Here is a 144,179-nt window from a genome sequence, read left to right on the forward strand (position 1 = left end):
GTGAAAGCAATTGTCACAGATACAGTCCAATACGGTATGTGTTGCTATTCCCAACTGAAGTTTTTCAATATATGAGACTAACACCTAGGATGCTGTGAAGCACATTTGCATTCATCAGGATGTTGCGTCCATTTACCATATTTGAACTTCCCCTGAGTATTGAACGGTATGATGAACAGGGTACGTCTTTCACAAAGGACAGAATGCACATCAATAAGCACTATGTCCCAGACACTGTCAAACGAGTAAGACAGTGAAAACCAGATGGCAATATGATGTACCAGTAGATAAAGACTCATTGCTAATGTCGGAACTAAAACAACTGAAAACGGAGACTATTCCGTTCAGATTAATTTCCGACTTCTGTTCAGGTGGCATGGAGGATGGTAGCTAAATATACAGCCAGAAATCTGACAGTGGGTCTGATTTTTTCACTTGCATAATACACAAATATTATTTATACAGCTGGACATCTAGCTACTTTACACATTGCTTAAAATATTATTTTTATTATACTGTAGGAAATAACGAAAGCAGTGAACAACTTTACCGGGTGCAATTAAGGAAAGGGAGAGAGAGAAGCAGGAGTGTGCGTGTGACTGTGTCCGAAGGGTGAGCGGCAATGTGTTCTTGGCTTGGGATGGACTTCGGGGCGGAATAATTCATTTCTATTGCATGGTAGGTTGTTGTGGGCAGTGGTGCTTCTGGAAGTAGGCTACTGATCTGGTCGAATGGGGCTGCATATTAAGGACTGGAATTGACTTGTCATTCAACGATGGAACGGACGTCAATGCTATGCTTTTTGTTATTTACTTTGAGTCAAAGTAAGTAAAATATCGTGGCAAGTATTAAGATTGTTGCCATATGTTAGGGCGTTGAATACAGTATGTTTTGCCTGTTGTCTTCCGGAAAACTAGAGAAAGCTTACTTTGTTACACGTTTTTCGGTGGTTATGACAGTTTATGAGGAAGTTTATTGGAGTAATTAGCTACTACAGCATGTTTGACGAATAAAGCCAAAGGTGTCCCGTTTACTCGTGCATACTTTAACCAGCAATATTTGTACACATGAGCTCACTGATATCTTGCTTTACTTTTGCTTTGCTGCGCGAAATGGGACAACAAAGGCAAAGAGAACTTGTCCTGAATTGTGCGGTCTGATACGCGAACAGTTAAAGCGTGATATAAAAGCCGCCCAATAGCATAATAGCAACTTGCACACGGCAATCGTGCCTAGTATACGTCACGCAGATGTATACGTACAGTACAGCACTTGGTTGGAGTTGAAATGCCTCCCATATCCTTCTGGCGAGTAGCCTATATTATCAAAAGGGGAAGGCGGCTGTCATCTCGGGCCATTCAAGAAATTCTCCTATACATTGGCCTCACAAAGAGCAATATCATTTGACTGGGCTGTCTGGCTTCACTCCATCGTTTCAAGTAGGCTAAGAGGGGTCTGGGGGTCACTTCTTGTCAGGATCCCCTGTCAACTGTTTGAGCACACTGAGTACTTCAGGAAGGTCTTCTGTATAGCCACCAAGACTCTAATTTGTTAGTACCGAGAGGTATCTTCATGACTTGGTATTCACACCTGATGTTTATACAGTGCATGGAGACCTGCTAGAATAAATGACTCATATTTATGCAGTGAACGGTGTACTGGTGTCCATGATTGGTAAAATCATTGGAGGAAGTAGAAGCTATGGTGGTTTGCAATACACAATCAAGGGAAAGACACCAACATTTCTAGAAGTCAAGGGTACCATTCAGAGGAAACACTGAAGAGTCTCTTCTTTTTATTTTTCTTCAGTTAAAGTACTCCATGTGGGTATTGGTATTCTACCTCCCAGGTATTCTAGCAGAGCAGTATATGTAATATTAGGCTGATTTGTCTGCTGTTTTGTCTGCAAAAATCATTTCAGTAACCTATAAAGGTATATTTTGTTAAATAATAAAACTTGAAATTAGTCAGCACAAATTAAATTAGTTAAGTGCAATGGAAAAGTGCAATTTTTTCCTGACAGAATCATAAAATAACATAAAATGACATAAAATAATGATTAATCTTCTAGTATGAGTGCCTTATTTTCATCTACTGCTGCTGACCAATGGGGTTCATTTCCATCATCACTAGAAAGTACAACAGTTATTAATAAACAAGCATCACAGACAACAGGAACAAAAATGAACAAAATCTGATTTCATTTTGAAGACCTGCATCTCTCCTCACATCACAGAATGCATCGGTTCATGTTGTTTGAGTGTACTTTTGTTTCAGGCAGTAATTCCAGGTTTCCTCATGGACCAGCACTTGTGCCCCTGCAGGTGGCAGCTGTGCTGAATCAGAGGAAAAACTGATGAACTGGCTGCTGTCTAAAAACCGATACAACAAACTGATCCGTCCCGCTATCAACCGAGCTGAACGCGTCACCATAAGACTGCAAGTGTCCCTGGCTCAGCTCATCAGCTTGGTGAGTTTGGGGAAACCTAGTGGACCTGTTGCTCTCAGACTACTGAGGTTGAACGAGCAGTGAATCTGTAGATCCTAGTGCTTCTGTAATTCATTCCACAGGTGTAGATTCTTTTTTCTTTATAATGAATGTATTTATTTTTTTCACCCAGGCAGTGTTTGTTTACACCAGGAGCACCTGGACAGGCTCGTATCTCTCTTGGGACACCCCTGCTATTACAGTTGGGGTTAGATACATCAGCACATTGCGATAAAAGGAGTCATATATCTGCCAGTTGAATAGTGCTGGAGTTTGTTTCCATGTTTACAGGTTCTCCTGAGAACTGAGTAAGCAAAGCCAGTGTATTTAGTATTTACAAGCTCTTTCATCCTTTGTCATGGTCATATTAATTATAGTGGCCTGAGGACTGTTATTTATATATTTTGCCTCATTGCAGTATGGAGGCCCTTGAATCAGTTGTCCATGCTGTCTTCAGTTAATTTCACTTCTCTTGCCCCCATATATATGTGTGTGTGTGTGTGGTGTGTGTGTCTGTGTGTGTGTGTCTGTGAGTGTATATGCTAATGGGTAGAGAACTGGGCTTGGTTCGATTACAAGGTAGGACACTGCAGTTTAACCATTGAGCAAGATATTTAACCTGCATTGCTTCATTGTATGTCAAGCTGCAGAAATGGATACTGTATGGATTACTGTGTGGACTATGTAAAACTATGTAAAAAAAAGTCACTCTCAATAAAAGCAGGTTCTAAATGCCTGTAATGTAATGTAATATATATTAGTTCCGTGAAAAAGAAACACGAAGATGCGAAAAGTCTCTTATGAGGCAAAACATAATAAATAACAGTAAAAGGTCAGATTACATAATTTCATAATTTAATTTACAATCCACTCTGCCTTCACAGAATGAGAGAGAACAAGTCATGACCACCAATGCTTGGCTAACACAGGTAACTATGCAAAGCACAAATACTGTCCATTGAACTTTGAACAGTTGCCATGCTGGAAGTCTTGACTCGAGGACAGAGGTGAAAAGTGCAGGGGTACTGTAATGCTCCTGCCGTGTGCTTCTTCCACCCATGGACTCAGCCAGCTGATCTAATTAATTAATTCTACCTCCTTGCTAAAGAAGTGTGTAAATGAGCTAATCCAGGTCATTGGAACAAAATACTGGGGATGACTTCAAGTTTCTGAACCTGGACTTTCCACCTCTGCTCAAGCACAACTGTTTTCTGGCTTTCACATGAATGAAACCAAACCATGACCATTACCTCCATACTTTAACACTGAACAGATTGACATTTACCGACTGCATGCTTGCTCTGCTGTGAATACTAGTTAATGAATTTGTCAGAAATTGTCTACTCTATTGTCTTGTAGTACCTCTATGCATAAGTGGCAGTTAGAAACCCTTTGTTTTCTTCAGCATTGGGTTGATTACAGATTGAGCTGGGACCCTTCACAATATGAGGGAATTGAAAAGCTTTATATTCCCTCCCGGAACATATGGCTTCCTGATATTGTGCTGTACAACAAGTAAGTACCATCCTGTCTAACATATTTAAAAGCCTATTATGTTATGTGGAACAACCTGGATGCCAGGACCCAGGGGAGCTGTTTGGTTAGATTTTAGCTCATAAATGTAGCTCATAAGGGTAATTTACTATGCTGTGTATATACAAGAAAAGTATATATGTATAATAATTTAGCGTTCATGAAGTCCATACCATTGCCTCAGCATAACATATATACTTATTTATATTTATATATACTAATTTATATTATTATATTATTTACAAGAATATGTGTAGGAAACATGGTCAAATGGTTGACCCCAGGTCTCTCTTTCCCTACATCTGTGCCAGGTATTCCCCTCTTTTGTTATTACCTGATAACATTGTACTTTTAAAAATCATATATTTAAGCAAGGTGTAAGTCCAGCTATGTATCAAGTGGTATCATTTGCTGTGCCACAACTGAGAAAGGCATTTGACATAACTTCATTCTTTTTCATTTTTCATTAAACATATCATTTCTTTATGTATGGCTCATTTAAATGTTATTTTATTTTAATTGTTTAGATATTTTACATGCTTCTACATGGTTTCTAGAAACAAAAAAACATTGACAAAAATAAATGTGTAAAACACGACTTCCAGATCGATGTACTGTTTCTAAGACAACAGCTTTTGGCGTGTGATAAACTCTCTGTCCTTCCTTTTTTTGTCCCCCCACTATAGTGCTGATGGAACCTATGAGGTGGCTGTCTTTACAAATGTGATCGTCCAATTCAACGGCAGCATCTCATGGCTTCCACCAGCTATCTACAAGAGCGCCTGCAAGATTGATGTCAAGCACTTCCCCTTTGACCAGCAGAACTGCACGCTCAAGTTCCGCTCTTGGACGTATGATTACACAGAGGTTGACCTGGTCCTTAAGGCTGAGGTGGCCAGCATGGATGACTTCACTCCCAGTGGGGAGTGGGACATCCTGGCCCTTCCTGGGAGACGGACGGTCAACCCTTTTGACCCTACCTACGTGGATGTGACTTATGACTTCATCATTAAGAGAAAGCCCCTGTTCTACACCATCAACCTCATCATCCCCTGCATCCTCATCACCTCTCTGGCCATCCTGGTCTTCTACCTGCCCTCTGACTGCGGTGAGAAGATGACCCTGTGCATCTCTGTGCTGCTGGCCCTCACCGTCTTCCTGCTCCTCATCTCCAAGATCGTCCCTCCCACCTCGCTGGACGTTCCTCTGATTGGCAAGTACCTGATGTTCACCATGGTTTTGGTGACCTTCTCCATCATCAGCAGTGTGTGCGTACTCAACATTCACCACCGCTCCCCCAGCACCCACACCATGCCCGTCTGGGTCCGGCGGCTGTTTCTGGTCCGGCTCCCGGCGCTGCTCTACATAAGCCGCCCGCAGGACGGCTCGGCCCAGCCAAGGTTCCGGCAACAGAGGCAGCTGCGGGCTTGGAGGGCCGCGCAGGGGATGGACAGCCCATCTGTTCATACGGCCACCGTCTCTTCCACCATATTACAGCCGTCTGCTGCCGCCCCCTTCCACCTCAATCTGTCTGTGAAACAAACCAACCAGCGGCGCTCTGGGGTTGCACCGGAAGTTCTCGCCAGGGCCCCAGATCTTCACCGAAAGGCTGGCCTGGGCCTGCGACCCAACCTGCAGGAGGCTGTGGATGGAGTGTGCTTTGTGGCCGATCACATGATGGGGGATGATGATGACCAAAGCGTGAGTGCGCCTCATTAATACTTACATAGGTCAAGTGATGGGGTAGGCCAAGTGTGTAGCTTAGATGCATCATAGGAAAGGGCGCACAGCAAGTATGAGGGAGCTGAATAGTTCAAATTCAATACATTACAACTTATTACGCTGTGTTTTTTTTAAAACAGTCAATGCAGTGGGCCAGTGACCTGAGTCAATTATGGATACCTTATAATGTCAAATGGCTTTAGACTCTGCAGTTTTTCTAATGAGTAAAATATGAATTTATGTACAAAAAAAGTATTACTTGAGAAAAGAAAAAATGTATTGTGCTCTGACTGTTTTTCAGGTGATTGAGGACTGGAAGTTTGTGGCTATGGTGGTGGACAGGTTGTTCCTGTGGATCTTTGTGATTGTGTGTGTGGTTGGAACCCTTGGGCTCTTCCTCCAGCCAGTTTTTCACGGCCCGACAGTTCCTGTCCAGCAATCTGGCGCTGGACCTCCAATAAGAGATGGTATTTAAACTAATGGTGCCTGACTCTTATGAAGCTTTGTCAGCCTGCCTTTCTTCAAACCCCTTTACAGCGTATTGCTCCCTCTGATAGGAAATACCCATAGTGCCATGCTATCTGTTGTGTTCAGGAATGCATACAGTGAAAAGCACAAGATTAATGTCATCACAAGTACAGTGATCATGACTCCCATAGCAAAGGGAATGTTATTTTCTTGAGAATTATGGTTAGGTGTTCGAGTGTACATTGTATGGTCATTATGTTCAATAACAAGACTAAATGGGAGCTAGAATGTTGAGGATAAATACTGACATCATTACCTCCCCCCCTTTGCTTAGTCACCATTTCCCATAATGCTCTACTGTATGTAACACTGTGTATGTTGTAATGTTGCAGAATTTTATGTTGCCACAGAAAATAGAGATGCTAAAATGTACCTTTACCAGCAACTGCTTCAACATGAATACCAAATAAAATCAAAATCTGTCAGTTAGTTCAGAATTTGCTGATTTGTGTTTGTATTATATATAATGAATGTAACATCTTAAAGTTAACAGTTTCTTCATGTGTTTATTGCTTCATTTACCCAAGACATTGGAAGATTTGCTCTTGCTGTTGCTCTTGCTGTTGCTCTCGCAAAAACAACATTATAAAGTCTGTAAAGGAAATTATGATGTACTAGCCAAAACGTTAACCATCACATGGTTAAATAAAAATATTGCTTCTTATGTTTTTCAGCATAAGTTGCAAGTTTTCATTCTGGATTTCAGTGAAGTATGCACTACTTTCCCTTCTTGATAAAAAAAGTCCATGAAAGAAACTATAGCAGTACTGACTCATATAATATAAATGGCACTAGGGGGCTCAAATGGTATGATGTGACACAGCAGGCTGACATTCTGATGACACGCAGTCATTCACAGATGCCCACAGAGAACTTGCCAGTTTTCTGGTTTAGGAGAACTATGCCATGGAAGCGTAACTGATCCGAAAGATATCCATTTTTTCAATATCTTTGTGTATTAAAGGCTGTTCCTCCCACCCATCTTGTGAGTTATAACTTCACACCTCTGCTTTGAAGAGTAGGCTAACTCAACACTCTGCCAGCCGTAAGTGACACAGCATATGTTTAGAGGAAGAGGCTACTTGTTGCTGCCATCTAGTGTCCTCTTTGTGAAGATTTGTATGCATAAACATGCTTTGTTCTTTTTTACATGCTGGCATCACAATTACCAAAGAATGCTGAGTTTGCTTGTTAAACATACTGCTGAATACACAATGCTGCAGACTGCCATAGGCTACTTCTTTGTGAAAGGCTGGTTTAAATCAGGTGATAAAAACCGACACTGCAGTGCATGGACTCGTGTTGTTTATTTCACTCGTTTCAGCATTCAGTTTCATTTGACTGAGCAATTGCATATTTTCTCCAAACTTTTAAACTGACCGGCTGACTAAATATTTCATTTTCAAAGTTGTACATGTAGCCTACGCCTAGCCTACTTATCACGATTTAGACTCACTGGGAGATGTGCTTTCATATTGCCTCCATGCATAGCCTCTACGTCAATATAGTTTTCATATATGAAATGATCTATAATAAAGTAAAGTGACAGGACATCAAGAAGCATGAATAATTTGCAGTGCACTCATGCCCCACCATCAACATACTGAAATGCTTCACATTAATGGGGCTCAATCAAAAATAAAAAGAAAAAGAAAACTGCCATTAATGGCTTGTCATCAGTGTTTACACAGGTGAATTATATTTACTGTATATGTAATGCAGTTGAATTACGAATATCCGCAATGGACCTGACTGCATTATATATACAGCCATATCCCACGACGAGAGATACAACTAGTCCGCCGGGGGGGAAGATGGCCCAGAGGTAAGGCAACTAATTCTACTGGTTTTGATTCTCCAGGTGTGACATCACATTCTGTAGCAGACGTGCAGGTGCTAATTCACGTCCTCTGAAGTGCGCTTTATATATTATCAACCACCGTTTATTTTAATCTGTCCCATGCATGAGAAAGTGACTCACTGCAATGGTCCCCAAACTTAGTCAGCCCACTTACTGTAATGTGCAGTAGCCTACACTTTCTGTGACAACCCCCTCGTTAAAATGCAGCCTATCGCTGAATTAGGGAGTTTACTTTTAACATTTTATTTTTTACCGCATATCAAAATAATGGCCTGCAGACTGCAACCTCCGCAGTGCGTAGAATAAATACAGTTTTCAGCGTGGGTTTCATAAATCTAGACTGTAGGCTATAAAGTTAAAAACTTGTGTGCCCTTAACAAAAACCTGCCATGCCATCCGGCCGCTGCCATATTCAACACAGCTTTATTTTGCTGAGGGGTTTTTCATATTGTATAAGCGCAGTACTGCTGGGCTGATGTAAACTACATCTGACACAGAGACCTTGGGTGGCGGCAGTTCAGGCATTCAGTTGTCGTCTGAAATCGATGCATGCAGGATGTCCGTGGGTCAAAATGGTGTCACTGTAGGCCTACGCGCTAGTCACAACTTCCAGCTGGGAAGCAAAATGATTTGACCTCCTAAGTGAGAAATGATTCCCAGGAGAGAATGATTAAAAATAAATGAGTGAAAAAAAGTCTTTCAATAGGACATGGACTGTGCACAGTTACGTAAATTGACAGACGAATTAAGCAACGAACCAGTTATTCAAAACATTTCGGTTTTCTAACATGCAAATTCCTTATGTGATGTAACCACAGCTATGAAAACTATGTTTTTACTGCTCATTGTAATGTCTCTGTGGGCTAATCTTTGAACCCAAATTAATGTATTTTATAGACTGTCGAGAAAACATACTGTAGCAATTTTTGGCTGGACCGCAACAGCAGGGCCAGCCCTATAAACGTGAATGTCTGTGACTGAGTGACTGAGTGAGTGATGAAGTTACACCGTGGCGTGCATGTCTGTGACTGAGTGACAGACTGATGAAGTTACATCATTGGTCAGCCGGTTCGGTCCAGCCATACACTAGGTTTTGACCTGGTCTTGTTTATGTATGTCAGACATAAGTTTGCACCATAATAAATAGCCTATAGGTTAAATAGCCCGCCTGGGTGTGGTATTTGACCTTTTTATTCTTATTGTGACCCAAGAGTAGGCTATAACATATTCTGGCTGTTGCTGTCCATTGTTCTGTATTATGGATAAGCATCGTGTATACGGTTATGGACCTTTATGATTTTTTTTGACAGACAAACGCATTACAATATTTTCAATTAATTTAAGCATACCATTTTGTTTGACTACAATATTCCGTTACTCTAGTTTCAGTGTAGGCTATAGCCTACATATGCGTAGTGGCCATCGATCTTGAAAGATGAAACAACAAACAATCAAGTCTATAACAGCTGATCAAAAAGTAAAAAAAAAAAAAAACAATATCCATGTTGTGTTCATCATCAATTTGTCATACAAAAACATTTCAGCATTAAATATCCCCGCTCGTGTAATTGCCTTGCGGTTCGACTTCGCGTCAGAGTCCGGGAAGTCAGTCCCCCCTCCTCCGTGATTGACTGCCCTGGTCTCTTTCCATCCATATCTTCAGGCTCTCCCTCCGGTGCTCTCAGTGTGTTTCCTAGCGTTGTCTTTCCGCCACTCTCTCGCAGTTTTCCATTCTCCTGTTCTATTCTGGTGTCAAAACGGACTTACAATTCACTGCTGAGAACGGAATTCATCGGATGGTACAATGAAACCCATGAGTCGAATGGTTTTGGAGATTTGTGCATTTCTTCTTTCCATTTTATCTGGTAAGTAGAGTTCATATAGGTTTGCTACTAAATAAATAATTCTGAATGCTTCCCAACACTTAGAAAGCAAACAACCTGACACAGCGTTCTGTATTTCATCCCAACAATGATTATGCAGATGCGATGACGCCGATTATTATGGAGGTGGTGGCGGTAACAATACTAGGTACTGTTGCTACTACTACTACTACTACTACTAAAACAAATAATAATAATTATATACATATATTTTTTAAATTAATAAAATAATAACAACAACAGCGATTTTAGTGAATCACTTATTAATGGGAAAGTTGTAAAACGGTGTTTACAGGTTGTTTAAACAATGTATGGGGGGGGGGGGGGTTCAGTAGTTTTTCTATAGATGTATAGTGTAATACAGTAAGACTACTCTTCAGTTTAGTGTACAAAATATAACAGTTGAAACTCCTTTTTCTCCACATGCCTTTCTGAATGGACAAATTCATGTGTACAGTAAATTAAATTAAATGGAGTGCAGTATGCAGAATAATATAATGTAAGCCTATTGATTTAATATTTGTGTTTTAATTTACATATTATTTATTGCTAGATTTAGGAGATTTCCGTTTAGGAAAAGCATCTGCCTTTCCCTTTTTTCTTCTGAAACCAAATGAAAGGTAATGGGAAGCACTCCATGATAGTGCTATTAGGATAAGCTTCTTTAAAATCAATAGTCTTTATTTTTCCTGAGTCAAGGTACAGTATTTTATATTTTGTGCTATTTCATTACATTGTGTTTATCTCCTAAAAACTGAAAACCTGACAGCTGTACTCTGAATATAAGATTTAAAAAAAAACTGTTGTAAGGTTTGTGAGGTCTGTATCAGACATTTCCCTGAGAACAAAGGGAGAGTAGCACAGAAGTACAGTGGCTTGTGGTGAAACCAATATTGAACAAGTTCAACTTGAATACTGATAAGAAAACTCTCAAATGAAACTAATCTCACGTGAGAATACTTATGAGGACACCACCTTTCTCCTTTCAGCAGGCACCTGCTCTGAAGCAGAGCACAGGCTGTTTTCAGGCATCTTCTCCAAGTACAACCAATACATCCGGCCGGTGGAGAATGTGTCTGACCCGGTCATAGTGCAGTTTGAGGTGTCCATGTCCCAGCTGGTGAAAGTGGTAAGTGTGGAGACTGAGATCGCCGGATCTCCCTTCCTTCCCCCTGCACATGGGTGCCTGTCCCTCCATTTCCCTGTCTTCCCCCCGATGCGTACGACTGCCACTTTGCTTTTGGACGGCGTTGTATTTTACAGATCGCGGCTCCGACAAGGAGGAACAAATCATCCCATAAATAAACCATTGAGCAGAACGCTTCCCTCAGCCTGGTGCATTTCCTTAAACAGATGGGCGTTGATTTACTACAACAGGGACGCTCCTGGTGAATGGGGAAGGCGTGCAGAAGGTTGAAGAAGAGCTGAATCAGAGCATTCTGGATTGACCAAGCCCTGATTTCAGGGAAAGAGACACAGAAAGTCTGAATTCTGGCTGTAGGACAGAACAAAATTTTTAATTCACGCTGGGTTAAATTAACTTGGTCCTTTAATGCAGGAAGCTTTGACATATTGAACTCACTAGATTAACTGAGATATGTTACTGTGTGTGTGTGTGTGTGGGTGTGTTATCTGACAAGAGAAGATGAAAGACACTAGGTCACTGGGTTTCCAGGACCCCCATCCATCACTACTCACAGATTGTTAATCTGTTGTTTTGACCAGTATTCAGAAGGTCGATTTCAGAACAGTAATATTGCTGTATCACATGACTCCTACTGCTCATGAGCGGTTAGCTTTAGAAGAGGTTACATGGAGATTCAGTTTTATGGGGAGTGGTATTAATACTGTCACAGATTCACCTAATCAACCTTCTCAAGTACTCTAGGGTTTTCCTCTTCAGTTATGGACTGTGTTAATGTGCACAATGCACAAGCACAGTTAACAGTTCATCTACAGATTTTACTGCATATGAGATAGAAAGCTTAGAGGCATTCTGTTCTGCATCGACAAGCTTGTATGTACTAGTAAGCATCAGTAAATATTTCTATTAGCTTCCAGAAGGAATACTGCTTCTTTTTTCATTGGGAAAGCCATCAACAGTGACATAGTCTGATTCCACACAGCATGCCCAGATATGCTCATAAAACGGTCTTTGATATTTCCTCCACACACTTAACCACCACTTTGAGAGCTGTGATCCAGAGATGATCAGCATGATGTTTTCAACAATGACATAAATATTTATCACTTCTTCCAACCTCGGCTGCTCTGGAGAGGAAGTGCCTCCCGTTTTGACCTATGGCAACTTGCGTACAGCAGCTCACTCTCCAAGCAGCTCTCTGCTTTGGACACTCCTTCCTGTGATCTAGCACATCTCAAAAATCCACAGCCTCTCCTTTCTCATAGGATCAGGCTCAAGGATCATTTTATAACACACACGGCTGCCTCGATTTCCGCTCCAACCCTCCAATGAGGGCAGGGAAGACCGTCTTTGTCAGTGTTCAAGTTCCATCTGCAGGCCAGTATTATTCCTGCGTGAATCTAAACCTGGAGGATCTGCCCAGGGTTCCAGCGATGCATGGATGGAGTGGTTAATGCCATGCATTGGCATATGAGATCTCTTCAGTGTTGGCCACAGGCAGACAGACCTCCCCATGAACCGAGCTGTGCTGACAGGGCGCGCAGTGATGGAACTGCAGGCGCTTTGCGTCAGTAGCGGCAGGGCTCTCTCAGCATTACAATGCTCCCACATGCTGGGCCTGCAGCCTTGAATCTTGATGTGTGAGGTGGCAGTTACCTAATACCTCATACTGAAAATACTGCGCAAGTGGCAAGGCGGTGTGAATGACTAGCTTCCCACTGCAGGGAGGTGTGATACAAATTCAAAACTTGCCAGCAGTTGCCACATTCACTTGGAGAATCTTGGAGATCAAAGCAGCATGGTCACTGTCAGTAACATTCTTAGGGGGGGTGCACTTTTTTAGAAATTCAAGGGTTCCTCAGAAGAGTGACACCCTCCTTCCCAGCTGAGGTGAAAGATATAAGGACATTAAAGGAAATTATTGCTTCTGCTTTTAAACTAAAATATTAATGCTGATCCCAATCAGTGTATTTATAGCATATTGTTTGTCCATTGAACATGATTATTATTATTATTATTATTATTATTATTATTATTATTATTATTATTATTATTTGTTTCCAGGATGAAGTCAATCAGATCATGGAGACCAACCTCTGGCTGAGACATGTAAGTTTTTCCCTCAGGCCGAAACGACCAGAAAAATTGATGGACCTTTAAAAAGGTACCTTACGGGCATAAAACTATCTAGTGTATTGTGCATTTATCTTAAAACACATTTTTAGGCTTTAATAATTCATAAGGACGATGCTTTTAACAGCATTGATCTCAGTGTTTGTCAAAAGTGCAATGTTGCAGTGAAAAACATGTATGTACATTTTGAATTCAATACTACAGGGTTAAAAACACAGCTTGCATAGTGTGCTTATAATATGGTGTTTCAAGCAATTATTTTTTTTTTTACTAATAAACCAGTTTGTTGCCCTCCTCCCTGCTTAATCCCCTGATATGATAAAACTCTACAATTTCAAACTGTAAATAAGCACCAATTAAACATCTGCAGAGAGCCAACCACTCAATGTGGAGAAACAACAGCAATGTGAATTTAGTATTACCCAGCTGTTGCAAATTTGGCTTGCTTTAACCTGTTGCCACACACTTTTTGTATGTAAATTTCCCGTGCACAATTACCAAGAAGTATGATTAATGCACTGCTGCCTCCATAGCTTCAGTATAGTATGCATTTCTTGATACACTGCCACTTGCTGGTCAATTTAGGGAAAACAGAGGGAGCAAGAAGCAATCATAATCAAGGTAGATACAAACAAGAGAACCACCTTTTCCAGATTAATATAATGATAGGCAAAAAAAAGAAATGATAACTACAGAAAATATGAATAATTAGTTCAAATAATTATACTATATTGCTCGTTAAGGAAAGTATAAGTCTTCATTTCATCCTTCATTTGAGTTCTGACAAAATTCAATGACCTTATGTCTTCATGACATTCTTTTACATCAGTACTAAAGCATTGTGGATATTTGCTGGGACCAGTGCATTTACCTAATGAACATGTAACATATTTTTATGTGATCAAAAATCAGGGTAATTGCCCTCTGTTGCTTAATATAAGAGGAACAAAAAAGGTGCAGCTATGAGCTTACTCCCATCTGAAACTGGTCTCATCCAACTAATTGCATTCACTTAAAACAATGGAAGAGGCTGAAATTGTAACTTAAAATTAATGTTTGGTCTCACCGGACCCATTTTTGCCTTTCTTTTCCTGATTAACATGCTAATTTTTTCAATAATCCACATCCATTGGCAAGTAATGTTCTTTCTGTTAATCATGTCATGCAGCACATTTTTTTAATATAAAGAAATGTAGCCTACTGCTACAACAACAAAAAAATATTTGGAACGGTTATTACACTTACGAGCATTGATTATTCAGCTAATGAATTACTTGACTGGTAATAAAGCATAATAAAAGGAAAGCATTTGAGAGTAATGATCAGTTTAGAAACAAGGTTTCTGCCTTCTCTATTTTCTGCCCTGTTGTGAATATGTAACTGTGACTGATAGAGTGACTAGATATATTTCCCTGCCTCATGGTCACATCTAAATCAATTATGATGCACAGCACATCCTACTGATTTTTACATCCGTTTGGGTATTAAATGAAGGCTCAATTTATCTTCACCTTCTGGCTGCCCTTTGAAAGGACATTTTTGCATTATTTTTTAACTCTTTCCATTCTTCAAGCATATTTCTAAATATGTAAAGGATAGTTTGTGGCTTGAAGAATCTTTTAGTGAATCATTTTTTTCAAGTTGTTTCTGGAATTTACCTTGCGCCAACTTGTGCTGTCAGAAGTGGTGAAACAAAAGGCAATGTATGGAAAATGATGCATTTCTCCCTAGATCTGGAATGACTACAAACTGCGATGGGACCCAAAAGAGTTTGGAGGAGTGGAGTTTATCCGAGTGCCTTCAAACAGAATCTGGAAACCAGACATTGTTCTGTACAACAAGTAAGTCTGTTGGGAGGCATATCTGCTGCTTATCTTATTGACAGATGCCACAGATCTCCATGTTCAGTGCTTACATTTCCAGTGATGCGTTGTTATTATAAAGACAGGAGTGATACAGCCAATCCTCAAAGATGAGATACTTCCAGTTTTACGGTTATGCTTTACAGTCACAAGGTGGCAACATTTTAGCGCTGTCCATCACAGATAGGGACAGAGTTTTTCTCTTTTTCTCAATCATATATTTGCAGGTGAGAATAGCTTGGACCACTACAGCACACAAATCTATGGTGTGCATTTGGTTCCATTAACTCATAGCAGTGAGGAAAGGCAGTTAATAGGGTTTCTAGAGCATTTTTAAATTAAAATTTTCAGGATGAACATACTTCACAGGTTGTCAGGCAAATTGCTCCTATTTTTCACTCTCTTGACATTCCCCTGCACAGAGCAGAGCAGTGTAGTATAATGGTTTGGGAACTGGGCTTGTAACCTAAAGGTTGTTGGGTTGATTCCCGGGAAGGACAGTGCTGCTGTACCTTTAAACAAAGTATTTAACTTGCATTGCTTCCAGTTGTCCAGCTGTATAAATGGATACATTGCAAAAATGCAAAAGCTGCATAAGTTGCCCTGGGTAAGAGTATCTGCAAATGCCTGTAATGTAAATCTTTACACTACTCCTGTCTACTTTTACCTTCATGATTTGAGCAGAGCAAGGTGTGCTGAGAGGCAGTTGACAGGTTCTGTAGGTGTGACAGTTATTTGCATTTGGCTTGTCTGTGTCTCAACTGGCTTAATTCGGGTCAGCTGATATAGGTTATCTCTGGTGGCTCAACAGTTGGCTCCCCTAAACTAACACAGCGGCCCAATGCAAAAGCAGTCTTTCACTGGTCACATTACCTTTGGTTTAGTTACTCCTTGCAGATCAAAATTCATACCCTCGCTTGTGTTTAGGGTATAAGATGGTGATACATTCTAGTGGAGACAAATGCTATATTGTTCATGTTTTTATTGTACATGCATGAGAATTCACTCATCTGTTTTCCCTGACTGGTCTGTTCCTTTCTCATAGTGCAGTGGGGGACTTCCAGGTAGATGATAAAACCAAAGCCCTACTGCGCTACAATGGCGATGTGACCTGGATCCCGCCAGCCATTTTCAAGAGCTCCTGCAAAATTGATGTCACATACTTCCCCTTCGACTACCAGAACTGCACTATGAAGTTTGGCTCGTGGACCTACGACAAGGCTAAGATCGACCTGGTCCTGATTGGGTCAACCATAAATCTCAAGGACTTCTGGGAAAGTGGTGAATGGGTGATCATCGACGCACCCGGGTACAAGCACGACATAAAGTACAACTGCTGTGAGGAGATCTACCCAGACATCACCTACTCCGTCTACATCCGCCGCTTGCCACTCTTCTACACCATCAACATGATCATCCCCTGCCTGCTCATCTCCTTCTTGACTGTGCTGGTGTTCTACCTGCCCTCTGACTGTGGCGAGAAGGTCACCCTCTGCATCTCCGTGCTGCTCTCCCTGACTGTGTTCCTGCTGGTCATCACCGAGACCATCCCGTCCACCTCGCTGGTTATCCCGCTCATTGGCGAGTACTTGCTCTTCACCATGATCTTCGTCACGCTCTCCATCGTCATCACCGTCTTCGTGCTCAACGTGCACTACCGCACACCAAAGACGCACACCATGCCCCAGTGGGTAAGGAGCGTCTTCCTGGGGCTTCTCCCCAAGGTGATGTTCATGACCCGGCCTGTGAAGGACCCCCAGCGGCTCTCTGGCTCCACCCACTTCTCGCTACAACAATGCACCCCGCCCACTACCGGCGCCCCGCAGTCTCACAAGCAGCAGGTCCTCGGCGCCGGCCACCAGCCACGGCAGCGGCTCTTCATCAGCACAGAGCTCTCCAACCTGAGCTCCTTTAATGGCGACCCGGCCAAGGGGAACTCCCCTTACCTGTGCCGGCTCCAGAGATCCACCAAGCTGCCAGTGGATGGGGGTGGGGGCAGCCTCGGGACGCTCACTGGAAGGGGGAGCCCCTGCTCCAGTTCAGAGTCTCTGAATGGGGGACCTCTGTCCCTGGCCGCCCTCTCGCCAGAGGTGAGGGAAGCCATAGAAAGTGTCAAATACATTGCTGAGAACATGAGGCTACAGAATGAAGCCAAGGAGGTAAGTGGAGAGGTCCCAAGCATTCATTAGTGTTCCCGGTTAATACACTCCACTAATATATAGAGGGGCAGGTCAAAATAAGATGACCATAACTACAGCTTACCCTCTAACTGCTATGTCTGCAAAATAAATGCCAATTAACACTTTTCCTGCTTTGATATCAAGAGAGTCAAGAGAGAGAGTCAAGAGTTATATGATACTCTTTGCTAATACATGTTATTAAGCATTTAAATAAATAATACATCCTTAATAATAACTTTTTGTACTTAAATGCTCACACAAATAACCAATGAGCAAAGTGATCCTCTTTTTTGTTGCTTCATTTCAGGTGCAAGATGACTGGAAGTATGTTGCCATGGTGATCGACAGGATTTTCCTGTGGGTGTTTATACTGGTGTGCATTCTGGGAACTGCAGGTCTCTTCCTCCAGCCTCTTCTACTGGGAGAGGACATGTAACACTGCGCAACTACAGTAACATTCTTCAGCTGCTGTGGTCACCTCTATTTCTGGCCGGACTCAATCAAAAATCACACTGCTCCTTGACTAACTGGAAATTGTGTATTGAGAATGATTCGTCTCCCCCCAGTTTGTAGAGTGCACCATCGTTATTTAAAATCACTTGGAGAACAGCAGAGTGCACTTCAATAAAAAGACTACACTTATCAGAGGCGTGTGGCAATCAAGGTTTCAATGTCACAAAATGGTATGTTCAGACAAGTTGCTGATTTTGGGTTTTTCAGTTTATAGTGTCCTACATTAGAGAGAAAAGGCAAGGGCTAGTTTCCTTCTACATTTTTTCGTGCATATGTTCAATAGCTATATACAGTATTTTACTCCATGGTCACCAAGAGATGGAGGGACAACCACTGATTTCAGCCAGAAGTGATGATTCAATAGCTAAGTTCAAACACACACACACACACAAATGATCCGATATGAATCTAATTCAAAGCTTGAAAAAATATAGCAACATAGTGAACATAATCTTGTTTGAAGGGCTCTTTTATAGACAACCTACACATTGTAAATACCTGTTATTAATTAAAAACGTTGTTTATTTTCATTAACTTTGCCATTAAATGTACTCTACAGCTGATCAGTTGAAATGTACCATTTCCAATTAATTTCTTTTTCCTCCTATATATGATCTTGTTTTGATTGTTAGTTATGGATGTATTTGTAACAAATAACAAATATTGATGTATATAAATCCACATGTATTTGATTTTTTTTCTCCTGGTTTAAAATACCGTGCATAATCTTGTAGAAGAAAAGGAGACAATCACTAAAAAAGTAATTAAAGTTGATATCAGTGGCAATAAATGACATTTCTTTCTCTGTTATATATATATACTGTATGGGTGTCAAATTGAAGGAAAAATCTGAATAAATGAGTGGAGAAACATAACAAATGGAGATGCTTCCATACAGGTGTACTGCATGATACCATTAAGCAAATAACATCCTATCATGCTTTGTGGCATGTATAAAAATGCTGAGCAGGCCCAGTTGACCTCGGTTTTGGATCAAGATGGCGAGGGGACAATATCTAAGTGACTTTGAAAGAAGGTTCATTATTGGGGAACGAATGGCAAGAGCTTCAGTGAAAAAGACTGTTCAACTGGCTAGTGCTTAAATAGGAACAGTGACTAAAGTGACATCTGCATTTAAATAGATGGGAAAGACATTGGTAAATAGGTTTGGAAATTGTGGTCAAAAAAGCACATTCAATGACTGTGATGCTCGTGGATTAGTGTGATATGTAAGGAAAAACAGAAGGGCAAGTCTTCCTCAGGTTACTGAGAATGTCAATGCAGGACATGATCAGACTGTGTCGGCAAGTACAGTCCGTTGGAAACTACATAGAGTGGGATATTATAGAAGGGTTGCAGTGCATAAACGCCTCATTACAATGACAAATGCATATTTGAGAGTTCAGTGGTGCAAAAACCATAGGCACGGGTCTACAGAGAAGTGGAAAAATGTGATATAGTCAAAAGAGTCATCCTTCACCATATTCCCAACAACTGGGCGAGTGCATGTGTGGTGTACTCCAAGAGAACGGTACAGGCCTAAATGTTTGATTCCCTCAGTGAGGGGGTCTGGCGGCTCTGTTATGCTGTGTGGGGTGTTTTACCACTTGTCCCCTTAGAGGGAAGGGTCACTGCAAATCAATACAAAGTTATTCTGATTGATCACCTCTATCCTATGATGAAACATTTCTATCCTGATGGGAGTGGTTTCTTCCAGCATGACAATGCCCTCATCCAAAGGGCACGAGGGGTGACTGAATGGTTTGATGAGTATGAAAATTATGTGAATCATATTCTATGGCCTTTGCAGTCACCAGATCTCAACCAAATTGAACACCTATGGGAGATTTTGGACCGATGTGTAAGACAGCACTCTTCACCACCATCATTAAAACACCAAATGAGGGAATATCTTTTGGAAGAACGTTGTTCCATCCCTCCAGTAGAGTTCCACAGATTTGCTGTCCTGGTGGGTCATGGTGGCCCAACACCTTACTTTGACACTTTATGTTGGTTTTTTCTGACTATCTGCACAAGACCAGGTATGTCCTATCCACTTTGTGGTGTCATTCTGCGCACTAAAAGATTTAATAAACCATCACTTGGGAAAAGTTTCTGGGGTAGTGCCTGATTCTCCTCTTCTGCCTTTCTGTTAAAGAGCAAGATATATTTTAGCTGATACAATGAGCCCCATCATAATTATCTGGAGCTCACTGTGTGGAGAAAAAAAATCATTATCGCACTAGCAAATCAATGTTGTTCATTTTAGGGAAATTGAATTTGGAGACTCTAAGTAGGATGCAGACATGATTAACAGCTGTGCTGAGAGACTGGGTCTCATGTTGTTATGTATTCACCCCCAGGGCTTCAGAGTATTGAATTAGAATCAATATCACAGGACTGCGTAGTGGAATGGGTGAGGATTTGCATTTTATATCACTTTTTCAAGCTTAGCACGAAGTTTGAGAGAGCATTTGATTGTTGTATCATGTAAAACAGACAAACACAATACTTTCTGACTGAAATCCTACTTTATGTTTCTGTTTGCACCATCCATGAAAATTCAAAAGCCACTCTCTATTTAAGGTATACATACTTTAGCTTACCTTCCTCACTGCAGTTAGTGACAATTTAAACTCAGCCAAATGTGAAAGTTTAAAGTAACTGTCTCAGGGCCAAAAACAATTAATAGCAAACTCATATTAACAATTATTGATAACGACTATTTGACCCTTGTGGCAAAATATTCTCATTTGAAAGTTAGATTGCAAAGTTATGCGCTGTCAAATTGTACCACACCAAGTCAACCTGACTTAAATTTGTCAACAAGAAGTGATATCACAGTGAGTTGTACATATGATGTCAGGGAATATTTACTGTCAACTTTGTGTAGAGTCCATGCTGGAACCACAAGAGGGTGCTCCTTGTCTGATTTTGCAATCCATCGAAAGTAACCCGTAGTAAGGGAAGGTTTCATTCCTGTGCTATAATCACCTTCCTTTTTAGGCAGTAGAGAGGATATGAGGCCACATAAAACTATAATAAAATTATACCATCTTTTCTCTTTTTATTAATTACTGACAGTGGCGTATGACAATGTATGTACACATACGTGTTATTTAAGCTTGGGATGTTTATTTCCTCTTGGTGTGATTACTCTGCTTATATTTGTGGTTGTGTATCTACACGCATTATTCAATTTAAGCACAATTTCTGTGACTGAGACCAGACAGTACAGATAACCACAAAATCAATATCCAATCAGCTGTGCTGTCCCAGACAGGGAGAATAGCTATATCATATGCACCTTCTCAAATGCCCTTATCAGTTCTCCCTAAATACAAAATGGAGCAGAAACTTGATGAGGAGAAGGGAAGTAGCGTAGCGTGCACATAGCCAAGTTTATAATTCATAACCCTTATGGGTTCCCATTTTTACACTGATATATGGCTATATCATTCACTTAACTTCAGTATATGTTTATACATTCACTTCAGCGTATGCTTATCCATTCAGCTCAGTCTATCAGAATCAGTTACAGATGAACTGACCATGTGATCTACCCCAATGCCTGTTCATGCTCAGTTGCTGGAGCTGAAAATCTGAAGGACGTGACCGTGAACAGATAACAGGGAAAGGCAGCGACTCAAGATAAGGTTACTTTGGAGCAATCAGATCGATGCTATCTTTCTGAAATCAGACACTAGGGGGTTTTGGTGTTTGTGCAGTTTTGCAGCTGGACATACCAGCAATGGGAATATGGCTAGGTGGATGATCAGTCCTTTATAACCTCAGGCAGGTGTCCATGACTGGCATGATCAAATGAGACAGCAGGCAAGCTGTCAATATAGCACCTCTCCAGGAGGGGGCAGCAGTGGACCACACAGCAGCCTGAGATGAGTGTACTTCATTATACTACATGCAGGTACATTTGGGTGTTCTGGTACTGCAGATGCTGGGCACTATTTATTAATTTACTACCACGGAAATTGTGGTTTACAGCTAGATCAAGGTCTTCAGTATTTTAAAGCTTTTGGCCCCCATCACACCAACAGGTAGTCCCCCAAGCCTGACGGACACCAGAGGGTGTAAAGAAAGGTGATATTTTGAGCACTGACGTGACCTGTCAGTCAGAAGGAAAAGACTCAGGCTCTATAAGTGCTCAGCCACATAGCATCAGGGCATTTCGTTTGAAAGAGCAGACGCCGGACTGCTGTCCAGTAAGAAAAGCAGAGAGCAGTGTTCGGGGCTGTAGGCTGTAGAAGCTCTCAGACACGCTGAACTCCTCTGGGGGAGTGCGGGGGAAGGAGGGAGGGAGAAGCAGGGGTGTAGCTGTCTTCGGGAAGAAACGGAGAAGAGTAGGGATGAAAGGAGGCAGAGCACCAGCAGTTCCTAGGCAGTGACTCGAAAGCAGCCCCCCCTCCCTGAATAAGACCAAGTGAAGAGTGGGGCACCAGGCCGCTGGGAACAGAGGAGCAGAAGATGCGGATGTGCGGTCAAACCGCACGCTGCCTCCCTTGAGACTGAGCTGCATGTTTGAGAGACAGAGTGAGAGAGAGCGCAAGAGAGAGAGAGGGAGAGAGAGAGAGATAGAGCAAGAGCAAGAGCGGGAGAGAAGCAGAAAAGAGGGGAAGAAAGGAGTGAAGAATAGGTGGTAGTGTGTGTGTGTGTCAGCAGCTCAGTAACTGATCTGGCTCCAGCTCCGTGGTGCTGATGGCTGCCTGAGGATTTCTGCCTGCCTCTGCTGATACAATGCTGAGAGAGGAGCAAGCCACCAAGTCTGTGATTCTACTGGCGTGCTGCTGTTACCTGAGCAACTCCCTAGGTAAGTTCACCTCCCTTGACCCCCTCCCCCTCCTCTCTCTCTATCTCTCTCTGTCTCTCCCTAAGGATAAGGAATGGAAAAGAGAAATGCAATGGGTCAGTGGATATACAATCACAGTACAGTACTGCATGAGCTCTAAACTGTATTATAGAATGAGCGAGAATGAGCAAGAGAGAGGGAGAGAAGGAAAGCAAGAGAGGCATTGAAAGAGTGATATTATAAGAGTGATATGTACAGAGCACTGTAATGAAGTGCAAAATATGAATGAATGTAAATATAAATATGCAGCATTCAGAATAAATTCATGAATACATAATACTAGACCTGGCTAACATTCACTGCCCTCAGTACAGTACATACAGTAGCCTATGAACAAAACAACGTACCGTTGGGTTGCTAAACCATCAATCTTTCTTTGCTGAAGCTGCTAAGACATGCTTTTTTATTAGCAGTAGTTAAAAATCAAGTGAAAAAAAATCTAAAATCAAGCTTCAGTATAGCTCAGAGTGTGCCTTCCATTTTTAAAGGATTGATAATATCGACCTTTTGAATAGCAATAGAGAAATGTGACAAGGAGCATATTTGAACTGAACACAACATATTTTCATTATACATAGCATATCGTACAGAATCTGAATCACAGCCATGATATTTAGGCATCTTATCGACTATTGCTTCATTGAAAGCATTCTATAGCAGGAACAGAGGCTAAATCGCTTGTGGCACTGTTTACTAATAGACCATGGGGGACTACTGTGTGGCTGTGATTACTCTGTCTGGTACACAGGCTACAAGAAGCCTGGTTTCAATCACAGAAGATTGTCTAATAGCCACATTCACAATCTCTACGGAGAAACAAACGCTTTGACAGTGAGAAACAGTAAGAGATAAGTACGGTGAAAGAAGAGATTTAACTACACATGGTGGAGCATCTGTGAAAAAAAAGCCTATTGCAACACTGACAACTGTATGTTTGCATGCAATTTATACACGGGGCTAAACAATAGCCAAGTCAAACAGCGTCTGAAAATGTAGATATTTGATCGGTATTTGAGATTTGCAGTCTTTTACATTTACAGTAATATGGGAAAAACAGTAATATTACCCACGTCAATACTCACGCTCAGAGCTTACCCACTGGATAATTTCCTGCCTGTTGCTAAAATTCCAGTTTAATGCTGTTCAAATAAAGCATCTAGCCTTATTTATGAAGCTAGCTGCAAGGAGGGCAACAAACAGATGACAAAAACTCAGTGACTTCAGGTTTGCATTGACAACAAGCAGAAAAATGTTCAGTGTTAATTTAACACAACCATTATCTATGTGAGTCCACAAGAGATACATTTTTTACATGCAATAGAATAGAATCTACTCTAGTTGGTTTAAAAAAACAGTATGCTAAATATGGCACATTTTTATCTTCTTTCTTGTCTAAATATTATAATTGCCATTGTCGTACTCATTATACTACATTACACTTACTGTACAAGCTTATCTACAGCGACTTAGAGTACAGTGCACCGTGGGATAAATATAAGTGCATTCACCTGATAATAGGAACAATAGTGCCCAGACCAGGCTAAGAGTATTCCAAACATATTCCTCCTTCACATCTTGTTTATCATCACATCCTGTTTATTGTCTCCTTCATCCCTCACTCTCTACCTCTGCTGATGTGTGGTGAGCCTTCTGGCACAAAATGGTTGCCGTGCATCACCCCAGGTGGGTGCAACACATTGGTGCCCCTTGGGATTCCCTCCCCCTTCAAAATTAAGCATTATTAAAAAAATGTATAATAACAATGACAATAATAACAATAATGATGATAATCAATAATGATAATGATGCTACTGTAGGTAATGTTAGCCTTTAAGCATTGCGTTTACCTTATTTGCTTGAAGGGCTAATATTAGCTTGCAAGCTAGGACCTGGACTAGCTATGGAGATGATGGATTCGCTAATAAAGATGATATTGACTGAAGAGATCAAAGAATGCAGTTATTGATCCACAGACAGAGAAAATGACATGGGAGTGTTAACTCAGGGTGGAAATGCACGGACTCTGTCATTGAGCTGACTGATTTACAATGCAGGCTAAGCTGTATGCACATAAAATCAACGGATTAGCATTCCAAATCTGTCTAACTGGAGACGGGAATAAATTGTCTGTCATGCAAAGTGCCATAACTTCTTTCTAAATTGGTCTATTCAGATGATATGGCAATTCTATTTATCTCCCTTCCTTCAGAAACAATCTTTCCCTTGATGGTGGTGCACTGAAAGAGCACGTATCTTAAGACACATCTTAAGGTGATAAAGAATAAAGAGATATTACAATAATATACTGTATAATAATAAATAATATTATACAGATAAAGTCACTTAACACTTTCTGCTTTAATGCAGAATTCTTTTTTATTATTTTTGTGCTGTGGGATTTAAAGGCCAGTGTTTGGTTTGTTTAGGCCACCTGAGGCCCACATATTAATGATGATCCTTGGGGGCTTTCTGTCAGCACTGTCTGCAGGAGACCAGCTGTTCTGTAATGCTCTGACTGCATGGCAGTTTCTGATTCATGGCATCCAGGTATCTATAGGTCCTGACACTGAGCTATACTCTTTAGTAAATGCCTTTTTTTTTACTTGAACAAGACCATGAAGGCAAGCTAGCCAGCTAGGTGACTAGCCGATGGGCAAGCGACTGAGTTCTGATTATTTTCATCTATTTCCACAGTAAGACTCAGTATCTGACCAAAAATGTACCACTCTGGAAAACTTGAATGTATCTAGAGTAACTAAAATGCATTGGATTCCTTTTTCAATATCTACAGGGAGAAAATCAAAACGGGAAAATGTAGAGCCAAATCAAATTACAGCTGAGCTCAAAAGGGCCAGTGCAAAAGGAGTGTGAAATTCATTACAGAGCAGGTAGGAACGTGTTTATGTCAGAAAGGAGCTGGCTCAATGCCTCACTAATTAAACACAGCACATTTGAGAATTCTGCGGAGGACACAAAGCAAGTTCTCCTCTTCCCCTGAGACAGTCATAGGAAGGAGGGAGGAATTCCATCTGCATTCCTGGCACCTCCGGTCACCCCACGCCAGCCTGTATTCATTATTATCACTTCCATTATATTATGCATGAAAACATTTTAATAACCACAAACACAATACAGAAAATAATAACTCATAAAACGCATACAATGTGGTACTTGTGAATACAATGGCAAAATGCAACCCTATGTACTGTATTAAGATAAATGTAAAAACATTTTAAAATGGAATTTTGGTACATTCTGTCAACAGGCTATAATACGTTAAAAACATAGGTTATTAAAGTGTATCTAATGGAACAGTAACTCACTGATGTTCAGCTGATTCGTTTCAAAAGCTCAGTGCCAAGGGTCAATTGATTTGGGCACAGTAACGTATTGATCGATGGGCAGGTCAGTTTCCTAGCTTAAAACCACAGCAAACAATAATTTGGACGAAGCATGTAGTTTCTTCCTCTACTTTTCCCCTTTCAGTGAATTCAGATGACATTACGGAAAACCAAACCCTTAAAAAGAGAAGACTGAACATAAAGGCTAGAGCACTGGTGTGATTTATTTAAAGTTAATTTGCAGATTTATGGGGTTATTGGCAATATGTCAGCGATTAAGGACTATGAATTATTGATTTCCTATGCTGAATAGTATGTCTCTTTATTGGATCAATGTTTTTATCCTAATCTGACACAGCACGGATTAAAGATGCCGTTTCCTTGTTCTTACACTTAGGAACCCCAAACCTGTCTTCATATGCCAAGACAGAGGACAAACTGTTCAAACACCTCTTCAGAAATTACCACAAATGGGTGAGACCAGTGGAACACCTCAATGGGACTGTGAGGGTCAAATTTGGGCTGGCAATATCCCAGTTGGTGGACGTGGTGAGAGATGCCAATAATTGTGCAAATTATGCATTTTTCATATGATTTCATATAAATTCTCTTTTAAACAGGAACAATAAAACTATTGAAAAACGCATACGTATACGTTTATTTTTGGAGAAAAGGTTGGGAAAGTGAGAGACTTTCAGTTTATCTCAGAACAGGAGCAGAGATGAAAACACTGGCTATGGCTTATTAAGGGATAGCATGCCACACAGACTGTGGACATTAACCTCACTAACACTCTCATAATTACCAGCAGGACTATCTGTTATCTGACTGTACATCCTATATTCACATTAGCCTTTGGAAGACATAGTGTTGCCATGTGCCATCCGTTATTAGAATGCACAACAGACTGCAGCTCCTCATGCTCAATAAAATAAAATGTACACGTATTTACAGATGGTGTTCAGTACGATAGATAGACAGATTGATAGACATACAGACAGTCATACATTGATAGACATACAGACAGATAGGAGAGACAGACAGTCAGGTAGTCAGGTAGTCAGATAGTCAGATAGTCAGATAGTCAGATAGTCAGATAGTCAGATAGTCAGATAGTCAGATAGTCAGATAGATAGATAGATAGATAGATAGATAGATGATAGATGATAGATGATAGATGATAGATGATAGATGATAGATAGATAGATAGATAGATAGATAGATAGATAGCTAGATAGATAGATAGATAGATAGATAGATAGATAGATAGATAGATAGATAATTTACATGGAGGGTATAGATGATTTTGATTACGTACTCGGGGCATACTGACAATTTCTCTGTTCTCTCACTGACAGGATGAGAAGAACCAGCTCATGACAACAAATGTATGGATGAAACAGGTCTGCATTTTATCTGCATTAGATGAATGAATGAAATCTACAGAGTATCCATATTACATTCATACGCATAGCACCCTGAGACACATCCAACCCGACAAACAAAATGCCTCTTACGACTGCCCATCGTTTCCTCTGACTCTTCTTTACACCTCAGACATTCTGACTGTGTTCGTCTACAGCTCAGTCTTCCCCCCTCCTCACGAGCGTGCCTCTGAACCTCCCCCCGGCACCGTGCAGTCACGACCCCCCATGACAGATTTATGCATGTGCCAGGGCAGCCTGCAATCAGCAGGCTGTCCATTATCAGTTCAGTCAAGGGTCACACAGCCCCTACTAACCTGCAGAAGGACAGCCTTAAGTGACAGTGACACCCCTCCCCCATATTTTGCTCCTCTAATGAGGTTGGGGTGGGCTCAGCTATCAAACCCGCTTATCAACGGATCTACAATGAAAACCTTTTCCCAGCACAGGCAATCAATCTGCAGTGATACACCCACTCCTCCTGTCTCCTCTAAGCATGCAGCTTCCTCGTTAATCATTTCCTGTGGGCAGCGCCGACAAATTGAAAATAAGGATAGGACTGTGGACGTCCTGCCTATTTTACATGTCTTTAGACGTGGTAATGTATGACTGTGGCTGTTTCGTCTTGACCATTGCACACTATTGGATTTTCCTCTGCTATATTTAAAAAAGGTGCAATAAAATAATAAAGTCTGAACATATAGCAGAACGTGCTGCATCGCTGGTGAGTCATCCTGCTTTTTATGTTCAGGAATGGGTCGATATGAAGCTGAGATGGGACCCGGACAACTACCAGGGCATCACTGCGATCAGAGTACCTTCTAACTCCATCTGGACCCCTGACATTGTCCTGTTTGACAAGTATGTGTCATAATGGCAATTTTCTCTGTGTACACAATGCACATAAGCAAGCATAAGTCTTGACTTTGTGGAGATCCATCAAAAGCATATGATCAATAAATGGCTTGAAATGGATTGAGAAGGTGAGCATGTAGTCCAGTTTTTAGTCAATGACCATGCATACCTCTCCCCGCAGTGCAGATGGACGTTTTGAGGGCACTGTCACAAAGGCTGTAGTCAAGTACGATGGCACGATATCCTGGACCCCTCCTGCCAATTACAAGTCGGCTTGCACGATTGACGTCACCTTCTTCCCCTTTGACCTCCAGAACTGCTCAATGAAGTTTGGCTCCTGGACCTATGACGGCTCTCAGGTTGCAGCTTCTTTCAGTGCAACACAGAACAATAAAATTTTAAAACTCTCCTGCTGATCGCTGGGAATAAATGCATTATAATAATTAGCAAATTATAGAATCATATACATTAATCATTTTGATGTGTTTCTTAAAAAAAAGTCAGGAATCTGCAGAGGAATCACTGGTGATTGAAATATTTTGAATATGTTTTGACACAGGTCTGACCTTACAGTTCCCCCAGTTAGTTTTATTATATGCCTCGCCTGATATTGAAAATAGTCTGGAATCAGTCAACATTCACCTTTTGACCAAAAAAAAGAAAAAAAAAAAGAAATCACGTTTCTTTGCAAACAAAGTTTGGCATATTTGTTTAGGTGATTGATGAACTCAAACTGTATTTGTTTGTTCAAAACACTGTCCTTGTAATACAAAGTTAAAGTACAAATATTGACTGAATCCAGGCCCTTTCCTGCACAAAGCACACAATGACTATAAGATCACTGAGTTTCAGCCATGGGAACAGTTTGGACTGAAGTTAGAAAAGATGTATGACTGAAAACCTGAACTCCACAGGTGGATATCCTCCTGGAAGACTTCCACGTGGACAAGCGTGATTACTTTGATAATGGGGAATGGGAGATAGTGACCGCCACGGGCAGCCGAAGACTGAGGACGGACGGCTCCTGCTTCTATCCCTCCATCACTTACTCCTTCATAATCCGGAGGCTCCCACTCTTCTACACCCTCTTCCTCATCATACCCTGCATCGGTCTCTCCTTCCTCACCATTCTGGTGTTCTACCTGCCCTCCAACGGAGGGGAGAAGATAACCCTGTGCACCTCTGTCCTAGTCTCCCTCACCGTGTTCCTCCTGGTGATCGAGGAGATCATCCCGTCCTCCTCCAAGGTGATCCCACTGATCGGGGAGTACCTGGTGTTCACAATGATCTTCGTCACCCTCTCCATTGTCATCACCGTCTTCGCCATCAATATCCACCACCGGTCCTCGGCCACGCACCACGGCATGGCGCCCTGGGTCCGCCGCGTCTTTCTCCACCGCTTGCCCAAGCTGCTGTGCATGCGCAGCCATGTTGACCGCTATGCAGTGCCCAGGGGGTCAGGCGTAGGCCATGGGGGAGGGGCCAGAAGGGACATAGGAGGCTCTGCTTTCGAGACAACCCCTCTCCTCTCATCCAGAAACAACCTGCAGGCAGCACTCGACTCCATCCGCTACATCACCCAGCACGTGGTGAAGGAGAACGAGGTCCGAGAGGTGAGGAAATGGCTGTCGCCAGAAAGGAACAGCGATGCCTCACATACCTGTTCCAGATATTTTGTTTTTTTCTGTTAATTCTATGGTATTTAAAGACTAAACATGTAGCCTTCATATTGCTCTCTTGCTATGATCAGGGTTTCTCTAACCTAAAATGCAGTTGCAACTACATATTGATAGATTTTACCAACACTGTCTTAAGGTGAATAGCAGAGTATGCATTCAACACAGGTCAAACAACCAAAATGTCATTCTATAAATTTGTGGTATAATAATATAACCCCAGGCATGCCATGAAAGCCCAGTATGTCAAGACTGATTTAATCACTCCTAACAGTTCCTAAATTATTTCAAATCAAACTAGTTAACAATGTTAATTTTCTTGAGAATGCACAACAATTCACCACACAAAATCTAATGTTTCAGAAAAGACAGTAATATACTCCTTAAACACTGATTGCATGACAAATAATATGATTTGGCCAGAAGCATCTCCATTTAACTTAGCAAATTCCCTATTTCTACTCCATTGGTGAGGCAGCACACTATCCAGATCGCCTGCTAGCACGACTGAGTTTAAAACACAACAACCAACCTCTCACCAATGAGCCTGACAAAGTTCCATTCTACTTATGAGATTGAATCAATACTGCTTGACATGATCAGTCCACCAATGAACTACTGAAGCAGGCCAATGTGTGCATGAACGAGTCAGTGGTATGCACAAAAGAGGGGGGAAGATATGATGACGTTCTTATTTCCCCAATTAAGTTGATTTTCTTTGGAGTATTTTTTTCTGACTATTTGGGCTCTCTAAAAAATAGTTGTATTGGCCTTGCAGCCCTATAATCATTCAAAGTACAGCAATATTTTTGAAGTAAGTTTGGAGCCCAGAGGCTGCAGGAACAGTTCTCAGGTGGTACACTGTTGTTATACCCTTGAGTAATGTGCATAACCAGTATTTCATATGCCCCTCTGTATAAATACTATGAATAAATGTAAGTCCCTCTGGATAATAGGATCTGCTAAATGCCAAAAATGTAAATGTAGTCAGCACACCTCTAATCAGCAACTTTGACAGCAAAAATAAATGGTCATTGAGTGCCTTACAGAATGATTAGAAAATCAAAGCATTACAAAAAAAAGATACCAAGATTTTAAAAACACAAAGGGAAACTGAAGTTTTTCACAAACTAGGCCTCAACCTTGTTTTAACAAAATGACTCTGCACACACCTGCTTTTAACTCATGTCAAATATAATCACGACTAGGTGTTCAAATGTTCATCAGTCAAAGCTAGCTTCTCAGACTACTGGCAAGTTTAAGACCGGAATTATAAAACTGAAAAGCATAATCTCTTAATGCATTTTAAAACATCAATCGTTAAAATAAATAAAGAATTTTGCAGAACAAATTGTTTTTTGCCCAAGCAAAGTATTTTAAGTTTACTACCTAAATTGTACAGAATGGTCTGCTACTCTTATATTAGTCAAATAAGTACAATAAATTTACCTAAGGATTAATCACATTTTCTCAGTGGACCTATTCATTATCTATGACTTTGTTGAATGAAAAGATGAACTCATAGAGGTACCTTATTTTTTTTTAGGTTGTACAAGACTGGAAGTTTGTGGCCCAGGTGCTGGACCGCGTGTTCCTGTGGACCTTCCTCCTGGTCTCAGTGTTAGGCTCTGCCCTGCTCTTCATCCCTGTGATCTACAAGTGGGCCAACATCATTGTCCCCAGCTATGCAGGCGGAGGAAGCTAATTCATTTTACGATGAACTATGACATGACGATGCATTTCAAGGGCGCTGTACAGTATATACACTGCCAGTGAATTCATCAGCATGGATGCACAATATACACATCGTACTGGAAAACAGTAGGATAGTCTACAGACAGCGGGGCACTTTTTAACCTCCAAAGGCAGGTTTTTGTTATAAAATCATTCACCTCCATGTCATAATGGATTACAAAAACACACGTTCACGCATTTTCTCCTTTGTATAACTGTTTGATGTAGGAAATGCTTTACTGTTGAAAAGAGCACGCAGAGCCCTCAAGGAACTGACATTTGAGCACAGTTTATGCAAGCAAAGTTTTTCATGTAATAGGATCTTAACTTCTGTAAAGGCATGATAACTTTTACTCTTAGTTCAAACTTCAATATTCCATTCTGGGCATGAGCCTTGGGCCTTTTCTGTGTCTTTTCCATGAACAAGAAACATGTGCTCTTCATGCTAACCGCTAATCTATAAGCTTACTGTACTGTATGTCACAGAATAGCATGTGGCTCTCTTTTGGAGTGTTGTTTACCATGAAGCTTGTTATTTATGCTATGACCCTTTGTATTAGCAAGTGTGCATGTGACATCTATGCAACTTTTAGCACTGAAATAAGTTTTGTGTTGACACATGCTATCTAATTCCACTGTACATAGCATGAGGACCATCACAACATTCTCTTGTACTGGGAGGCAGAAGAGGTTATCATATCAAAAAAAATGTTTTGCTTAGATTTATCTATAAGAAAATCAGAATAATAAAGAGTTTATTTAAAAACAAATTAGGTTCAGTATGTGTTTGTGTGTAAATGTGCACACCTATGAGTGTGCGTGTGCACATACATTTACATATGTGTGTGTGTGTGGTTGTGTTCGTGTGCGTGTGTGTGTGTGTGTATGTGTGTGTTTATGTTTGTGTGTGTGTGTGTGTTTTGTGTGCACTCCGTACAAACACAATTCACGTTTATCCCTTTCTATATACTTCATCTCCATTACCCTCCATGTTTCTTTCTTGATAAAACTGCCTTTTCTTTGCAGCTTTCTCATAACTCTTAATTTGGGGAATTATGGGGAGCTGTACAGTGGTATGACGGCTACAGTACCTTTGATGCTCTGCACCATGGTGCATAAAGGACTTTTATTGCCCTGAGCCATTTCACTGCATGGTGATTTGTCTAGTTACCCTGGAGATAGGTCCAGCATCTTGCTGACAGTGCTTTCCCCCAGGGTTTTACATATAAAAAAAATTTCATGCCTTTTTTATGCTCAGAACATTGGCTTCATTCCTGGTCCTCTGCCACCTTCCTTGTACATTTTTAATTCAATAGAGTGAACCTCTCTTCCAATATCATGCGTATTCATAGTGACGCATGCGAGATTCTCTCGCCAGGTACACAGCTGTATGCAGAGTACACACTGTTTGTACCATGGCAGCCTCAAGGTTTTCCTCTTTTTTCTTTTATTAAATAGCAAATGCAAGTTTCGGTCTGGAAAACACACAAAAATGCAACTGGACTTTGAAACAAAATTAATTTTAATTTGTGAATTGTGAGTTCAGTGAATACTGAATGCCTACAGGTTTGCCACTTCAGCACTATTGAGGAAACCAGAATTTGGCTACAGATGCAAAAACTACTTTTATCAGATATATTCAATGGATGTTTTGAGCTAGAAGGGATAAACAGCATAGTGTGCTGTTCTGGAAGATGATCACTAAAAACATGATGTATTCTTTAAAAAACTGGAACAAAATATTGAACAAAATAATTAAAATGACAGTTACCATACTGTACTGCATAACTTTACAAATTCCAGATGACTAGCTCAACTCTCTCTTAAACTCAGATGGGTAAACTGTCTGTAAAGTAGGCCACACTACTGGACAAGCATATTAACAAAATAACTTAACATCGTGTTGAGGTTTTTGCAGCTTTTCTTCCAGGTGTTGTACAGTATTCCTCACCAAAAGAGCACAGCCTGCTCTGCTTTTCACATGACACACAAGTGAGCATGCTGATGAAACTCAAATCCCCAGGCTTCCGTGAAGGGCCATGGACCCATATACGCAGCTATCCCCTCTAGCAGTGAGGCAAGGCCAAATTGCATTTGTTGGTCATAACATCAATGGCTCCATCCCACACTCTGATGCCTTTTGTATTGCACTCGTACTCTGCAGAGCAAAATCTGATTTAACTCCCACCCTTGTGGTCCCCTGCTGCTTCGCTGACAGCAGACACAGATAGATGGCCATCCCTGCAGCACTCCTCATTTCCCTCTGTGTTTCAATCTCCCAGACCACAGAAGATGGATAGAGCACAACCTGCACTCTTTCACCTCCAGTTCATATGCATTACATGCGAGCATAACTCCTTATGATTTACAGTACAAGGGCTACACAGTTGGAATATCTCAATGAGTAAATGATTGGCCTAATTCCTATTTTTATTTATTTATTTTTTTAAATATGAAATCCACTGGCCCTTTCTTTGCATGCTCAGTGGTGTTGGTGTATAATCTCTATAGACACCAATAACCCCCTTCTCAGTCTGTGCTGTGGAGAGTGAATGGCATTTGCTCATCTATTCCAGCCCTGAGGGTCTACCTGAAAATCTCTTTGCACAGTGACAGCCACCTTGAGCATATCAACTGCTGCTACTAGGCTCCAGGGCAAGGCTCACTGTCCACAGCTTCAATTTAAAATATCATCATACTGAATTGGAAACAATGGAAGTTCAAGGAGATAGAAACAAGATATTAGATTATTAGTCATGCTCAACAACCAACTCAGCAAATGTGCACTGCCATGGTTCTGTGGTTGCCTGCGTTTCCCTTTTTGGGCCGCCAGATGGCGGCCCTTCAGTTTTTAGTTCTGTTCTTTTACCCCGTTTAATTGTATTATTGTTTTCAATTATTCTATTATTGTTTTTGGGTTGTCTCGTTTTCCCTTCCCTCTCTGTGGCCCGATTGTTCATTGTGCCCTCCTGTGTCTCGTCAGTGTCGTGTCTATTTTAGCTCCCCTCTTCCCTGACTCAGGTGCTGGATCCTTTTGTGTGCGTGTCTGATTGCGTTTCGGTATGTGCTTCCACGTGCTTTTTTGATTCTGTGTGTTGTCCTGAGTGTTTTCTTCCCTGCCCGTATTCTAGTTTAGCATTGATTGGATTTCTGGATTTTCTTTGTCTTTGCGTTTTAAGAACTTTGTTTTGACTTTGAGTCTTGCACTGCGTGGCTTGTTTTTTGATCTGCTTGGTTTTGGTTCTTATTAAAAGTTACTTTCTCGGTTTGGATTACCCTTTTGGACTTTGAGTATTTTTTGACTCTGCGTTTGGGTCCATTCCCTCGCCTCCGGTGACAGTGCACTGCTTGCAGAAAGATGATTTGTTGTCTGCTCGTGGCTGAACTGTAATTTTCAGTCAGTTCTGTTATTTTCTACCATGACTGGATGAAGCAAGCACAGCAGTCGAGGCACTTTCCCTTTTTACAGTCGTCCAAAAGTGAAGACAGATAGAACATTTAACACTCTCGCACAAGTACAGATATTGAGGAATAAACATGTAAATGAGGCAAAGAGACATTGGATTAAAGAGTTTGTCAAATGTCTTTTTTTCTAAATGGTTTGAAATGTCCATATCTATACAGTATTTGTGAAATTTTGAATAATCGGAGCAACTGAATTTTAACAATGAAACAAAACAAGGCAAAAAATTTGGGTATATTTTGACATTAACATGCCAAAATAAACTCAGAAATAAACCTGGAGATTATTTTAAAAAAAATAAACTGCTGTACATGACCTGGCTCCCGCAAACATCATAAACAAGAATTTATTTTGTCATCTTCCTTTAGACTGTGCTGCTCACTTACAACAATAAATCAATATGTCAACATATGAGAGAGAATGGCAGGAGGGTTGTGTGTGTTCCAGAACATGTATGTGAGATACTCACAAGAGACAGGAATCACTGTGGAGACCAAAACCTTCCCCTTCAACTGAGACACTTAAATTAAGGTGATGTCTTATCTGGTATCATAAATGAAGATGAGACTAAGGAGAAAACCAGACACTGCATATTATTCTTATGATTTGTTGTATACCTTGTGGGTATGATTGAATTCTGCCAGGGAGAATATTAAGGAGGAGTGTTCTGTAATCTTATTAATTTGTAGTGATACAATGGAAAATGGCTGAACATTGCTTGCACTGGGGTCTAATTCTTTTTAAATTAAATTACAATAATAGTCTTTTCATTGAGATCATACACACACACACACACACACACACACACATACACACCTGTGTGAGAAAATTGCCTTTCGTAACTACCTTACCACAGGGGCACCAGAACTGGGGGAGGGGCATTGCTTTTTTTTTTACAGTAGCTATCATTACCTAGTTGGCAAATGTTACTATTTTAAAGCTAAATTTAATTACCACACACATTTATCTGTACTGGTTTACTTTAAATAGGGTGAGTTGTTGGAAACTAAACATTTGCTAGTTGTCGGTCAGTGCATTCTGCCAATGATGAAGCAGAACATTTACGTAACTCTTTTAAGCATGTAATCGATGTTGGATTCATTGCAACGGTTGCTTTATTTAATAATGTCTTGACTTTATCTAATTTATGTTCTTTCCTTGTTCTGTTGACTTGTGATCTGCTAGAGTAGTGCTTACATTGAGCCCGGTCTTTTCAGAAAAGAGCACTGCCATTCTGCTTAAATGCTTGCATCCAGCTGACTTACAGCATATCATCACATCCTTATTTCTATGAATTTTGGGTGATCCCACTGGCAAAGTCTGATGCTGCAGCACCGAAGTGGACTCTGGAAGTCAGCATGAAAGTCTGCATGAGCCCCCTTGCAGACTTGATTAACCGTAGAATTTGCAGCCCTAGCTGCTCTGGACTTCACAGGTATGCGCTCATTCAGTCCGCCAGTCTGCAAGTGCAGGGAACACTGGACATTTGGATTCAGCAAACAGTTAAGCTACAATAGGCCTCATAAGTCTGACTTAAGGCAGAACAAACCTTTACTCATATATGGATTTACAGATCAAAGCATAATTTTTCTATGGTTAAAATGAATGGGAGTTTCACATAACCATCCCCGTCACAGTCTGTGATTGTAACTGGTGTTTTAAACTTGGACGTTTCTATCCAGACACATTTCTCTCTTAAGGCACTCCATCCACTGAATTCTCATGGCGCTTTCCAACCAATATAATTATTTTGCTAACACCAAGCTAACACTGCTGCAAACATTATTTACGACACAGCTAGCCTGGTTGCTTTTCAAGCTGGTCAAAGTACCGTTAGCCAGAAAAGAAATTTAAAGAAAGTACTCCTAAGAAATTACTAACAGCAACAATAACAACAAATATATTTACAGTGATATACATAACTGTACAAAACAAAAAAAAATAATAATAATTTATTACACTTACGGGTAACCGTAAACTGCTTACTCATGTGAATGGTAGCTGGAAATGATGTAGTATGATGTTGTAATTGTGCAACAGGTCTGTAACCATTTAGCAGTTAGCAGTTTGTTATTAAATTTATTTTTTTTTAGATTATAAAATGGGTGAAAAGTTTTTTTTTTCCCTATACAAACAAACGTCCAAATGTCATAAATTATTTTGAATGAATTAGGAAAACGGCATTTATTTCTGCCATTGAGATATAAAAGAACCAGAGACAGCTTCCGCTTACCGGTTCCATGGATTCCGATGGGAGCTGCTCATTGGCACATGAAGCTAATTCATGGAGGCTGCCATGTTTTACTACCTGGCTTCTTAGTGCCAGAGCATGCACACTGGGTACCTAAACATGAAAGATCACAGTAAACCCAGAGGAATGACTTGAACTTGCGGGGGTGTGCTAAGAGAAAGCTTTCAAGTTGCCTGACAAACTGTGAAAAACTTGCATCTCATAGTTGGCTAGCTACATGATTTTATGGAAGAAAACAAGAGACTCACTGGGACAAGGACTGGTTTCTAATGTTTTTTAAATTAATGTAATAAGTAAGGCGATCAATATTTTTATAGAAGTATCCGGCTAGTCTACACTTGACTGTAACATTGCTAGCTAACAAGACAGAATTAGTCAGAGGTTGTGGTTAGCTAACTAATAACTATTAATATGTTTGACAACCTAGCTGCCGAGCTGTCTAACTGGCTAGCTACAACTAGCCAGCTAGCTAGACAGTAGAACAGTTGTACTGTAGCTGGCTAATTAACTTTTCTGAACGCGGATGGCTTCAGGCACACTTGCACACAGCAGGAGATTAAATAAAAGCCTTTATTATGGAATAGGCTTGTGTCGGAAAGACAAATTCTGGTTCACACCTTCTTTATTTTTAATTTGTATTTTTAATTTTTTCAGCCTCCTGCTGTGTGCAAGTATGTCTGAAGCCAGCAGTGTTTAGCTTTTTTCCTCATTCAATAGTTGTCTTTTTTCTTCTATAGCACCTATAATAAATTATTTGGAGAATATTATTTGGGGATTATTTTGAGCACTTTTCAGTTTACTTTCACTTGAAGGTGTTTCTCAAGGCCTACCAGTTACACAATGGCTTGTGCAGGACCATCTGTGGGTTAAAAGCATTCTCTGTCCCACACAGAGAAAATTTGCTCCAATGACTTCTCATTCTGTTGTGTCCTAAAACAAACCTTTCACTCATGCCCGCCCAGATTATGCTAAAATGAACTGACATGAACTCCAGATCCCCTACCCTTTCCTCCACAGCAAACTTCCACCTCACCCCACCTCACATGACACAACACACTAACACACAGTACAATTTTGAAAACCCCATGACCAATGGCTGGGAAACTCAACTGCCATCAAGCAAATTTACCACTAATCAGTCCGATTATTCTGGATAATATTTTCCTGGGGGCCAAATGTGGAGAGTCATTTCTTTTAGCCATTTATCACCAGTCAAAATATCTCAGACACTGTAAGAATTGGTGCATTGATTCAGACGTGCTCCATCTATGCCACGGTCAACAGTCAACCAGGGCTGGCTTTTTCCAAGCCCAAAATAGGTTATTCTGGGCAATTGCACATCTGGTCTCTCGTGGAAAAGTCAAAATAGTGACTCTTTTTAAAGCCTGGTGACTGAGATTAACTGAGGATACTCTGCTGAGTTGGCAGCAGGGAAGGGTGTGCAGGAGCTACTGCTAGCCCCAGAGCACTGAAAATGCATCCCGTCAGTTGAGCACCTGTCGGTTATCATGGAAATGCATTATAAAAGTTTAATGTAATTTTTTATCAGCTGAAAGACACTGTTACAACTGGTCAGGACAGATATTTTATCATTTTTATGATTGTGTTATGTTGGCTTCAAGGCATAGTTAGAATGAAGTGTTACCAACTGTTCATACTTAAGGGATGAAGGGAGGCATTATGGTTTAAAGACACATGGAAGCACTTCAATCTGCTAATCTGTAAATTATCTACATCCATTCCAGAACAGTGCTGGAGATAAAGAAGAATATTGGAACTTGAACTCATGGGGAGAAAACCTCTTGAGTGATAAATATATGAGAGTGAAGGGTCAGGATGATCAGCTCATGGCAGCTGTTGCTATTACTTTGCTATTACAAAGGGATTTGTAACCAGGTGTAAGTGCAATTTCAATCAGTTTCAGTTTATTTGTTTCATGTATCACATGATCTATGTGTAAAAACGGCTGGAATTTCTACATGGTAAAAAGAAAATGTATTAAGATAATACCTTTTAGGAAACCCCTTTATTAGAACATCCTAGGAAGTACACAAACATACAGACTATAACCTAAACCTTTGATAACTAGAAGAAGGAATGTAAAAGGAGGTCTTGCCATTTGTTCTGTGTCTGACCAGTTGTCTCAGTAGATTGGCTGGAGTTACACAAGGAGAGGCCAGTGACTCTGAGCATATAAACCCTGTTGGTTGATTGGATTCCACGAAACAAGGACAGAACAGGACATACTAAGAGAGTCTTTGTGGAACACGGAGGAACCTGAGTTTTGGAGGCAATTTGCCAAATGAAAACTTAAAATACATTTTTAAAAACATTCAAATTAATGTTTTTATAAATGTTCACATCTACAATTTGCAAATACCTTCTTATTTTGAAAGTCATGCTAATACATTCATTTTATTCATACTGTTAATAAATGTGAACATGCTCTAGCTTATTTTATCTGTCCACATCGGGCCTTGTGTAATAATGACAGTGCAAATTGTTTCTCCACTATGCTAAAGTTTACCTTCAGATAACTACCAGCAGTCTTGCACAAATACGTCCTTTGACATATTTCAGCGTTTATCCTCCCTTAGTTAATACGTAACTGTTGGTGTAGTAATTATAAATGTTAATACATATTTTAATAAATGCACAGGGAGCACATCACGCAAATGGCTAGAGACACTTTAGTAATGATAAATTGACATTATCTATCTACAAATTCCCTCAAACAGTTGTAATAGACTAGCTGTTGTTTCTTAATTCTGAAGTGTGAGAAAAAAATCATTTTTTACCTTTGAAAATCAAAAAGAAAACAAATAAAAAAATAATAATAATTTTGATGCTTTTAGAATAAGCTTCTTTTGTTCTTAATGTATAGTGTAATTATCAAAGATGATGATTTTTGAATGTTTCTATTTCAGATCACAAAATGGTTGTGAAAGGTACTCTAGTTTATAGACATGTCCCGGTTCAGTTTGTGCAAAATACATTATTAAATAAAAAATATACATAATTTATATATATATATATATATATATACATAGAGAGAGAGAGAGAGAGAAGTCTATCTAAATAATGTTTTATTTGGTTATTATACTACATTAAGCAAATGTTCAATGAAATGTATTGCATAATAGAAACCACGTGATGAGGGAACATTTTACTCATTTTTGTATGCCATTTTCAATAGGTACAACACTTTTTTTCAACCTGATACATTACACAAAATGCTTTATCTGATAAAAGAAATATCATATCACATGTAGCTCACTTACATGTGTACTTTCATCAATAACCAATTATACTTAACCCTTGCCCACCTGAAAATAAAGCAGTGCGATCTCATGGGGACTGAGTGTTTCACAAATGTGCTTTGTGTGCATAAAGGTCCATAGGTTCAGGTACACTGGGAATGCCAAAAATATGCTGCATTGTATAATGTTCCTGAACTCCATACAGACTTTAAATACAACTAAATGTAGGGTGAAGTTTATAAGAATTAGTGATAAGGATAAAAATTACATTAAAAAACATTAACTAAAGACTTTCAGAATAAAAAAAAAAAACAACAGCTTTGCCCTTTGGACTCCATTACACAGATGAGTGATGCCTGTAAAACTTCTACTCTTCTTTGCAGTATTGGCTGGCTTATTCTTGTCTTGGGTAAGTAACGTGTAGCCTCTCTAAATTGTAGTAGTGCATTAATATGTTTGAATATTTCAGAATGTCACACATTCTTTCTGAGATAGATCGGATTTTACTGTCTTTAATCTGTTATTTGTTCAGCATGCAGCTAAATATTGCACTGTATATATGTCTGTCACTAATACTGATGTTCACAAATAGCCAGACTAAATGTTTATGAACAGCTTCATTTTGCATAGTATCTGCCTGAAGAACAGCCCACTGTCAATACAGCACAAACTTAAATGATAAAAAGATTTATATTGTAAATTAGTCTATATTTCTTTAACAGATTTTACTCAGTGTAAATTATTACTTTTTTTCTGTTTATAGGAACCGTATGAAATTTGATTTGATAACTAATTTTTGAAGCATTTCCCATTTCAGAGTGGTTCATATATTTCAGGATAAATAGGAAGATTCTGTGAGAAGATGCATCACTCATACTTCATCCTAATCACACTACTGATCTTCACTCTGCCTGGTGTACATGGGGGGAATATCCTGGTGGTCCCATTGGATGGCAGTCACTGGGTGAACATGAAAGTCCTGACTGAAGAACTGGCTTCTAGGGGCCACAATATCACTGTGATGCGTGCCTCAAACAGCTGGTACATAAAGGAAACATCCCCTCACTACACCTCAATCACCATTCCAAATGAGGGGGGCTTCGACGAAGAGGTCTTCGGTACATTTGTGAAAAGGCTGCTGCAGATTCGTAGAGAAGGAGCCTCCTTTTGGATTCGTATGAGTGTAGAAATGGAAATTATGAATCAGTTTTCAGAGATTAATAAAAACGTGTGTGAAATGATGGCCCACGTGTTTGAGGATGAGCAGTTAATGCAGTCTCTCATGGATGCTAAATATGATGTTGTTCTAACTGATCCTGGCTTTGGTGGTGGGGTGCTGCTAGCTCATCGTCTTAGTCTTCCCCTGGTTTTCAATGTAAGATGGACTATACAAGGGGAGGGTCATTTCGCAATTGCTCCCTCACCATTATCCTATGTTCCTTTCCCTGGAGCAGAGTTAACAGACAAGATGAGTTTTTTTCAACGTGTGCAGAACATACTGGCATATGCTTTTGGATGCTGGCAGGTTGAAGCCATTGTAAAAACTCATTATGTTGAATTTTCCAAACGATATTTTGGGCCTGAAGTTGACTACTTCTCACTGTTTCAGGCAGCAGATATATGGCTCATGAGAAATGATTTTGTCTTTGAATTCCCTCGCCCTACAATGCCCAATGTTGTGTACATGGGAGGGTTCCAGTGTAAGCCTGCTAAACCTCTTCCCCAGGACCTGGATGAGTTTGTGCAGAGCTCTGGAGAACATGGAGTCATTATTATGTCATTGGGGACTTTAGTTGGTTACCTTCCCCAAGATATAGCAGAAGAGATAGCTGCTGCTTTTGCCCAACTGCCTCAGAAAATCATCTGGAGGCACACAGGAGAAAGGCCAAAGACTCTGGGTAACAACACCCTGTTGGTCAAATGGATGCCACAGAATGATCTCCTGGGGCATCCAAAGACCAGAGCCTTTGTGGCGCATGGAGGAACCAATGGAGTTCAAGAAGCCATTTACCATGGTGTTCCACTAGTTGGCCTTCCCCTGATGTTTGATCAGCCTGATAACCTTTCTAGAATGCAAGTTAGGGGAGCAGCTAAGATTGTGGATATTGCTAACATAGACAGAAGCATCTTCCTCCAGGCCTTACAGGAAGTGCTTCATGAACCATCCTACAGGATGAACATGCAGAGACTCTCCAGGCTGCATCTGGACCAGCCAATGAAACCACTGGACCTTGCTATGTTCTGGATTGAGTTTGTCATTAGACACAAAGGTGCTGCTCACCTGCGCACAGAGTCCTACAGGATGCCCTGGTATGCCTACCACTCAGTGGATGTTATGATTGTGTTATTGGCTGCTGTGTTCTTTATCCTATTGACTACTGTTGCTATCATCAGATTTTTGTGCTGCGGGGCATGTAGAAGAAAAATAAAATCTGATTGAATGTACTGCATTGTTATTTGCTTGAGAAATGTAACTTCAAAGCTTTACAAATAAAAGGAATTGGTGAAAATACCTCTTGAAATTAACAACTGCCTGGCCAAGCTATATATTTTAAGTTGTATTTGTATTGATCAGAAAGCTATTGCTGTAATTGAAAATTCTTAGTAAACTCTCTATTGAACTATATTCCGTGTTTGATTTATTAATAGAAACTACTCAGTTATTTTGTCAGTTTAATTAATGCAGTTGAAAATAGTCAAAACAAAAAATTGCATGTCCTGCTTTTCACACCTGCAGCATTACAGTGATGTTCTCCACTACTCCACTATGTCACTCTGGATATCAGCGTCTGCCAATAAGTTGTAATATAACTGTAATGTAATTACCAGATATCCAGAACATTAGATACTTAGCAAAAATCCTGCACTGATTTTGGTTAATACTATTTTAACTTTAGTGTTTAAAATTTGATTGGCCCCAGCAGTTTTTGTATGTGACAATGGATATTTTAGATACGTAAAGACGTTTCGCAAGACCTACCTACAATGGCTGGCGTAGGGGCATCAGTGGGTTTGTGGTTTAAAGCATGGAAATGTGCTTCAAGTGACTCCAAAGCGGCGTGAAGAAATTACATTACACTCATAATGCATTGTCATGGTAACCAAGAGGCACTCAAATGACAGGATGCATTTTCAGTGTTCTGAGGCTAGCATCAGCTCCAACTCCTGCTCATTAGGTCAGATAATATGCCATTTTTATGATTGAGTTAAGTAGGCTTTTAGGCATATAGTTAGTATAAAGTGTTACTTCATTCAGCCATTCATTCGGATAGTAGTGTTTTATGTTTCAAAGGCACATGGTAGCACTTTAATCTTCCAATCTGTGAATCATCTACAGCTATTCCAAAGCAGTGCAATCATTTGTCAAAGATAAAGTGGAATATTGGAACTTGAACTCATGAAAGAAAAAAAAGAAAAAAAAAACTGCTCCTGAGTGATAAAGATATGAGAGTGAAGGTCAGGATTATCAGTTCATGCCGGCTTTTTGCTATTCCAAAGGGATTTCTAAGCACGTGTAAGTGTATTTTGAATAATTTTCTGTTTATTTGTTGAATATATGATCCCAGCTATTGCATATCCCAAATGTATATCTTGTTGACTGTGGCAAATAGTGTAGGTTTTCAACTTTTTATTAACAGACTAGTAATCCAGTTTTTATACTCATGATAGAATGGAGCTAAGTGTATGATTGTTTATGCTGCTATTAAGATGAGGGGATGTACAAATTAATGCAAAGCACAAATTGATGAGACTACTGCATAATCCTAATGAAGAAAATTACTAACCTAACATACTGTTAAATGCAAAAGTATTGGGACAGCCGTAGCAATTTGGTTTTCCTCTGTACTAATTAAATGTACATTTCAAATCAAACAATGACTGTGAGGTAAAATTGGAATGTCTATATTTAATGACTTTTGTCTAAAATACTGTATATTGAATTATACCACAAAAATGTCACTCAATGAGTCAAGTCCTCCTATTTCAAATCAGCATAAGCATTGGGACAACGTAAGTTATGAAATTTAAGGACTTGCAAGGTCAATATTTTGTTGCATACCCCTTACAATTGATGACAACTTTGAGTCTGTGACTCATGAACATCACTATGTTCATGATGTGATCCTTTGAGATGCCCTGCCACCTTTACCACGCTCTTCAGTTGCTGTTGTAGCTGGTTTCGACTCAGTTCCTTGAGAAGTGAAACATGTTCGATGGTTAAATCTGTGATGACTGCTGCGTCACACTACCTTGTCTGATAAGCTCCTTGGTTAAGCTTGCTGTATGTTTTGGGTTGTTGTCTTTCTTTATGATACTACCATGGTTTGTGCATTCTGAATACGCGGACAATATGTTCAGTACCTCGGTCATTCTGTGCGCACACTGGTCCAGCGCAATAAGATGGACGCCAGATGCAGCCATCGGCCAGTTCTCACACCGACTCCACCGTGCTTGACAGATGAAGCAGTGTACCAAGGATCCAGAGTAGTCCCTCTCTTTCCTCACACGCATCTTTTATTTTTTGCAGATTCCAATCTCGCCTTTCTGTTCTTGGTGCTGTTGAGAGGTTTACATCCGGGAGTGTGGCCTCTGTAATTTGCCTCTCTCAGTCTTCCTGCGATACTTTCACCATCAAAGCATGCAGATCAGTTACTCCAGATTCCAATTTTGGATTTTTTTTTCACAGCTCTTATAATCATCCTGTAATCTCTTCTGATAACCAGATTTTATCATGAGACCAGGCCTGATCGCTGGTGATTCCTAAGTCCTCCAGTAGTTTGTTTCTGGTTTATGACATTCCAAATTGTTGGCTTTTGAATACACAAACATTCTGCAATATCTTTAGTCGATTTTTTCTTTTCTTTTATCATCACAATAGCTTTCTTGGAAGTCATATTCACTTCACTGGCCCTCATATGCAGGATACTTGTCTTGTATCTTTTAGCTTATAAAGTGGACTCCACAAATGCTTCCAAACAGTATAACCCATGTTCTGACACTCACATCATTCCACATATAATTATAGTAATATGGTAAACCTGTGATATTTGAAACCGCTGACAGTCATTTGCTGACTTGAAATAGGGAGATGTGACTCGTTGAATGACATTCCTGCAATAGAGTTCAATTAGTGTTTAAAACAAAGCACATGAAATAAATGCAGTCATTGTAAATTTTGCCTTTAGTCATTGATTTGAAATAAAAATTTGATTAGTACCGAACCACTGTCACATTACTATTGCATTTACCTGAATATTACACAGATCCTCATCAAGTTATCCTAATTCAATGTTATACTTGCACTCAAAGTGGCTGCAATCTGTTTATGGTCACACTGTAAATGACATATAATTAGACACACAATGATATGATTATTCAGTTGAACCTGTTGATTTCTACCTTTTTTTCAGTGACCACGACCATGGCCATTCTTTCATGGAGATCTTTGAGGATTCTGGGGATTGCTCTGGTAATGTCTACAGTCACGTCCTGTGTTAGCAGTGGAAAGGTTTTAATTTTTCCTATGGATGGAAGCCACTGGGTGAATATGAACATACTAGTTGAGGACATGCACTCCAGGGGACACGACATCACTGTAATACGATGGAACACCAGCTGGTACATTACGGAAAAGTCTCCCCATTACACATCAATCACCCTCAGTGACAGGACTGGCACAGACAAAGACTTCTTTGACAAGTTCCTGAGTGAGTTCTTGGAAGTGCAACGAGGGAATAGATCACTAATGACTTTTTTCAAAATGCAGAGTGACTTTTTCACCATGCTCTCTCAAGCACACCTAAGCATGTGCACAATGGTTAGTGATATTCTAGAAAATAAAGAGTTAGTGAAAAGGCTGCAGGACGCTCGATATGACCTGGTCCTCACTGACCCCGCTATAGCAGGTGGAGTTCTATTGGCACATTACCTTCAGCTGCCATTGGTTATGAATGTTCGCTGGATCACCAGCGGAGATGGCCATTTCGCCATTGCTCCCTCACCCTTATCCTACATCCCAGTTCCAGGATCTGGGTTAACTGATAAAATGAGCTTTTTTGAAAGAGTAAAAAATGTACTGTTATACAGCGTCATCCTATACCAGCAGTCTTTTGTGGTTGGGCCACATTACAAATTAATATGTGACAAATATTTTCATACACCATGTGATATACAAACTCTTATTCAGGGAACTGATATATGGCTCATGAGAAATGATTTTGTCTTTGACTTCCCACGCCCCACGATGCCCAATGTTGTGTACATGGGAGGGTTCCAGTGTAAGCCAGCCAAGCCTCTTCCCCAAGACCTGGAGGAGTTTGTGCAGAGCTCTGGAGAACATGGAGTCATAGTTATGTCGCTGGGGACTCTGGTTAATAGTCTCCCCAGTGAACTCGCTGAGGACATTGCCTCCGTGTTCGCCCAGTTGCCACAGAAGGTAATCTGGAGGTATGTTGGTCCACAACCTTCATCCCTAGGCAACAACACCCTGTTGGTCAAATGGATGCCACAGAATGATCTCCTGGGCCATCCAAAGACCAAAGCCTTTGTGGCGCATGGAGGAACCAATGGAGTTCAAGAGGCCATTTACCATGGCATGCCAGTAGTGGGAATCCCATTATTCTTTGACCAATACGACAACCTCCTTAGACTGAAAAGTAGAGGAGGAGCTGAGATCCTCGAAATACGAACTTTTAACAAAAACACCTTCCTCCAGGCCTTACAGGGAGTGCTCAATGAACCATCCTACAGGATGAACATGCAGAGACTCTCCAGGCTGCACCTGGACCAGCCAATGAAACCACTGGACCGTGCAGTGTTCTGGATTGAGTTTGTCATGAGACACAAAGGTGCTGCTCACCTGCGCACAGAGTCCTATAAGATGCCCTGGTATGCCTACCACTCCGTGGACGTGATAATGGTGCTCCTGGCTGCTGTGTTGGTCATACTTCTGAGCACTGTTGCTTTTGTCAGATTTCTGTGCTGTCAAGTTTGCTGTAAAAGAAAAATGAAACAAGCATAACTGCATGAGGCATGACCAGAATTTATATACTAATGATGTAAACAACAAATTGAATAGGCTGAAATAAATTAATTTAAACCATCTGTCATACTTCCAGTCCAATCAACAAGAAAACAAGAAAACAGCCAATATCACCAGAATTAAACATAACTGTCAAATGCATAATGTATCTTCATTATCACAAAACCAAGAGTAAATTAAAAAGCCAAACCACATAGCCAGTGTAGAACATGGAATCATACAATTAGCTATTGACATACACTCCCATAATGTAAGTCACACATGAATGTTGTGCAGTGCCTTCTATTCTTCTTGACTCTGTCTCTCTCTCACTCTTTCATAAAAATATACAGGAAACGAAAAAACACATGCTGAAGTATGTGTATCTGAAATACTCAAATACTTTGGTTTTCTTGTAAACATATCTCTGACCATTCAGTGTAATACTACAAAAATTATAAATGTTGCTGAAAATAGCTACTTATTTTTAAAGCTTTCAGTAATCAGGAATTATACTGGAGTCGGAAGGGTTCTTTATAGGAAGCTATAACTAACATAACACAGGTCTGGTAAAGATTAACCAAATAAAGAGTCTTTTTAAACATTAATTCCGATGTTGATACCTTCCATCAGCAAAAGATTAAAGTAGGCATTGAGTGGGCTTCCTTTAGTATTCATTAAGTTATAGTTCCCGTGGAGAGACAGACTCTGAGAGACGTAAACCCTTCCCAAGCATGACACAATCCATCCAATCCAAACTGCAATTACATCATTATCGGTGGCTCAGCAACCCCCCCCCCCCCCCCAACCCCCCACCCCCAAAAAAAATAAATTAATAAAAATACAAGTTTTAGTTGATTAGCAAATTTATTGTAGCAGTGCTCCAACCAAGGGCCTTAAGCAATGCTCATCTTGCATAATGCTGTAGGGTCACACTGTTTAGTTCAGTATGACTCTGCACTTCTACTTTTCCCAGACCAGCAGGAAAATGTCCCAGTACAAAAAGAGAAAGTTGGTCGCACAGACACCAGAAACAAGTTCAAGAAGCACATCACCTAATGCAAAATCTGCATATACTTATAGACCTCTCTCACAAAATTTAAGATTACTATTTATTCTTTATACTGGAGGTTCAAGCTGGTAATTCACCATATTATCAACACCATGCATCAACTATCCATTTAGGAAAAATATGACATTTCAGTGTAATCCCCAATGCTTATGACCACTTGATTTCATGCTGGAGACTTGAGGGAGATAGTACAGTAGCAGGTGTGTGAGTGCAGTGTGTGTGTCCAGACAAGAACATTAAAAACAATAAGAAGAGAGAAAACCTGCTGCAATAGCATTTTACTGAGAAAGACGAGGTATTATTAAAGAACACAAACATACTCAAGAACATTCTCCTCTGCCAGCACTCTTGGTTTGGTCAGTAGGTGGCAGCAAAAGCTAGCATAAGAGACCTGCTGTCAACATTGACTAGAGTTCAAACAAAATAAGGGGAATAATCACATTTACAATATTTTTACCTGTATATCCACTGTGTGCATTAGACTCACATTAAAATGTCAATAAAAAACAACCTCTGTTTGTTTTCTTAAATAGATGTATAATTAATACAGTTTTTTTTTACATTCCGAAAACATACAAGGCCAGTTTCAGACACAGTTTAAGCCTAGTTCTAAACTAAATTCAATTTTGAATGGAGATTCTACATGCAAAACTAATTTTAGTCCAGGACTGAGCTTAATCTGTGTCTGTGAAACTGGCCCATACTGTACACTGGGCTTACCAGAGATGAAAACACCAATGATCAGAATAAGCCTTTCATGACATATCCCTGAATTGCAGTGACTGCAGCACCATTGCATACAATCTCATATAAAACAGCGAAGAATTCACAAGAGAAAACACTAAAAATATTTACAAAACAGTAAACAATGCACAAATTAAACAGGGTAGTTGGAGAGGCTTCCATTAAATGTCTTTTGAAGGGGTGGCAGCACATTCATGTCATCTCATAATTGTTGACTTCCTGTATTTCCTCTTCTTGCCTGCAGCTCTCTTGAATGACATACACTATGAGTCCCACACAGATGAAAATGAGAAGAACAATGCCAATAACCTAAATGCAAAAGACAGACAACAGTGACAGTTAGAAAAGTATAAGCAGCACTGTTAATACTATCACAACTATTTTATACAAGTATGAACAGAGTATTGTAAGGCTCAAATGGAAACACCAGAATACATGTCTCATGACTAAAGGTGAGTTTACAGCATTTTGTGAATTTATAGATGAATATACAATTAAAAACAACACACAAAAAACGAATGCAATCATCCCTATGCATTTTGAGACAAACATTTAAGTAACAAAACCCAAGTCTTCCTTGTACTGTTAAACCGCAATACTGTACAAAACATTTTACTTTGAGCAAATCCACTATAAAAGACACAAAGGTTTTCTTCTAAAAGTAATAAGCCAGACATAAAGAAATTGTTAGCTGCACATTTGGCTGTTGACTTGAGGTCTATCTCACCTGAGACACAACAAACAGCTCCTGAGAGCGAAGCATCAGCTCTTGTGGCGTGATGTCACTCTCGTCTGTGGGCTCGCACCATTTCTGTGGGGCAGCTCGGTCAACAGTGACAAACCGGCCCTTCCAGTCCGTCATTGCGCACGCAAAGTACTGGCCATCGAGGAAGAGGAGGATCAGCCACACCACCGCGGGAACGAAACTGGATATGGACAGGCTCTTCGGCCAGCGCATGCCACACCTGCATCCCTGGATTATCAGCATGAGGGTGAAGGCCATGACAGCTGGAATGACGAAGAACGCAGAGGAAAAAGTGCCGTTCCACTTAGGATTGCAGGGACACTCAAACTCCAGCTCCACCAGCTTCTCCAGCCCCATGAGTATGAAGCCAAAAGCCACATTTGAAACCAGAGGGCTGTTGCTGAGTTCATTTTTCAGTCTGGTAAGCCATTGCAGTCTCCTTTCCATACTAAATGCCACACAAAATGAGGTGTGTAGAACCGCAAAACATTGGACAGAAGGTGCACATTTGTGAACGTAGAGGAGTCCAGTGATGCATGCTTAACACGACAGTGCCCTGCAGGCAGAAGGCCATATCTCCACTCTAACTGGTAGTCAGCAAAGGAAGGTGTGGTTTTGTGCTTATATCTCCCTAGCTGATTGGTCCATATGAGGTGGAAGGTGTGGCTATTTTTGAAAAGTTTCCTCCTTCAGGCTTTGAAGAGGGAAGGGATTAAAGTGGAGGGAAACTTTGTCTGCTCAGTTATTGGATGTATGCAGGACAGCTCACTTACAGTGTTATCCAAATTCAGCAGGTCAAATCTTTTCATATTATGATTAATTTACCAGAATAAACATGTTTTTTTGAACAATTATTTGTTTTTATGACAGTCCCCCACAATTTTCCCACGGGTTTTCTAGGCTTATAATTTTATTAATTTTAGTCTAGTTATAAAGAAAATTGTAACAATGGTAAAATTAATTTGTGTATGTTTCCCAGAAAGACTATATAATGCTTTCTGCAACATGGAGAGATAATACTAAATATTACATTTAAACGATAACAGTATATTACAAGGTAGCGCTTCAGGGCATCTGCGTGACATTGGGGAGTAAAACAAAATACATTCTTATCTACAAAACCGTGTGAACGACAGAGGAACAGCATTTCAATAGTGTTACAAAGTCAGCATTTGTTTGAATAATGACAATCACAGCTCATACAGTATCAATGTCTTATTAAACATCATTAAATAAGCCTTGCGCATTTGCAATTCTTAGGTTTGTTGTTCAACTCCATGAACAGCAGGTGGCAGTAGGTCTATGTACTTTAAGAAGGCAGTATGTAGTACTTTTTTGAATGATCTAACATGGCGTTTTTGTTCTGAATATACCGAAGCATGACATCTCCATAAAATAGACAGGGCTCTGACTTGAATTAAATATATAAAACACCTATTGGTATAAGTTAATCAGGTACTTTAAACACCTGTTGGTCACAGAGACTTATTAGCTACATTTAACTGTGGGACACTGGTCATATGAAAAGTAGACGTGAAATTTGCCAGTGGTGGGAATACGGCATTTATTAGTCATTTAACTGGTTCAGTTCACATATTTCACTGACGTGAGTCGCACGTGAGTGCCGTGCAGCACCTTTTGGATTAGGCTAGTTACCGAGTAAAGATAAATCGGGCTTCTTGGGAAAATTCCTGCATTCAGTTTATGTTCCTCCCATGCTTGACACTTTTATGAAAGTTTCTTCATTATATAATTCACATTTCACTATATAAAAAAAGATCCTGTTTCGTTTCTCACTCCAATAAAACGAAGTTGACACTCATTAACTCACCCAGTGCCGCTGTAGTAGGCCTATACCTACGTTCATATATAATGAATGCAGTTCATTTTCAAAGCTTAAAGCCTTTCACTTAAAAATTAATAATTGGTCTGGCATATTCTTCAAATGCTGTAGTTCATCGGCGACAAAAATAACGCTTATTTTGAACACACAATCTCCTTAATCGACAGAGCACCGCCAATTGGTTTGATGAATTATGCACCGCCGCTGAATGATGCTTCTTGAATCGCTGCTCTACCCAAGTACCTAATATAACCCGAGGAGGCACGTAATATGATCTCGCGGGATGTTCCTTCTGCCACTGGAGCGAGGACATGAAGACTAAACGGACACCGTGGGCGGCTGGCCCACGAAGCCTTGCTTATTACGAGGTTTGCCGAAGTGTTTGGCATGCCGTCGAACCTTGCTGTCCCTGGAATTGAATTATGTCGGTTTTACTTGCTTACATAGCAGGCCTAAACAACAACAGATATCCAAAATACAGTCGATTTTTTTTTCAGTAACCTGTTAAACCGATTTAATTACATGAATAAACATATTTGCTCACTTAGGCTACCATTAATTAGCAGAATCTACAGACGTTAATTGGCCGAAATGAGATATAAGAAGATATAAAAATGTTTCATATGTAATATTTTGTTTGGGAAATTTCTAATTTCACTTCACTGCTGAAATCCAGAAAAAACAGTCTAAGACCTCACAGGCAACTCACACACACACTTACAAATACATAGCCAGTATGCTTTGTTATCGACTGTAGCCTAATCTAACAGCCTACACGGATTATATGTGATAGGCTATCATAAATACATTATGCCTAATATAGTCTACATTTAATAGGTAGCCTGCGTGAACAAATAGCCTACGTTAATTCAAGTAATGAAATCCGTTTAATAGGTTACTGAAAAAAATCCACTGTCTTTTGTATATCTGATTTAATTAAGGCCTATTATGCAAACAAGTAAAACAGACACAATGATTGTGAATCATGGGAATATGGCATTTTAAATGCCCGCCCAAGAAATGGCCCATAATATCATGGTCCAGCCAATGTCCGTATTTGCAGTTAGGATTATAATCGTAGCCAGTTAACGTGACGTCATCTTCGGAATTCCGAAAAGCGAGTGTCTTCGCAAGGCATCATGGATCAGACGTCCGCTGAGTCCGTTTAGTTCTCCTAGCGTTGGGAGGTTGGTCCTTTAATTTCGCTACATGTACATCGGCATCTCCGAGCAACTGGGCTACCAGCAGTCCTCCCCTGCTGCCTGCCTGCACCAAAGAAACACCGCTTTTGCCTAAGCAACGACGTCATCCTCCTACAGCTAAGCACGATTCTGGGTGACCTGGCTTGAGCACAGCAGAAGAGAGCTGTGTCACCTCTACGTTTCTCTGCGTTGCTCCCCCGTCCCTCTCAGGTTGACCCGATCGGTATTTCTCCTCCCTCATCTTTCCTGATGATACCTGGTCTCCCGAACGACCGGAACCCAAGAATGGTGGTGCCCTGTTCAGTGATGCTGGCGGTAGTTCTATTCGGGGTCTTGATGCTGCATGTCGTCTCGGCTCAGAACGGTAAGACTCATTTAGAGTTCATGCACTGATGTAGGCTAGTACTGTCATTGGAACGTCGTGGACGGGTGTCGAACAGATTATGTGAGTGATCATGATGGTTCGACGAAACAGTAGCCTAATGAAAGGTTCGAGAGAGGCAGATGCTCGTTACCTCGGTTCATCATTTTTAATTATAGAGCGTGGTTTTCGTGCATGTTGCGGCTTATGTAAACCGAATCCACTCGCAGCGCAGAGGAGGAATTTGCTATTCATGTTTTAACCTTCCGAGTATTCTGTAGGCTGAACGAAAGGTCGAGCGAACAGGTATTTGCGAGCTTGGCTAAAATGATTAAAACGCGTTTTTCGCATAGTGTCTATGGTTGCTTATTTTCTAATGTAAAACATTTTCTACGTTACACTGAGATCACGACTGTTTTCCTTGAACATTATTTCCTTGGGCTATTATTAGACTATAACAGACGGCAGTAATTAAACATCAGCAATATGTGCCTGAGACCTTGATCGTGTGAAAGTATTCATATGCAGCTTATTTCGTAATATTTTCCGTCTCATATAGGCCTGTGTGGCATAAAGATGTGGAGGGGGAGTTAGTGCAGAAATTCTTCTGTGCAATGGAGGAGGGCCTTTGAAGAAACGTAGGCTACTAGGGCTATATGCTTCAACTAGCGCCGCTAACGGACAGATGCATGTTACGGAAGAGACACAGAAAGACATTTGTGCCATAATGAATTCATTTATTTATTTATTTATAACTTGTAGAATTCCATGACAAAATTGTGACTCATGGGAATTAGACATGAATTTTCAACATCTGCTTACGTGATCGCCCCCTTGATTGATGCAAGCAGAGATAGTCACCTTATGTGCGCGTAGCCTACATATGACAGGGAAGAACCGTACCTGACCAAAGGGTTTAAAAAAAGAAAAAAAAAACTGGCACGTTTGGGAAACTTCAACTTATTTCACAGACAAGATATCATCTAAAACGTCAGGGAAATAAGTTTACCAAACCGATTTTCGCTTAATGTCAGGTTCTATCCAGCACTTAAATATTATTATGACTTCTCGGAAGACAATCATGCAGAAAGAAGATATCTTGTGTGGATTCAGGGCAATTTGACTGTTACCCTCAAAAAGAGTAGCCCTGGACATGCTAGTAGATCTACACACTGTAACCAGTAAATCTTAAACAAATTGCTTGACAAACAAACTTATAGATGTTAGAACTGCTACTGGTAACCAGGAATTACCTGGCTCTTATTTGGCTGACATTCCTGAAAATATCACATCTACTAGAAATATTACAGAACATATCACTGTCATTCTTAGAGGTATAGCTTTGTATTTGTAACACCATGGCTATGTCCTTTGGGTATTAGTCTTCCTGGGCATGATTTTAAAGTTGGAGTGCATTGCAGCTGAGGAGTGTTTGCATTTAATCTGCAGTCTAAATAGAAATTGGGGGGGTACTACAACAACTACTACTATTACTAGTCCTACTAACTACTACTACTAATAATAATAATAATACACATCAAATTATGAAATCATGTGCACAACAGAGTCAATGTTATTTGGCCATTAAGTTGACATAGAATGCACACTATAAATGAAGTTGTGGCTAGTTACAAAAATCAAATTCTTTAAAGAATTTTATGCTATTATATTTTATTGATTATTAAGGTTTTTAAAAGGTTTTTTAAAAAATAGCATTTTCTCCCAGTTGAGCTTGACTAGACATTTGCCTGCTGCACACTGCATCTCCGACATCACTACACTGTAGCACAGTGGATTGAACTTGGTGTGCAAGACAGTTACTGAAGATCTGTGCACACCTTTTCAAAATTTAGCTTGAATGACTGATTGATATTTGTATAGGCTACTTAGCATACTACCAAGGTATTTTAACAATAATCCAGGTATGTGCAATTTCAAATTAACATAATAATGCGCAATGGGCACATTTTAAACTTTCAAATGTCCAAAACCAAGAATTATGACTGCAGTGTCAAACAATTCATACATATACTTATGCTTGATCAGTTAAAACTAGGCTACATTCAAAAGCATTTTTTTGGTAAAGAAATATGCAGACCAATAACCTTTTTAAACAAATATGATACAAAGCCAGGTACGTTTTTTTTTTTGGAAAACAAGACTACAAAAAGTTTCACAAAGTTTTGTGATCCAAAATATGAAGCTGTTTATCAATGTTTTGTGGCTATTTATTAATGGCTGGGGTCTAAGCTATAAAAATGATACCTTGAATTTGAGGAAAGAATAAAATAATTTGTGCTTTTGAATTACAGCAAGAAGTATACCAAATGACCCCAACAGAATTGCACAGCCCTGCTGACATTTATTGCTAATTTCAAGCAAATAACATAAATGAAGCATTTGGGTTTACTTGCAATGTTTGCATTAAAAATGAACAAAAAACTGTATAAGCATAAGCAATATTAATTTATAATGCAAAAGCATTCGATTCATCAAACTAATTTTTTTACTAGTTTCAACAATAGCCTCTGAAAAATTGAAAAGGTATTTTGTTGTTTACAGTTGGGGTTTGAAGGCTCCTCCGGAGTCTTGGAGACACTACTCCAGAGGTGTCTGCTTTCTTTAATGATAAAGACGAGGCCTCTTATTGCAGTCAGACAGGAGAAATGGGTGGCATGTTGAAATAGACATTTGGTGCCAAAGTGATGGCTAAAGAGACAGACACATCTCAAGGAACAAAAATGTCTTTTTTCATGGGATATCTGGGAATTTGTAAGCAAAGGGTGAGCCCTCAACATGTTTTGAAGATGATGCCTGTTGTTCAGATTCAAGTTTACTTCATTAGTATTGATCCCATCACTTAATTTACACCCCACTCTGTTCAAAGAAAGCGCTTAGCAGTGCCAAAACTGGTGAAACTTCTGAAGCACCATGAAGAGTACTGAGAATCTCTAATGTATGTTGTAAGACATGTTTTCTTATATATTTTGGTGTACTCCAGAATACAGAATTAATATAGTCTTGAACCCCCACCCCTGGATTTCTCATAATGTTTTCTCATGAGCACATGGGGCATAAAGACTGCTGATAATCAATTTTGTCCAATATTATATTAAATATTAAAAATGTCACGTGGTCACTGTAATTGTCACATTGTTACCTTTCTGGTAATGGAATGTCACTTTTAATTGTGCATTTATTAACAAAAGAGATATAGCTACATCCACACTGATACTGCAACCAAAATTGGATTGCATAAATGTTCATCGCTGTCTCTGCACTAAATGATTTATGGTAAAACCTTTGCACAGCACTAGTATTTCAGGGTCAGGACCAGCTGCAGCAATACTTCATACTGCAGCTGTACTCAGTCTGAGAAAGAGACTGATATCCTCATGAATATTATATATTACATTCTACTTGCAAATAATCAAACAAACTGCTTGCACTAGCCATGTTTCCGCATACTGATAGAGGACACACAAGCTGGCTTGTCACATACAGTAGCCTATATTGCATCTGAGGCTTGGAGGCAGGAGACTGTCCGACGTCAGACAATAATAATTATGTGCACTAAGAAACACATTACTTTTTGGGGATTACTGGCATGGTGTGGTTGTGGTTTCCCCAGAAGGCATGAAGTGCATAATTTGGGAGGATTTTTACAGGATGAAAGATGGGTATCTAGATTTGTTTATTAAATGACAAGATTGTAAATAGTTTAATCCATATTATTTATTATTATTATTATTATTATTATTATTATTATTATTATATTTTTGAAGCCATATTGTTGATGGAATGTGATATTAAATGTAAGCATGTCTATAATTTCAGAAATCCCAGCAATGTTTGATAGCTTCTAGCATTTCATTTAAAAAACGGTTCACTGTGTGAGACTATCGCAGAAGGCCAGATTCAGCAACAAATATCGGCTGCACCAGTCCGGTCTTCTGCAGGTTTCTATTTATAGATCTGAGGCACGGTGCAAGGATGGCTTTAATGTCCTTTTGTGAAAGAGAATCCATTAACTCTTACCGGAGCGCATTGCAGTGCATAGTACTGCTTCTCTCTTGGGGCTGAGCCAAGTAGATTTGTGTTCACCATTTACTGTAACTGTTGGCCATCAGTGCTGCACTAAGCACAAAAACTGTGATGTATTTCATAAACCAAAAGAAAATATTTCAAGGCACGTTGCCTTGGCATGAATGATTATCCCCTGAAAACTTTGGTATTTAAGTTGTGTACAACATAAATGTTGAAAATGCATAATTTTAACATCAACATTCACCTGTTAGGCTAACACATATCTGATAGACCATTTGCAGTGCAAAATACCGCTGCATTTTCCCCCCTTCTTGACTGAGGACCGAGAGCAACCTGCAAGGCCTATCATCCATATTCCGTATTTCTTACTGTTTAATGACGTTTCATTCTCTTGGTGTAGGCCTATTAACAGTAGTTCTATGAAGCAAGGAGGAGAGAATTGTTGTGCGAGGACCCTGTAGGCCTATATATTTTTGCTACGGTGATGGTCAGAGGCATGGGCTTCAGGCCTGGGACTTGGTGCCATATATGCCTGTATAAACACGAACAAGGAGGACTGCAGCTGCTTTGTCATCCTGACCTCCAAAAGGGTTAATCAGGGAGCGATGTTTGCTTGTTGAGGTGGATTAACGCATTTGATCTGAAGCCGGGGCTGTTGGGATTTAAATCTCGTTAAATAGCAGCGTTTCTCTGTCATGACCTAGCAGACAGCACCTTCTAAAGAAAGAGACCTCCTTCCCTGCGGTGGGCAAATTCAGCAGGCAAGTGTACAAATCAATACCCTGTAGAATTCACCTGTGAAGAGATCATGATTTTAGCTTTCTGTCGGCTTTGAGAAGGGGTCACGACTCATTGTTGATTCGTGATGATTAACTGAGGAATGTTAGGTGCATAAATTAGCTTGTGTATGCTACCCTACGCCTCTCTCACAGCAGAGACATCTAAAATTCCCCATGACACACCAGCTATAGAGCCTGCTATTCCCAAAAACATTAATAATTTAGCACCAAGTACAGATGGTATATTCACTCAGGAATTTCTGTTCCAACACAGTCTGATTTAAGTCTATCAATACTGTTATGCAACCACACCGACAGGTAGAGATGTAAGAACATTACTGGATGGTGTTGTTACACAGGTAGTGATGTAAGAACATTACTGGATGGTACAGTTATATAGCCACACCGACAGGTAGTGATGTAAGAACATTACTGGATGGTGTTGTTACACAGCCACACCCACAGGTAGTGATGTAAGAACATTACTGGATGGTGTTGTTACACAGCCACACCCACAGGTAGTGATGTAAGAACATTACTGGATGGTGTTGTTACACAGCCACACCCACAGGTAGAGATGTAAGAACATTACTGGATGGTGCTGTTACACAGCCACACCCACAGGTAGTGATGTAAGAACATTACTGGATGGTACAGTTATATAGCCACACCTACAGGTAGTGATGTAAGAACATTACTGGATGGTGTTGTTACACTGCCATACCCACAGGTAGTGATGTAAGAACATTACTGGATGGTGCAGTTATATAGCCACACCCACAGGTAGTGATGTAAGAACATTACTGGATGGTACAGTTATATAGCCACACCCACAGGTAGTGATGTAAGAAAATTACTGGATGGTACTGTTGTATAGCCACACCCACAGGTAGTGATGTAAGAACATTACTGGATGGTGTAGTTACACAGCCACACCCACAGGTAGTGATGTAAGAACATTACTGGATGGTGTAGTTACACAGCCACACCCACAGGTAGTGATGTAAGAACATTACTGGATGGTGTAGTTACACAGCCACACCCACAGGTAGTGATGTAAGAACATTACTGGATGGTGTAGTTACACAGCCACACCCACAGGTAGTGATGTAAGAGCATCACTGAGTGGTATGGGTCGAGTGAAGAGCTCTGTTCTGCAGTGAGTCTGAGGCAGCTGAGTCACAGAGTGTGAAATGCTGGCATATGCTGCATCCTCAGAGGGGGGCACCATTTACAGAGGCAGCACACATGTAAAAGCTGTCCAGGTTTAACCAATTAGTGAGGAAATACTCTCAATGACTGCTGTTAAACTATTTTTTCCCCCCATGTGCTTGCAAAGCAAGTCTGAATAAACTGATGAAAGGTTATTTTAATTAATTTCCCTAGTTGAAAGCCTGCTAATTGAGTCTGGGTTGTAGAGTCATCAAACCCACTGGTTTTTTGAGAACAATTGTGGAACGGTTTGTAAATGAATCCTTTTGTTTTCCTGTTTAAATGACTGACGGACTTAATAAAATAAAACTATTTACATTGTGCACAGTTTCTAACTAAAAGTTGTTCTATTATCAGCCTTTGCAATGGTTATAATCTTGCGGCTAATGTGTCACAAATGTAAGCTCTTCTGTCTCAGAATAGACTTCTTAGCAATAGAATCAATGGGCAGAGGAGATTTTGCCCTGTGGATGGAGGCTGTTCCCAGATGCTTCTTTGCATGACACAGGCCCTAATTACTGTGCGTTTTCGTCCTTTTGCTCAAGGCAGAGACGTTATTCTTAGGACCAACCGCATTTATGCTGCCGTCTCTGTAATCGTGTTGTGTCAGAGATTTGGTTAATTTAGAGAGAGACTACGAAGGATATTCAGCAAAACCACCACAGAATAAATTTATTTAACAAAATATATATATATTTTTAAAATCAGTCTTGTAGGCCCATATTCTGGTAATGCAAAGCAGGTGCAAGTGCAAATTACTACTGGAGAAGCCATGCACCACCTTCGATTGACTTCATAAGACTGGTCTTTGAAATTAAGCCTATCAATTCATCAGGTAATTCGTAATTCGAATGTACAGATCGTCTTTTCCTAGACTGCAAAGATTTTTAAGAGGTATTGGAAAAAAGTGGATTTTGGAAAATAATTTTAGTGCTGGCTAATTTTAGAGAAGGGCATGATATAGATTTACTGATGTGCCAATCAAAAATGACAACACATCTGTGCCTTGACCCAGCACAGTACAATGATGGACTTCCCATTTTGAGTCTGTAGCATAATGTTCCATTTAGCATTCTGCTGTATGCATCTGTGCACAACTGCTTTCTTGAAATATATTAATTTAAGGTTTCATAGAGAAATGAATGCAGTTCTGATTTCAGTATTGGTTTAGTTGTCAGTCAGAATTCCTATGCTCTTCTTAGGATGCAGTTACTGTCCATGCAGGGTGGGGCAGGACATCTATAATGCATCGCTGCTCTGCAGAATTTCACATGTCCTCAAATCATTTGACAGCTGCCTTCTCCCGGTGCAGAGATAGTCAGATGTGGTGCAGCAATAATTGTTTGGTTGGAGCCTTTGGACTGCAGTCATATGTGGCATAGCTATATGCGTGAGTGGGCTTTGTCTATGGAGCAGACAGAATATAAGGGAGCAATGCAGCACTGTCAGTCAGCGTGGGTTTACACAGAAAGGAAATTATTTTAAGCCTGAGTGAGCTTTAAAAAGCAGATACATTTACAAATAGATTGAGTGAGGTCGCTGGAACACTTGAAACACTTTTTGCATGCAGCAATTTAAAAACCAAATGCATAATATGGTGCTGTGTCAAGAAATATTGAACTAAAAATTATATTTTAAATAAATGTCAAGAATGTCTGTTAAATCAACCTCAGACAATCGTCTAAAATGTAGGCTATGTAAACCAAGATTATGTTCTAATTCAAAGGCCTATGTTTGTTTTGCAAATCCTAATTCAATAGTCAAAGCAAATTGTGTTATATGTGCCTGGAATGTGTTTTCTATAAAATTTAGACCTATATACCACTGAATATGATGATTCCACAAAATATGATGATTTGTACCTAATCCACAAGGGATTAAAGTTTAATTAAAATGCAATTGGCCTCTTAAACACGTGTCTAATTTAACGATCTACTATTAAGTTTGCAATGCCAGGGGTCCATTATTTACTCTACGCTATGACTCATGACTGCAGAATGTGTCTGTTGCCAGGATACAAGCTTTTCTTGCATAGTGTACTGTCTGCAGCCTTGAGAACAACTTGAGCTTTGCTCTGCGTCGGTTTACTGAAGACCACCAGCAGGAGGCCTCAGCTCAGAATTCACGTTCAAGATTGCTTTTGCATAGGGTAAGCTGTTATGTCTTCCAAATGAGGGGGCAATAATGAAAGCGCAGCAAATCATTTCAGTTCATTGTTTGGTTTTAAGCATGGTGATTTTGTGATGCGTTGCTTGTGGGGCAAAGATGGGAAAAACTTCAGGTATGCTGCTGTTGTGCTTCGCCCTGTGATCACACCTGTATAAAGATCTCATTTCTCATGCACTGCCATATTTATTCAAGGGCTCATACAAGCCAGTGATCTCGGGTAAGTTGCAGTGGAGAGACTTATAAGGCCACAGTCTGTACATCACTGGTGTGTTATGGGAAGAGCGCTCTATGAAGAAAGAACAGGGTAAAAAGGAGATCAGCGATTCAATGGTGCATGACAGATTACAGCCATAATTCTGGATTTTAATAAGTTTAACGTATTTACGTTACAGTATGTATGTCCGTTAATATGTAGCCTGGGCCTATATGTTGTTGCAGTGAAATGTAGTGAAGGTGCCTACTTATGAAGGCTTTCTTTACCTTAACTTGTAAACTTGGTTGTATACTTACTCTGGTGGTTTAATTGAGTTTTGACCATGCAACAATGTTTAAGGCTTTTCTAAGCTAACCCTTCCATAATTGAAATAAATGTTGAGGCAACATCATTTTGCTATGTTTTACATCAGAATGGTTTGTTTTTTATACGCATACAGTGTACATGTGGAAACATACTGTGCTGTAGGATTAGAACATTAGAAGGATGTAACATTGCATTATTCATTCGGTTAGCTGATGTCCTTGTGTTGGGTGCCTTACGTAAGCTTCATTTATGCAAGTATATATTTACTGAGGTGCCTGAAGTATAGTGACTGGCTCCAGGCTTCTGCAGCAACTCTCTGGTCTGATTCCCTCTGCATCACATTGCTATGAAAATAATCATTGGCCACGCCATGCAATTGACTTACAACATACTGAATACAGCACTGGATGAAAGGTTTGGATGTGGTAATGAGACACTCGACACTGCGCGTCAGAGCACAGAGGGGGGAAGGCTGAAATGATGCCCTTTCAAATCCAGCTGATTGTTGATGACAGGGCGGTTAACCTCGTTTCTGAGGCCATGGACAACAGCGGCTACCGACCGCTGAGTCCAGACAAATCCGTACAGACAGATCAACTCGAGCACCCTGAGGTTCATTTCGACCATGATGCGCCATCAAAGACCAACCGCAGTTGACTAAGTCGCAGTTGGCTAAGTCGCAGTTGGCTAAGTCCAGACAACTCGGTGCAGACAGATCAACTCGAGCACCCCGCGGTCCGTTTCAGCCTCGGTGCACCACCAAACGCCAACCGCAGTTGACCAAGTCTCATGTTTAAAAGCAGTTGGGACAGTTTTGTCCAATCTCAATGCGAAAGCTACTGTACACATTTTATGCCATTATGAGGACAACTGCTAATATTCCACTGTCAGCTGGATTTGTTTTTGGTGTATGAGTGTAATATTTGTATTACTTTAGTTAGTCAGTGTGTTACAAATCCTACATGATGACACATCCTGTATAATTGAAAACCTTCTTGTATCACTGTAATTCCAAGGCTGGGTACAAAGACCAAAGGCTTGCTTACATACAGTAAACTCTCTGTGATAAGTTGTGTAGAATTTTTGTGCATTGTTTTAAAACTGTTTAGCCATGCATGTACTACTACCATGTTCATGGTAAGTGATGGTAAATGATGGTAAATTATGGTTTGGATTGTGCTTTCTGCTGCCAAAACATTTTTATTTGTTAATATGTGTTCAGTGAAACACCTCCAAGAAAACGGCCATCTGTTCTCAGCCGTTAGCCTATTTACTTTTTTTTTGTCATATCTTTATGAGGACTGGGTGCAGATGGGCTGCAGAACTGTACATAATGTTGTGCTTTATTGTGAGATTTATAATCATTATGATGTAATACTTATAGTGTAGGCCTTGTAGTGTAATGCTGCCAATAGGAAAGGGGGCAGGCATTTAAAGAGGAAAAAATAACCAGCCAGTTTGATTCTGCATCTGAGAGAATGCCACATATTAACACTATGATAGCAGCATTATTATAGCTGCTTTCTAAATGGGCTCTTTTATTCACACCATTATTGAACAAGTGGTGGCAGCCTGTATAGCTATCTACCTACCTGATGTTTTTATTATTGTTTTACTATAAATATCTATAATTTGTGGTGCCATGTGTATCTGTTAATAGCAGTGTGACACATATGGTGATAGTTCAGTTGTCCTGCACAGGAAAGCTCACTGTAGTCATCCTGTATGGACTTGTATAACCTCTGTTAGACTTGAATTAGGCCTAACAGTGAATATTTAACTGTGTGGTGATAGCAGAAGGTCAGGGCATGCTGTTGTAGTGTGCTCCTGTGGAAACACCCTCCTCTCTTTGTATGCGTGCTCATTCACCCCAGAGAAGCGCACTGCTGGAGCTGCCATAAGTCTGCTTGTAATTCTGCTACAGAGCAGAACTCTGCACTGCAGAGGGCTGTCTGTCTGTCATGTCTAAATCCATCCTTTTGTGGGGTAGTAGCACAGTTATACTGTGGATTAGATCTGCTCAATTTGGTATGAGAGAGCTGCAACAGGTTTCACTGGGATAATAGCGTTACATAATCAGTTTACCGTTACTAGATCATTTGGTCGATTGTTTTCTTTTGTGGATAATTAATTCACAACTCGGTGATTGATCACAGGAATTGCTATGACGATGATCCACAGTGAGAATTCAATAAACAGATGGGTCTTGTCAGCTGTGAAGTAATAATCATAGCATTGTTCAAGTAGGTTTTTGCTTCTAAAGTAGATACTTTGTGGCCTGTGCTGAAGTGAAAAAGGAGCTTTGCGTAATGCAGTTGTGGTTTATAACATTTTATGTTTTTGCCTTTACAAATTAATTAAAAAACAATAATTTCTTTTGTGTCAGTGATTATGTTAAATCAAATGTTTCAGAGGTCTTCAGCTTTCAGCTTAAGAGCTAATTGACCAGTAGAACGGGGGCAAGCGAAATTCCCCAACCTGGATTCCGACGTGCTGTGGCCACTTCCTCATCAGTAATTCACACAGGAGCCCCCGAGGCCGGCGAGAATGATCCTCATTAATATAGGAAGAGCTGCTGCTGCATTATGCGGGGGATTGCAAAGGAGCTCTTTCAGCGCGGATCAAGAAAGAAGAGGCGACCGTCCCAAAGTCATTAAGCTCAGCACCTGCCGGGTCCCGGAGCACTGTCTGAAAGGTCACTGTAATTTGTGTGCGGTTTTACCGCGGGTAAAATCAATGTGTGGGCTGTGACTGCGTGTGGAGGCTGGTGCTCGGTCATCAGGACGCAGAGAGCAGTGGTGGCGGTCACGCAGGGTTCAGGGGGACCATTAGCCTGTTTTTCATTCATGCACATTCTTATTTCTCTTTTCTTCAGCCCTCACACTAAACTGCTTTTTATACCCACGTATTATTTGTGGCCTGCTTTTCTCATTATTTGCCTTTTAATCATTTTCCTTTTTGTTTTTCCGACGGATCCTTTTCCATTTTTCCCCTGCATCCTCTTACCCCCGACCCCTCTTCTGCCCCTCCTCTTCTCTCCTTTGCAACCCAATTACCCCCCTCCCCACCCAACACAATTTTCCTCTCCAGCTGGGTTTGTGAAGTCGCCAATGTCAGAGACAAAGCTCACGGGAGACACCTTTGAGCTGTACTGCGACGTGATTGGTAACCCCACCCCCGAGATCCAGTGGTGGTACGGCGAAATCAACCGGGCCGACTCCTTCAAGCAGCTGTGGGACGGCGCCCGCAAACGGCGCGTCTCCATCAACACGGCCTACGGCAATAACGGGGTGAGCGTGCTGGGCATCACGCGCCTCACCCTGGAGGACTCTGGGACCTACGAGTGCCGGGCCAGCAACAACCCGCGCCGCAACGACCTGCGCCAAAACCCCGCCCTGACCTGGATCCGAGCCCAGGCCACCATTTCCGTTCTGCAGAGTGAGTCCTCCAATCCCTGCGGTCTATGTACTGTAGTACCTAGATGGTGAAAAACTAACACTCCCCTTCCACCCCCCTCCCCTCACCCAAACACTCCCTGCCCCTTTCTGCCCAGAAAACTCCCTATTTACACCCTCCACCAGAGCTATCATAACGCACTCAGTTCAACAACAAAACACAAGCTAATATCTTATCTACTATCTATCCATATGTATATATACACATTTATTTTTTTTACAGACTTTTGTAGACTTAGATTTTCAGTCATTGCCTGACTAATAATTTTAGTTTTACTCTGCATTTTAGTAGCTTATAAGTGTTCTCCTTAGAGCAGAGCACAGAATTAAGAGAAAACCCCATACCTTCCAGAACCTTAACCTTTTGTTGTGGATGATCACAAACCCAGAACCCTCCCAACCCCCAATCCCTACCAACCCTCCTCTACTTTCTTCCCTCTCCCAAAATTTCCCTCCCACATAAAGTCTTAGCTGTTCTGTACCTCCTCTGTGGCTGTCCGTTTTGTTTGTGTTCATGGTTCATTCTCAGCTTCTAACAAATTTCAGTTTGTTTCCCGTTTTCTGATTGTGTGTGGGGGGGATGTTTTATTTACTTCAAAGTTCATGCGTACACCGCCTCGTCTGCTACCTGTTGAGTTCACTGCGCTTTGAAGTCGTGCAATGTTCATTTGTCCGTTCGGTGTTGGGAAAGAGGGTTGATGTGAAGTGGGAAGAAGACACAAGGAGAGAATCACCTTTGGTACAATCTGTCCCAGGGCCTTATTAAAAGTAGCACGTGCCCCCCCGTTTTTGACCACACCTCTCCTTGTAGATCTGGTGCATTTTCAAAACAAAGATTGACCCTGAAAAGTGTTGAACCTTTAATGTGCCTTTTCCTCTCACCTTACCGAATGGGGGGAGTTACACATTTTTGTCTCTTTCAGGGCCTGACCTTGTGCCTTCTTTGCATTACGTGTTAGACTGTGAATCAGTAATGACATTATATCCCCTTCTCTCCTGTGTGAATACAACCATCCGCACGCAGTCATTGGCAACTCTTAAAGTATGTTTGAGTGACCACTGTAGTAAGGGAGCTATGCGCAAATACGCAGCAGCAGCTAAAATGGCCACCAGTCTGTTCTCATTTGCATCATTGATGTGTCTGTTGGTACATTTATTAATTGTGCCATTCACTGATTTCCCAAATGTGAAAAGGGCACAGCATCATTGCTACTCTACACCCAGGGCATACTACATACCGTTATTACCTGTGGCTTCTAACATATGGATATACAGTGAAGAAGTCATGGTGCTGACATGAGATAAATTCAGGTTCTGGTGTAGGTATGCTGGGAATTGTGGTTTCTTCATGTTGCCATTACACACCATTAACAATTTTCAAATAAAGTATATTACAAAATTACATGTGTGCAGCAGTTTATTTTTTACATTTTATATTTGTCAATACCAAAGCCAGATGTTTACAACACTATATTCTGTCATTACTGAAAATGAATGTCTCAAATTATATACATGTAATAACAAACTGCATGTATATAACAGGCTATACATGGTGAAACTGATGTAGATAAGAATGTATAGTTTGTTGTGGGAATTACTGAATGCATCATGGGCTGTCTTGTATTGACCTTGTAGTCTGCGTTATGCTTTGTGATGTTGTGTAGATTAGAAAATGTATTGTTACATTGTGATCTTCAAGAGTGCATTTGCATTATTGTGTGCTTGCTTTTTTTTCTTTGATTTTATTAATATAATTTGTATGTTTTTAATATGGTTAGTCTTTCCACTGTGTTTGAAAAGAGCTCTTGCATTCTTTTTAAAAAATATTTTTCTGATACTAATTAGTGATGAGTGCTTTGTTACCAAAGAGGGGGGGTTGGGTGTTGTTGGGTCAATGACCCTGATCAACTGGATGTACACACAGTTCAGCCGTGTGTACCAGTAGGAACTGGTACCCCAGTTGATGAGAATGATGGTTTAAACGTGCCCAGCGATCTGAAGACGAAACAGTAAATATAACGTAATGCATAGTGTAGCATAAACAACAGCAACATTCTCAGTGTCAGAAGCAAACATAAGAGGGCAGGAGTGTGTACACGTGTTTACGCAGAAATGCATTGCACAGGATTGGACTTATTAACCCTCTTTCAGGACAGATGTCCTTCAAGTAACCCTCCAAGGACAACCCCCACCTAAACATCAGACAAGCCGCTGTGCCTTTTAGCTGCGGGGGTTAAACCTGATTTCTGTGAATGGAGCCCTTAACCGAGTGTCGCTCTGGCTGTGACCGACACAGTGAGCAGAGTGCAGGGGGTGGGGGGTGCACAGTGCGGGGAGGGAGGTCCTTGAAGCTCCTGCAGCTGATTGGGTGCACGGCTCTGCAGGAGTAAGTGCCGCGAATACTAATTGCCGCCACTTGCCGCCAAACCCGGCGCCTGCCTCGCTAACTAGGACCGCCCTGATCCCAGGGTTTAGCCCGAGCCAATATTGAGATTACTCTCCTCCTCTGTCCCCTCCCCCCAGCGTCAGTCCTCTATGCCCTCGCAGCCCTTCATCCTCAGTCAGCTGGGGAGGTGGGGGGATGGGCGTGGCTTTATCACTGACATAGGCTTGCTTTCACATGGCTGGTCACACCATAGTATGTCTGCGTTGACCATGTATCTGTCCTGGCCTGTTTGAATTTTCACTGTGTCCTTGTTTGTCCTTTTGCGTCAATTTACGAAATGCTATTAACAATAATTAGTCGTTATTAATATTGCTTATTAAATAGCCAGTTTACATTGCAGTACATGGTTGTGGTAAATACCAAGTCATCGTTGTTGTCATTCAGTAATACATTAGCCATTCACTAAATAAGAAGATTGGTTCATATTAGTAAAGCAAAGTGAACATAGGGAAGAGGCACTGTTTTTAGGGCAGAGATAAAGAGTTTGAATCAGGGAAGTAGAAAGGTACATGAGCAGTTCATTCTGCCTGTGGGGACATGAGAAAAGAAAAACATCAATATCAAGAGACTGAGGAGATCTACTGTATAATATAGAAAGACATTGTCTGAGGTTCAGAACATGAACATAAAAATAATAAAGAATAGTTTAATATTCGAAGAGTGATAAAAACAACAACAAATAGGTCAAATCATTCTTTTCAGTATTTAACGTCTTATGCATTTCTCGTCTCATTGCTTTTTATGTTTTAGTTTTTGTAATGCAGTATTGAACTTTGCCTTAAGTAAGAACAGGTAATAACAGTGGAGAGGAGGGGAATGACAGTGGTTTCCTATAGGCTCAAGTGTCTTCGTGAAAAAGAATGCAGATTAGCCTGAGCATCTGTCACCAGAAACAAGCTGTGCAGATGTATTGTGTGAATGGCTTGCATTATAATAAGGATACAAATCTTAGCCCATCCTGGTCTTTCTCCATTTTATGGAAAGCAGTCAGGGAACCTTTACAGCTGTATTTTCATAACTGACCTGTAGTGGTAACACAGTACATGTCAGTTATGACAAAATGTAATATAAGACAAAGGGAACCCGAGTAAATGTTAAAAACATTTTTTAAATTATTATTTAATTCATTTAATTTAATTTAAAAAAAGTTATTAAACACCCATATCGCCCATGTGTCAAACCATGCAATATATAACAAATATGCAATAATACAGGAAATCAGTGGGGCAAATACTTTTTCACAGTGCTGTATGTGTCTGGAGTGATTTTTCAGTAAGGAAGAAATTAATGTTACTCTACCAAAAATTGTTGGCCAGTGTCATCACCAAAGGGAAAAAAAAAACATTTTCACAATGCCTGACCCATATAATAATAATAATAATAATAATAACATATATATATAACTGTTAGTATTTTTAATAATTATAATGAATATTCTTAATTATAATTATCATCAATAAATATTATGATTAATAATATATATATATATATATTATTATTATTATTATTATTATTATTATTATTATTAACAGCTGTAATTGTGAGAGGGAGCTTCATAATAAGGACATTACAAAAACACGGCATTATGGTTTATTTAAAAATTACAAACAAGTCTACAAACAATTCTGCAAAAACTGAAATATTATATAAGATTGGAATTAGGACATCTAAGTCTTGTAAAAACTACAAAAGCCTGAGATAATTAAGTCAACAGGCCAACTTCTACAGGACAGCATCAAGCACATTTACGTACTGCAACAGGACCAGAGTGATGGTTACACTCCAGCAGTGTTCTCTTTCTTTCCTTCTTTCTTTTTCTTTTTTTATTTCTTTTTTCTATTTTTTCTTCCATATTTATTTATTTATAATTGTTGTTTGTATTCGGGTTTTTATAGTTGTCTTATAAACTTGGAATTTTTCTTTTGATTATCTTGTATTTTTCTCTGGCAAACTTTTATTGCTTTGGTTGTATTTTTGTATTTTTCTCTTGAGATGTATTTGTTCATTTGTTGTTCTAATGGTTTTAATTGTTTCTAATAGTTTTTTTTTTGTTTGTTTTTTCACTATTATTGTTTAATATATGCTGGCATACAGTATGATAAACCCTGATAGGCTGGGTGCTGGTTCTCATCTGAGAAATGCTCTGATTTTCATGTATATCAGTAAAATACTTCGAGCTAAATGAAAAGGGCATGTTGTGCTGTCAGCATCTCTTTCATGTCATCAGTTTCATGTTGCTTTATCGATTTCTTGTCTGCCGTCTCTTACACTCTCTGTCTCTCCCTCATCTAACTCATTTTTCCTTCCTTTCATTTTTATTCACAGATTACTGGCTTGGAAATTAAACCAGCTGTTATCTTCATCTCATTTTAATGTATTGTCTTACGTAACTAACTTTTGTTTTGTTTTTTTCTGCTGTGCCTTACACTGTAAGTAGGAACATTGTAACTTGTGTAAGTAGCTCAAGAATAAATAGGGATATACCCCAGCCAAAGCAGCCATCTATTTTTGGAAAATAAATTAGAATAAAACAGAAGGAAACAGAAAGGCGACAAATGTTTTGCATGAACAACATCTTGTACAAAACTAGCCAAATGTCATGTACAATTTAATATATAAAACTGATCAAACCAAAACCAAGTGAAAAAACCTGTAAAACCAGATGTGGGCAAGAAGGGCCTTATCTCTTTCTGGCTTTCATTCCAACTTTTGGCCTTTATTACTTAATTAAACCCAATTTTTTTTATTGGATATTTTAGCTACATTTATTCAAGAGCATGAATGAAGGCCGAAGATATAACTTTTTGAACTTGTTTTGATATAACTAAACTAAATGTGTTTCTGTGATCTAATCTACAAGTGAACCCGTGTTGGTGTATATAGCCAGTTAGCTCATTTAGCCAGGGTAATTGGTGGAAACAAAAACCTGCATACACACCTACTCTCCAGGACCAGAATGGCCCATCCCTGTGTTTAATACTGTGTTCCTTGTCATAATCTCGTATTTGTTTTCATCAATGAATAGTGACTTAAACTCACAAATGATTTTTGTAATGCTTGCTATTACTTTTTATTTTGATAGTCATCCCTCTGAAGTCCAAAGTAATGTGCTTGTAGTGTCTTGTCTGAGCATCCTGCTAGCTAAAATCTGCAGCTAGGTTTTAAATCGCTCACCATAGCGAAAATATCACTTGGCATAGTAGTTACAAAAAACATAATACAAAAATATAGATGCCAGGTATGTCAGTCCTTCAGGCTGTGTGTTCTCTATTGGGATCAGGGAGACATTTGTTCCCCTTGTACCTGCCTTTCTAAGTGTGGCTGCGTATCCTGTCGTAGATTACGCCAACAATGCATCTTTCGCCACTGCTAATATGATAAAAGCTCGCTCGGGCTGTTGCGGGCTGATAAGCATGCATCAGTTTAACAATCAGATATGTATTATGCCAGAAGCTCTTAAATTAGGTTTGCCATTTGTGCACTTAAAAACCCATTAATCACAAACTTCACTCCAGCAGTAAGAGCCCCTCAGACGTATTCTTAAAGCGAGGTAAGTATGCAAGTGTTGACTGGAATAGCCACTTCCGTTTTCTTTTGTGAGCCACTTGATTTATTAAATTGTCTGAAACTTATTGTATATATTTTATTGCATTGACATAGGCTATAACTTTTTTAATTTTTTTTAAACGAGAACCTATCAAAAGCTAAATGAAAAGTAGTTATATGTGTAGAGCTGCACAAGTAGAGTTGCAGATTCTGCAGTTTGTTTCTTAATGATTAGATTAGCCATGTACCACATCGGCACTGGCACATAGCCAGTGACCTGCATCTCTCCACTTTGCCGTCGAGCAGTAACGGCGCCTGTGTTTCAGAGCCAAAGATCGACTCCAGCGAGCACATGACCCTCCCCACGGAGACCCCGAACACCCCAGTCATCCTGCAGTGTAACCTGACTACCACTCCCTACAAGCACCTTGAGAGCTTCTGGATGAAAAACGACGAGGAGATTCCTGGCTCACGTGGCAACCTCAATTATACCGAATATAAGTATGATTCCCAACTGATGTTTTTGGTTTATGTATACATTTTTAAAACATTTTGATGTGATTATCTTGATGTGTTCTCTTGATGGACAGTCATGCCGGGTAGTAATGCTTGGCTTCCAGCCCCTGCCAGTCCCAACTCTATGGTGCCTTATATTCAGAGATAGCAGGTTAGGGTTTATTCTCACACCACAGGTACTTATTAAAACACATATCAAAATACAAATGTACAGACAATACTAATGTTTATAGAATTCAGATATTTAGATATGATTAGCCTATCATAAACTGCAGTAGCAGTGTCCACTTCAAACAATTTATAAAAAAACTTCCAGATTCATTATGACAGGCTCATGATTATCACTGTCAACCACTAACTCACTTCCTGCATCTTAGAAAAAAATGGAATGCATAAAATAAATAAACAAGGTTTATATTTCCAACATCAGTATATGAAGTATATTACTAAAGAAATTAAGTCAAGTCTTTTTTTGAGGCGAGAAAAGAAAGGAATTATCGCTGGCAGATGAATTTGTAGCTCACACAGTTTTCAGAAAATGACAGTTAAGAGCTCTGGGAGTATTGCAGGCTACTGCAGAGTCCATTCAAAGGAGGATCAGGCTACCAGCTGATGAGAATGCTAAGCAGGTTTGTCACACTCCGTGTCAGTAATCCCCTACTCGGTCTCATGCCACCTGCACCGATCACACAGGGCCCACTATGGCACAAACGTTCCCAACACCCCCACCCAGCAGCGTCTGCAGGTCCCAAAATCAGACAGGACACATCTCGCCCGATCTGAGCAACGTGCTGAAAATGGCTGCAGTGCCAAATGCAAGTCTAAGCAGACAGATCTGGCTTCTCTATGTCTGCTCATCATGACATCCCTCTACGTATGAACGGTTGCTGGGAGGGAAGGCGCTGAATCAAGGGCCCCAGTCACTCTCCCTATATTTTCACAGGATCAACAAGCCAAGGGCAGATGAATCGGGGGAATACATGTGCGTTTACACCTTTGAAATGGCGCCTCCCGCTAACGCCACCATAGAGGTGAAAGGTAGGCCTCACATCCTTTTATTCATTTCACTGAATCCTTTCGAGTTTTGTTGCACATTTTTTTATTTTCATGTTGGGAGGTTTGGCGTTTAAATGTAAATGGAAGTCACGTTTTCTAAAATCATATTTATCTTTCTAGTGTTATCAGAATCTGACAGAAATCTAATTCCAGAGTATATACATTACATGTTATGCAATTTTAAACATATATTATAAAATATATTCTAGAATTACGTATTTTATAATTTCCATATTCCCATGTTTAGAATGTAATATTTTACTGCGTATTACGTACTTATAAGGTTTTTAAATTAAAACATGCCGGAAAAACACTGAGTCACGATGCTCACGAAACAGATTGTTCCAGAAGCCCCCAGGTTGTCACAGAAATGTCAGATCCATTTTAAACAGGCAGAAGTAGTAGGCAGACAGATGCAAGACTGGTCCCCACTGAAGTGATCCTGACAGGGTGACTAGGCAGTGGCTGTCAGTCAGAGACAGCGGGGCCTCAAGGGATGCAGAGTCTGGGGTGGATTTGCCACTCTCATTTGCTTGCTTTAGTGAAGCTTTCCCTTCTGTATCCAATTGGCCCCATTAGTGTAGTATCCCTGGTATATATTAAAGAAGAAATTCTGCCATGAAACAGTAATGATTCAGGCTCATGATTTTTTTTCACACTGCACCCCCTCACCCTAATTGCCGTGAGCATGTTAAGGCTACTTCGGTAATTAAATTAAACGTTTGAGATAGCTTGTTTGTGTAAAATAGTGTCTCGTCAGGACAATAAGCGATCCGTTTGAAGCCACAAAAGGAGTCCAGTCAGAAGAGTGGTGCTGCGCTCCAAGTCCCATTTGAGTGAAAGCGAGTGGCTACGGGAACGCGCGAGCCACCGGAGCCCCTGTCCCAGAGGCAGCAGCCCACAGAGCGTTTCGGGCCTCGCTGTTTTGACGGCGACTCTGCGTCTGCCTCCGCCATTATTTCAAGGCTCTTCCGGGGATTGCCTTGTTGCATAACGGGCGGGATCCTCTCTCCCAGAGCTCCCGAGCTGTGAAAGAACTATGCAGCTCCAATCAAAGATCCCTCAGAACGGACTCTTTGTTCCCTTAGAACGGACTCTTTGTTCCCGCTGAAGGCCTTCCAGCATGAATTCCAAATGGTTCTGCTCACCGACATGCTGTCTCCAGATGATTCTTCTCCTCTTTTTTTCTTTTGAACAGTGTTTCGTAAAAACCTGCCTGGTCGCAGCTACATGTTGACATTTTTATGCTTTCCCCCACTAAACAACACATCTCCTTACTGACTTTATGGAGCTTTAATTTTCAAATGAATGCGTTTCTCTGTCAGGGTAACTTTGGGGCTTTGTGTGCCGTTTACCCAAAAGGGGTTGGGAAAGGAAAGCTTAGCAACGGGAACACGCGTTAAACAAAATAAAAATTAAGCCACTTTCTCAAATGGAGTCATTTTCAGTCCATGCTTTGGTGTACTTGAACTCATTCACTGTATGACGTTTGAAAGGTAAAATGTAAAAAGGCTGTCTCATTATCTCACCTGACCATGCTGCATGTTGCACATGATAGCGCATTTGAGCGACGGCGTTAAGGAAACAATGCCCCTGCTTTAATGGTCTCGTTCTGTTGAGCACGTTCTCCGTCCGCTATGTCCCTGACCGCGGTACGGTGTAGTTTAGCGGCCGCTCCCCATGATGCACTGTCCTTGGCGTTCCCATTTCCCCAGAGCACGGCTCAGCGGCAACAGATGGCGGCTTGTTTGATGGTTCGGGATTAAGCCTCTGAATCCGGTCCCAGCCTTTTCTAATGGCGGGAATTTATTGTCTGCAATGATAATCTGTTCTGAGGGTGAGGGCTTTGTAGTTCGTTTTGTGGCTGTCCTTCATTTTGTGCATCTCAGGGCACATATTTTATATATTTTTTAATATTTATAAAAAATACTTGTCTCACTCCATTTTTCTATGTTTTTTTTTTTTTGTTGAAGAAACAAACATTTGTGGGTGTCTGTCATGCATGTCCTCATTTCCCCTTGGTTCTAAACTGGAAAGATCTGGTTTACTTTTAGTTCAATTACCATTTACTATTTGTGCTTATGCCAGCATACTGATGTGTATTGGTAAATAGCTTTTGTATGTTTCGTTGTAGACGGCACTTGTTTACATGACAACCATTTCTGTTTTTTTTTTTCTAACATGCACCACTACACCACTCTGTGCACTAGTTACATTTATTCTTTATATTAAAAAGCCCCAGTCCTGAAAAGGTACAGAGCAATGAATAAGATAAGTATGTATTATGAGATACATTCACATACATCAATTAATTTTATTTTATTTTTTAATCCATAAAAAAAATCAAGTTGGGTATTTTATATATTGTATATTTTTCTCCTAAATGTCAGGACGTGGAGCCATAAAACCCTGTCTGAAGTGATTCTCTGAGAAGTGACTGACATAATTAGCATCGACACTTTAAAAGCTGCCAACTATCTTATGTGCTATTTTATGGTTAGCTATGTCAGTTATGGCTCATGTGGTTGAAGTATCCAACAAAGAGCCACTGAGGTGGTTGGGAGTGCTAGCCTGTCATCCCCTGAGACAACGTTACGAACACATATGCCTCACGCTGAAGTCTTGCAATAAGGGAAAGCCGTGATGAGTGCATTCAGGTCTTGCATCAGCACCTCAAAGGAACAGCCCGTTTGCTGTCAGTCAGGAGCGAAGCACGCCTGAGGTGATGCTAAGCTAAAGCGGTCCCCCTCCCCCTTTAAGACAGCATGTGTGTGTGCGTGTGTGTGTGTGCGCGTGTGCTATAATTAGCAATGGATGATGTCACCGCGGGCCAAAGCCACTCCCCCTCCCTTCACACAGCAGAAAAGGGTAGTTCCAGCCTCGTCTCTGATCCTGCTTAATTGCATGGAAGGAATTACGGTAATTTTGTGGATTATAGAAAGGCTGTAGTGGTTATCTGCTTGCTGCAGGTTTCATAAAACGGCACTCCAGTGGCCATACAGTTTCTAAGATGGGTTTAAAAATCAAGCCTGCTGCATTTAATTAGAATTACGCAATTAAATTCACAGACACCAAGCTCGTAGTCACTGAAGGGGTGTCATGAACTCTTGACACTGCCAGTATTTTACAACAGTAGGACAATATTCATGTGTTAGGGATAGGCTACATCAAGAACAGGTATCATACTAATTATTGTCAAAGATATCAGATTTTTGGGCCGAAAAAATAAATAAAAAATAAACTCTGCTTTTCTCTGAAGAAAGAAATTCATTCAAGTATTGAACACCAATACCGCGGAAAAAGTCTGAAAGTGTTTATCCATTAATACACATAATTTATATCATTCTATTGTAGCATTTCGTAGACTTATCAACTAGTCTGTGTACATTGCAACCAGTGTGGTTGCTTCTCGAGCTGTTACATTTCAGTCATTTCTGGTATACTGTATTACTGTAGGAATAGAATATGCCATGGACACTCAAATCTGGACCTCGGCTCCAAATCCAGCCCAGGTTTTCCTTTCCCCCCGGTAAATTAACTGAACAGTTATTGCTACCGATTGGCCAGACTGTATTCACACCTGACTCTCAGGTAAAGGGATGGTGGGAAACCAGCAGTTCTTGGACCACAAGGGCCACGATTTGAGTACCAGTGATATATCTGTATGCTATTTCCTTATAAAGATTTAAATATTATTTACATTAATATAAATTTAGCTTTTTCTATACAATATTTAAAAATAAATGTAGCATTTACATAGTAGATACTAAATTTTATCTAAGATCTCATGTTTTATCTAAGATCACTATGAGTAATTCACAGATTACAATAAAATGTTCCATCGAGAGCAGTCTATCTTCACTCTAAAGCAGGGCTGCCCAACCCTGTTCCTGGAGATCAACAGTCCTGTAGGTTTTCATTTCAACTCGAATTCGGCACATCCGATTCTACTAATTAGCAGCTCAATGAGATCTCTAGCTGTTGAATGAGGTGTGCTTTGTTAAGGTTGAAGTGAAAACCTATAGAACAATAGATCTCCCGGAGTAGGGCTGGGCAGCCCCGCTCAAAAGGGTGCATTAGAGTGATTTTTTTAATAGCTTTTTTAGCTTTTCAGTCCAGCTACAGTGCTAATGCTTTATCTGTCACTGCAGCCGCCCCCGACATCACCGGTCACAAACGCAGCGAGAACAGAAACGAAGGGCAGGCTGCTCTGCTGTACTGCAAGTCTGTGGGCTATCCTCACCCCATCTGGACCTGGCATAAACTGGATAACGGCATCGTCAAGGTACGTGCCCCTCCTCTGCTCCTAGCACTTTACCTCATAGTGGTCTGCACAATAGCTGTGTACTAATGTAGGTTGTTTTTTTCCGGGTAATACTTGGAACAAAATGATCTTTAGTGTGTTTAGTTCAATTTATAATGAAAGAAATGCAACAAATAAATTATCAGGCAAAACAATAAGTAAATAATTTAATATCATGCTGCTTAGTGATGATTAATTTTTCTGTATTTTGCTAAGGGGACATGCCATTCAATTTAAAGACCGTGGCTCTTTAAACATCTGAATACGAAGATCAAGCATGCCACTGATATTAACATCAATATAAACAGTGGGTTAATTAACAGAGGGTAAATGTAACAGTATAGCTCTTGGCCTTGATTAAATCATACACACTTGTCTTGTCATGTAATCTGACCGGTCACTTTCCATCTTGCTCTCCCTTTCTCTCTCTCTCACTAGGAAATAGACAACTCATCTGGGCGCTTCTACATCAGCAACAAGGACAACTACACAGAGCTGAACATTCTGAACTTGGACATCAACAGCGACCCCGGCAAGTACCAGTGCAACGCCAGCAACGCCCTCGGCACGGCGACCACGCAGTCGATCCTGCGGGTGCGCAGCTACCTGGCCCCCCTGTGGCCTCTCCTGGGCGTGCTGGCGGAGATCATCATCCTGGTGGTCATCATAGTGGTGTACGAGAAGCGCAAGAGCCCGGACGACGTGCCGGAAGGTAAGTCCCCGCCCCCACGCCTGCGGCCTCCCTGCGTGGCCCGCATCTCCACAGGGAGAACGGCTGCATGTTTTAAGTCTTCAGTGACACGATCAGCTTTGTGGCACAATGTTCAACCAGGGCTTGTGGGGAAACCTGCCCTGTTTTTCAGTTCTGAGAAGTGTGCATATTAGTTGATTATTATGTCAGGTGTCTGATTCTGGTAAATCGTCGTCAATAATTGACTGTGTGGAAGCCTACCATGGAGGCGTACACTGTTGCAAAGACACTGTCCCTGATAAATATTGATGAGAAATGCGATTCCCGGCAGGGTCAGAGGTGGCCTGCTGTTAATTATTGATCCCTCCCAAGGGACAAATTTACAAGACAGTCAATCTGTTCTGTGGTTAGTTATTTACAAACACAAAGGATCACAATGCAAGAGGAAAGACCATCAAAAATGCAATGACATTTTATCTTCAAGTTTTCAATTCTTTACATGTCATCGTATTCTTTCTGAACTTACTGGTACATATTATGTAGTTTTTGTATCCATTCATTCTCAAAATATGTATTGCTAGTTAGGAGTTGGCTGCTTTAGTTACATATGCCCTATATACAGCAAGTAAAAGTTAGGAAGCAAGCTTCTACAGTTCTTCAGCTAAGGACAGATTACTTTGTAATGAAAGGCACATGAATATATTTAACAAGCTGGATTGGCTACAGTTACTAACTTGGCATCCAAATATGTATGGTATGATCATATTCTAGTCCTGTGCTGTATAATCAAAACCTGAGATTTCTGCTGTAGCACATTTGAACAATTCACCGGTTCTGGGGTATGATAGTATGAGCGGACTAACGATTCCATCCCTATATTACACATCACAACCATCCTGATGTGTCAAATGTAAGCAAATATGACCTTTACCAACACATTACTAAATGGATGTTTATCAGGAAAGCAACTGACCTTTTAAACGGTGCGTCTCACAGACAATAAAAAAATGTATCTTCAAAAATGTATTTAAAACGTTAACTGCATCTTGTGATCACAACCAAGGACCACCGAACAAAGGAGAATATGTACCCACTGTTTGTTGGTTGTATGGCAGTTCACTGACCACTGCACATTTTATAATATTATTAGCTTAGCTGAATTATTGCCCTGTTGTAGTGGGGAGTCCTTTACTAAATGGAGGGTACTTGTCCTTTATGTGCCATTGAGTGTCTCTTCTCCCCAGCTGTGGAGAAAAAAAAAACCATGGTGTGCGGGACTGTTCTGTAATCCCGTAGCTACAGCAGAAATCAAAACATCAAATCAAAAAATAATAACCCCACCCACCACCAGGGCTCATTTGCATAATATGGTATTAGTTGGAGGACATGTTTCTAAAATAGAGGAGGAAATTGTGCGTTTGAACATTTTGTAGAAGTTATTTTTAGGAAAACAGTGTCAGTCAGTGCACCTGTTAGTTCTTCATAACCTCCATTTGTTTCTTCTTTGTTACAATGATGAAAAATGAATTACAGTGTACTTTCCCCTCACTTGTCCTCTCCTCCCTCAGGTAAGTAAACGATAAGCAAGTAGAACTGGCCATGCTGTATTCATCAATCTAAAGCGTATTGAATAAATTCATGCAATACAGTACGCATATATTTCTATACCCTTTTTATTAGAATAGACAAAGGGTGCCACAGTCAAAGATGTGTCCAGTAAGTGTACACAATAAAATAAAATAAGAGTTCAGTTCATGTGGTTATTAAAAATCTTCTGCTCAGAATGAATTTTGTACCACAACGTGACAGCAGTTATATCCGTAAACACTGCCTGCACTGTATTCATAATGCAATTTAGTCTTGGGCCAGAGAATGGCCGCTTGTATATTAGCTTCATTAAAGTGTGTGACTTTATGTGTGTGACATGCTGACAGAACAGACTAATTGAGCTGCCGAGATTTATCAGTGCTTTGCTCCTGTGTGCTGCACTGACAAACACTGCATTATTAATATATCTGCAGCTTAGCTGATGCTATCTGCAGTGCCCTACGATGGGCCATAATCATCTTCTTTAGATGATTTACCATGGTGCAGTTAACAACGCTGAACAGCACAGGTATTGAAATAGAGCTTAGTTACTTTATTTTCTAAAAACACTGGAATTAAATTGATGTACATAATATGCCAAATTATCACATGAATGTAGTAAGAAAGAACATTCAGCAGATAAATAACATGTCAAATACAGGAATCGCTTCATAGTTACTGAGTGTCGGTCTTCTCGAACACTACTTTTTGCTGCTGAAAATCAAATGGCTAGCATATGCTGCTTAGTGTTTGCTATCTAACAGAATTAGATACCCCACTGCTGTAATGTTCCCACTAACACTGGTGCTTTTGCACATCAAAAGGATGTTTTGTCCAAGGATGTTTTGACACAGAGCAGCATGCAGAATATACTGATCTCTTTTTATAGGTTCTCTTATAGTAGGCATGCTTTCCAGTAAATATAAAGGGTTACAGGCTACAAACTTTATGCTGAGTGAAGGTAATCTGAGCCAAATGATGGAGGTGGAGGTTTTTTGGACTCAATGGGTTACTATGACTTCTTCTTCCCCTTTCCAAATCGCATCATAACCTAAAATGGGTGGTAAGTGCGAGAATCTGCATGCCTCCAGAGTTCGTTTTTTTATCTGCTTCTATCAGCCACTACTATCCATCCAGACTATAATATACACACTCTTTTTTTGTAAATATTTCATTCATATTGCTTATCTATGCATTTTATAATGTTTGTTGAACTGCATACTTTCTCCATTCACATTCATGGCTGGTTTTTTAGATGCAAGCCTCCCATTTTGAATTCTCAATTTTCCTTTCATTTGTTTCTTTTTGATTTTCGTATCGGTATTCATTTGAAGTTTTTACATGTTTCTTTCTGGTGTGAAGTGGTGCGGGAGAGTGTAAAGGGTCTGTGACAGAAAGTTGCAGTTAAGGTTGTTGGGAGAAACACTTTTTCCTTTAATGTTCAAGTGTCCTCTTCTGAGTTGAGTTTTGAATAAAAGAGTTTGGCTGTGCAGAACTTGAAATTGACGCTAAAAAATTGTGTGATTTTTTGACACAAAGATCATAATTACCAGGGGCAACGTTTTTGGCAATGGCGCTTGATTTTCATTTCATCTTGGACAAATTCCCCCATTGCAAAAACTGTGGTGTGGGGGTACTGAAAATATAGTCTAAAATGTGTCCAGGTCAGTGAATTGTACACCTTTGATGACCACTGTTTCACAATAAACAAAGGGTTAAAGCTGTGGCCTGGATTTAAATTATAGGCTGTCAGTAAGCAGCACCGTGAAAAATGCAGCATGCAGACTCACTGACTAATTGCATATTTTATCACTGGCTGTGTGCATGTATACACATGGCTGAAACACGAACCAATCTTCATCTAATGCAAATTCTTCTCTGCTATACGCTTGAGGGGGAGGAAGATGTGATCATTAATGGCATTGTGGTCTAGCAATAGCATCAGAGATGCGAATGCATGGAATTGTGCAATACTGGAAGTGTGGAGACATAAAATTTGTACCAGAGATTCAATATATTTAAATGTACTGATCATGGTTGACTGGTTTTAAAAGCTCACATTGTTCCTGATTTCTCCTTTTCTCTGCATTGAGTTTTCCATCTATAAGAGAGAAGCATGGTTAACGCAGTCTGCATTCCTTTCAGAAATATTTATTTTAAGGCACTGGTTTGATTGCTTTGACAGTTTAACTTACGGATGACTCATAGCTGTACAGAGCTATATGCTCTGAGTAACCAAAGGTTTGGTCTTTGGTTGCCCCAGTTTTATTTTCTGAATCTGTCACATGCATTTGCTATGTACCTATTATTTTTGTCATCTTTTTACTTTTGCTTTTCTGTTTTTGCGTGGCCTGTAGTTTCAGTGCTCGGGCAGCTGCTTTTTAAACTCTGGCGTGATGCTGAAGAAGGCAGTTGGAGGGGTTGGGGGGTGGGATGGGGTGGGGGGTGGGGTTTGGGGGTCATTGTAAGAGGGGTCCCCTCCACGCCCGAGCCCCTGTCATATGGCCACGCTGTCTAGCGCTCTAACTTCCATACCAGCCCCATGTAATCCGTGTGGAATCCTGCTGCCATCAGACCTTCAGCTGCACGGCTGTACTAACACACTAATCCCAAGATCCAATATTAGGCCTGCCGCATGCACCGCGACCTGGCTCCTCGGTGCATTATTGGATGCACAAAGGCCTTCGGGCAAGCCTGCTTTTGCACTGCATGTCCCCTTTTAGAAAGCTGCTGACATTACCAAGCAAGGTTCGGCAACCTGCTTGGCTTAAGAGAGCCTGTGGAGTAACTCTGCTCCTTCAATAAAAAGTTATAAATCTGACACAGACTAACATTTGAGTTGAGATTATCTTCTCCCAGTCGCCTGAGTGTTGTAACAAAGTAATGGAACGAACGCAACTGCTTTTTGTATAAAGATAGGACAACCAAGAAAGAAAGGAGAATGCATGAGCTGTGATCATTTCTAAATCTCTAATTTCCTCATTGAAAGACTGCACTCATATGATGCTAATAAATAAATGCATCACTTCAGGGTTTTAGGATGGTCACTTTTTGGCCTTAAACTGGCGTCAGCAGTGTTCCACTTTCAGCTGATAATTTTTAAGATAACTTTTTTTATCTTTATTTTTTATCTTCATTGTCTGACCCACTGTTTTGGCTATACAATAAATGAGCCACCAAAACATGGGAACAACACAAGACAGCTTTAGTTAAAATCGAGGGAATTAAGTAATTATGTTTATTGCTTTTAACATATCACCTGAAAAAGCCTACAGGATCTATGGAAATCTGTTGAAAACAGTTGTTTTTTTAAGTAGAAACTGGGGTATTGTCAGTTTAGCATGTGACTGTTTGTTTCAAGAGGTCCAACTGTCCTTTCTGTTTCATTGTTTCTTCCTTCTGCTTTACCTGCTGAAGATGACGAACCAGCTGGACCAATGTGAGTACCAGATTTACCTCATTAGCTGCCAAAACTGGATATAGGGGCTGCACGTCACCTCAGCAGTGAACGCGCTCGCCAAGCAGCCTTTCAAACTTATGTCAGGTCAAGTCTTGGTGATCCACTTCTTTTGTATATACTTTGTTTTATGTTTAGTTCAGCAAACCTTTGAGTTCTGCAGACATATTTTATTTTTGTAAGAAGTGGCACGCTTGAGCCCCTCCGGTACCATGAGAGAAGAATCGGCAGCGTATAAATGTTGGATATTCAGTGTGGCATGTTTGTTTCATATTCCACAAGTTATATTTACCATGGTCTTTCCCCACTAGGAAAACAAATTCTACAAACAACCACAAAGACAAAAACTTGCGCCAGAGGAACACTAATTGAGCACACTTCCAGCACAGTGAGTATTCGCAATCAGTGCAGCTTCCTTTTGGAAGTACACAATAGGCATCTTCCTGAAACAATACGAGTACACTGCATACAACCTATTTTACATGTGTGTGGTGCATAAACCGTGCATCTTCAGCAACAGAAAAAATTGCTTTGGCTTTCCTTTTGCCAATTACCACTATGGTTTTATGATTTTAACCAAAAAATGTAGCTGCACGATTTTTGAACAATGGTGATGGTACAGTACTAGAATAGAAAGGTAATTTGGTAACATTCTATTCAATTAATTTGGAAGCTGTCACTAAATAAAAACATGAAAACAGAGACCATAAAATAACTTTTCTTTATTAGCAATGAATTCACACTGGAGGCACTAATATTGTTCTGTAGATCTACATTTATCTAGATCTATCTACTACTATTATCTATAATAGTTCTGTAGATAACCATTTCCCATGTTTGTAATTACAGGTGTTTAAATGGATATCATGACAATATGAAGGTAACGGAGGAAGGAATCCTGACAATTCCGAATGGAACACATCTGGTATCATTTGGAGTCTTAAAGGGGACACAAAGTACTGGGTCATGTGACTCTGGTTCATTTGCTTTTTACCTTAGATAAGATGCAGCCCTGCATTGAAAATCTGGAATTGACTCATATTTGGTAGAAAATTAATTTAGCTTTTTTTTAGAGCTACTTGCACTAGGGCACTGTCCTCTTGGAACAAGCTAGGTTGGGAAGTCACTGGGTTTGTTGGTCTCAGCTGCTCATGCTGTTTTTATTAGTAGACTTCTGACTGTCCATCAGCTCAATGATGAATCGGGAGGAAAAAACAATACAAAAAAATGTAAGGAAGGTCCTTTTTGTATTAACCTGGGGATGTTAACATGAGTATTACAGACAAAAACCTATTCATTCTTACAAAGTGGCTGTATTGGTTCCGCATGATAGGTAGCCAGCTTGGCTGCTCTACTCATAGACTGTAGTAGTTTCGCCTTTCCTCCCAACCACAGCATCGGTGTGGTGTTTGAAGTCTGCAAAACAAATCATCCACATTCAAAGATCTCCTCCTCCATGTCATATTCTGACGTAATAGAAAGGGGTCACTGCAGACCCGTCACCACATTTCACAGGTGGACTCTGTCATTTCAGAGCAACAAGCCAGTGCCAGTTCATGAAAATGAATCATTTTTGCTCGATACTACTCATTTCAGCACTCCATTTTGTTTTTTCCCTCTCACGATTCATCGTCGAGCTCACTGAAAGTCTGCAGTCTTGTAACAGGAATAGCTTGAGCAGCCAAGACAAACCAACCATGCGATGTCACAACCTAGCTTGTTCCAAGATGGCTGCGCCCTAGTGTTAGTAGCTACAATAAAAAGCAAACTTTATTTTTCAAGCAAATATGGGTGAATTTCAGATTTGAATGCAGGGCAATACCTTATCTAATTTATACAGCAACTGAACCAGAGTCACATTGCCAAGTGCTTCACATCCTCTTCAACAGTAACACATAATTTATAAGAAGAATATAAAATGGCTGTTTTAATCATGCCTTATTGAGTCTTGTGTGGCGACGCAGGAATAGAGGTGTACAAATTTTTTTCCGTCTGTGTGCTATTGTTGCTTTTTGTTTGTTCCATAACCCCACCTCCCCACCGGCTACCCTCTTTCAGCAAGAATCCTTTAATTTGTACCATTACATATCGTTAATAATGCATGCAAGATTACTTACTGTATGATAGACAGGACTGTGTTTTTTTCTGACTGTTTCTTTGAGTGAGGCTGCAATCAAATGTATTCTCTTTGTATTTTAACTTAAGCAAAAATCTTCCAAACAAAAAGAATATTGCTATATTCTGATAAATATTGAGCTTTGTACAGTTCAGCCATTCCACAACACATGATTCTGTACAGTGGTGTTATATATTTTCAAATTTTATCTCACAATGTAAAGGCTTCAAAGGAGTCCTGCAGTATTTAATCAATAATGAATTCAAATAAAATTCAGTTATTGTACTATGAACATAAAATAGCAATTACCTGTTTTAATATTTTCTATAGCAACTTGGATGTCTTGTAAATGTTGCACTTAAGTGTTAATTCTAAAATAAAAATATGTATAAATTTCATTTTATAATGCACATTCCCTGATTTAGTCATTTATATTGAAGATATCTATTGTACAGCATGGCTATTATCCTATGCAATATTTATTCATATAGATATATTCACACTTACAAGGCAGGAATGGTTTGTTTTTCTATAATAAAGCTTTACTCGTGTGAGATCACTTTGACAGACTGGTTCAGATGTAATGCTCTGCTGTAGATGCATGAGTCTTCTGTAAACTGCGTGTTTGTGTAATGCAGTGCAGATGGTTGTACATTTGGGTGGAGAGAGCGGACATGCCACAATAAAACATGTGAAACCAATCATTTTTGAGAATAAACAACTCCAAATTTTAACAAGGTTTTTGAAAATATTTTTTTTTGAAGTGTGTCAGTTTGTCGACAGTGCTGCCGTGTGTTAAGTGTGAACCACGATCGCCTTCTCTACCCCCGGTGCGCTACCAAACACGAGCTTGAATTACAATGCAGAGTGGGACACAGAGACAGACGGATACACACTGAAATGTAGAGGCACATACAGGCACGTGCACCATCTCTGCCAATGACACATCTCTCCATCTTCTCTACAGTAAGTACACCACATATTCATCTGTGATTGGCATACACATTTCACATCAGGTGGGGTTCTGTACGCAAGTCTAGGGACAGCATACAGTGAATGTCAACAAACAGAAAAAGAGAAAACCTTATTTACTGACCATCACACAGGCTATCCCAAGTGAGTCATTACATTACAACAACTAAAACAAGATTTTCAATCAGGAAACAGACCTTTAAAAGCACCAGGGAATTATGAATATCTGGTGCTCTCAGTGAGTGTTAACCAGTCTACCAGTGTTTGTCATGCAATAGAGCACTTAATTAGATGTCATCGAACGCCCGTCAAAACTCCTCCATGAGAACGCCTCTTTTTTTTTTTTTCATTGAAGTAGTATTTTGCCTGTCATCTGACAGGTCTGTGATAATGCAGTAAAAATGTGGTCACACTGGGATGTACTGTAAGGGATTACACCTAAAATAAAATGCTATAAATTAGTTATCCTATACTAAGCTTAACAGAGCTAATGATATATTAGGGCTCTGACTACAACCGCGCATTTGTAGTAGAAGCTAAATTTAATGGATGAAGATCTAAGACGGTGCAGACAAACTTACATACCATGAAAAATAAGCACTGCAAACATTCCAACATACAGTAAGGCAGTAGTGATGGGTACACCACAACAGTTCTGATGTTATTTCGGGGTTAATAAAAATAGCACCATCTAGTGGACCACTTAGTAACATAGAAATGTAATTACTACCAGAAGTAGCTTATGATAGTTTGGTGAAGTGAACAATACTCACAGATCCTCTGCAGTGACCATATTAATTATATAACCCCCTCCTGGCAGCTTTGACAATCAAAGCAAAGGGCAATTTTCAGGTTATATCTTTTGAGGGAATGTAATGCCAGACTCATGGAGAGGATATATATATATATGTATATATATACGTGTGTGTGTGTGTGTGTGTGTGTGTGTGTGTGTGTGTGTGTATACACAACCACTGCATGCATTACCATTTTATGGTTTTTGTGTTAATTCCAGCCCTTTTCAGCTGTGCAAACTTAAGTTTACTTAAAAGTACTGTAAATCAAAACAATATAGTCAAATAGTTGGTGCTACCACATTAAGCAAAAGCAAACATTGTGAACTTTGCCTCATAGTCATTGGTTCAAAAATACAAAATTAGATTCGTACAGAGAAAGAAGAAAAGAACGATTTGACTGAACTGTAGGTAGTATATTTATGGAATGCCAAAAATGCCAAAATTTGAAATTAATTGGTTTATGATTCAAGAAATAAATGAATAAATAAATACAAATGCTAGAATTTTCTTTTTCAAATAAATGAACGTACACAAATAGATCAAATCTGACATGAATGGGTACTTCTGCATTGCCTGATTCCTCATCAGGGGGGTGCTGAAGCCAATCCCAGCATGCATTGGGCAAGAGGCAGTAATACACCCTGGATAATCAATCTCAGGGCACACACTATTCACTCACACAATCATAACTTGAAGGACACACGCAGATACACCACACAGAAAGGCCCTGCCTGGGATTTGAACCAGGCACCTTCTTGCTGTGAGGCAACAGCTACCCACTGCACCACAACTTAATTGTTCCGTTTCTGTATGTATATATAAATCCAGATGGAATGCATACATTTCATCCATTTATTTAGCGATGCATTTATTTATTTGTTTTTAATGTTGCCATTTTTCGTTCTCCCTATATCTCCAAGCTGAAAGAGAATCAGGTCTTAAGCCACGCCCCCTTCAAAGGGTACAGACAGCACATTACATAATGGTCAGTTTGTAGCCGAAACGTGCACATTCGGAATCAGTGTTGCATCCAATATGATAGGGAACTATACAGGCAACAAGCTAGGCAGCTACCTTGTAGACAGTATTACTTCACATTGAATCAAAACGAAGCATACATTAATATATTGTGCCGGTTTTGCGAGGTGTAGCTAGCTAACTAGCCTCGAGCAGGACAGGTATAACTTCGATGATAACGCCCAAAACCATGTAACCTAGTTAGCTAGTACTTAACTAGTTGCAGTAAATAAAAACACATACAATGTGAAATAAAAATATATATTTTTTAAACTAGCATCACAGCTGTAGTGTCACGAGTTACGGTTACTCACCAAGACACCTGTTCAACTCCCCACAAATTCTCAAACCAGGTCCATGTCGTGCAGAACCCGTTAATTCTCCTCATTCCGGTTCTTCATGTCCATACCTCACTAGATATTTGACCTGTGCGTTTCATTTTAGTTGTAGCAAAGTTGTCCCCTTTAGTGGAAGTATTTCTGGTTGGGCTGTAGCTAGCCACAGGCCGTGAGATATCTTTCAGGCGCCCCCCACCCCGTCCATCCACGACCCCATTATGTGGCGTGACTGGCGTCGCTCCCGGGTTTTTTTTTTTTTTTTTTTTTTGAAATCTCAATCACGTTTTTGAGTTGGGTGTGGCTATTAATAACGCCGTAAAGTCTAGTCCAGCTGTAGGCGTTATTAGAATCAGTTTTCATTGATGCATAATTTCCCCACACGTTTCACTTCGAATGTGTCAGTGCAGTGCTGAACATTTTAACCTTACCATCAAAAGGACAACACAATTTAAAGTAGCCTATTATTCTGTTGTAATTTTATTGCACTCTATTATTCCAGATTTGTTTAGTATGACCTTATAATATTATATCTGAAATTGCTCCTTGTTGAGTCAATTTTGATTTCAAAACCAATAAATATTGATGAGACAAGACAATTGTGTAAAAGTAAGAATAACAGGTCCCAGTAACACGTGTCTGTGTATCTAAATCACATATCGTTGGTATCAGTTAGGCTGAAGAGATACCGTACATTTAACGGTCAGATTTGTACATCAAAGGCATTGGCGTGTTCAATGAATTAACTCACATTCCAGTCAAAATTAAGTGACAGTGTTTGCTCACACACTCATGATTCAGATAACGATGTCATTTCTAGGCTGGAGGCTATAAAGCAGTGATGACTCAAGGCAGAACGAACAAAGAGGATTCATTATTGCCCTGAGATTAACCTTTACTGGACATATGAGCAGAAGGTTTAATTGTGTTCAGTTAATTTCTCTGTCACCAACAGCTTTCTCCAATTTGATTATAATCTGCATTAGTTAAGTGGGTGTGCTCAGTGTGATTTCCTGGGTATGATTGCGGTGTTTTGTCGCATATGAATTGTTTAATAATTTAAGTTTTTGCAACAAGTGGTTTAAAACATCATATTTCACTGTCTATTTCTATGTCACTTAAAAATATTTTCTGTGAAACGAACCGACTTTCTGGACAGAACAAATAAATTAATTAATTAATTAATTAATTTAAAAAATAATAATAATAATAATTATATATATATATACACACACACATCTAACAATGCTTTGTCACACTTAAAATAGGTAATCTGTTAGAAGATGGCGATGTTCTGAAATAATTTTCAATATTTCAATAAAAAGAATAAAGCAAGAACACATTATTTCAGAAACATACTGTATGCACTGCCGCCATTTTGGCAGCTAAAATTATAAGATTCCCCTCCAGATCATGATGACCAATGTGTGGACTTCCAGCTGAATCTCCTCAATGTTAGAGCATTGTGCAACAGAGACGCATATTCCTGGAATAAACACACAAACACACACATTCAGATCTGTGCATGTATCACCTTGATTGGGTCATGTGCTTAGAGGATTACTGCCCTGCTCCACATTATCACAGTACAAAGAAAAAAGGGCAAAAAAGGACAGTGGGGAAGTGAAAGAGATTTTCAAGGTTTCGTTGATGCATTTATGTTCTCAGGCAGACCAGTCAATGGATTTAGTTCATCTCATACTAATATATTAAAGAAACTTTCATTTTAAGGGGAAGATTATGCAGGCTTTTGTGTTGCATAGCAGTATTTATAACAGTCAAGATACAGCCAAATTCACCCTTTTGATCTGTGGCAGCTATGAGCTGTGTACTTATGCAGTAGCGCTGTTGTACCAGATTACATACAGCAGGGGGCTCTAGTGTCCCAGAAAAGTGTCTGTTGTAGTCCTGAACGGACAGATGTAACACTCAAGTTAATTCAGAGAGCATTTCACGCAACACATCAGCGTTATTTTCTATCAGATGTTCAGCTAATTAATAGAGAAAGGTGAGGATCACAATGGAACAAAGTGTTCCTTTATTTTATTTTATCCCAAATTATTTTTTATTTTATCCCAAATTATTTTTAATAAATACAGTATTATATCATCTCTGTGTTATGTGATGCCATGGATGTGTATACATTTAGAGTGATGAAATCAAAATCAAAAAGAAAAATAATTTAAACACAGACACACACAAACACATGCATGCACGCACACACACACACACACACTACACGCATACAGCCATTGTGCCATTGTGGGACAACACCTGAAACTGATTCATGGGCAGTGCTTAGCTGCAGTCTATTTACTCCAGGTGCCATTCTGGTTTATTGCTGTGGTCGTGAATTTGTTTGGTGCAGTGCGTTTTGCTATCACCTTGTTTTACACACCCCTTCTGTTCCTACAGCACTTCCCTCTCAGTCTTATCTGCAGCTACTATGCCATTTTTGCATAACTGGGATCACTGGAGTGCAATGGTCTTCTCACATGATGATTGAAAAAGGTAGTGACCAATACAACCACCTTCCATTAGTCATATGTGTCAGGGGTTTTTTGTTTGTTTGTTTGATTTTTCTGTCTCTCTAGAAGTATTACAGGTCTCCATCACTGCAATAGACCGATTTGACATATCTGCTCACTTGCATACACACTGTGTTTTCCTCACTGAATCTTAAGATTCAACAAAAGATGATTATTTTCCTCCTCCACAGATGGATGTGTGTCGATGTGGTTATTAGTAAGAGACATAAACAATCATATAATGAATTTCACAGCAGTTTTCAAGTATTGCTGTTAGTTGGTTTTTGAAGTATGGCACTGGTTTGTTGTGCAAATGAAGGTAATCTATAATCTCATTTTTGCTTTCTTCCCCTTACTATAGCTGTCTTGGAATAGGCTACACTAAATTGTCCTCCAGAAACACTTCCTTTTACAACACAGCATGCTATTCTACTTTCTGCTGGGATGGAAAAGCCCCAGCAGGGGCCAGCTTTGTCTCTAGCTATGTTTTTGCATCAAAAGACCTCAACCAGCAATATGATTAAGGGTGCCAGGCCACCAATGACTGCTGTCCCCTCTTCTCACAGGCCTTTATGTATTGACCTAAATAACCGTGTCGGTCTGGTCAAAATTAGCTTGGCATAATGGCTGTTATCATCCAATATGGCATACAGCCTCTGCACAGTAAAATGTCCAGTGCCAATTCAACTCTAACAGTGTTAATTGAAATCTTAACAGATAACATTTTTCCCACATTCCAGAGTGGGACAAAATGTAATCTGTTAAGAGTTGAACTAACACTGTTAGAGCTGAATTAACAGTGGACATTTTATTTGTTTGACTATATTGGTTGTGTCATTAAAAAAATGCACATATGCCATATTGCTAGCTGTGAACCTTGGAAAAGGCAAAATAATGGAACACTACAGAGGATTATTTTCCAGAGCAATGTTCTATATTGTATTCAATGGCCACTAAATCCCTAAGGCCAACAGTTTATACTGAATCATATACTCCATATTTAAGTGATGAAAATGAAATACTAAACAGGATGCACAGGTTCAGGAATCCATTGACAAAATAGATCTTCCATTACATTGCATTACAATAAAATACATTACTCGGTGCAGTGGAAATATCCAAGATTACTTTAGATTACTGGCTTTAGTGTCAACATTTATTCTTCAAACAGTTTCTGTTCAGCTGAAAATTCTGTCTGAACACCAGCGGATACAAAAAAAAGTATACAAATCCAAATAAGTTGAGGACTTATTATTCATCGATCCACATAATTCAAGTGTCTACAAATATTTAAATATTGTTATAATCAATATTTTGCTTCCAATCCAGGAAATACATTTATAGTCATTTAATATTTTAAAGTTACATTTATTGTCACTTACTTTGCAGCCTAATACTTGAATTCACAAATGAATCATTATTTTTAAACATTTACATACTGTATGTGAACTTAATGCCCTTACATGTGTGAACTTCAAACTATATAATTCGTTTTTTTTTCTGGCAAGCAATTCTAAGAAGCCACTTTTGATATCGTATTAATTGCTACAATACTATACATATAAGTATTAGACGTATAAGTTGTAATACCTTTAAGAACAATCATTCGTTCATAAGGACAAATTAGAATGTGAAATGACTGTATGGACACGTTTACAGTAGTTATCAGATGTATCAGATGTATTCCGAACGCAATTTAACGTATTTTTTCGTGGTGACTCCGTGTAATCATGGACATACTTCAAAAGGAAACTGACGTCAAGCAGAAGTTTAGATTGCTGCTTCAATCCAGAAAGTGGTTCCCGTTTACGAATAAAACAATATTTTATGACCGTTTACCAAATTAATTTATAACTTTAACCAATGCATGTATTTTTCTGTTTTCACCCTGATATCTTTCCCCTTTATTCTCAGAAGAGATTATCACTTAGGACGATTTCCTTGTCGTATTGCAGAGAGGACGAGTCTGTATAACACTTTCATTTACAATAGCCAAATAACTACAACAAAAACACTGCATGTCATAGGGTTTTGGCGTAATTTAAGCCTGTGGTAAATTATAAAATATTACAGATACACTGAATACCACAAATAATTTTTGATGTTTTTCTTTATTTCCTTGTTTTCTTCGTTATTTTGGAATAATTATGTAATATTTTCCAGACAACATTGTAAATAGCATGCCTCTAACGGGCGAATCGAATGTAGGCCTATAATTAATTCAGTAACCAAATTAACAGAATTTAGGTAAAACCCGCGCTAATTGATCAGACTACCTAGAGTATCATCGTAGCATTTCATCATGCGCAAAAGGTCCTTAATCCAGGCTACAGACATATTGGACTGCCCCCTAAAACCGATAGGCTATTTCACAAGCAATAATATCGTGATCTGCTGTGTGATTTTATGAATGCAGTGACGGAAAAAAAGACAAGAACAGGCCTGTTAAGTGATATCCCCGGGAGTATTAGCCCTTTAAAAGTCCAGTCTGAAATCTTGGACACTGTATGCTGTGCGTATTTGCACTGCCTGCTCCTATGACAACCCAATAGATCCGTTTCATGCATATTCACAACACCTGAAAGCTCTCTGAGAACATGGATCCGTGATGTCAGTGGTCCTTGGGTGCTGTTGAGGGTTGCATGATTACATTTAATTGTTTATTATTGGCAGCAGACACGAGTCTTGGAGCGGGGAGGTAGAGAGCATGCCTCGTTATTAAGCATGTCCTCACTCAACGCACCCCCCCCCCCCCTTTCTATCCTAAGGCACGTCTCTCCGAGCTGACTTCATGTGTACTTTGATTCTGAGCCTTCCAGTGCCTTGCAGCAAGAGCGCAATACTGAAGCGGAGCAGCCTGTCAAAGCTGCGCGTGGAGGCATATTATAATCGTCAGGTAATATTCGAGATAATCAACTGCCTGCAAATGCACCACAGCAACCCATGTCATGTGCATCAGCGTAAGGCTTGCGGGGTTTGTGATTAGGTCCAGACAGAGCGCTCACAGGCAGAGAAAGGGAGCTTGGCACTTCGTGACAAAAATAACAGTAATAATCGGTTTCTTACCCCTTTCCCACCTAATTGGTCCTCCAACTGTTTACATATAATAATGGATAAGTTGCATTCATCGATGCGCAAACGGCTCTACAGCTTGCCACAGCACATTGGACAGAGAACCTCGATCGTTGGCGAAGGAGAAGACGCTGACAAGGACACCCGGAGGAAGAGTATCCGGATGAAGCACTTGCCTTCCCCGTCCTCCGCAAGCAGCTGCAAAGGCGTCGGGGAGACTAGAAGCGGAGACTCGTTGGTCATGGAGACAGATATTGGGAGACCTATGAAGACCAGCTCGAACGGGGACTGTCGGAGGTTTAGAGGCAGCCTCTCGTCCATCACAAGTCGACACGTTTACGACTCGGACTCGGCGGAGCAGAGGCGCCTTATTACTGAAGGAGATGTCACCCCGAACGAGGAGAGCCCTCCTGGAGCATTTGGCTGCGCGGGCGACCTGGGTGCGCAAGGCGGCGGCGGTGCCCAACAGGCTTCTCCCGGCCAACAGTCGGGGTTCATAAAGTTGGATAACCTTGATCAAATTTTGCCGGACGACGAGAGATTGTACCAGGCGGGCTTCATGCACAGACAGTTTGGAGCAATGCTGCAACCGGGGGTTAACAAGTTTTCTTTAAGGATGTTTGGGAGTGAAAAAGCGGTAGAGCGAGAACAAGAACGTGTTAAATCGGCCGGCTTTTGGATAATTCATCCTTACAGCGATTTCAGGTAACTCATTCATCGGTAATCGGCAATGTGCCTTTGTTGATGGAAGGTCCATGTGCCCCTTTTTGCAATAGTCATATTCAAGTAACACTTAACAGATAAGGCAGTCATGGAAGATTTTTTAAAAATATTACTGTAGGCTAATGCCATTTAATTCAAACATCTTAATCGCAAAGTTGATTAATGATTAGCCTACAATGACGTGATTAATTGAAGCCTACAATGAAACAGCTGGATTCTAATGCCCTTTTAATTAGGTTGCCAGCATTAAATGAAAACTTTAGAGGTAGCTACATCACTTTCGATACATCATCACGCACTCAAGCGAAATGACAATTGTTATGTGATTTCTGTGATGTAGATAAACACCAGGTCTCTTAGTATGACTTGAAAGAAAATATGTGCGTCATAGCCACACAAAACACGAATTCTCTTAAAAGGAGTTTTGTAACTTGGTAGGTGTTGGAGTTCTTGGTGAAAATACGGTCAGTTCTGTTCTGTCACGTGCAGATAAGTTCTACAAAGCAAACGCATGGTCGGTGATATTTTAGGATTTCCTGAGGTGAAAATCCTCTTAGAGGAAGAATAAAGCAACAAGTAATTACTTCCATGTTTAAGGTAAAGCAATCCATCTTCTTTATCCGGACCAGCAAAATCATGGTTGACCTCAGTCCACAGTTACAACCTTGATTTGCATTTCAATCTCAATTTACACATCACAGAGTAGGCCTATCATTTGACTGTCTTTGCCAAAGCATAAACCAAAAGCTGGCACCAAACTGTCTTGTACTTTAAGTCATATATTTTCAGAAAAAACACACAGTATTTTCATTACGAATGTCCCGTCCTTGAGAATGACATTGACTACATTACCTATATTGACAATGACTACAAGCAGGGGTAACACACAGTAGTTTCAGGTCGTATACGTTTGTGGATATGCCCATTATTGCTGCTGAACTATTGCTGCCTGAATGCCTTTGAGTCTTTTGCTTGACTGCTCTGGGGCATCTGTGCTATCTGTGCCTTCAGAAAAGGATTTTAAAATAGTTAATACACTTTTACAGAATCTTTTCTGCTCATCCTCTTCAGTTAGGAAAGTACAAAACAGTCACAACTCAAAACAAAGCAAATCTGGTTGAAGGATGGACTCTCTTTTACAGATTTATTTGACTCAACAATACATGTTTAACGCAAAAACACAATAAGTTATGTTGTATCTAAACAGCAGCATTTCCAAATTAAAAGTGAATAAAATGTTTGTAAAATAAATAAAAAATATATATAACCAGGTCTGTAAATGTACCATCAGCAAAACTATTTTCCCACACAAAAACAATTAAAAGTCTTGAAAACGTAAAGGGTTTAGTGCACTTAGTCATGAGTCCAAGTGGTCAGTGTTTGCTGATGACGTATCAATGCATGTAGGGCTAACTTTTTATGTGACCGGCAGACATTTTTTGGGGATTGTTATCAGTAGAAAGCTAGCCAGCTTCAGCTTGCAAGCAAATGCTATTTTTACTGCATTGTCTATGCAATAATTGGCTATTGCTTATATGTAATGCCACAGTGTAATATAAGTAAAGGTCAATACAATTGTAATTGTCAACACAATGATAATATTGAGCAACGCATTTACTGTATTTGCAAGTTCACTTATTAACCTTATGAACTAGCTTGCTGTTTGACAACTGGAGGTTGTGTACACACCAAGTTTGCTTAACCCAAGACTGAATTTGGAATTCAAATGCCAATGGAATTAGGAAAATACTAAAGCCAAGCAAAATGTTGAGGCAACATTTCAGAGGCAACAGCACAGCAAAACTGATATCTTTATACCCTTCACCCTCCATTACAGCAGTGTATTTGAGCTTTTGCCAACTTGTGGCATGCTTTACAGCTTCAGAAAAATGACATTACGCACATTGACTGTCACTCTGCAAGGGAGTATGTTATCATTATCTTGTTTCACAAATAAGGGTGCTAGTGTGTCTGGCTTCAAAGCTGACAGGTCCTGAGCTGCATTTACAGCAATGCAGTCGAGGCTCACTGAGGCAGCAGGGGAGCAGCAGGAAGAGTTCTTAGCAGAGAAAAGGCTGATTTATTTGCTTGTTTATCTATTGGTCCAGTGAACCTACAGGTGTTTTACAATGGAATCTTGCTGCCTACAAAGCATGGGAGTGTGTTGATTTCATGAAGTCTTTTCTGTGTGTGTGTGTGTGCATGGGTGTGTGTGTGCGTGTGTGTGTGTGAATGTCCATCTGTCTGTCTGTCTACCTGTCTGCCTCAACTAGAAGGTTTTCTCCAAGATGTGTGCACGGATTGCACTGCTCACACTGCTGTGAAGGAAAGGGACTAACTGCACCTGGGTCCTGTGTGAGTGTGTGTTTATTTGCAAGTGTGAAGTGTCTTTGTGTGTGTTTTAATGGCAGCAAGGGGTCAAAGGTCACTAAAGGGAAAACTATGGCAGGCCCAAGCTGGCAGCCTCAGGAAAAGCACTTAGAGAAAGCTTGTTTTTTTCTCCCCATATTTTCTTATTCTCTCATCCGTCAGCCTCTCAGATTACCATCTGTTCATTTGGTCCCTTACTCCATTGAATTATCCTTCCTAATTTGAATTCTTATGCATATATACATTTCAAATTTACGTGACTTATTTTTATTTTTATAATATAAATTTTTACTGCAGCTTCAGTTATTTATTCCACAGGTTGATTGATACCTGTACTATTTTTGTTAGAGGGTGAGCTAGCTAAAGATGCTAATATATGCATCTTATTAAATACTAAAAAAAATCAGTTAAAGCTACAACAAAAAACAACAAATCACAATAATAAAAATAATGATAATAATAATAATAAGAAGAAGAAGGAGGAGAAGAAGAGTAATAAAATGGCAATTACACTAAATGTGGGAAGATACTTAAGCAGCTGGACCAAGACTACATTGCTACATTATACTATGCAGGTTTTTTGCGGCCCTTCTAGACACTGTGTTTGTTGCCTCCTCCGTCCTCAACCCCACCCACACCCCCATTGAGGACACACCCTCGAGTGCTACAAGCAAAATGTCAAGTGAAGAGGTGAGGTGGTCAGAGATATTGAAAATAGCATTTTAGCTACATGAATGATTCCATATAGATGTTAACACTAATTAGGCAGGGTTATAATCATCGTTTCCACTGAGTGCATCCCTTAATTTGTGAGAACACCGTACAATACTCCATAGTGCACCTATTTTGTGTGTTTTCTCATTCGGTATTTAGCTATTCTGGACATTTTGTTAGAACTGGGATGTAAACACGGAATAGTGTGTGGAATAAGTAACATTAGCAGGCCATAGGTACTTTATTGCTAGCTAATACGCATGTAAATTTAATGACTTTTTCACAAAGTTATCAGTATCCTATTCAAATATTAGCCTCTTTATTTTCTCAAATTCAACATAACATGTTCATGGCTATAGATAACTGGTACTCTATGCGAATTGCAGCTGCCTTATCTGACCTGTGTTCATGGTTGTTCCAATGTCCTTCGGTATGCAGTTATTGTGCATCACTTCAGATAAAGCCGCTGCCAAATAAAATGTAATATAAAATTACATTTTTATATGATCCTGACATGGAAGGCTAACTTGTTATGTCACCAGCAGACATTTTTTTGGGATAGTTATCAATAATAAGCTATCCAGCTCCAGCTCGCTTGCAAATGCTGTTTCTACTGCATTGACTATGCAATAATTGGTTATTAAGTTGTCTTGCTTATACATAATTGTACAGTGCAATATAAGAAAGGTCAATACAATTTTAATTGTGACCACAATGATAATGCTGAGCAAAGCATTTGCTGTATTTACAAGTTCACTTATAACCTCATGAGCTAGCTTTCTGTTTGACAACCGAAGTTTGTGTATACACAAAGATAGATTCAACTGTCATTGTAGAATCAAGTAATATTTTTACTTTAAAAAACTGAAATCAACGCAATTATATATTAAATATGATATTAATGGTGATTAATTAATTACCTAGAAATTTGAAATCTTGGGATATGTAGTGCATTTTTTCTGAAATTCAACTAGCGCTGCCAGCAATGGCTCACGACATTATGCAGTCGGTACTTAGAGTACATACAGGCCATTTCTACTTCCCTGTCAGCCGATGCGAACAACCTCAAAATGGCAGATATCGGTCCATTATATTAGCTGGCCACTATATTGTTTGGCCTTTATTTTATTCCTGTACCTTCTACAATATATATATTTTTTCAATCTACATAAATCAGTTTATTTGCTATTTATTTTTCTGTCTTCATCTATTTACATTCTATTTATTACATATAGCACTGTGTGCAAATACAATTTACTTTTCTCAAGGAAATTCTTTTTTTCCCATTTGTAAAATGTATACATACCCAGCATTGGAGTCCGAAGTCCAATATTTCAAGTTGTCTCACTTATTGATTTCAGTGATAAAAAAAGACATTTACTTCAAGTGAGTGAGACAAAAAGAGTGTGATAGATTAGTGCAAAAAAAAAAACCCCAGTAATGACCCTGAAAGTTGCGTTAGTGTGCACCATTGTAAAGATGCATTAACACAAAATAGATACAGCTCACAGTGATTGTCACTGTGCAATATCAGTGTCTGTGCCATCTTTCACTGCACCTCATTCGCCATATTTATTTTGAATTCTTTAAGCAATGGTGTTGGTGATCATTAATATCCTGCGGTGCAAATTACGAGCTTGCAACGCTGTCATTTGACAAGGGCTTGATCAGGGGCACTGCAATCAGCATCTCCTTCTGCTCCCACTTCAGAGCCACAGAGGGGACTCTCCAGTCTGCCGTTGTCACATTCAAAGTGGCACAAGATTCAGGAAATGCACTCTAGCGCACTCTTTTCAATATGCATGTCATGGTGTTTCCCCTATTTCTTTTGCATTCTCAAAAGAGCTAATGGCAGCTGTACTGCCGAAAGGAACATGTTGAATCTGTGATTACACAGGCAGTGCACTTCTTTTTTTCTGCAATTAAAATTTCACTCCACACAGCCCTGCATGTTAAGGAATCATCTGCTCGCAAATGTTTTTTGTAATTCTTTTGTCTGGCGGATGTCTTTGTTCTTGGCATTTGCTACACATTCCGGAAGCCTCGTTCAGCCTTCGGGAGATTGTGTATATTCAGAGCAGTTATGAGGTTCCCTGAACAGTATGTACCAACTCACCACTGGATAAGTTTGTAGACAAAAGAAGCGCCACTCGACTTTGCTACCCTGTTTATTTACAGAATCAGATCTTCCTCCTTGTATGCATTTTCCCAGACAATCCATATTTCTGACTGACTCATCCTCCTGTTTTTATGAATAAGATTTCAAGGACAGAGAGATACGGAGGGAAGAACACAGGCACAGCACAGGAGCATTCCAGAAATGCTACAGCTACTTCAGGTTATACTGCTTGTATAGATTACAAGTCTCAACACCTAGACACCTCTAAATTATTAGAATAGATAGACAATACTGCTTGATAATAGGAAGCGCTCTATGGAGTTAGTCATAAAGGCTTGAGTCATTTTAATATGAGTCTTCCCTCTTGTGTTTTGTATAAGGGCTGTAGGAAGAATGTTCTTCTTTGAGGACAGAAATAAAAAGTAAAGAGTATCAGGGTGGGACAGATATGAGAGAGATAGGTAAAGCCTAAGGTTCTTACTAACCATGCGACATTTCCCTGTAATGTGGCCCTGTGGCAAGGTAATATTCAAGATGGACTCCCTATTCTTCAGTCTTCCAGAGCACCATTCAATGTTGATCCTATGCTGAGACAACTTTTCAAAGAATGCTACTTTAGCACTGGTGAAACTGAATGCCAGCTAAAGTCTGTTGAAACCATTATTCAGAGTTAATATCTAAATGATGTTCGACTGATATTCTATTAAAGTGTAAAATACAAAAACTACATTACACAAGTTGAATGTGCCATCTATTGCCATTAGTTTAAAATATCTCAATTTAATATGATAAATAAGCAAATATATCATGATGTTTTCAGGAATTAAAAAGTAGTATTGGATCTTGAGATAATACAGTAAAGGTTAAAAGATAATGGACATAATTTGCATTGCAATGTTTACAGAACAAATTGCATAACTTGCATAGCCCACATATCCATTTATACTGTTGTTGCATTTTGCAAATTAGTCATTTTCGGAAGGGTGCAACGGCTCTAACCCACCTTGACTACAAACGTCCATCAGGTTGCAAAGTCTTTTTCTCTAACCACTGCTAAAAATGAAGACTGGAAAAGCAACACAGTGAATTAGGGCTTTAATATTGTCAATTATCAATCAGAGAACAAGGAAATATGTCACAGTGAATTGCCTGGCGCTGACTACCAGAAAACAGCATTATTGGCTCATGTCAAATATTGTAAAATGTTAAGAAGAGGAAGGGAACATCCTCTCAGGGCAATGAGGAATTAAAAATGGCGTCATAATCCTGTCTATAGGCTCACTTCCAGATCTAAACCCAGAGATCTCCTTCACCCAGCATTTATGAACATGCATCTTCCAATTGGATTGAGTTTGCACATCCAGGAAGCCTGGAGGCGATGGATCTCATCTACTCCATATGAATATGAGCACTGAAAATGTGGAAAGGTTATAGCCTGGTTTGTGCTGGGTACGCTGACACTGAAGTAATCCACATTGAATGTCTTATGGTTTTGCATGAGAAGGACATTTAATTTAATGGTACTGCATCAGCATTATGAGGAGAAAAAAGAAAGGAGTTTTAATATTTAAGCTTGTTTTTTTTTTGGAAGAAGCTCCATTAAGCCCTGTCTTCTTCTGAAAGGTAGTGCTACAGACACAATTAAAAAGGTTAAGTTGGGCTGGCCCAACATGTCTGTCAGCCAGCTCGAACCCTCCCCCACCTCAGCCCACAGTTTCTCCCTTTCGACCTTGTACTTTCTAGTCTTCAGCTTGCCTTTGTCTTCCTCCATAATCATTGCTGTGTAACCATGGAGGCTCAGACTCAGTGGGGGAAAAGTATGGCGCACATACATTTCTCCTTAATTCTCTTCAGCATAACCTGCTGAATGTCTGGTTCATGTGAAGTACATGAATACAAAATAAGGACGAGTAAAAAAAAAAAACAAGCAGTGTGGGAAAGAAGATGTATAAGGTGCAGTGTGGTGATATTTGTAGGATATTATTAGATATTTGAAAATTTTTCCTCCAAAAAAAGATTTAGTTGATGCTAAAACTTTGGCGGTTCTTTCTCATTGCTTGTTATGTCATATTATTTGTGATGGTAAAAGCAATATGCCTTTGTACATGATATTGCATAGCATTTGGAAGCTAGCTATTGTATATTTAAAATGTATATTTAAAATAGTTTTCAATAATGAAAGAAAAAAGAACCGGAAAAAATAATAGTTCAACGTGTTCCAGATGAAAAATAGCAACTTTTTCTACTGACACATATGAAATAAGGACTATGGACTTCACATGTCGAAAATATGCGCGAAAAATATGTCCCATTCGGAGTAAAAAAATTTGTGGTGAAGAGATAAGGACACTGCACTCCTCAGAGGGTGACTGTGGGGATTGTGGGAAGACACCCGGCCAGACAGGAGTCTCTGTTGCTGTTGGATTATGGTACCGCAAGGCAATCCAAGCATGCTCCATTCCTTCACCTTGTTCAAGGGTGTTCTAGATCGAATGGCATTTTTTTTCCCCCCACTGTGGGTGAAATTGAGAAACGCTGATTCAGGTCACGTTGGACAGAGATGTTGGATTCCTCTGGGATTTCCAGTTTCTAATTGGATGAGTTATTGAAAATAGAAGTAAGCCCCACCTCCTCACCAAAGAAACATCTGCTCATCTTTCCACCTACAGTCAAGCTTGTGGCCTGACCTGCCCCCCCCCCCCAACAGGAGTCTTGCTGGTAAACTTTCTACCCAGGGCTAGTGTGGGGTGCCACGTGGGATGACTGTCTTTGTTTTCTCCATGCATTGGTGATTCCTTCCTGAATTAATCGAGTCCATTTTTTATGTTGGGAGGGCAAGGAAGGGGATTACCGAATGTGCTAGAGAGGCTTGAGAGTGGGGTAATCAAAATAGGCTGCCATGCCCATCTGAGCATATTAGGAGCACACATCAGAAGAGATTATTGGCACACAATTTATTTAATGGAGGGAGGACCGGGAACGGCCAGGGGAGGGGGGGGTAAATGCAGTAAAGTGATTGAAAGGCTCCACGTGGAACAGGAGTCCACCCTGGTTTTCAGTATAGACGTGCTTTTCTATGTCATTGTTTTTTTTTTCTATCTCTCTCCTAGTATTTAGTTCAGTTGTGATTCATAGTCCTAAAACACATCGAATTACATCCGTGCCTGTTAGCTGTTAGAGGACCAGCATCATCATGCGATGGTAATCTGTCAACTCCAGACTTGCTGGCTGTGAGATTGCATTGATCGATAAGGCATTTCCTTAATAGGAAGAAAGACGCTTCAGCCTGTCCCTGGCCCACATCAGTCACGCTCTGTGTCTGCTATCAGCAGTTATGACATCTTTAGAGTTTATGTTGTTAATCTTAACATATTTATGATTTTCATATAGAACAACTTTAACAAAATTGTCCACAGTGCACTCATTGCTATTAGTGGGATTTAATTGTGTCATTATGAAAACGACAGTATAATGCATATATTAACATTATACAGAGAAAACACTGTCCGTATCCGTATCGATTCAACCAACTAAATTACTTGCATCGTAAGGGCTGTATTTGAAAAGTGGAAAGAAGGGTGCTAAAGAACTGTCAACCTTCGGGTGCATATGAACGATGTGCTACCCTGTTTATACATAGTTCCCACATTATGGGGGAACAAAAGTGTGTGTGTGCGTATGTGTGCACGTGTGTGCGTGCGTGAGTGTGCGTGTGTACGTGCATGCATGTGTGTGTGTGTGCGTGCATGAATGTGTGTGTGTGTGTGTGTGCGTGTGTGCGTTAATTCTGTATTACACTTATTTCATAGGTTTATTCCATACTTGGAGCTGATTTGTAATCAGCACTGAGCCACACAGACCTTCGCTTTGGTGTCAGATTCTCCTGTTTATGCAGAAGCCGCTCCCCTCGGTGCCTGATTCGAGCGCGGCTCTAATTCTCCCGAGCCGAGAGCGGTCAGAGACAGGGGGGCCATGTGGCCGGGTCCGCCCCCGCGCTTCTCTCCCCACGTCTCAATCTCGGCCGGACACACACCAGTCCCCAGCCATCCTTTATCTCTGCTGATGTAAACAGCTCCGGCCGCCCTGCTTATTTCAGCCCCCCCCCCCCTCGCTGCCCCCCCCTCCTCGCACTGGACGCATTGCGTGTGTCACGTCGCTTCTACACAACGTCAAAACTGCGGGGTATTTGTTTCATGCCTGAGCATCGTTTATTTATCCTTCTATCAATGTGGCTTTCATTCCCACCATTAACATTATCTCGGCAATGACGTTATAACTATAGGAGGTCTTTTCTGTTCCATTAAGCGGATGTATGTCAGATGTCACCTGTTTCCATTGGCGGCGATGAAGCTATGCTGAGATGGGAGTGGGGGTTGGGTTAGGGTTGCCATGCACTGACCAAAGAGAGAATTAATCCAACATACTGATAAAAAAAGTGTATCTTGCTGGCTACAGGGATTCACAGGACATGCTTTTCCCAGTCAGTGTGTTTGGTCTGCTCATGTTACACATTAGGTGTCTAGAAGTCAGACAGATTAGTGGATTAAAAGTCCCATCTTAATGGAAAAAGGATTTTATTTCCTCGTCTCCCTAGGGAAATCCTACAACGGATGTCTACAATGTCTACAAGGGATTCTTTAATGTAATTTGTCATTCAGGTCAATTCCTATTGCACAGTTTAGTTTTTCAGTCTATTAATGCTTCATGTTACTGAACAGAACAGTTTTGTGAGTTTTTGTTTTTGTTCCCTGAAGTTAAATGCACGGAACTGTTTTGTAGCTTTCACACCCAAGAAATTATACTAATTATAATTATATGTAAATACAAAATAAGTATATTGAATCCTCGCCTTTTTTTTACAAGTCTTTGCTTTTTCTTTCTTACACAGATACTGATACTGCATTCAGCAGCTGACAATGGCTGAACTCTCGAAATGGTGCGATTGCCTGGGATATAGCTAAGGATTGCAAAAGGTTGTAAAAGGGAAAGTACACATGTGCCCATGCAAATGTTAGGTGTTGAAGGAACTCCGAGGAGCTTGAGTTGATTGGGGAATTGCATGCGATCGCTGTTCCTTGTTCAGTTGTGTATAGTGGTATTAGGGAAGTGTGAGCTGCGTGAGTTCGTCCTGTTGTGGAGGTGGACGAACTTCGCTGCCGACTGCAGAATGGCCGTGCTCAGCCTCCTTTTCTCTGGATGCCAGATCTCCTGTGCTCTGACCCTGTGGCAATAGACCAGAGGCAGTGAGCAAGGACAGTGCACTTGCACCAGGTGCGCCTTCTATACGAACGCAAGCGTGCTGTGCCCAGGGAATCTCCCTCTGTGGTTTTTACAACCTCTCTCTCTCTCTCTCTCTCTCTCTCCCTCTCTCTCTTTCTCTCTCTCTCTCTGTCTGTCTCTCTCACATTCTTTCTCTCTCTTTCTCGCTCGCTCCTCTGCCTAATTCTATTTCCTGACACTCTGGTTAAAAGCCTCTACCAAGCAATATTCGTAACTCACCCTGACTGAGGAGGCGGCTTATAGTAATAAGTCCCTACTTTACTTCTCACATACAGAGCAAGCCAGAGCTAGACAAGCTCCTTTAACTACAGTGCAAGGTGCAAATGATCCCTGTCACATCATAAATCACTACACGCCAGGATCTCTTGCTTTAATTTGAAAAGTGTAGCATGGGTATGCAGCCTGCGCCTGGGAACACCTCTTTTTAATGGGTATTTAGTATTAAAGTGGCAGAAGCTCCTCAGAGCACCCACGATTTATAGTTTTTTTAAATTTATTTTTTACTTTATTTAGATAAAAGGTAATAACATGAACACAGGCAATTTAACATGGCTGCAGTAATCTCTACTTAAGGCAGTAAACAGGATACAAATTTCAAATACATGTTTGAAGAACGCATGATATATAATATAGCCAACCAGTACCAAATATTCTACATACTGTATGCAACTTATTTTCACTAACCTAAAAGCAAGGCTGTGAAATACTGCTTTATTTTTACTAAGATTCATGACAGCAACTGTATATTAATTTAAAATCAACAGAAGAAAATTAGAATACCATAAAAAAAAAATTGTTGTTTTTTTTCCCAGGGGGAAAATCACTGTATTGAGAATGAGTAGATTAGCTAGATGTGTCACCCAACAGCCCCACAAAAGTGTTTTTCTAAAAGCCAGACTTCTGTTCAAAGGTCTCACTGCTGTTGTCTCCGAGAATGAAAAAAAACAACTTTTTTTTCTTCTTTTTTTACAGGCTATGGTATATTTTTTTCCCAACAGAGCAGCAACTCAGTGCTTTGTTGCTAAATTCAATACATAATAGATCAGTCCTACCCTACCTTGTAATCTTATTAATGGAGCCCCTCTTTTTAGCGACGTCGGGCAAGGGTTACTTTTCCCATCGATCTTTTTCCTCAATCCCCCGTACGTGCTTAGTGAATTCACCTGTTTCCTCTCACCCCCGGGTTGAAGAGATTTGCTTTCACTCCAGCAAAATCTTCTCCTGATAGCAGCAGTGTTTAGAATGATAAAAAACAGGGTGCCTGGACTAAATATAGCCACCTGTGCGCGTGGAGCCACAGAGGTGGCTGTGGGCTCGCAGCGTGCCCGCCGGCTGTGCTTAGCAAAGCCAGCGCTGTCAGCGCAGTTTATTTGAGTGGATGTCAACAAAAATGGGATTAACCCTTTTAACCTAGTTGTCTTCCTCTTACTCTTACTTCATTTGGTCCTTGTTGGGAGGGTGTGGGGTGGGGTGAGGGGTTGATGGTGGGATGGGAGGGGTGGATAAAATGCACTCCTGTGTGTTTATATAGACATGTTATTTGCACAGACACTGATAGTGTTTGCTTTTAAGGTGTTGCCTGTGTGAGTATGTCATCCCAATAGGCTGTCCAGGTTAATGCCTGCAATACAGCCCAGATATTAAGTGCATACCTTAGCGTAGAGAGTCTGCCTTTACTCAATCTATCCCACAATCCACCATGAAAATTTAGTGCCAGACAACCTGCAGAAACTATCTTCAGATCCTGTCCAATGAATCACCAGCCTCTGTGGTGTTGATGAGATGCCCTCAAGATGGGCTGTGTAAACAGAAGTGTTCAGCTGCACCGTGTGCACTTATATGACCTGAGGCAACTTACTCGGGCATGGAGCAGGACAGCTTTTCTGAAGCAAGGTCCCTTTTGACCCTTGACTAACTCCTCAAATGCAGTAAAGTTTATCTTCCCAACCTTGGGCTCAACTTTTGCAGGTTATGGATGATGACTCACCCCCATAAATGAAACCACAATGCAGAAAGTTAAAGCAGTTACTGTGCACGGTCAATGTTTTTCAAGGTGGCGCAAGCGTCTTTTTTTTTCATGGAGGAGCAGTGGGACACACACACGGTGATGTTGCTGTCCTCATTCAGTCAGTGAGCTGTAGTTCCAAAGGGGGCCACCTCACAAAACACTTGTTTCTGTTCTCTCCCGTAATTGGTCTGACACATCAAATGACTAATGCAAACACAGCCCCATTATTCTTCTACAACATCAGCGAGCAGCTATGAAAAACACCTCATGGCTAAGGTGTGTATTCATAACCACTTTGTCAGTGTCCCCTCCAACAACAGATGCAGTATAATGTTGACCCTACACAGTAAAATGTCCAGTGTTCTCTATTTATTGGAACATATGTACTCTGTTAGAGTTTAATTAAAACTGGACATTTTACTGTGCTGGCACTGAAAATAGGGGACAGTAGAAGGAAGGTTCCCCGTGCCCTGTAGCTGACAGTACGGAGAGGGTGAAAATGTTCGGCTGATGGCCACATGCGAGGTTGAGCTGTAGTGTACGGTTGTGTGGGCAGGGACATATCAAGGCTTCCATTATCACCGGGGCGATGACCAGGGCTCAGTGCTGCAGGGTTCTGGGTCCAGACAGCCTGTTATTTTATTTAAAAATTATATTTTATTCATATAGCAGACAGTGTTTGTTTGTGGAGTCACGCAGAGAGAGGGCAATTCTGGACCCATCTCTGGCACTGTTTCCACCACTGTTTGTAGTAGAGCAGGATCTCATTATTTTCCATGTTAGAATTTCAGTACATAAAATAATATGATAAAATAATCTCTAATATGGAACAGTGAACTGACTTTCATTTTCAGGGTGCATCATCATGGCTGAAATATGTACACGAGCAGACTGTCACAAACTTGTGTGTGTTAAAATACACATATACCTACAAAAATAAAAACACACGCAGCCCAACATACAAATATAGACATTGACACGCACACATGCACACATGCACGCATGTGCGTGCACACACACGTGCACACACGCACACATACACACTCACATGCACGCACACACATACACACACACACTCATACATCCGCACACATTTACACCTATTAGATTATGTTAGGCATTTCCAAACACAGAACAGGTGTGCCTCAGACCAGTGTGTTGCTTTCTTAGAGGAGTCTGACAGCAGTTTGTCCAGTCTTTTCTTTCATCAGGGCTCAGAGAGAAAATGGGAAACAGCTCTCCTGTCTTTATCCATTCCTCCTTGACAGGATTGTAAATTTTACCTCCTGATGTCTGTGTTCTTTGGGTGACCCAGTTATAATATACAATTGCACACCAGCTGAGGGAACTGTCAGGAAGTTGACATATTAGAACAGGTGTCATGTCAATTTCCAGTGAGCAGGAGAACTCGGAATGGATGTAAATGCTCTCACTAGCATACACATTATTTCCCTCAGTTTTATGAAATTGTGCTACTACTCCTAGGAAAATCAAATATGCTGTTGGATTTTACTGTTCTACAAAATACAGGATATGGCCCTGAATTTTTGACAGAAATTTGAAGCATGAAATATCCGGAATGATTGCCTGTTACTGATTTGATATGTGCCTGTTTGGACTTGTGTTGTATGTGTGTGACTGCATAAGCACATTTGTTTTTTATTCTTATAATAAAAATATGATTGAAAGCAGGGTTCGATTTACGGGGGGGATTGGGGGGCTCTGACCCCCCTAATTAAGACTTGGACCCCCCCCCAGAAGAGGTAAAAACAAATCAAATCAAATCAAATTTTATTTGTATAGCGTATTTTACAGCAGTTGTCACAATATGCTTTACAGACAACCCTGGCCTAAACCCCTACAGGAGCAAGCCTAAGGCAACAGTGGCAAGGAAAAACTCCCTGTGGTAGATTGGAAGAAACCTTGGAAGGAACCAGGCTCAAAGGGGAAACCCATCCTCCTCTGGTCAGCTCAGGGTGACGACTGGTGACCAGCATGTCAGCCGGTTTCATAAGATATGTGATGTGGCTCAGATGATGGGTGGGGCCGGGTGGCGGTGATGGGGAACAGCAGGTGGCGACAGATGTGGGCAGGGTGGAGGCAATGACAAAGGAGGGGCTGGACCGCAGAGGTGGAGGAGACCAGACGACTCTCAAAGCACTCTCGAGGGTTGGGGCAAGAGCCCCGCCGGCAGCGTGGGGAAGAGGGTAGAAAGGCAATTAGGGAATTTGCAATATAGCAGACAGTGAGTAAGGTGGCAGTGGTATGTATTGGGGGGACCCTGCCAGGAGTAGAATATGGCTGCATATCTACTAGGACAGGGATGGAGAGCCCATGCAGTCATGAGGGGTAGACAACCATACCCGCCTATCAAGAGCCAGCCCATGTAAAGTCGGGTCACAGCTGATTGACAGGTGACAGTAAGGAAAGGATTGCCACCTACAAAGCTCTATGACTACAGGCTTCTTGCACCCTGTCTCCAGACTACAACTGATTGTAAGCCTGACCATAGAGGTGCGTTTTTAATCTAGATTTAAATATTAAGACTACAGGTCGGGGGGGGGGGGGGGTCGGACGCCCCCAATCTCCCCCGCAATTCGAACCCTGATTGAACGAAGAAATAGTGCATATCAATGGTACTCAAAAGAAGCCACTAATCAGAAGAGCTGAAGCCCGCCATCCCCTTGCCCCCCCTCAGAGTGGTCTCACTGTTTGATGCACAGCATCTTTTAACTTAATGAATGATGGGACTTGCTAACCTGGCCTTAGTGGCCTCATTTTATGTTTATTTATGTAAGTGTGTGCATGTCTTTGCATTCTCCATATGTGTGCGTGTGCATGTCTTTGTGTATGCAAACTAGTGTTAATCTCTCCAGAACCCCAGTTCACTCTACCTACAGTAAAAACATAGTTAATGTACAGGTAGTTTCAATGCAATTAGAAATAATTTCCAAACACTGAAAGTGTCAACCCTAAAAAAACATGTTTTGACTTGCATTTTGGATTTTCATTTCCAGCAAAAGACTGTCAGCATGGGGAATGGGATCTTTTCATTTATTTTGGTGCACTGCTCTAAATTGGTTCTGCTCTGTGATGGATTTTTATGGATGAGGTGCACTTCTGTGAGGTATCCAACCCAGGAGACAGGCTCAAAATGCTGAACCTCACTCATCCCACAATCCATAAAGAGCACAAGGATAGACCATCCTTCATTCAGCAAAATCAATCTGTAGTTAATTATAAAGCTGAAGTGGGGTTCAATTTATAACCAAACACATTGACACTGAGGATAAAATAGCCTTTTTTGCCCTTTGTCTTTCTTTGTTTAGAGTTGCAGATGAGCAGCAGACATGACAATTGATTATTGACATTTTCCATGCTGTTTGTCTGTGGAAACTGACATGAACACACACTAGCTTCTGTGTCAGCTGGGATCTGAGTTATTATCTTGGCTGCTTTCTGAGCAGAATGCGTCTTTCAGTTGAAGTAAAATAGCTTCACATACAGTAGTTTGAAATAACAAATTCAAAGTATGCGGCACAAGCTTAGGTTGTTGGTAAAACCTTTATGAAACTTCTGTTTTAAAATTAAGTTCAGTTAGTTTAACCGTTCTGCGTTTTATGGTAAACAGTCATCCAGAGCTCCATCACCTCCATTATATCCGTCATGTCTGTTACGTCAGACAGTCACCTTCCTCATCTCCGTCACCTTGATACAGTACCTGCCTGTATTCCCTGCCCGCAGGTTTTATTGGGACCTGACCATGCTGCTGCTGATGGTGGGCAACCTGATCATCATCCCCGTGGGCATCACCTTCTTCAAGGACGAGCACACGCCACCTTGGATCGTCTTCAACGTGGTGTCGGACACCTTCTTCCTCATTGACCTGGTACTGAACTTCCGCACGGGCATAGTGAAGGAGGACAACACAGAGATCATCCTGGATCCCCAGCAAATCAAGATCAAGTACCTGCGCAGCTGGTTTGTGGTGGACTTCATCTCTTCCATTCCCGTGGACTACATCTTCCTCATTGTGGAGACGCGCATCAATTCAGACTTCTACAAGACGGCCCGCGCCCTCCGGATCGTCCGCTTCACCAAGATCCTGAGTCTGCTGCGTCTGCTCCGCCTCTCCCGGCTCATCCGCTACATCCACCAATGGGAGGAGGTAGGAAGGCATTCCTGGCACTAGTGCTCATTACAGGTCATGTGATTACAGATTACATTGACAGCCAAAGTTCTGCCTCACTTCTGAGCGACGTGCTATGTGTGGCACTACCAAATGAATTTACGTGTGACCACCAATCAGGCTACAATCATTATTTTTTACAACCAAAGATTATGTGCAGTATGTGCCATATGATTTTTTTTTAAATTTGAGGTTTTCATATTCTTTATATTTTCTAATACACCCCGTTATGTTATTAACACTATCCATGCATGACTATCGTCTTGTAAGAACAGTGCAGTTTAGCCACCTGTCTTTCAATTAATCTATTGTATTTACCAGTTATTTGAAGCAGTACTCTACCACATTAATGTCCATTCAATATGGTATTCATGTCGTGAAGAGTTTGTTATGGCTGAAGGACTGTCGTGTTACTGGGGTATGGTAACAAGGTCATCTTGACTGCTGGCTACTGCTCAGTGAGACTGCGATATGAAAGCACCTGGCAGGGACATGAAAGATGTAAAACAAAAAAAACTGTCCCAGATTTACAGTATAATCAGGGAGTCAGCTGTGATGTTATTTAACACACACCCTTTTCTGAACCATTTCTGGCAGATTGTTTTGAAAGTGGTTACTTTTGTGACACTATCACCCATTAGTAACAAGCTATAAAAGTATGATAAGAATGAGCGTATTTTATTCAGATTTATGATTATAGGGAAACACATATAAACCCACACTGTTTGAATTTTAGGCTGTTTCTTGTCTTCAGTTCAGCTTTTGTCTATGTCTCATTTGGCTGTGGATGCTACAATTATTCTGGCAGTGTAATGTGGAGTGAACACGGAAGCATGCAATGCAGGAGCCAAGAGGAAGCAACAGTAAAATGAGCTATCTTTAGAAAATTAGGAAAATCATTTCAGTGATAATCTGCCACGTGCCTGGCCCTCAATTGGGTAATGCGTGCACACGCCATTAGTAAGAGGATGTACCCTGTCAGAAATGGCCGGCTGGTGGGTTGTTCATTTATAGAGGAAAGCTCCGATTGCCAGTTCACATGTAAGAAATCCTCCAGGATTAGCAGGGGGATAGCGCTGATTTTCTTGGCAGCTTGTTTCTTCACGCTGCCCACAGATTTGTTTTCCTCAAACATAACTTTTTGCGATTAACAACTGAAGACCTTTTAACATGCAATAGACTGTTGTCGTGGCAACACACACAGCTGAAAGATTGGCCTTTTGATTCAGCTTGCATAATTAGTTTCTTTTATGATTCACTGCTTTTAAATTGATGGAATGTTTGTAAAAGCTTGTACTAGACACTATAACTTTTACATATTTACATATAGAGAAAATAGACACTTGCCAGTTTCTTGAGACTGTCTCAGCTTATCTACTCAGTACCAACACCAAAAGTGTGCTCTGAAGCATTGGCTTCAGATATAAATTTTTTTTTCATTTTCGTCCCTTATTTTTTCTTTTCGCTCAAATTAAAATCCACAATTGTGTGTATTTCCCCATTGCTGCAACATCCTCTGTCACTTACTGACAAGCAGCACGTCCTCTCCTCCAAAGCACGCTTCTTACGAGCAGCCCATCAGCTGAGCTGAGCTGCACCCGAGCTGCATCCTCTTCATGCGCTCTTGGAGAAGGCAGACTGCAGACATCACATCAACCAGAGGAGTCAATGAGGTGAAGACAATCCTGCTGACTGTTACCCTCTGTCCCACCCCAAGGCCACACTGCAGCCAGTTACACGCTGGCCTGCAGGCCTGATGGCCTCGGTTAGCACGGACACTGTCTGCCTTTGCCAGCTGCAACTGGCAGCCTTTACAAACAACGGGCACATTTTGCTGCAATAGAGCTCATTTTTATTCAAAGGCTTCTCACCGACATCACATTTTTTATTGGTTTGGCTATTCTTCAAATCTGTGAGGATGCGTCTATCTGTAAAAACATTGTTTGCAGAGCTGGTGAAACCACAGTCTCAGATCATCCAGCACAATGGAATTCACTGGAAATGCCTTACTGTCTGATTCTTTATGTACACGCAGTGCACTGTGACTGTGTCCACACATGCCAAGCAGAATATTGCCTGATTAGGACGTCGTAAGCCATAAAATCTCAGATGATTACGTTTCACCTGTCAGCAGGGCGACTGTCGCTTTCTGTGAAACGTGTGTCAAAGCAGGGCTAGATTGAGCAGTGGAGCATCCCTGCAGGAATTGCTGCAGCTTACTGTGATAGCCCTAATCGCAACCGCACATATTCTGACAAGACAACTCCTGTCATTTAGTATTAAGCCCCCACTGATGCTAATGTCAAACGTGTTGCCTGTATATATATGTGTGTGACAGAGAGAGAGAGAGAGAGAGAGAGAGAGAGATAGATCGGCAGACAGACAGGTGTACAAATTTGAGTCTTGGGGCAAATTCTGTGTCCTCCACAGTGTCGATGAGTTAACTCTCTTGTGAAGCGTTATTAATCGTCTTCAGTTGAAACTATTCCTCTTTCTGCCAGTTGCATAATTGCCTAGTTTCCTCCTCAGTGTTAATAGCCTGTGTGTGACACAAATCACATCCACAAAGCCATACAAGCGCAATCTCAACCCCCAATCACATGCCATTATCTAATGACACCAACATTGTGACTCAAGATACGCTAATAATGCTGGAGAGTCAGTAACACTTTCTAAATAAGTGTTTGTCTAAATGTTATCCAGGCAGAATGACATCTGTGGGCGTATGACACTGCCAGAGAAAATGACATTTTAAGTGGTGTGCAGATATCTGTCATACAGGGGATGCCACATTGTCTCCTGTATCCTCTTAACAGCTCAGTTGCGTGCTGCATAATATTTTACTGTGATAAAAATAAAATGCTCATCGGATATCCTGCTCATTTGAATCGTCCTCTGTAGACAATGAGGTGACCTGAATTGAATTAGTCAGCATGTTATTAAATGGCATTCAAATGGGGCACTAATGACTAATCCGTGAGAGCAACCTACTAGCAATCTCCGCTAGTTGTCTAAATAAAAGCTTCATGATTCAGGGTAATTTATGGCAACGACTGCACTAGAAGAAATGATGTTGTGAAGTTATTTTAAGAAAGAAAGAAATGATTAAAACAGTAACTTATCCAACTATGCCATACCAGAATTTTATGGAGATGATAAACTGATACCTACAGGGAATATACTGTGAATGTCACAATTTAATTGCTCTGCCTGTTAATAAAATGTATACTGTAAATAATACATTCAGTGCGCTTTGCAGAAAAACAGTGAACAACAGATAGATCATAATAAGCATTAGAGGATGAATCTTTTCACTATGATAAAAAAAATAATAATATCTGTGGTTTTGATCTCCATGCCAGGAGCTTTGGAGGAATACCATCTGTGTTTGTTTATAGCACAGAGTGGTGGAGTCCATCCATATTAATATTGGCATTTGGGATTGTTAAGATTTATAGCTCCATGGCTCAACTGGCAGCGTGCTGGACGGGAAGAGAATGATCCAATATGCTGCGGGAATCCCAGGGCTCTTTGATAAGACGGCTCCATGAAACGGGCCCCGTCGCCAACCCAGCGCCGCGGCGGCGGCGGAAACGGGCTCCTTTCATTCCCGCTAAATAGACCCGCGCAAATAAATACATAATGCAAATCAACCAATCAGCCCCCACTTGGAGACCAAACATTTGGGGCCAAGGACTGCTACTTGAGAGATAAGAGCAGAAAGAAGAAAGGGTTTAATCGGGCATTATGGGATGCACAATGAGGCTTTCCAGCTGCGCTGACAGGCCCTCAAGTCTATGAATGCACCTTTTGCGATATTAATATAAGTATGTAATCCTGTGCGAACCCCTGGCTGTAACTATTCTGCAATTTATCACAGTGTTTTTAAAGCCCTCTCCACGTTCATTGGCATGCATGAAAGCACCACGCCTCTGACTTATTGTTGGTATTGCTTTAGTTTACTTTACTCTGGCCCTGAAGTGAGATGGTGCCTTTCTGAAAAGCCACTTTAACCAGATTTAACCTGACCTGGTAATACTAAGCCAAGGGTGTGGTCTTGTCCTGCTTCAGAAGACATTCATCAACTGGAGTGCTGCATTTATAAATAGTATAGCATTGATAATATGTATAATGTGGTCCTAAGATACAGGTTTGGGTCCGTATTAAGTTCACAACATTCCCATGGCATGCAGCAAAATTAACTTGGACATGGACAATAATAAAAAAAATTATTTATTTATTTATTTATTTATTTATTATTATGAAAATATATATATTTTGTTTGCTATTTTCTAGACAGTTGATATGATAACCAAGCACAGATATTTATTGTTTGCATTTTTCAGTAAAAAGAAATGTAAACAATACATTTTTAATTTGGTGCAGGCAGATCTATGCGATCTGTGAGAGACTGTCTGTATATTTGTTTAGAGCTACTCTTTACATCCTTTGCATAGACTGTGTGTTCCTCCACTGTGTGTGCGCTCAGCCCACCGCCGGCCTACGTGCTGTTCAATGCAGGACCGCTGTCCTTGGTGCTGACGGGCTTCCCCTGACAGCAGTCCTGCTTGGTTCATTGAGTAGAGCGGTTCTCTGCCTTCCACGGCTGCACCAACTGCCCCGACAGACTCTTTACTTGATTAGTGCAGGGTGAGATCAAGTAAACACATCCTCAGGGTTTCAATTATATTAGACGTTTAGCAATATGATAACTAACCAGCATTTGGTGTCCTTTAAGAGCTCTCTCTCCTTCCAGCTGCGCCAAATATGTCAGCATAGTTGACAATGTGGGATGCTTTGACCTTATGAGACCTCTGAGAGGAATCTTATTGGGCCCATTAATCAACACTGATAACAATGCAGTTAAGGTTATTATGCACCGCTATTAATTAAATGAAAGTGCATAACGATCCATCATAGCTTTTATACTACCCTATACATTCTTGTGTATGGGCATATGTGTATGTGTGAGAGTGAGGGAGAGAGTGCGCAGGAGTGTGTGCGGGCGTGTGTGTGTGTGTGTATGTGTGTGCGCATGTGCGTGCGTGTGTGTGTGTGCGGGTGCATGTGTATGGGAATTTATATTTATGAGATCTGTAATCTGTGTGTAATTTGAAAGCTTGAAAATAAAATCCACATGCTTGTTTTCAGTTGGGTTGACTGCTAAAATTCCAGTAGTTCAACATGTATTCATATTTCAGCATTGTGAACAAGGACAGTGTCATGCCTCCTTCCTGAGTAGTAGCCATCTTTGTTTTTATGTCAGACACTGTTATTCTACTGCAAAATAACATTTTTTTTTGTAATGGCTGTATATCAGACACATCTGACTAAGGATATTCCAAGAAGGAATATCCTTTAAAAAAGAGACAGCCCTCCCCTGCTTTGCTTTGCTTAGCCCATGTATTTGAATGGAGGAGAGAAAAAAGAGCTAATGTGAAAATTTGCCCCCTCTTGAACTGCATTTCAATGCTGCTGCTCTTTAATATTTTCAGTGCGATGTGAAGATTTGCATGGCATTATTCCTGTCAGACCAGGAAAGCTGGGCTCTTCTTAATTCTGGGATTTAGAAGTCATGCATTCACAGCTTTACCTTTTGTCCTTGCATCTGCATTTGAAAACTTTTGGTTATTACTAGCAGTGCCCCAGATGTTATTGGAAAGAAAGCTTCTTGTAATAATTTTGCCAGTAGTAATGATATAACTACTTTTGTAGTGTGTAACAGTCAACCCTCATTCAAGACGACATTTCAGTTGCTCTCTGGATGTTTTAAATTTGCTGTCTTTCATGTTCAAAAGCCTTGTAGACATTTTGTTATTCTTGTTGAGCTTTGTCCTTTTACAAAATAACTTTATCTTTAGAGATTTCTTCCCTGAGGCTCCAGCACCTCCCCCTACCCTGTCCAGGAATATGCGGGTATAGATGATGGATTGATAGATGGATGGATGGATGGATGGATGGATATTTTTTATTTTTGTCCAGTTGAGGTAATCTACTGTCGTAATGGCAGATAAAGGAACACTAGAAATTATAGAAGCACTACATTGTTATGGGGTAATTCATTATTTATTCATATGCTACATTTGTTTAATGTGATGGAGCGCAATTTATTTTAAGCTACTGGGCTTTGTCTTCATGTGTTTGCCTTTGGGAAATATGAGACTCATAACCATACAACTGCAGGATTGAGTTCTTGATGGTGCACTGACATTGCACCCTTGAGCAACTTACTTGACCTAAATTGCCTGAGTAAATGTCCTACTGTATAAATGGCTAACATGCCCAATTCCAGCGATATAAGGTCTTTTGAATAGCAGTTTCTGCTGTGCAAATGCATAATGAATTTGATTTATGAAAATAGGCCTCGTTTGCTTCTGCGAGAGCAGCGCTATGTACAGAATGTCGCTGCAGGGAGCTTCTCATTGGAAACTCTGGCGATTCTGAGGGGCGACGTACCTACCACTCAATGATGTCACCGTGCCCGAGGGTAGACACATTGAACAGGGGCCCAGGATTTCTGCGCAGCTCACTGTGAGCCCAGCCGTTTCTCCCAACTCAAGCAGAAAGCCCGAGCCTTCCATCTGTAACAGCGCTGCAGAAAAAGTTGATGTGAATCCCAAGCGCAGCCACCCACACAACCTCCAGCTCCCGGAGACTCTTCTCCCTCGCTGATTTTTCCCCGGCGAAAAACATGACGGAAGAACAACCCGAGAGCGTAAAAAGAAATGACAATACGGAGGCGTGAGAGAACGTGCGGAAAGGGAGCGCTTGGCGCAGGATGCCGTCGGCACGCGATGGCGAGCGCGGCTGTGGTTGATTTGTGCCACTCTGCTGTGTTATCCCTCCCTCGGCACAATGAAAGGGCAAAGAGTGTCTAGTTCAGCATAACCCTCTGAAGCACAGAGCTATAAACAGGCCTGCAATTCTTTTAACAAGGAGAGAGGTATTGTTAGCAGACCGTAGTCCTCAGGGGACTCTCAAACTCAGGGTTCTCGAACTCCGACCTGGGGCTTCCTGTGTATGCTGGTCTTGGTCCCAGCCACAATTACAGTCGAAATGGGCTGTTAATCATCCATAATGAGGTACTTGTGATGCCTGTTGTGTGATGATTTACCATCATATGGCTATGTTAAATCAGAAATGCCCATTCCTGGCATAAATAAATATCCCATATCCAAATCCCAGGATTTTTCATCAGCCAGATCTACTAATGCTATAGTTTTGTGTCATACGGCAAGTGATTAGAACAAGTTAATATTTGTGAAAACCATTTGTGGAAAATGAAGACATCAGAGAAAAATCAAAGCAAATAGCCATGAGCCAAACCTGTTTTGTGTTTTAAAGCATAAGGTTGAGAAAAATGTGAGCACTTTTTCATAAAGCTTATCTGATCAAGACACTGATGGCATCAAAAACCAGACCACAGAACTGAGTTTTAGAGCCTCTGCCTTAGACCATTCAGCAGTCCTTAAAAAGTGCTAAATTATTAACAGATGTTAAACCGCTTTGCTGTAACTTATATTTTTTCATCCCTAATTGTCCTTACTATGGCCAACCTAAAGTCTTCCCAGAAGGCAATGCAATTCACAGTATTAGCATATGAATGTAAAAATTAGGCTATATTTTTTAAGTGTGGCAGATTTATAAGCACAATGAAAACTTGCCCTCAATACTGTTAATTACTGTACTATATTAGGGTATATCTGCACATCATTTTTATGAATAATTGTCATTCTTACCAGTGAAGAATTTGCAGACATCACATCTGTAGCCCTGCCTTGTAGGAAAATAGATTTTTCTAATGGATTTTTAATATTTTTAATGTAAGTGGTTCATTAGTGTAATTCTACAGCATTTACACCCTAATGAGCAGAGCATTATTCTTGCCCTGCTTCCAGTATGAACACTATTTGCGTGGCACAGTTTTTGTGATGTGCAATGGATTATATAACAGAATATTCTCTTTAATTTCACAGCGTGCATCAGATTAAGGGCACCACAACCTAGGATTGGGGTCAGATTAACACCGAGTTCATACCTTCCCATTATATTTCGCATGTAATCTCACAAATACAAAGTCAACTGGAGCCCCCGTTTCTGAAGAGCAGAAATGGAAGCTGGGCGACGGGGTGGAAAGAACAGCAGAAGAACACTGTAGATCCGTGTGCCGCAGGTGCAGCAGTCTTAATTGGGCTGTAGTCTGTTGATCTTAATTGGGCTGTAGTCTGCTGACAAGCAAACGTGTGCCTGGCTGCTCCCTTCACATTTGCCTTCCCCTTTGTGACGGGTCACGCAGATCTTTCACATGACCTACGACCTGGCCAGCGCCATGGTGCGCATCGTGAACCTGATTGGCATGATGCTGCTGCTGTGCCACTGGGACGGGTGCCTGCAGTTCCTGGTGCCCATGCTGCAGGACTTCCCCGCAGACTGCTGGGTGTCCAAGAACAAGATGGTGGTGAGTGCTACCTTAACACGTCCTCTCGCTCAATTAATCATATTTCTCCTAATGCCCACCCTTTTTTATTTTTAAAAACTTTTTTTTTTTTCTTCCAAAACCCATTGTAAGTGTGCAGTGTGGGGAGGTCTTGTTGCACCTGGCACTTTTCTTATTTTGTCTATTCAAATTTGTGGTTTACCGTTTTGGCATTAGACTCACTCTTCTCTGTTGTTTGCCTGTATAATATACTACTTGTGATTCTCCAAGGCACTCAAAAGGACTTTAGGATGGTGACTATTCATCATTATAATGTATTTTTATGGACAACCGAGTGATCAACGGTAGCTATATTTCCACTATTAAAGCCCTTATACTGACTCTTCAGGATATGGGAGTATGTAATGATTAAGATAAGCAAATGCTTTACAGACTAAAATGTTATACATTGATTAATATGGTCCTAAGGGTTGGTTGTCGGTGGGCTTCTTATATTGAACACAATTGAAACTGTAAGTCACCACTAACACAATTGAATGTGAAGCAGTAAATAATGGGATGTGTCTCATGTGAATCCCTGAATGAATACATACATCCCTGTGACTGCTCATTGCAGCCGTCTGCATTTATGTGGCTGAAGCGCAAGATGCCTTATGTGTCACCCCGATCCTACCACACAATGGTGGTACGCAGTAATGTTAAACATTACGAATGACCCCAGCCTCTTCAGAGACCTGGTTTAATGTGTGGATTTATTATCAAGCTCATGGCAGCTCTTGGGCATCAAAGAGGATTAATCTGCGCTCTGTGAATGCTCCATTCCTAAAATGACAAAAGCAATCCCATAAAATTCAAATTAGATTTTAGACAAACCAATGACAGAATGCAACAGAATGTCTCAGAACATATCGGGGATTATCTGTTCATTTCGTGGCATCGCATTTTAAACAATTCAATGACTGACATTGGATTGGATTGCAAACTGGGATATTTCAGTTGTGAATGGGGCCTTCTCCCTGATTTCTCTGATAAACTGGCTTGTCTTCCGATGCCCTCAAACAATAGAGTTTCCTCCCATGCCTCTCCATTATGCAGTCATTGCCTTGCTTTTCATCCTAAGCTGACAAGAGTGTTTCTGTATCCGCAGAACAATATTAGTATTTATTGTGAATCGCTAGCTTGTTCTTACATGATTTTGCTGTTATTTGACCTGTTCATCAGCACGCATAAGCGATATTTCATCTGTTGCTCAAGTGGAAATTTAGGTTTGAGAGCAATTTGAAAATGTCACCTCGGGGAAGAGATCATATTGATTCATTGTAGACTACTAAGGGGCTCTAACGGGAGGAGGGTCATTTATCCACAAACTGGAAACTCGATGAAATGTTTTCTTTTTTAAAAAGCTGACCTACATTTTGTTTTACAGCCACCCACTCCAATCCCGTTGTGTATTTTCAAACTTTTTTTGTCAGCATGTTTGGAAAATAGAATTTAATTGTTTAAAGCAGTGCATTTAGTCCTTGCATACCTGTTTTATCACCCCAGGCCTAATAAAAAAAGTGAACCAGATTGACATTAAATCCAACCTTACTGTCTATGTTCTGTCTCCTGTCCTGGCTAGTGATGGGCCTGGTATTTGAATGTCTCCTGACCTTTCTATGGCTGCCTCTACGGGACTGTCAGAGGACACAGGACATTGTCACTGTGTGTCTCCCTATCTCTCTCTCTCACTCTCTCTCTTTACCCCTCTCTCTCTCTCCCTCTCTCCCTCTCTCTCTCTCTCTCTCTCTCTCTCTCTCTCAGAATGACACATGGGGCCAGCAGTACTCCTACGCCCTGTTCAAGGCCATGAGCCACATGCTATGCATTGGATACGGTATGTACCCTCCCGTGGGCATGACGGACGTGTGGTTGACCATCCTCAGCATGATCGTGGGTGCCACGTGCTACGCCATGTTTGTGGGCCATGCCACCGCTCTGATCCAGTCACTGGACTCCTCTCGCCGCCAGTACCAGGAGAAGGTGAGCGGGTCTGGTCTAGGTAGTTGAGCAAGATGAGGTGTTGTCGGTCTCAGACTGCGAGATCAACTCCGGTCAACATGTCATGTGACACAGGTGACTAATTGCTGCCCTCTTATGTTATGCCTCTGATGCCCCAGAGGTGCAGAAAGCATGTGAGTGTGGGTAGCACTGCAATGTCTGAAAGGCCAACGGGAAAAGATCTGTGCCAAAAAAATGATGTCATTCCAAAGTTTGTTTAACATAGTCAATATTTGCACTGTATATACAACTATTTGGAAACTGTTTTTGAAAATGCCTGATGTAATTGAGTTTTACTTATTCTCAGTGCTACTCAGTGTTGCTGTACTTCTACCTCAGACACATGGGAAAGTCCTTAACAGCAGTGCTCATGTCTTCACGCTTGCACCAGTGACACAGAGGAAGTACCAGAGGACTGCCTCTGTCTGTGAAGCTCTGTCGTACTGATAAACAGCCGGTACCGCTGGGCCTGATGACATGAAGAGTCTTGTGTTGCCTCCACATTAATGGCCTTTCCAGTCCTTGAAGGCAGTCACTGCGGCTCTCTCAGATAACAGGTTGTTAGACGCGACACACCAGTTTCAAGAGGATGCTTCTTATATGATGTCCTGAGGTGATTTGGCAGAGGGGATGCAAGCCGCGACCAGTAAATTACAACAGCTCGATGGGTTAAACACGACAGGACTGAAGGGAACAAAGCAGGCTGGGTGATCAATACTGTGACTGCACAGGCACGAAGTCACCAGCTTCCTGCCATTTAACTGAACATAAAGCATGATCATTTTCTTAGAACTTTGTGATAGTCATACTTTATATGTTCATGCAAGCCATCCTTTTTAGGTTTTGTATTAATTAAGTCATTTTGGTCTGAACCTTTCCTAGAGAACAGCGGCCAGGCCTTTGCCAGGATTTAAAGCTGAAATCATGTGGCAGCTGGTTTCCGTGCGGCCATGCCAAGCGGCTGCAGGTCTGTAGCTGTGCAGAGATACGCGGCGGCAGTAGGCAGCTCAAACTCCGCTCAGCAAAGCCTTCAGATTTGACTGAAGGCAGACTGTGGCATCTGCTTTCCCAGCACTACTTCCACTAAGTTTGCGATCCCCCTCAGTGGGAGGCTCTGGCAGATGCTGGGGGGGGGGGGGGCCGGCGCGCCCAACCCTCCACTGGGTTGGGTGATAATGAGCTGTGGTGCCAGGCCGCCGCACGGCCCTTCTGTTGAGTGCTGCTCTGGAGCGGGGAGAGGGTGCTGGTGGGGACGCACGGTCTTTCTGCCCCGAGGAGCCTCCTTGGGGTCAAGGGGCCACAGAGCAGCGGAGAGATCTGTTCTGGAAGGGGAGGGCCTCGCTGTGCCTCCCTCTGACTCCCCTCACATGTCTGAGAGCAGAGGTGTCACAAGGAGAAAGGCTCAAACCCTTAAAACCGTCACAAATAACCACAAACTCAAAAAAAGCCTGTCACGTGTGCCGAACAGACAGATGACTAATGAAACAGCAGTAGCACTTCAGAAGGGGCGGGGGGGGGGCCCTGTCTGCTGTCCCACTTCAGAGACGCGCCCCTGCCAAGTGGGTTCAGCAGCTGCTCGAGTCGGGCACGGCCCTGGGACCGAGCCACGGGACGTCCTGACACCTTTCGCAGAACCCCTTCCTCCGGCAGCCAGACTAATCAAATGCAAATGTTTCCTCTGGCATCACCCGCTGAGACGCCAGCTGCACTGAAGATTTCACTTCATTTTTAAGTGTTCATGTATCAGTGTGCACAGATCCCACAGTCCTGTTTGCTCACTGCACATTCTCATACACTTCCAGACGCTCTCTGGAGCAGGGGGAAGTTCACCTTGTTACGCCGTTGGACAAACTGCTTTTTTCATAAATGCCCATGTGCTGCGCCGTTCCCATCATGCCATTCTGCTGAGGTCTAAGGTTCACCACTTCCCTCTCCCTGCAGTGAAAGTCTGCCTGCCCCCCTGGTTAGAGGTTAACACCATAATCCACATCAGTGGGCACAATCTCCCCTGATTTTGGGAGACAGGTGCCCTTGGCCCAGTTGTCCAGTCACTTTACGTGGTGGGGAGCACATCTGTTTCTATGGCGATCTTCCGGGCACATGACGAAAACGCAACTCCCTCTCTGCATCAGCCCGCAGCGGCGAGTGAGATTCACCCCGAGGAAAACTGTCTCCATTCACCTGGGATGAGCTTCCTCGCTGACTCAAAAAAGCCTTCATAACAACATCCTACGGTATTGCATCTCTTAGTCAGCTTGTGAAGTAAACCGAGCTGTGCCGCGGTGCGCTCAGATAAGGTACTGTGGGGTGACGTACGGCATTCCCTAGCGGGCAGAGGAGATCGGGTCTCATTAAGTTTAATCCTGCTCCGAAGGTAGGGGAGGGAAGAGCTTAAAACGGAAGGACATGGCGGGTGTCCGCAGCGGCCGGGCTTCACATTACGGAGGGTGCGGAGCTCGGCTTTGATCGTTTATTTCCCCCGCAAATGTGACCGGACTCCAGGGAAGGCCGAGGAAGCGACCTTGTTCCCGGGGCATGTTCGCGAGGGTTCGGCTGGGGACCGCGCCGCAGCCTGGGGCTTCCGCTGAGTGGAAAGGGCCCTGAGACGACCTGAGATGGCCTGGGACGGCCTGAGACAGCCTGAGACAGCCCGAGACAGCCTGAAACAACCTGAGACAACCTGAGACGGCCTGAGACAGCCTGAGACAGCCTGAGTCAGCCTGAGACAGCCTGAGATGGCCTGAGACAGCCTGAGACGGCCTGGGACGGCCTGAGACGGCCTGAGATGGCCTGAGACAGCCTGAGACAACCTGGGACAGCCTGAGACAGCCTGAGAGAGCCTGAGTCAGCCTGAGTCAGCCTGAGACAGCCTGAGATGACCTGAGACAGCCTGAGACAGCCTGAGTCAGCCTGAGACAGCCTGAGACGGCCTGGGACGGCCTGAGACGGCCTGAGATGGCCTGGGACGGCCTGAGACGGCCTGAGACGGCCTGGGACGGCCTGAGACGGCCTGGGCTCGTCACCCTCGGGCAGCAGTCACCTGCGGTGTTCACTCCCCACTGCTCTCATGCGCTGGAGATGATTTAGGACTCTGCATGCATTAGCTTTACAGGAGAAGACAAGTGAGAGGTGAAAGAGTGATGTACTGAATATATTAAGAAGCACTTATGGGAGGCTTGTGACATTGTTCAGGTAATAGCTGGATTTGTTTTTGTTTTTTTGTTTCTAAAAAAAACAAAACATATTTGGCAGAAAAGAATCAGTGAACAAAAGTGGTTCCACAAGTTCAGAAATATTAACATATTATGCAAAAAAATTGAAATGCACTCAAACATAGCCAAAAGTTAGGGATGGAAAGTCTTGCTTTTAATCTGCTCAGGAGACAAAAATCCATTACTGTGACCAAGTGTGATAAATGTTCTGTCTGTCAGAAGCAGTACAGCTATCTTAAATTAGCTCTTAAAATGAAGCCACTACAACAGTGGCTGTTATATAAAGGGAAATCCCAAGTGATTATGCTTTGAATGCCTTTAATTGAATTGTGGTACTTGATAGCAATAATGATCATTTGTTGTTTTTTTCAGATAGTAGATTGTGAAGTACATGTTAATTTAATTTAAACGTAATTTCCAACTGAAATCTGGAAGCAATATGAGACTAAAATATTTCTATCATTTTAACATAATTACCACTTTCATTTATAATCAAAACAGTACATTTAATTCATTTTTAATGAAGGAAGACAAAATGACCTGATCTGCCTTTTTGTTTGATTTTGCAATGTTGTATTTATTTATTTAGTTATTTAAATGACATAAAATGTAATTTCAGTGGATGATCAGACCTGTCATTTTGAGTGTGCCTCAGCCTGCCTCTTCTGCTCAGAGTGCGTAACTCCAGGCCGCTATGTAGGTGCGGACATGTTTGGATTTCCCAGTGGCACCTCCCCGTCTAACTCAGTGCACACCAGGCAGACCCACGTTGTTTTGTTGTGACATCACACCACTTGTGCAATGGATGGAATTCCAATTCTGACAGCTGGTGAATGCTTGATTATTGTCCCGGGCACATTTCACAGTTCTGAAAAGTTATGCCTCGTGCTGCAGCCTCAAGTTAATTTAAAGCCAACTGGGGCATTTCCCAAATAACAGAATGAGAGAATGTCATGCCACTGAGACTTGCCTTGAACACGACAGTAAAACAGAAGGAGTTTTTGCAGAGCATGTAGCATAACTCGGGCCACAGAATCTTCCTTCCACATTCATTTTTGCCCCCTGCTGTTGGAAGCTTTATGCTTATACAAAATTAAACAGACAATTCTTTTTCATACATGCTATTCAGAATATACTGACCTATAATGGGCACTGGGATATTATTCACTACAGTGAACCCCTTGTTACACAAATCTGTCTCATCTTTTGGCAGCACAAGCCCCAGCATGGAACTCGACTGTGCTACAGGAATTGAGACTTTCATTTAATGAAATAATGATTTGGTAAAAATACAACATAATTTGAGTGAGCTTTAGTACACCCGAGAGAGCATGTTGTCATTGCTTAATGATTGTAGCAGCTATTTATATTTATACCTTTTCTATTGAAATCTAACATAACTTGGTAGCAAAAACCCAGAAGGGCCTTGCATGCAAGTAGCAAGTTGTGACTTGCTTTGCCTAAATAACACATTTGTCACTGTGCCTTCATTCCAAATCTCTAATTAACACTTGGCATTGAAATATATGATCCCCAAGGAATAATTAATGGGACAGTCTAGAGCCGGTTAAACTTGGGTGATATTCCAAAAATTATTAAGCTTTTTTGTCCTTTACTTATAATTTTCCAATCAAACACATTTTGAATGGCTTGTCTCCCTTTGCTATTTTGTACTGAGAGAAATCGTTCCAGAAACACTTGGCTAACAGAAGAAAAGTGAAACTGAACCCCAACTGAGGGCCAAATTTACAAAAACAGAGGCTCTCAAACTCGGTCCTGGGGAATCACTATGTACGCTGGTTTTCATTCCAGCCACAACTGGTATCCCAGAATTTTAATAAGCCTTTTTATTATTATTATTATTAGTAGTAGTAGTATTATTATTATGCGCAATGGTACTGTACCCTAGGACCAGGTTTGAGAACCATTGTGCCAAAGGACTGAGACTGTCTTTCGTCGCAAAGATCAGTCGCTACATGGTCGCGATATTAATTCATTTACAAAAACCGGGGCTGTTAGAACATGATTGAGGGAGTTTGGGCTACAGCACTGCAACTCTCCCTTTGATACATAGATAAATCTGTTCAAGCATATTTTTACCTGGGGCAAATTCCCTAAAACTGCATGGCCAACCTGCAATTTAGACTAGTTAAGTCTAATTTATTAATGCTCTTAATTGAGATTATATTAGCGTGATGATTTTTGTTGTGCATAAGCGTTCAGTAGGAAATAATTAATCCTAAATACAGTTCCCATACATATTCTTTCCACACCCGCGATTTGCTCATTTTACAGGTATTGTTACACCTGTTTTTCAAGCAGTGTTAATAATCTTTCCTTGGTTGCCCACATTAGTGAGTCGAAAAGTTATTTTGCATTATGCAATCTCTTTACAACGTCTAACCTAATGTTTGTTTTGTTACGCCTAATGAATTCATTTTGTTCGTGATATCGCTCCAAATTTCTCTGCGTTCCGTACGTGTTGCGTTGTATTCCTATGTGGTGAGGGCGTTGTAATACTGTAGGCTACTTCATTGTCCATTATGATCATTTCCTCATATGTAAATTTAAATGTTTTTTTTTTCTGTTGTTAACCCATTTATATAGGTGTACCAAAATTGCTAATTAATGCGTTTCATTTCGTAATTAGAAGCAGTTGTGGTAAATTGGACGTTAATGTGTCGCTACGTGCGACCGCAACAGAGCCTCAGTATAGCGAATATGTTTGTTCTGCGGCTATTTCCTGGCCCTCAGTAGGCTAAATCTGGCCCCCGGTCCTTTCAAATAAGGACATTATTGCTGTCAGCTTGAGCTGCATCCAGTTTGGTTTTGCATTCCGGCTTTAGCTTCTATCATTAGCCATTGCTTTGTTGGTTGTCATTAATCTGAAGGGTGTCAGGGACTGTTATGAGCGCTAAAATGAACGTCAGACCATCTGAGCTCAATCTGAGAATGTATTACAAGTCCTGCTGGCCAATGTTTGAACAGCAGTCCAACTGGCTTTTCTTACTTTTTTGGTGCTCATGGCAACAGAGGACGGAGGGAAATTATATTTCAATTATTTTTTTCTCATTGATACTCAGTATTGGGGGTCGGTTTGTAAATCGATGACGGGCGCCTACACACGATTAATCCTAATAAGGGTAAGGATCCTCCCTATCATGGGCAGGCCAATCAATCTATCAAACCTCCAAAGTAGACATGCCCCAAATATCTGTAACTCTTATCCATTTCATTATAATTTCAGAATCACATTCTTTCACACTGTTGTTCATAATCTCATGGCAGGAAGAATTGTTTGACTGTTTTCATTGACACCTTAGAAAATGAATGAATTAGTGTGCATAATGTTGGGCTTTTCAGTCTCCTGACAGAGGGAAATCCAGAGAAGCAGCCCTTTTATCTCCTCTCTGGAATATTCCGTACACAATATATTACTCTCCTTCCAGTTCAGGGCAACATGGTGGAAAAGCTGGGAAAAACAGAAAAAATACATTTTAGAAATGTAATTAAGTGGCTGACATATCTTTTGGGAATTGAATTATTCATCTATTGTTTGGTGTGAAGTTTGCATATCATGGGATGGGGGGATAACTTAAAGAAATAACATCAAACTGTAAATCTCTCTCCCAGTGGGAATGGCGTGTTATACTACATTAACCAGGCTAGTCCGGTTTTCACAGTTTGATGGGATTTTCCTCCAAGATGGAAATATGATTACTCACCTATTTCTGCCATTAGGTTTTATTTATACCATTTTATCTGGTGAGGAGTGAGGGGATTTTAGGGCATGTGCAAATGGTCTTAGCCATAGAATCGCAGAAATACGACCCAATTTCCTTGTGCTCTTGGGGATATTTGCATTTTAGAGACAATGTTTGCCCATTCAAGCGCTTGTAAATGCTAAGGGAATTAGTTAAACAAATTCCCGTGTTTAAGGCTGTTATTTAAAATATGTGATAATACGCTGAATGATTATTGTGTTTTTATTGATTTATTACTTGTAATATTTTATTGATGTGATTTTTGCCAGCACAGTTTTTGCTGGGTGACTCAGAATATACTTCCCTACACGTACAGTACCTCACTGAAGGTTACAGGCTCAGCACTGGTTGTTTTTAATGGTAATGAAGCTCATAATAAATGTTAATCCCTGCCCTGGAGTTCAGCATGGCTCACCATTCCTCTGTATTGTCAAAGTACGCTGAAAATGTACTGACTTAGAGTTAGCGTCTTGGCAACGTGCAGGTTGCCAGCGTATCCCTGTCACGTAATTTCAAACGTTCAGCTTTGTTGACTTTACAAGTGACACTAATCAAAGCATCCAGGTGCTAACACAGCTCACCTCAGCGATACAGATGTAGTGTGAAAAAATAAAAGGTGCTTTGAGGAGTCAATTCATTATCAGATCTTCACATTTGAAATCATGCAATGGGATTTTAAAAAATACATCTCTTGATAAGAGATTCAAAAGCTTAGCCCTAGGCAGCATTTATACTTCCTCTCTCAGTTGCCAGGGGGATGAATATCTTAACAATTCTTTTCTCTCTCTGCTTTCTTTATTTCTTTTAAAACATATTTTTGCAGATTCAATGGCCCTTTTTTACCATTTTTCCAGCTGCGATAAGTTGTTAAATCTGAACACATAGAGAGTGATGCAATCCTATGGATATGATAACATGTAGGTAAAGTGTTTTGGGCTTATATAATGCCAATATTTAGGCATCAAATTATAAGTGGAGTAAGTCCTGGCCTTTTGACACTGAACTAGAATATTCTGTGTGAAACCTCAAGGCTATATTTTTGGTGATTTATGAACAGTAAGGCTTCTAAGGTCTACCCCTACAGTACGTGTGCCTTATAATATATATAATTATACTGATAATACCTTGGAAATCAACAGGTAGACATGAGGCCATAGTTTGTTGGGAAAAACAGATGATAGAGCCAGATAGTTAACATTCATGGATTGCTGCAGTGGGTGGAGACTACAGCAGAGAGACAGGCTGTTCAGAGGCACGAAAAGGAGCAAGGTGGGTGGGTTGGGGGGGCGGGGCTTTGTATCAGTGACATGCTGCATTGCTGCTCTAGACACGAAGCAGAAACCCATCCTGTCACGAGAGAGAGAGAGAGAGAGAGAAAGGACAGAGTGATAGATAAAGAAGTGAGAGAGAAGAGAGAGAGGGACAGAGAGAGAGAGAGAGAGATCGAGAGATAAAGGCAGCAAGAGAGAGAAAAGCAAAAGAGAGAGAGGGAGCAAGAGAGAGAGGGCAGTGCGTGAGAAAGCAGGGTTCTTGCTCTGCCTCTGAGAGCTAAGACATCATTTGATTACCTGATAACTACCTTCTCTCCCTTAACATCTGTATTCAGCGGTCGCAGCAGCACGCTTGCAGCCAAGCAGTCGGCACAGATCACGCTGTTTTATTCAGCCAGCACTCTGATCTCCTCACAGAGCAGAAGGGGCCGCTCCTTTGAGAGCTCAGATTTACCCCGGAGAGAGAGCGCCACTGCCATGCATGGTTTGAGGGTGAAAACGGGCTTGTCACATCCTTTCACTATTCTGCGTTTGTGGGGCTTTTTTTTCACTCGACTCACCCAGCTTCCAACTCTTTCGGAACTCTTGTCTGCAGCAGGCCCCGGTTAGCGGGTCCATTTTTCTCTTCTGGTTAACGATAGGCACGGCTTTACGAAAAGGCCATTATTATCAGATTGTGCTGTATTGTCAAGGCCTTTTTTGTGTCATTCCTGTCTAATCTCTCGTGTCCAAGATGGCCCACGTGCAAAGAAATTCCAAAGAGAAATAGAGGAGCAACATCAAAAGGATTATGAACATTCCCAATGTGCTGTATGTGACCCTGCTGCTACAGCTGATCAAAGAGTACCCCGGCCTTTACTGACAGCATGCGAATTAAATGAATTTCAAGCACTGAGTAGCGCACTATTGTATTTTTAAAAAGATCATAGATTTGAATATGATGGAGTTTTGATGTTAAATTTCACACTTTGATGTGCTGTACATCTGTGTGGAGGCATTTGGATATGATTTAATTCCTCTCACACATAATCCCCGTGGTGTTATTTGGTGCTCTGTGTCATGGGCATGCCAGAGAACTGTGATGGTACATTTATTTAAGATGGTGATGTGCTTTTGTAACTGTTAATAGTGTCACCTGGCAAACACCCTTTCCTCCTGATATTTCAACACCTTCACTGCAAGATTGAATTAGCAGGAAACCTAATTGGTCTAAAGTGCAGTATATTAAAAATCTTTGAAATGCATTTTTTTTGTATGTGTTCTGCCTGCTGTGTACTGCTTCTAGTTAAAACCCCTTTAATTATACGTAATATATAAGTTTTGCTTCTGAATGTGTGTCTTTCCTGCCTGAATCTTTTGAGGCTTATCAATAGCAGAACATGTGGCAGTGTGGATTAATAAGGTGTCAGTCTTTCTTTACATACATAAGGGTTCTGTTCATATGCGAAACACGCTCTATGGTACAGCTTACAGTTACTGGAGTATTGTCCCCTACATCCCCCAGCTGGTCTTCAATACTCCCCATTCTGTCCAAGGAGAATACACTCAAAAGGCAGCTGTAAATATGAGAACAGTGTCCCTGCAAAACTTGACACACTTGATACAAATCTACGCAGTTTATCGAAAAATCACCATAATGTCCACAGTCGCTGCTTTATTTTAAATTTATATGAGAAAACAGGTATAAACTAGAAGGCTTTTGAAAACAAAGATCTGATCAAGAACAGTTTCCATTTCACCTCCAATCAATACCCTTAAAAACAATAAATGGTAATACACCAGTAGAAACCAGTAGAAAAAATGTGCAAAATGGCTAACCGTGTGATCTATGGCTAATCCATTTGTAGCAGAGAAGTGAATGTTTTGCGCTCTTGGTCTCCAGTATAAGCAGGTGGAACAGTACATGTCCTTCCACAAGCTGCCTGCTGACATGCGGCAGAGGATCCACGACTACTACGAGCACCGCTACCAGGGCAAGATGTTCGATGAGGAGAGCATCCTGGGGGAGCTCAACGAGCCGCTGAGAGAGGTGGGGGGTTTTTCCCTGTGTGATGTCAGCTGGTTTAATCAGGCCAGTCCACCCATGTTTCTCAGGTTACGTCATCTTTCATTTCTTCACGCAGGAGATCGTCAACTTTAACTGCAGGAAGCTGGTGGCCTCCATGCCACTCTTCGCCAACGCCGACCCCAATTTTGTGACCTCCATGCTGACCAAGCTGCGCTTCGAGGTCTTCCAGCCGGGCGACTACATCATCAGAGAGGGCACCATTGGCAAGAAGATGTACTTCATCCAGCATGGGGTGGTGAGCGTGCTGACCAAAGGCAACAAAGAGACCAAGCTCTCCGATGGCTCCTACTTTGGAGGTAAGACAGCCAGTGCATCAGAGGCAAACCCTGGGGCAAACTCTGTCATTTTATTTACCTCACGAAAAGAATGTTAAATACATTTCTGTCAATGGCTTTTCCACTGTAAAGTTCATGCAATAATCAAGTAATAATCATTTAGGTATTATTACTTTATATAATTAAGTATAAGTATTTTTCTTCTAATAATTAAGTAGAATCATTTTTTTTTTATTTGGTGGATGTTTTTTTTAGCAAGCCTCACTTGGTTCTTCTTGTGAATAATGTATATGAGTTTATGGCTCAGGGCATGCGTTTTATTATACAATGCCTTCACTGGTCATTAATGTCAAGGTTGGCTTATCCGCATTGCTAACAAGTATCCAGCTTAACATATCATAGGGCTTCCCCTGCTCAAGTTAACACCTGTTTAGTGCATGAAACGTAATTTATTTTCAAAGAGAAGGAGTTCACACGTCTTGTAGAATGTGCCGCTTTCCAAATAAAAATCCACAGTGAGGCGTTTAGCAGCACACGGCAAGCTTAATTATGACACTTTTCCTGTCCTCTCCCTGGGGATGTTCATGGGAAATAATGGAAATCATGTCAAGTAATCTGCTTCAGATGATGCCAAGATTAATTAATATTGCACACAGCGGGGCTCCACATCTCCAAGTATGATTTCTGTCACTGGATGAGAATTAACGTTGTTATTCTGTTATTAAATGTAATTTAGACTTCATCAGCCAAGGTACTCCTGCAGATGAATGGATTTCCAAGCGAAATGTGTGCTTCCCAAAAACCAAAGCTCTATGTCTGCATTCTAAGCTCTAGATCCCCTTCAGTGCATAGGACTGTGTGGTTTAAGTCAGCATTTTCTAGAAGCTATTCCTGGTACCGGACTGCACAAGAATGCACAGGGTAGGGGGAGGGAACCCACCACGAGCCAAGGGGAATTCTTTACCAAACACGAGCTAGCCATTCATGAAATTAATTTCTTTAACTGTCGCACACAGGGAAATTACACTTTTTTATTAAACACGTGAAGCTCAGCATGCTCGATAATCCGACAAATGAGGATGTGTGATAAAATGGACGTCCAAGGGAGACGCACTAATCCGCACCAGCCCTGCCTTTTTTACAGCTGTGGGTCTCCGTGGTGCCCAGCGCCGTGTGGGTTTCCGTGTCCTTACACAGGTGGATGAATCATGAATCATGCACATAAATACTCATGCGGAAATGTGCCAGTGTCTATGAGCCCGGCTCTCTGGCAGAAGTGGCACTCCGGAACGTGTGCCGTGTGGACTCGACGGGGGAAGGACGAACACCGTGAGGACCGGAGAGGGGCGCTGATTTGAAGTGACTGTGGCACGCGGCTCGGGGATGCTTCCATTGACTGGTGCCAGGCCCATGTGCCAGGTATTCTCCAGGGACCTTCTGCAAGAAAAAAAATCTAATAAAAAAAAAAAAAGATCTAAAATGAAAAAACACCCCAGCTCAGCCGTTGTTCTACTTATCCGTTTCCTTGTATTTTCTCTTTTCTTGTCAGCAATCTCTCCTGAAATCCCTCTCCAAGCGCCCATCTCTCTTTTCCGACCCTGCATTCAGGCAGCATTGGCCGCAAACAATCAATAACACCCTGTACTTTGTTACTGAAGAGTGGATGTCGATCGCGGGTGTTTGTGAAGGTGCTTTGATCGGCGAAGAAAAATATCCACCGTGCCCTTTAAAATTGTCCTCCAGTCACTCCTGGGGGGGATATTATATGTTCAACCTGGTGCTCTTAATCCCCGGGCCCATAAATCAGGGCTGGGGAGTCATCTCCCAGCACCCCCGCCAGGACCTATAGGTGAGTCTGCAGCATGACTCGACGGAAAGCCTCCAGATGCTCGCGCTGGCTGTCTGCATCTCTAAGCCCCAGCAGAATGAGTAACCTCCATAGTTCTTCACACTGTCTAGGTTCATCAGTGCTGTGGAGGAAATAAAAGGCCTCAACACCTCTTAGGAGTTTACCATTTTTTCAAGATGGATGCACTCATGGATTTTTTAAAATACAGATGGTTCCTGGACATAGTTTGTGTATGTTCGGTGTAGCTCTCTCTCCACTTCATGTTGGGAGCCACTCAACCACTGTAAGCTCTCCTTTGTTATGATACAGAATATATATGCACTGAAAAGAACAATGCAACTCACACGAAGACATGCTAAGCAGGTTTATATTATGCAAAAGGGAATGAAACAAATCAGAAGACTACAGTAAACCTCAACAATGCTAATGGGTTTGAGGGCCCAGAAAGGTGTGTCACAGAGAATCAGACCTCCCTGTGGATGTTTGAAAGGTTGGATTCTCCATACGGGAAGCTGGAGGCTCTACCTGGAACAGAGATGGGAGCTGACAGGACAGCGGCATCCCGGCAACAGGAGGCGGAGCTCTGGAGACTCTGCACCTCAGGGACAGTAGCCGAAGGCCAGGGATACGTAACATACCAGAGTGGCAATTTCCTTCCCCCCCCAGACCATCCCCTCTGCAGGAAGTCTGTTTAATCCAAGCGGCTGACAGTTTTACTGTTGGTATATCCTGAGGCTGAGGAAGCTGTTACGCTGCAGCAGTGCTATGTTCATGCCTTGTGCCACTTACAAAGGTCACGTGGCATCTCCCCATCTCTTTTTACATATTTGCCAGGGTTGGGACATTGTCAAATCGTGTTACGAGACGGAACGGCTTGTTCTCATGGCGCATATTCATGTGTAGTCAGACTGGCTCCTCGAGGCCATGAAAAATAATGGTTTACCCTGTTTGAGTTTTTTACAGGTAAGCCTTATTACTGTGGAGCCTTAGTCGACTGCCCCTGGTTCCACACCAACAGATCAGGTGTTGATAAAGCGTGAGCGAGCAGCGCTTGCTATTTTTTTTGCGCATAGATTGTATTTACTGTAAAGCTGAAACAAGCCTGATAACTGGCAAAACACTGAAAGCCAAAAGGACTAAATGTTTGTGCCACTGCTTGCTGTAGCAGAAAAAAACGAACCTCGTCCTCCTCCTAAGGCAAACAAGAACTTGTATTGGCTTTTTGTGCCTTTCTCACAGTAGGGTTATAAAACAAAAGCCAAAGACCACCCCTCACTGCGCTGTTTATTTATGGAATGCGGGGGCACGCTAAAACCTTTCACATTGTCAAAAATCATTTTCAGTGGTCATTGTGTTGATACATAATAACTAAATGAATAATTAAATAAATTCTCAATCAACAGACTTTTGCCATGCATGCCAATGAATGCATTTCATTTTTTAATTAGTTCAGAACTAGGTCACCATTATTTTTACAAGATCTCAAGGATAAAAGTAGCATTTTATTACAATTCAGACAGAGCATAAAATGATATGAAATGCATATCAATGGCTTTTCCCACAGTTTCATGCAACATTTGTTTCTAAATTTTTAGATGAGTCATCGCAGAACTGAGTCAGAACTGCAGATGTTGAATTCATGGGATGTAAATAATGTACCAGCCGGGGAATTAGTGTATTAGCAGAACTAACACAGCGACATTGAACATGCAATTTTCTTTCATTATCACACAGACTCCAGATGAATTAAACAGATGCTAGTTCTTAGGAAGGAATACTACTGAAGGATGTAGAAAGTAAAATCAAAATTTAGAACATTATGATAAATTATTTTGTGAATAAGCTAAATCACTATTATTATTTTTTTTATTTTTTTATTTTTTTGTCTTGGCAAAGGACAACACAAATTGCCGTTTACCCCCAGATAGCAGTTCCTTTATAACTAGAGCAGAAATAAACCAAGTGCCCAAAGTTCATCGTCAGTACTACTGTTTTCATCCCACTGTGCACAACTGATACTGTGCAGAACTTGCCAGCTGTTGGTGTTTAGTGCTTAGGTTGCAGGGCCAGTTAAAAGATGGTAAAGGCTTCTGAAACCATGCAAAGAATTTACTAACCACTCATAAAGGGCGACATGTGCATCGGGGAAACATTACTGCCTTTTCCTTTCTACACATTGGAATTCTCTATATGCATACTGTGGTCAAACTGCAAATCTTGTCCAATAAGTATTAACTTAAATTTACTTAAGCCAATGTAATTTAAGAACTCTGAAGGCCAGGGTGATAGTGTCCCTTTTTCAGCAGCATGAAGTACATATAGTAGTTGCATGAATTGTATAACATTAATTAGCTCAATAAAATAATTTCACCAGATCTCTCTTTGTTTCCTTCTTGCACAGGTATGTGTATTTTTTACTGATTGGCTATTGGAAATGTATAATAAAATAGCACAAAAATTCTTAAATAACATTCTTAAATAGCATGTAATGTCATATCTTCACACAATACCCCTTACTGTTACATACCCCTGTATCTTTTTCTTGTCTCCCACTTTATAAAAATGGTGTATAGCTCATAGAAGTAACCCTGGCCCATTTAATTCCTTTCATCAACTCTGCTTTACTTTACTGACATTGAGTAGATGCTGTCATCCAGAGCAACACAAGTGCACAAGTGCAAAACAAAAAAAAAGACTGACAGTTGACTATGAACACACATTGTTGGTCTTTAGAATACAGAATAGTGTTTGACATACAACAAATAGCAAATATGCTCTTTGCATTAGTAGTACATATATGATGTTTCTTCAGGTTTACCTGGACTATTGGCATGCCAGAAATGATGGTGTAATATAATAGCATCAAATACGTTCATTAATTGTATAAAGACATGCCTTTACCTTCAGATGCTCTGTCAGGTGCACTTTTACCAAATGAAGACATTTATTTGGTTTCTTACTGTGTGATGTACTTTTTGAAGGTGCACATCAGGCATTTCTTTGTCTGCCCCTTAATAGAGTTAACATATATGTAAAAAAAAAGCTAATTTCTACTCCTCTGAATATTATGTCATCTTCTTATAATTTCTCCAGCTGTTCTTTTGTAAATCCCAATGAACCTACATTATGCATGATTAATATTATATTGAAAAGTCTGTTCTTGAACTGCATTTCATAATTCATCTTCCATGTTATGTCCTGTTTAATTAGTCTCTTCACATCTTTGCTCTCTCATACACCCACAACTTGAGCCAAATAACCTGCCCAAATAATCACTGAGCCTTTGAAAGGGAGAAGCTGGCAATGACAACACACACATTTCTTTTTCTTTGTTACCTGCTTTCTGTAATGTTCTAGACTTTGGTCATTTAATGCATGCTGTGCCTGCATGTATCCTGACTGGATTTTTTTCTCCCCGCTATGAAATGTACTAGCAGTGATTGTGGCCCACGTATTTCACTCTTTAATCCTGGGCGTTCGGTGTTGAAGCTGCCCTCGGTGGTGTTTGCTCTCTGCGTGGTGTCAGCGCGCGGTGTTGGCGGTTTCTGCCTGTGCTGCGGCTCCCTTTCAGGCTGCCTCGCGGTGGCTCCCGGTGCCTGTGTCCTCTCCGCAGTGTTCACTCCAAACTCAGAGTGACACAGCACAGGGATTTATGGCCTCCTCTGTGGCCTTCCTCCCTGGGGATTACTGATAGCCAGGCTGCACAGCTACAGCCGTACTTCTGATGTGGTAAAAGGCAGAGGTCACCCCAAACATGCACACACACACACACACACACACACGCACACACACACATACACACAGACATACGCACACACACATACACACACACACACACATGCACACAGACACATGCACGCACACACACATACACACTCACACACATGCACACAGACACAGGCACAGACACACACAGACTTACAATATTGTACCTTTTCCCTGTCATTTTCCCTTCATAATATCATCACTCTGTTTTGCTTTCTGAACCATAATAAAGGTAGTAGAAGTAGAAATAGGATGCCTCATCCTCCATGTGATTCCTGGTAATGGTTGGAACAGAGCAGAGCGCAGCTGCGCTACACGCTGAGTGGTCGTGCCCTCTGCAGACCCGCAGATCAAGCAGCTGTCGCAGCCAGGCTAGTGATCTGCTGGGGAGCAGGGGAAGGTCCCACTTTAGCCAGTGATATACTGGGAAGCAGGGGAATGTCCTCTGTAGCCAGTGATTTGTGTTTGGAGCAGGGGAAGGTCCCTCTGTAGCCAGTGATATTCTGGGGAGCGGGGGAAGGTCCCTCTGTAGCCAGTGATATTCTGGGGAGCAGGGGAAGGTCCCTCTGTAGCCAGTGATCTGCTGGGGAGCAGGAAAAGGTCCCTCTGTAGCCAGTGATTTGCTGGGGAGCAGGGGAAGTTCCCCCTGTGGTCAGTGCTATGCTGGGGAGGAGGGGAAGGTCCCTCTGTAGCCAGTGATATGCTGGGGAGCAGGGGAAGGTCCCTCTGTAGCCAGTGGTCTGCACAAGGAGCAGGGGAAGGTCCCTGTGTAGCCAGTGATCTGCACGAAGAGCAGGGGAAGGTCCCTCTATAGCCAGTGGTCTGCACGAGGAGCAGGGGAAGGTCCCTCTGTAGCCAGTGATCTGCATGAGGAGCAGGGGAAGGTCCCTCTGTAGCCAGTGATCTGCATAAGGAGCAGGGGAAGGTCCCTCTGTAGCCAGAGCTCTGTAGCTCTGCAGCACTGCAGCTTGTTAAGTGTGGCATTATTCCTGTGATCTGGCTGGACAGATGAGATCTGGCAAACCTCTAAGCTCTGAAAATTGCATTAAATCCTTCAGCCTTGGATTATCGAAAATTAGAACATTTTTAATGCTCCAAAGCCAAAAAGCAGTTTACACATACCTGATTGTATTTTGGGCATTTAGTAATGCCATATGGTTTTTGTTCGAGACTAGAGTAATACTGTTAATTACTCAAGTGCAAACAATGGCTTTTAGTTATGGCAGGTATATATCTTTTTTGAAAAATAAAAAAAATTGGCCAACATAAAAATGTAAACCACTGATTTAATTTAAAATATAAAAGAAGTGCCACATTACTGAACTTGTGTATGAAAATGGTCTTTTTTTCCATCATTAGGCTGTTTCACAGGGTGTGGTTTAGTCCTTGCTCACTCAGATTTGTGTGGCTTCTTCTGCAGAGATCTGCTTGCTGACACGGGGAAGGCGGACGGCCAGTGTTCGAGCAGACACGTACTGCCGCCTCTACTCGCTGTCCGTGGACAACTTCAACGAGGTGCTGGAGGAGTACCCCATGATGAGGAGAGCGTTCGAGACGGTAGCCCTGGACCGCCTCGATCGAATAGGTGAGGGGCCACACAGAGGGATCAGGGGGCAGAACTTCACACAGCTCACACTTCACACAGAGTAGAGCAAGAGTTTTCACTGAAACCATACGTTCCATGGGCACATACACAGGTACACTGACCACAGCCGGTATTCTGCAACAACGTTGTGCAGTTTCTCCAAAAAGATTTCTGAAGAACAGCAAAAAAGTTAATGGTTTAGTTACATAGCAGCTGTTGCTGTTCATTTATGAAATGTGTATAGTACATACATAATTTCTGTAAAAAAAAAACACACAAAATGGGCATACACTGTTTTTAAAAGACGGCAATAAAACACAAAAGGATATTTGAATCAATCACTTTAAATGAACAGCTCTGCAAATGTACTGATAGAAATGGACTCCTGGTGCAGGGCTGGCTTCTGTGTCGAACACAGCCGTGAGACCTGCAGACAGAGTGGCGCATTATTAGCTCAATCTCCACGCCCGGCCCAAGGCAGCTACTGCACATCTGCCTCATGGGGGCTGTCAGGGAAAGACCTGGGACCGCTGTGAAAGCCATTTCATCCGTAATCACCTGCTGTCACTCCCAACCGCGGATTTTGCACAGCTGTAATGAATTTCAGTTGTAGACAAAAAAAGTACAAATTGCATGAGAAAATAAACCCGCGAATGGAAACCCGCTATTTTATATAACGTGTTTCCAAAGGTCATGCAGCTGAAAGATCAGTAGGTCAGCGGCAGCAGTCGTAGCGCAGTTCTACATTTGTCAGGATGATTACAATGCAGCCTTAGCCACAGTTGCCTTTGTAGCCGACTGAGACTGTACTCCCACAAATGAGCATGTTTAAATATGCCCACACACACCTGCGCATGCACGCAGAAAGGTGATTATTAAGAGAAGATACCCCAGGACTACAGAAGTACAGACTGGCAAATCATGCAGTATGTGCAAACTTAGCTTTTCTTCTTTGTGAGTGATTTCAACGTGGTGTGTGTTTTTTTTTTTTTTTTTTTTTTAAGCTATAGGTAATACTGCTGCTCAGAAGTTTACAGTGAAAAAAATACGTACAAAAATACAATAAGGGGTTTTCAGCAAATTTCAGCAATCCTATTTCTGGTTGGTTCTTAGGGGAACCCACTTAATCCCAAGGGCTGTGTTGTGTCTGTAAATAAATTCAGTGTATTTTTTTTCATCCCACATTATGAAATCATTCACATAGTACTACTCCACTGATTCATCACAGCCTTAATGGATCCCATACAATCTGATCAGTACTCACTGGATTTACCAGGGTCAGCAGAGGTTGCCTACAATGGTGTTGAACTTGATGAACTTTCTCCCACTTCCACCATTTGCTGTGAATTAAAATCATATAATAACTGACACCATAATTTAACCTAAGTGATCTAGCCTGTAAGCCTACGCATAAATTAGAACAAGGCAAAGGTGAATCCATTTTTGTAGAGGGATTTATTATAATGTTTTGCCTGGCATTAAGCTTTCCCGATACTGATACTGTACTTCTGCATATCTACACACCCCTACAACCTCAGTAGTTTGGATGAGCCCTCACCCCTTCTCATTTGGTTTGGCCCTCTGGTAATGGTCTAGCCCCTCCTCCACCTGAGAACTGGGTCTGTACTGTGTGTTCTGTACATAACAAGAAAGCAGATTTTTTTGTGACACTTTTTCAAAGATCATTTGCGCTCTTATATCTGGTTTGATATTAAACGCTCCTCAAACACAGTTACGCATTTGAAGACGTTGTGCTACTTTCTGCCCACAGTGTTATTCTATTTTCACAGTGGCTAGTTTTTTTTAAAATTACCTCTAGTCAATTGTATCCTCAGATTTTTATATGCCCTTGTGTGCTTCTTGCTTATGAAGTTCAGGCTCAGATTACACAGTGATATGCAGGGACTGAACAAGTGGTTGGACATAGGTGGCCAGTTCAGCCAGCAAGGCAGACTGGTCTGTGTTTTCACTTTAAATTCAGTTGCCAGTTTGAACCCAGGAAACCAGATGCGATTAATTTACTGGATAATTGGCTGCTTTAATTGATCAATTAAGTGCTGAGTAACAACTAAACCCAGCAGATTTGAAGTGGACACCCCGGCGCTTGTCGGTACCTGTAATGTGATTATAATGCAGTTCCAATCACTCACTGTGCTCAGAGGGTGTGTGTGGCTTATCTGGGACTGATCCTCTCTGTGTGGCTTTTTCAGGAAAAAAGAACTCTATCCTGCAACACAAAGTCCAGCATGACCTCAACTCTGGCGTGTTGAACTACCAGGAGAATGAGATCATCCAGCAGATTGTTCAGCATGACAGGGACATGGCGCACTGCGCTCATCTCCTCCAGACGGAGCTGCCGCCCGCGCCCCCCTCCCCCACCTCCGTAATATGGGCGCCTCTCATACAGGCGCCCCTCCAAGCCGCTGCTGCCACCACCTCGGTGGCCATTGCCCTGACGCACCACCCCCACCTTCCCCCCACCATCTTCCGCCCCCCGGTGTCCTTGCTGGGCTCCGTCAAGGATGCGCCCGGCCGTCTGAAGCGGTTCCCCCCTGTGCGTACCTCCAGTAGCACTGGCTCAGGAGGGGACTCTCCCTCCAGCACCCCCTCTAAGCAGCACCCGGTGGTGGACACACAGGCATCCCACGCCACATCTGCCTCCGCCTTTGCCTCCGCCTCCGTGCTTTGCGGCTCCTCCTCCCAGCCCTCCGCCATTAGCACCCAGCCGGGACCCAGCGGGGCGTCTGCCTTTTCGGGATCTCCACCCTCCAGCACTGCCCAGCTCCACAAGCAGCCCCTCCAGCATCAGCAGTCATTCTCCTGCAGCACACCTCCACTTACAGGCTTCTTCCAGCAGGGGGCGACAGGAGGGGCCACCGCTGGTACTACAGCGAGCCCCATGCTCGGGGAGAGGCAGCCGCCACCCCCCAAGCCTCCGCAGACGGGTCCCCTGCAGCAGTTCGCAGGAGGGGGGAGGACTTCAAGTGGCCTAAACCTCTTCCACACACCCTCCTCTGGCTCCCCATGCTCCAACAAGAGCCAGCTGGCCCAGCCCACGCTGGGCTCGCCCTCCTACCTGGTGCAGCAAAGCCTGGCAGGCCTGCAGGCCGGCCTCCTCCCTCAGCTGCAGCAGGAGCGGTCGGCCCTGGCCTCTCTGTCTCAGTACGGGTCTGGGAGCGTGTCCCCCTGTTACACTCCCCTGGCGCCCAGCCCCACCCTCCATAGCCCTGCCGCAGGTAGAACTTTCCACCACAGCGACCCCTCGAGTGCCGTCGGGTCGCACACCTCGCTGCTAATGCCCCAGCTGTCGTGCCCCGCCCAAGTCCCCAGCCGGCCCCGAGCTGGGGCGGAGTCCCCGCTAGGCCTTTTCTCCCAGGATCTGAAACTCATCTCCACCTCTCACCCCTCCCTGTCCCAGGAGGTGGCCCAGGCAATGGCCCAGTCGCCCCCGCACTCTTTCAGAGATCCCGGCTCACACTTTTCGCCCTTCCCCTCCCCGACGCTCTCGGCCAAGCCGCATAGCTCCGTCCCCGCTCACGTGACTCTCTCCCGACAAACCTCCTCTTGCTCTATGCCTCAGACTCGCTCCCCAGGGATGTCCCCCTCCCTCCCCCCACGGAAAGGCTCCTTAGCCTACACATCTGAACTAGACCCCATTCGCTCTAAACTGCACTCCAATTTGTGAGGTTCAATCACACCCTCCTGTGTACCTTGGACTAAAAAGTAAATAAATAAATATTCCTTGGCGGTGTTCTTTTCCACCCTAGAAATCATCGTGTTTCAAACGTAATTACTTTAAGTACCGTAGTATAACTGTGATTTAAAAGAAAATGCCTACTAGCTTTGAACTCATATAGTAGCTTATATGGTTTTGTTTTGTTTTGTTTTGTTATTTTCTCTTTTTTAATCCATAGATATATACTGTATGTATATTGATATTTAGAATATTTTTATACCCAAAAATAGGAGGGTGTGAGATGATGTCCATTTATCTGAGGGTTATGACCTTATTAATTTTATCTATGCCAAATCAACCAAGTGAAAATGGGGTTTGCGAGATCAAGACTGACTTTAGTGCTTCTAGCAGGGACCTATGCACTGAAACCTGCATATAAAACACCTTTCTGTTTGTTTTAAATCAAATATTGTCCTTCCTTTTTAAGGGTATAGAACACATAATTTAATA

At 41.1% G+C, this 144,179-nt stretch overlaps 8 protein-coding genes across 17 annotated transcripts in view; 7 read left to right on the forward strand and 1 right to left on the reverse strand.

Annotated features, from left to right (window-relative positions):
- The first annotated feature begins 643 nt into the window (after window positions 1-643).
- On the forward strand, window positions 644-6,971 carry LOC135242119 (neuronal acetylcholine receptor subunit beta-4-like). Of its 5 annotated transcripts, none has more exons than XM_064313036.1 (6): window positions 644-824; window positions 2,325-2,470; window positions 3,373-3,417; window positions 3,894-4,003; window positions 4,708-5,722; window positions 6,045-6,971. In XM_064313036.1, exons 1-6 carry the CDS (start codon window positions 776-778, stop codon window positions 6,216-6,218), a joined length of 1,539 nt encoding a protein of 512 aa, XP_064169106.1. In that variant the 5' UTR covers window positions 644-775; the 3' UTR covers window positions 6,219-6,971. The 5 variants fall into 5 exon arrangements, with proteins under 5 accessions (XP_064169106.1, XP_064169107.1, XP_064169110.1 ...); XM_064313037.1 differs by having other exon boundaries at window positions 656-824; window positions 2,308-2,470; XM_064313040.1 differs by lacking the exon at window positions 644-824 and having other exon boundaries at window positions 2,331-2,796.
- Window positions 6,972-9,771: 2,800 nt separating this feature from the next.
- Window positions 9,772-18,254, forward strand: LOC135242052 (neuronal acetylcholine receptor subunit alpha-3-like). 3 transcript variants are annotated; one of them, XM_064312942.1, is made up of 6 exons: window positions 9,772-9,997; window positions 11,005-11,144; window positions 13,224-13,268; window positions 15,024-15,133; window positions 16,205-17,313; window positions 17,642-18,254. In XM_064312942.1, exons 4-6 carry the CDS (start codon window positions 15,031-15,033, stop codon window positions 17,768-17,770), a joined length of 1,341 nt encoding a protein of 446 aa, XP_064169012.1. In that variant the 5' UTR covers window positions 9,772-9,997; window positions 11,005-11,144; window positions 13,224-13,268; window positions 15,024-15,030; the 3' UTR covers window positions 17,771-18,254. The 3 variants fall into 3 exon arrangements, with proteins under 3 accessions (XP_064169012.1, XP_064169011.1, XP_064169010.1); XM_064312941.1 differs by having other exon boundaries at window positions 9,774-9,997; window positions 11,008-11,144; window positions 16,200-17,313; XM_064312940.1 differs by having other exon boundaries at window positions 9,776-9,997; window positions 16,200-17,313.
- Window positions 18,255-22,075: 3,821 nt separating this feature from the next.
- chrna5 (cholinergic receptor, nicotinic, alpha 5) lies at window positions 22,076-32,487 on the forward strand. Its single transcript, XM_064312943.1, has 7 exons — window positions 22,076-22,672; window positions 26,450-26,601; window positions 27,411-27,455; window positions 28,228-28,337; window positions 28,513-28,690; window positions 29,246-29,944; window positions 31,554-32,487. Exons 1-7 carry the CDS (start codon window positions 22,600-22,602, stop codon window positions 31,710-31,712), a joined length of 1,416 nt encoding a protein of 471 aa, XP_064169013.1. The 5' UTR covers window positions 22,076-22,599; the 3' UTR covers window positions 31,713-32,487.
- An 8,438-nt stretch (window positions 32,488-40,925) lies between these two features.
- LOC135241618 (UDP-glucuronosyltransferase 2A1-like) lies at window positions 40,926-43,341 on the forward strand. Its single transcript, XM_064312153.1, has 2 exons — window positions 40,926-41,124; window positions 41,533-43,341. The coding sequence occupies exon 2, from the start codon at window positions 41,578-41,580 to the stop codon at window positions 43,153-43,155; it is 1,578 nt and encodes a 525-aa protein (XP_064168223.1). The 5' UTR covers window positions 40,926-41,124; window positions 41,533-41,577; the 3' UTR covers window positions 43,156-43,341.
- A 778-nt stretch (window positions 43,342-44,119) lies between these two features.
- Window positions 44,120-47,819, forward strand: LOC135241617 (UDP-glucuronosyltransferase 2B31-like). The gene is made up of 2 exons (XM_064312152.1): window positions 44,120-44,229; window positions 46,127-47,819. Exons 1-2 carry the CDS (start codon window positions 44,160-44,162, stop codon window positions 47,734-47,736), a joined length of 1,680 nt encoding a protein of 559 aa, XP_064168222.1. The 5' UTR covers window positions 44,120-44,159; the 3' UTR covers window positions 47,737-47,819.
- A 1,250-nt stretch (window positions 47,820-49,069) lies between these two features.
- Window positions 49,070-88,974, reverse strand: LOC135241620 (calcium homeostasis modulator protein 6). 3 transcript variants are annotated; one of them, XM_064312157.1, is made up of 3 exons: window positions 88,704-88,974; window positions 50,280-50,560; window positions 49,070-49,861 (listed from the first exon to the last, which is right to left on the reverse strand). In XM_064312157.1, the coding sequence occupies exons 2-3, from the start codon at window positions 50,553-50,555 to the stop codon at window positions 49,745-49,747; spliced, it is 393 nt and encodes a 130-aa protein (XP_064168227.1). In that variant the 5' UTR covers window positions 50,556-50,560; window positions 88,704-88,974; the 3' UTR covers window positions 49,070-49,744. The 3 variants fall into 3 exon arrangements, with proteins under 3 accessions (XP_064168227.1, XP_064168228.1, XP_064168226.1); XM_064312158.1 differs by lacking the exon at window positions 88,704-88,974 and adding an exon at window positions 52,129-53,147; XM_064312156.1 differs by lacking the exon at window positions 88,704-88,974 and having other exon boundaries at window positions 50,280-51,268.
- On the forward strand, window positions 53,321-86,340 carry LOC135241619 (neuroplastin-like). 2 transcript variants are annotated; one of them, XM_064312154.1, is made up of 9 exons: window positions 53,321-53,706; window positions 65,521-65,868; window positions 72,204-72,378; window positions 73,337-73,431; window positions 77,601-77,734; window positions 78,191-78,464; window positions 83,448-83,469; window positions 83,799-83,875; window positions 84,337-86,340. In XM_064312154.1, exons 1-8 carry the CDS (start codon window positions 53,592-53,594, stop codon window positions 83,857-83,859), a joined length of 1,224 nt encoding a protein of 407 aa, XP_064168224.1. In that variant the 5' UTR covers window positions 53,321-53,591; the 3' UTR covers window positions 83,860-83,875; window positions 84,337-86,340. The 2 variants fall into 2 exon arrangements, with proteins under 2 accessions (XP_064168224.1, XP_064168225.1); XM_064312155.1 differs by lacking the exon at window positions 65,521-65,868 and having other exon boundaries at window positions 53,328-53,706.
- A 5,110-nt stretch (window positions 88,975-94,084) lies between the features above and the next one.
- Window positions 94,085-144,179, forward strand: part of LOC135242187 (potassium/sodium hyperpolarization-activated cyclic nucleotide-gated channel 3-like) — a 56,547-nt gene continuing 6,452 nt past the window's right edge. Inside the window, exons 1-8 of the mRNA XM_064313153.1 lie at window positions 94,085-95,029; window positions 111,283-111,706; window positions 120,024-120,185; window positions 121,968-122,186; window positions 132,334-132,480; window positions 132,575-132,815; window positions 139,829-139,993; window positions 142,204-144,179. The exon at window positions 142,204-144,179 is cut by the window's right edge and continues 6,452 nt beyond it. Of these exons, the coding sequence (XP_064169223.1) occupies window positions 94,362-95,029; window positions 111,283-111,706; window positions 120,024-120,185; window positions 121,968-122,186; window positions 132,334-132,480; window positions 132,575-132,815; window positions 139,829-139,993; window positions 142,204-143,678 (3,501 nt within the window). The 5' untranslated portion in view covers window positions 94,085-94,361 and the 3' untranslated portion in view covers window positions 143,679-144,179. The remainder of the gene's footprint in view (window positions 95,030-111,282; window positions 111,707-120,023; window positions 120,186-121,967; window positions 122,187-132,333; window positions 132,481-132,574; window positions 132,816-139,828; window positions 139,994-142,203) is intronic.

The sequence above is a fragment of the Anguilla rostrata genome, chromosome 16 (genome assembly GCF_018555375.3).
Source record: "Anguilla rostrata isolate EN2019 chromosome 16, ASM1855537v3, whole genome shotgun sequence".
Classification (NCBI taxonomy): domain Eukaryota; kingdom Metazoa; phylum Chordata; class Actinopteri; order Anguilliformes; family Anguillidae; genus Anguilla; species Anguilla rostrata.

Excerpts from the sequence above, each read along its gene's own strand:
- LOC135242119 (XM_064313036.1), top strand. The coding sequence starts at position 776 with ATGGAACGGACGTCAATGCTATGCTTTTTGTTATTTACTTTGAGTCAA. Across the intron at positions 4,004-4,707 it reads GATATTGTGCTGTACAACAA|TGCTGATGGAACCTATGAGG; the intron begins GTAAGTACCATC and ends CCCCCACTATAG. Across the intron at positions 5,723-6,044 it reads GGGATGATGATGACCAAAGC|GTGATTGAGGACTGGAAGTT; the intron begins GTGAGTGCGCCT and ends ACTGTTTTTCAG.
- LOC135242052 (XM_064312940.1), top strand. The coding sequence starts at position 9,937 with ATGAAACCCATGAGTCGAATGGTTTTGGAGATTTGTGCATTTCTTCTT. Across the intron at positions 9,998-11,004 it reads TCTTCTTTCCATTTTATCTG|CAGGCACCTGCTCTGAAGCA; the intron begins GTAAGTAGAGTT and ends TTCTCCTTTCAG. Across the intron at positions 13,269-15,023 it reads CCAACCTCTGGCTGAGACAT|ATCTGGAATGACTACAAACT; the intron begins GTAAGTTTTTCC and ends ATTTCTCCCTAG.
- chrna5 (XM_064312943.1), top strand. The coding sequence starts at position 22,600 with ATGCTGAGAGAGGAGCAAGCCACCAAGTCTGTGATTCTACTGGCGTGC. Across the intron at positions 26,602-27,410 it reads TATCCCAGTTGGTGGACGTG|GATGAGAAGAACCAGCTCAT; the intron begins GTGAGAGATGCC and ends TCTCACTGACAG. Across the intron at positions 28,338-28,512 it reads GACATTGTCCTGTTTGACAA|TGCAGATGGACGTTTTGAGG; the intron begins GTATGTGTCATA and ends CTCTCCCCGCAG.
- LOC135241618 (XM_064312153.1), top strand. The coding sequence starts at position 41,578 with ATGCATCACTCATACTTCATCCTAATCACACTACTGATCTTCACTCTG.
- LOC135241617 (XM_064312152.1), top strand. The coding sequence starts at position 44,160 with ATGAGAGTGAAGGTCAGGATTATCAGTTCATGCCGGCTTTTTGCTATT. Across the intron at positions 44,230-46,126 it reads AAAGGGATTTCTAAGCACGT|TGACCACGACCATGGCCATT; the intron begins GTAAGTGTATTT and ends CCTTTTTTTCAG.
- LOC135241620 (XM_064312156.1), bottom strand. The coding sequence starts at position 50,744 with ATGGAAAGGAGACTGCAATGGCTTACCAGACTGAAAAATGAACTCAGC. Across the intron at positions 49,862-50,279 it reads AGCTGTTTGTTGTGTCTCAG|GTTATTGGCATTGTTCTTCT; the intron begins GTGAGATAGACC and ends TTTTGCATTTAG.
- LOC135241619 (XM_064312154.1), top strand. The coding sequence starts at position 53,592 with ATGATACCTGGTCTCCCGAACGACCGGAACCCAAGAATGGTGGTGCCC. Across the intron at positions 53,707-65,520 it reads TGTCGTCTCGGCTCAGAACG|CTGGGTTTGTGAAGTCGCCA; the intron begins GTAAGACTCATT and ends TTTCCTCTCCAG. Across the intron at positions 77,735-78,190 it reads TGGATAACGGCATCGTCAAG|GAAATAGACAACTCATCTGG; the intron begins GTACGTGCCCCT and ends CTCTCTCACTAG.